The sequence below is a fragment of the Mytilus edulis genome, chromosome 9, assembly GCF_963676685.1.
Source record: "Mytilus edulis chromosome 9, xbMytEdul2.2, whole genome shotgun sequence".
Classification (NCBI taxonomy): domain Eukaryota; kingdom Metazoa; phylum Mollusca; class Bivalvia; order Mytilida; family Mytilidae; genus Mytilus; species Mytilus edulis.
The window spans coordinates 65,040,649-65,184,827 of record NC_092352.1 but is presented as its reverse complement, the minus strand read 5'-3'; the positions used below and the strand labels follow the sequence as shown (position 1 = coordinate 65,184,827).

The window sequence follows — 144,179 nt, the reverse complement described above, 5'->3', positions numbered from 1 at the left end:
GATACATCTGCTATTAAAGGGGTACAGTTAGTACCCATAGGACTACCTACTTCCTGTCGATACATTTTATCACCTAAACGTACATATATCGTGTCCAGGAGGAAATTTAAAGCTTCTTTCATATCTTCACATTTCCAGTAAGTGTATCTAGCATACTTTCCTTTTTCGATACAGCAAATAAATTTCGATGAGATTTTAAAAAAGACCATTTTACTAAATATGAAATCGTGTTCTTGAAAGTTTATGTTGTAGAAAAGTGTAGAAACATCATGACTGTCAACAGAATAAAATTAACCATCCAAAGCACGTATTTTATCTTAAACCTCTTTAGAATTTTAATCACTCCAAAATAACTAATACCATTGTTTTCATTAGCTTTATTTAAAAAAAATTGAAAACAAGTTCTTCGAAATAAGGAAGGGAGGTAGTAAGAATCACTAACAGATTAGTAGTATAAAACTTATTAGATAAGGAGATGAAACGGAATGATTGTTTGTGTAATTTAGGTAGCCAATACATAGTCAGGACTTCCAAATGTTCGGAAGAGGCTTTAAACTTAGTAATGGCAGTGATATGCATGATTACAATATGACTATCTGTGGAGCGTACGGACCTGATTGATAAAGAATTGATCATTTCGTTTAGGGAAATACAGTGTAGTATATGCATCACACCACCACTACATTATTTACTGCTTTCTCTGCCGGTAGATACGAATACAAACCGTGGTTTTGTATATCAAAATACTAGTGATGCTAGAGACATTGAATATACTAGATAAAATAGAACTAATACCTCTATTTATATATTTTAATTTAAGCAAATGCCGTTTATGATTGTCATATTTATCGATAATTGGAAACAGCCTGTGATGACAAATGGATGTAATACTACGGGTGTATTCATAAAACAAGATAAAATATGAAATTCTATGAAAACACTCACATTTTACTTTTTAGTAACATCCTTTCCAAAGATTCAGTGCACATCATACATTGTTTTTGTAATTAAACGTATATTTGCATATCATATAAGAAACTTTGCATATCATTTGAGTATATTTGCACATCATATAAGATTCTTTGCACATCACATAAGATATTTGCACATCGTATATTATATTTGCGCATCATAAAAGTATATTTGCACATCATATAAGATTCTTTGCACATCATATAAGATATTTGCACATCGTATATTATATTTGCGCATCATAAAAGTATATTTGCACATTATATTTAAAAGAATCTATGCACATCATTTAAGTTCATAAGCACATCATATAAGAACATTTGCAGATCATATAAGTCCATTTGCACAGCAAATAGTACATATGCACTTCACCCAATTATATTTGCACATAATTTTATGTATTGTCAAGTGCACATCATTAAAGTTAATACACATTGTATGATGAACATGGACATAATATTAGCTTGTATTCAGCATCAGCTAAGGCTCCGTTTTGAAGGCTGTACTTTAACCTATAATGGCTTCCTGGAAAGTTGTCTCATTGGCACTCATATCACATCTTCTTAAATATATATTAAAACAGTTTTTACGTTCCATATTGATGACAAAATAAGAGGTATTCTTCTAATGTTAAATCTTGAAATCAGATATCAGATGTCATCTTCCCATTTCTTAGAAGAAATTTATCTTTATCTTATCGTTTGGCTTTTAAATATCGGAAAATTTCCCAACATATGAACTTCATTTACAGAAATTTACTCCTGACACGTATCAGACTCCATTTAATGTAGCTAGGGTGTCTTCTTCCATCTTGGATTTTGAAGTAGCAGATACAAATTGGTCTACACCTTTGAAGAAATGTGCAAATTTGCAAATTTTAAGAGTAGTATGAAAAAAATATATATGTGTTTTATTATATTAACGGCTGTATTTTCTTTAAAAAAACACAATATATTTGTTTGGTTTATTTTTTGCAACTTAAAGGGAGTTGACTTAGATAACTTAGATAGTACGGGAGTAAATCAAATAAAGTAATTTTTATAATAGAAAGTGGTGAATTTTTGAAAAACTAAGGATTTTCTTATCCCAGGCAAAGATTACCTTAGCATTATTTGGCACAACTTTTTGGAATTTTGGATCCTCAATGCTCTTCAACTTTGTACTTGTTTGGCTTTTTAAATATTTTGATATGAGCGTCACTGATGAGTCTTATGTAGACGAAACGAGCGTCTGGCGTACTAAATTATAATCCTGGTACCTGTGATAACTATTTACACCACTGGGTCGATGCCACTGCTGGTGGACGTTTCGTCCCCGAGGGTATCACCAGCCCAGTAGTCAACTCTTCGTTGTTGACATAAATATCAATAATGTGGTAATTTTTATAAATTTCCTGTTTACAAAACTTTGAATTTTTCGAAAGACTAAGGATTTTCTTATACCGGGCATAGATTACCGTAGGAATTTTGGATCCTCAATGCTCTTCAACTTTGTACTTCTTTGGCTTTATTAATATTTTGATATGAGCGTCACTGATGAGTCTTATGTAGACGAAACGCGCGTCTGGCGTACTAAATTATAATCCTGGTACCTTTGATAACTATTGTGAATTTACCTATTTTAATATATAGCAAAAAACAAGTCATCTGCTGTTTTGCTATTTCTATAAATGTCACTTAGATATTTTGTATATAAAATAGAACCGTTTATACGCTTTTGAAACGGACACTGCTTGACCGAAAACTTTCCCTTTTAAGAGTTATCTCCCTAAAAACACTGTTTTTCTTCTGCTTACTACTCTTTTGCAACCTTAACAGATTACGACAAATTGCTTGTTAAATCTTCAGGATATTTGAGACAATTACCCCTTATGCATTTGAAATAAGTGATATCATTTGTAACTGGTAAACCATACGTCATAAAGACCTAGGTGTTTTTGATTTTAGGTCCTTGAACAAAAAGAAGAAAATGGTCAAGGTCAAAGGTCAAGTTCATGTTCTAAATTTCGATTTTTCCATATCTTTTCAAAACTGTATAAGATATCGACAAATCATTTTTACTTATAGTTACTTGCGACCCCATGTCACAATCAAGACGGTCTCTAGATTTGATAATTTCGTTTACCACAAACATGCGAGTCGTTCTCTAATTTACGCACTGTTTATTTATTAATTATACTTGTTTGTTATAGTCAAAGGAGCAAAATGATCAAAGAGAGAAAAAAACATCAAAGAAAACATAGATAATTTGAAACAAAATTGTATTTCCTTAAAGTAATTACACCTAGAAATCTTTATTCCCTCTACTTATCACTGCATTTGATGGACACTATATATAAAGGTTCCAATTATGGTGGTGTGAGTTTACTTGCTGTGTCATAATGACTCGCATACCTACCAATACGTTAAATGCATTAATTGTTAATAACCTTTTAGTCGGAAGTATTAAGAAATACTTCTTTTTTTATTTCTACACAAAGCACAGTAGGACTTGATTTGCTGGTTCTACACAGTTCGTTGGAGAGCAGGCTCGTGTATTTTCGTTATGTTATCTTTGTTATATTATTGTTTGACATCATTTTCTAGATTTCCATTATTTTTTTCGTTTTACATTAATTAAACTTCTGTTTTATTTTAAAGAAAGTAAACACTACTTCATAATTTGATAACTGATTATTCATACGTTGACAGATCTTTCAAAGAGTATTAAAATGTACTCTTATACATTTAAGATTACAGAAATAAAGAAACGAACACCAATAAAACTAAGTACTTAATGCTAAAATGTTATTAAAATTAGCGTTGTGATCTTAATAAAAGTGTATGTATGTAGAACCGTCTTTTATAGAAGCATTTCATAAATTGTTGCACCAAAAAATATTTGATGTCATGTAGAGGAAAACAACATAGTGCATATAAAAAAAACTACGCTGCAAGAAAGATGTCTAGGTTCCTTACTATTAAACAATTTGCTTATCATAAGTATTTAATATATCCACTATATTGCTATCTATTTCATGTAATTGGTCCAAATACTCATTGTTTTTTTTTAAATGGGTAACAATACATTCCTTTAAAAGAATAAAAAAACAAGAATATGTCTAAAGTACACGATCGATACACTACAAGCACTGTCATTATCTATGTTCAATAAACTGTGAAATTTTGGTCAAAAGTATAACATTACAAAGATCATATCACTAGGAACATGTGTACCAAATTTCATGTTGATTGGACTTCAACTTCATTAAAAACTACATTAACCAAAACTTTTAACCAAAAACTTTTACCTGAAGAGGGACAGACAGATGAGCATGAACGAACGAATGAATGAACGAACAGACGGACGTACCTTAAAAATAATTCCTCTAAGTGGGGCATAGAAAAAGACAATGTAAACAGCTAAATGTGAAGTATTTAAATGCAGTAAAACGTATTCATACTTTATATTTAAATATTTAGGAATACTCAATAGTAAGCGTTAGAACGTATTGGTTTCACAATATTTCTCCTGCCGTTTGTTTAAATCACCAAATTAATGACCGTAACTACCACATACGGTAACCCCAGATGAACGAACAAGTGAATATCCGATATCTCAGCAGTTAGGGTTTTCCTTTTTATCTGGATATTTTTACCACATTTTAAGTCATATTTCTATTTAAAGAATTTTACTTTTTGTTTATATATATGCTAACATAATTCTATTATTGTATGTTAAGTCATAGTTCATTTGTAAACGTCAAAGATGCCAAAATTCACGAATATAACTATTCACTAAAGCTGATATAATATAGAAATAGGAAGCTGTGGTATGATTGCAAAGGAGACAACTCCCCCTGTAAGTTTTCAAAGGACCTACAGGCTACACCTATATCATACAGTAAGACTTGAAATGACTCGAAAGAACAAAAATAACAAAATTGTACCTATATGTCGTAAAGCATTTGGTTAAACGAATTGATATACGTACAAAACAAAGATCAAACACACATACCATATACAGCAACAAACGACAAATACTGCATTACACGCTCTTGACTTGTGACAGGAAAATGAATGTCGTGGGTCAAACATTTTTGGAAGCACCAACCCTCCCCTAACCTGGAACATTGATACAACAGCACAATACAAAAATTAATTTAAAAAAAAAAACACATAAAAAAACAAACACCAGAAACAGAAAAAAAAATATTTGGCAAATGTATGGATTTTTTTAATATCAATTTCTTACTTGATTTTTCAACTTTTTTGCTCCGTGAGCCACTGAAAAGATTAGTAAAAACGAAACGCGCGTCTAGCGTATTCAATTATAAGATTTGATGTTTGTTTTCATGACGTCTTGAGTAAAATTCATATACAAGTGAAGCTTTGTAATAATTCGGGATGCTTTATCTGGACACAATTGTAAGTGCATTTTATTAGAACAAGACGTAAAACAGGTGATGTTCACTCAATTTATTCATAATAAACACCTTTGATAACATAGATGGTAAATATCTCATTGTGGTTTTACCTAAACCGCATTTAATTTAGATATAAACCAGAGATAAAGTCAAAGGAAAAACGGATACATCATTTCTCAAAAGAAATGACATACAGATAAAACGAAAATTGAAATGTATGAACAAAACTTGAAGTGAAACCCAAGGAAGGGCAATGCCTGGTCTATAGGTAAATAACTTTTAAATTTTGAATTCAACAATTGTAATTTGGATACGTTGTTTTTTTAATGTTAACATGTCATTCTACAATCATTGGGACAATGCCACTGTTGATGGGCGTTTAGTTCATGCGATAAGCACAACCCTACTTGTCAGCCTAATCTAACATAAAGTATCTGTGAAAAGGTAAATTATTCAATTCACTATTCATAAAACTTTAAATCTTTCAAAACTCTTAACGTTGTCGCACTTCAGGCATAGCTTGTGAGTAAACAATCAAGTTTTTAGATCAATAACTTCTAATAAAAAGTGTGTTTAATCCTTATCATTCATAGCAGAATATTCACAATATTCAATTAACATGTTTATATACATTGGCTTCTATTTACCATTAAGTGCACAATTGACGTCATTTCATAACTACGGAGTCAGCCGAAATATTTATAAATGTGCCTTTATATAATGCAATAGATAGTTATATGAGTAACTTCAAAGTTCCGTTAAATTGACAACGAAACTATCTTAAGATTTAAAGTTTGCATTCATACCACGTCATGTTTGACATGACGTTTACGCGGTAGGATCATTCATGGTATTCCGAGGATTTTTATTTAATTAGGTCTTTCCACCTTTCCGTGGAAAGACCTATTGATTTTGTTCTGATTATTATTTTTTTTTTTTTTTCTTCCGCCTAATTTTTTTCTTGCGTAATATTGCCGTTTCAAAAGATGTCGCTTAGATATTTGGAATATGATATCGTAAAGCGTATGCGCTTTTAAAACTGACAACTGCGTAACCAATACTTTACGTTGTAAGAGTTATCTCCCCAAACACTGTTTTTCTTGTGTCCACTACTCCTTCGAAACCATAAAAGATTACGACACATTTATTTTACCAAATTGCTCGTTACATCTTCTGGATTCGGAGTTTAATTTTGACCGAAGCTATCCGGAGACTCCATATGAGAGTTATTTCCCCTTATGTATATGATATAAGTGATTTGCATTTCTAACTGGTAAACCATAAGTGATAGAGACCTAGGGTCTTTTGATTTGAGATCCTTGGTCCAAAAAAAATAAAATAAGGTCAAGGTCAAAGGTCAAAGTCACATTCTAAATTTTTATTTTGGCTTATTTTTACTAGTTTTCAAAACCTTATAACATATCAACATCTTATTTTCACTAAATTGTTAGTTGCGACATGCCGTTACTTATAAATTTTGGTTGAAAGGGTGCGTAAACAATAAATAGGAGTTTCCGCCCATCTTATATTTAGAATTATGAGTAAAGTGATATAACTCATTTACCATACATAATAAAGACCTAGGGTCTTTTGATTTGAGATCCTTGGTTTATGACCTTTCAATTGAGGTCAAGGTCATAGGCAATTTGCACGTTCTAGATTTTGACCTTTGCTTTAAATTCATATTTATACATCATAAAGGCATAGGAAATAACATTTAATACTGATTTTTAATATTTTGATAAAAAATAGATATTGACTGGTGGAAAGACCTTCAATTGTTTTTTAATTCAAATTGTATATGTTTTCCAAGCTTGGATGTATTATTTTTTTTTCTATATTTAAATAAACATGTAATTTGTTTTCAATCTCAATTTGCTTAGTGCCCCTGGATCACATGCATGTGAATAGCATATGAACGAATCACAGTGAAAGTAGTTTTGGTAACATGGTTTATCGAAAGTGTTAGCCAAGTGAAAAACGTCCAATGGATTAATTCAATTCAAGTATTTGTAAATATGCCAATCATATAAGAATTATTGAACTTTAAATTCGCGAAAATTTGTGAATATATAATGTTTTCAATCATCCGCAACTGTGTATTTTGTAGTTAATTCTCCCTCCGAATAAGTTCTAATCATGGGTCATACCATCTGTAGACGATAATCCGTTTGTTAAATAAATGTTTTAAAAGACATTTCAAATGAATACTTCAACCTCTCACAAATTTTGAATATCAATATTTATTGAATTAACAATAAAAGTCTAACATTTTTGAAAGTCTTTTTAAAATAATTATTATCGGTTTTACACTTGGGAATGTACATAATTTTTCCGATTATAACCCTTTGGCAAATCCTGATTTCTACTTACCAAATGGCACAATTTAACTATCACAATTTAAATGTGTGCACTAAGTTTGCTTTATAATCTGGAATTCTGGATTCATTTATTTTAACTATCATATCTTTATATTTTGTTTCCTACATGAATGCCTATATGTTCTCAACTCGTATTTGAAGCTGTCTTTACTCATGGTAGATGTTGTATGCGGTGAAACCTGTAGCAATACTATATATACGGTATTCGAAAAATCAGGAATCATGCAGATCAATAATTTGTTATCTGCTTTACCATAATAATTTTTTTCTCGTAAAATTTTGGATCAAAATATGTTTTGTTATAGGTCAAAAACATACCACCCCCATTTTTTAAATTAAATGTCGAATCCCGTAGTGTACTGATATGAATAGTATTTTACTGGAAATGTTTAAAATAAAAAAATAAAAAAAATATTGATGATAACGTAAATATTTTATTTAAAAAAAGACAGGAAATATGTCGGTGAACCAAAAAGTTCAAATCTAATTGAAAGTTAAAGTGCCCATGCATGAACTCACTGATCATGCACGAGTGATTCTATTCATAAAAAGTGTCCGTGTAACAACTGAAAAGAGTCCGTGTATTGTCTAAAAAGAGTCAGCTAGTGTAACACCCGTTAATGTACTGTTTTTCTATAGCTCTGCGGGGGGCAAAGTCGTACAAATAACTTTTGATAAGAATATTATCTTTCTGTTTTCCGATCTAATATTATTATTTTAACCAAAATGTTCTCTCCCGTAAGTCTGTGGTGAAATACACAGTATCCCGTGGTTAAATCTTCATAATTACTTTACATGTTATCGAGTCAACAGACAATACCACGTTATACATGTTATAATTGACTCAGATACACACAGTGTACAGCGGTCGTTTTAAAACAAATATAATTGCGTCGTCAAGGGCCATCAAGGGACCATATCAAAGACGTAGATAACAACCTGTTAAGACCTGTATAAATGACCGAAAACTTTCCAGACGTTCCGAGAATTTTATTCTGACTTCCGGCCGAGAGATATCGAGTAGCCCATAGACACATCCAAAACTCGCCAATATATAAGCATGAACCCCTCAGGGGGTTCATGCAAAAAGAAGCAAATGATAGTTCCTAATGAAATGTACATTATTAATTGACAGTTATCATAAAATTGTTAAGAAATTTTATCTGGTTGTTCACCTTTGTGTCGTCAGTGATATACTTATAAAAAAGGTATATTTAGAAATATATAACAAGACATGTGCTAGTTAAATGCTACCATTGTAAGGACGTCTCCTAGGATTGATGTAGCAAATAAAGAATCCTTAAGAAAGGATGGATTGTAGTTTTCCTTTTCCATAACGGCAAGTTGCGTCTATTTTTCAAAAATGGTATTTAGTGATTCCTCCTTCCCTGACGAACAAAAACGCTTCTGTCATTGAATGAGAAATCACCCCTACCTTAAAATAATTCTACTTTAATTGCAATTTCAGGGACCAAATAATAGCTCTTAATTATTTCTCCATTCAAACTTTGAGAAGAAACTTATCTATTGAATACATTTGTTTTGTCTCAACTATAAGGTCTAATTATCGACAATTATTGTCAGTTATGACTTATGTAAACTACCTTATCCCTTATCTTAATAACTTCCGAGGTTATAGTTAGCTGACATTACTTCCAATCTATTTGAATATGGTTCTAGGTCGTCGACAATTAATGTCAGTTCAACAGTTTTGTTTCTTGTAAATCGAGACATAATAAACAATCCAGATCATTTCTTCCAAACTTGGGTGATAATATGTCAAAGCAATCAATAAGATTTTTTTTAATATAAGATGTACTTCTTTTCTGTCCATGAAAGCAGAACAATTTCTCTAGAATTGTTCACCAAAAGCTGATACCGATACAAAAACCACTTATAGTTAAATGAGTTTAAATTATCATGTTAAAATGTTAGTGTTATTCAGTTTAATGAACTCAACCCGTATATTCATTTTTTATTTTTTCTGAGGCTGACTGTTACATGAAAGGTCATTACACATAATTTTGTTTAGATAGTGAAGATTATTATTCCATCTTCTTTTTAATACGCTTAACAATCATCGTGCAATTAAATATGTCAGTATATCATCCTTAGTTATGCAAAAAGAATGTTTTATCCTTGAAGTGCAGAGATTTCTATATAAACTTTTATTTTCGTTTTTCCATTGACAAGATTGCACTAATCGTGAGTTTCGCATCTTGTTAGCAAAATTTTGTCATGATGTATTTGGAATAACAATATAGTGAGCAAGTGCTAATCACGAGGGAATGATTATGTCATTGTTTTGACGTAGAAAGCCAGATTTCAGATGAATTCTTTTCATTAAGTAATATATAATAACCTATTAATAGATAACATGTAAGGGATGATTCCCACCATAAAACAAGTAAGGTTTTCCGTTTTTTCGGTCGAAAATGCCATCAATAGAGCTAACCGTTTCAAAGCCAAACCTCTCTGACATTTAAGTTTTTTTTCAGCAGAGGTAATGTACATTGATTAGAAAACCTGATAGTAAGAGTTGGCCAAATTTGTGGGATAGCTTGTTGAAAATGTAGGTGTACGTATTATGCATACCAAATGCATTAACATATTGTTCTACAAGCTTGTCACTCTGCTCCATCAGTATTGTTCTCTTCAACGTTCTTGTGTGTATGCAATACTTTTTCATTAAAACGCAACTTTTGAGCGCCACTTTGGGGGCTTTTTCGTGGCGGTCAGTTTTTATGGGTGGATAAAGCCGGAGTTCTTGGAGAAAGCCACCGACCTTCGATAAGAAAATTGACAATCCTAGTCAACAAATATTGGATTCGAGTGTAATCGCATGATCGGGGTTCGACCTCCCAACCTCAGTGTTGACTGGCTAGTGATTACAGTAGTAGAACTTCTTTAGCCACTTGGCCACCGAGGCCCCCATACTCACTTATAGAAGTTACATTAAAGAGCATAAAATAACTAAAATCTCGCCTCCTTTGTGACACTAACAGATTGATGCACGTTGTAATTCGACATGACTCATGACCGTTTCCTCGTGATTGTTTATTGTTTGTTGATTCTACAAAGCTATCTGAACACCCCATCATTGCACCATATTATGTGAAGTAGCGAAATTTTATAAGTGAACATCATAACATATATTGATTAATACTATAACTAAAAGAAAATAAGATATCTTAATTTTCACTTCCTTTGCAGATTGATGGTCGAGAGGAGCCATCAGCGTTTTCCTGTGGTTACAATTTTAAAATGTTGTCACTTACTTATTGACACAACATATCTGTTTAAAAATCATTGTTACACCTTCATTTATTGCAATTTAGTTAAGCGATGATTAACACCAACTTCACAACGTCAACGATAAGTTCTGAATAAGTGTGTATGAAGAACAGCCTTTTAGACGAACAAAAAGTTAACTATATGCATCTCAATCTATTCGAAGAATCATTTCAAATGATAACTGCAATTAATATTCAAAATAATTTAAACATCTTTTCTTTGAAAATTTGCATGTGAATAATGGTTCATAGATATAATGCTTTCAAATTTAGAACAACATAAACATGGTAAATGAACAGCTTGATTGAGTTTACACTGACATTTACAAAGTGATATCTCAACCCACTTAACTATCCTTGTTTTCTGTATTTGCTTGGGTTTCGGCTAATGATGAATATGTATATTAAGAACTGGCTATCTGATATTACGTCTAATATAACATTAATAAAGAGTATATTGTATTAAACGACAATGTTAATATGAAGATTATCGGAAATAATTGAATGATGTATCTTTGAAAGAGTTTATGGAATACTTTAATAGTCTTTCAGTTAACTCAGTAATGTTCAGAATGCTTTGCAGTCAATACAGTACTGTTTAATAAATAGCGTCGAACTAGATAAAACAAGAAATAAAAACAAACAACTTACTCGGATGTTTTGGGTCGTTAGATATTTTATCAAAAGAGTTACAACAATTATAATTATGATATGTAATGTAAATAAACAACTTGTCTGTTGTCTGCTCTATGGTGGGGTTGTCTCTTTGAAACATTCCCCATATCCATTCTCAATTTTAACTTTACGTTTGAATTTATACTGACTTGAGCGAACGTTTACGTTTCTTTACTAACGTGATTGGATTTAAAGATTTTATATTTTATGTATAAATGATTTTTTGTGGCAAACAAAAGTTGAACCCATAGTTCAATAACATGTGCACGATATTTAACTGTGTACACAACTTTGAATATGAAATACTAAGGAATTTCTATCTCAAAAATAGATTACCATAGCTGTATTTATGAAAACCCTTCGGACTTTGGGTGTTCCCAATTCGTTCATGTTCGTATTTTATTTTGCTATTGAAATTTTTGTATTAGACTGATGAGTCTTTGGTAGACGAAGCTGTTGTGTACAAATATTTTAATGCTAGTATCTGATTCATATGCATTCGCCTTGCAGTGAATGTGTTTCATTGGATTATAGAACTTTCACACCTATTCATCATAATTATTATATTCCAATCTCGAGTTCAATGTTTAGTAATGCAACTTTTGTTGACTATCATAATGATTTATGTTAAGAAATAATAAGAACATTAACGTTATTTTTTTGTTTTGGCACTAGATGAGCATTTCAACAATATATGTCTTTTCAGTACATACTGTTAGGAAACATTTCATATTCACAATATGAAAGAAAATCAGATTCAATAATGTAATAATAAGTATTTTTTTCATTTGCTTTGATGTTCAAATTGAATTAACACATCAAAGATAACAGGCATTTTTACAATTTGGAAATTAGTATGGCGTTCATTATCACTGAACTAGTATATATTTGTTTAGGGGCCAGCTGAAGGACGCCTCCGGGTGCGGGAGTTTCTCGCTACAGTGAAGACCTGTTGGTGACCTTCTGCTGTTGTTTTTTTTCAATAGTCTGGTTGTTGTCTCTTTCGCACATTCCCCATTTCCATTCTCAATTTAGTTGTGTATTTCCGACAGATTTAGAAATATGATACCGGGGAAGGGTAGGGTATGGTCAACAATATAATTTGTTGACGAGTTATTTTCAATGGTACATATAATGTAAGCATGTAGTCTAAACAATGTTAGTGTTTTTGGGACTTCAACCATTCCAGCAAATAAAAATCTAGAGGTAGAAATTCCACACGAAATTAAAGTATTCAGATCAGCATAGTTTGCTTTCATAATTCAAATATTTATCAATCATTCTATAAATCATTATGTTTCCCGCATTGTCATTATATTTGAAATAAAGACGTGTTGTCGATTTTACAGGGTTGAGAATTAAAGTACATTGCCCTAGAATTGACACGAGTTACTAGTCATTGAATAAACTGTATTTATCAATACTTTACATCTGAGTTAAACCATCATAATAACACGGTAGCATATCTCTCGGGTATAGCTGAACTTTCAATCGACTATCATCACTGTCGTCTTTAACTAAGTTTACAAATTGAAAAAGACCGATAAATTCTAAAGAATACAATGTGTTCTATTGTTGTCAATTTGCCATATTAATCAAGATGCATATCCTAAAATTATTCTTCAACATTCTTGGATAGTGAGAGTAATTCTGCATGTTTATAAATAGTGTTGTAAATAGCTAAAGACGCATATACACTCCTAAAGAATTGATTCTATGAAAAACAAAGTAGTTTAAATTTAAAATATGGACTGCAGAGTCACTGGGGTAAAGCTGATGACCGTAACTGCATTCACGGTCATCCCAAGATGTCGAATGAAAAATTAGGTCAGCTTCTGTATTGTCTGTTAAAGTGTTTCTATATCATTTTCTTTACAAATCATACATTAAAACGATGAAAATTTATAAAAGATTCACACGGAAATCACTAATTACTTAAGAGAAATATGCATGAAACAGGAATTTCTATTTGAAAAAATCGTGAAGATGACCGTAAATCACAATCGAGATGACCGTAACAGAAACACCGATTCATAACAAGGGTGACCGTAATTGGTTTTAAGATGACCGTAATTTGTAAATGATGACCGTAAGTTTTAAAGGATGACCCTCAATTCTAAGAAATATCCGTATTTATATAACTACTTTTTTTGTATCAAATGATAAATCGTGTTGGTATGAATTTGCAAAAAGACATGCAAATAAACAGGTAGGGAAAACATGCTACAAAAGCGTGATAAAATGACAACTTACAAGTATAATGAAAAAAATGCGGTGCACAGCCTCCAACTGCACAACAAAAGATTTTTTTTTTATTTCTTGGATTCCTTTTAATGCATTATAATAAATACACATTTTTAAAAATGCCAATGCATGTACACCCATTGATATTATATCGTCTTCCATTTTGTCGTGAAAATAAAATCACAGAAAATATTTTGAAAATATCATACGACTAAACTAGTGAATGTGAGCTCCAGCAAAGTAGATCCTTAAAATAGTCTTGTACGAATAGCGTATCACAAGGCGGAACGTTGTCAATTTGTATATATACAGAAATGTTATTCATAGTCAGGATTATACTTCGTCAAAATTATTCCCCATTGTAGGGATGACGCTCTGCCAATTTTGCTCTTGAAAACTAAAAAACGTATCCACATAGCACCATTATGATCCTTATATGTCAGTTGTATTTTAAAAGACAAATGTATCTACTAGCTAATGAGCATCAGTTAATGATCCTGTCTGCATTGATTCAACTTAAAAATATTGTCTGTTCGGATGTCAGGTGGAATTTTCGAAAATTCTTAAGCATTTAAAAAAAAATTCTGATTAAATATTTCGTGGAAGGGCAGACTAAATATTTTCAGTGGTGGAAGATTATAAACCCTAGTTATCATACACAAGAAAATCATATTTTTTCGAAGATATTCATTTTCATCATCCAAATTAAAAGACTGTCGTCAAGAACTTTTAGAAAAAATAGCTATTCGAACACACCTACTGTTTTTGTGATTCATTAGATAGGTATTTCACTTGACCCATATATTCAATTTTCATCTTTTCGTACTGTAATTTTTTACGTTATAAAGTCAACCTGTAGCTTTGATATATAAAAATGATAGAATCTGAAGCGAGATGCTATATCAAATACTCTTGCTTTGTACGTTTTAAAGACAAAATATACACCTCAAACATGCCCTAACATAAAAAGGTCCACTCGATTTTCTCTTTTCGATACAATCGTTACCTATTTTGGGGAATTTTTTCTTGATTCACATAATGGAAGGGCAGAAACGAAAATTTTTGAACTAAAAGATTGATATGTTCTCCGTCCCTCGTGAAAAAAAATAAATAAATCGGAGGTTAAGCATTTTCTACATCAAACTTATAGATACCCATGTCGTCGACTTGATATTTTATTGTTTTGCATTACTATGTAATAGATAAATTGAAAAGTTCTGCAAATGGTGTTTTTCAAATAAACACTTCGCAATTGAGAAGAAAATTGTCGTTGTATTTGTTTATATTAACTTTTTAAAATTTTGTCACTATAGTAAACATTTATCGCCTTCTCTAACAAAGAGCTTCGATTCTTTTGTTCTATTTCAAGACTGTTTCCGCCTGCATATATCAGGACAAATTAAGATTTTCATCTGCTTGCTCTGGACCCATACACACGGGCTCGATTACCGAATATCCATATAACAGGCTATTATTTGAACTTGGAACTATTTTTAATTATGGAATTTGCTTGATTTCTTGTTATTGAAATTTTTAATAAATTCCATGCTTTTCTGTACTGAAATGTTCTGTGCTGTGCACAACACTTTCTATTACAAAGAAAATAGTATATTTTCAATAGAATGTACTGTGCCGCGCACAACACTATCTAACCAAAATACATTGTATAGAAAGTGTTATCAACCGCTCAAAAGACCATAATACCAAATAAACATGGAATTTATTAAAAATTTAAACACATGAAATTATGCAAATTCCATAATTAAAAATAATTCCAAGTTCAAATAATAGCCTGTTATATGTATTATTAATGTTTTTTATGCTCCATTAATTGGCATAATGTTTTTCTGGTCTGTGCGTACGTTCGTCCATTCGTCTGTTTGTTTGTCCGTGTGTCCAGCTTCAAGTTTGATTAACTTGAAACTTATAGTACACATTTTCCCTATGATATGATCTTTTTAATTCTAATGCCAAATAACAGTTTTATACCATTTTCACAGTCCACTAAACATAGAAAATGATAGTGTAGATGAGGTATCGCTGTCAATTTGTGGTAAAATTTTAACGTCGTTATCAATAAATATATCATTGTTTACGAGAAAGGAGTAGGTCCGGTAAGGACTCATTTTGGCCTCAAATTTCAGTTTCATCTGACGAAAGATTTTGACCACTTTTTAAACACTTAAGTGTCTATTTCACTTGATTCAATTAGTTAATGTGAAAGATTTTAACTGATTTAGTCATTAAAAACGATCCGATTCAAGCTCAAATATGTAAATCTACCAAATATGCTGAAAAATGTCACTTTACAGATGGTTTTTGTCAAAAATGAAAGTGGCCGCATCCGTGTTCTTCCACCACCTTTATATATGTTATGCATTATCATTAAATACAACTTACATTTCATTATTAAGGATGAACACGAATGCAGCCACTTTCGTTTTACACGGAAACCGTCTTAAATTTACCTAAAATGCTAGAATTTTGAAGATTTCAGTAATTTAGCATGACTTAATGGTGCTACAACCCGATATATGTGCATTGTATTGTCAAAAACAGCCCATATTTATGTAGCAGAGGCATTCAACTGTCCAATAAATAACTAAAAGTTTAAATTTTAACAATTTTGTAAAACTGTTATATTTTGGGGCCAAAAAGGGGTCTTACCGGACCTTCTCCGTTGCAATTTACTGTCATTTTCATAAATCACAAATACGGCCAATTATATTATAGTTTAAAAAAAGAAATTCATGAAACATATTTATATCCGCCAACCGAGCCCCTATTGAGATCGACAAACTCAACATAAGGGTTTCAATACAAAGTCGGTCATCCTATAAAAGTTACGGTCGTCCTATATAAATTACAGTCAGTCTTTACAAATTACGGTCATCCTTAACAAGTTACGGTCATCTTTTTACCAATCACGGTCATCCTTGTTATATGTTACGGTCATCTTGAAAATATTTTGATTATGATTTACGGTCATCTTCACGATTTTTTCAAATCGAATTTCCCATTTCATGCACATTTCTCGGAAGTAATTAGTGATTTCCGAGTGATTCTTTTATTAATTTTCATCGTTTCAATGTATGATTTGTAAAGAAAATGATATAGAAACACTTTAACAGACAATACAGAAACTGACCTAATTTTTCATCCGACATCTTGGGATGACCGTGAATGCAGTTACGGTCATCAGCTTTACCCCAGTGAGAGTGAATTAAAAGGCGTTTCCGAAACGTGATAAAATTGTCGAAACGTGATCTATGTTTTTTATTTTAAATACTTGACTATTAAAAACAATACCTACTCTATTACTTTATAAGGGAATTTTACAATAAATAAACGTTTACTGCATGGTAGTTAGAAATGCGTGTAAGTTAGTAGTATATGATATTCAACGAAAATTTAATATCAAACAATTAATCATAAAATACTAGAAAAGTAAACACATTTAAATGCACTCATTGCTTCTATATTCGAATCCTTGGAAGAAAGAACAAAATTATTTAATGCCCTATCTGTCAGTAGGGTTAACACAAATCCTTAGATATAAATATGTTTAGACACTCGTTCTTTAAAACAAAACTATTATATTCATTACCATACAAGACATTTACAATTAAAAATTATGTCCAATCATCAAAGCATAATAAAAATGAATATCCAATAATAGCTATGAGGTTCCATCATTTTGATAGATTAAAATTTACAAGCGGAGATGAACGTATGTCTAGAGTCCAATGCTCATCTATACTAAAGTACTTGTTAATCAATTATGATTCGACCGTTACCAATTAGTCTTTTGTAGATTTTTTGGCGTTTTTTTTTTTTGGCGTTTGACGTTCAAAGTTTAACTCCTGATGTCTATGTAGAATCATCCCGAAAGAATCGACAGAAAAACATAAATATATCAATATATCAAACAAAAAAACATGACATTTTGGTCTTGATGAAATGTTGTAAAAAGGCAAGAACATATCAATTATTAAATAAATTGGGAACTGCAACTAAAGGGATTGAAATGAATCATACATTTAGGTTCATACCTAATAGTCTATGTAAGTTAAAAAAAAAACGTCCATACTAAATTTTTCCTAATAAAATTATTTTTCACAAGTCGAATAAATCAAAAACGTATTAATTCTTTCATATAACTGTATTTTATCAATGACCTTTCGTAAGAATGCCTACATGTAACAGTGGAATTGTTTACATTTGACAATATGAATAAAGAAATTCTTTTCGATGTAGAAGATAGCACTTGATAAAAAGTAATCAGCTAATCATACCAACCTAATGTGTTCTTTCCTTCCAAAAAAAGGTGAAACTAATTGGATATCAATGTATGGACACTTTGGAAAAATTACAAAAATCAAGAATATGTTTCAAACACATCGGGTTTTTTTCCTTTTTATCAGAAAGAAATATATCGATTTCAGTGGATTGTTCTACGTAAAAACAAACAAAAATGGAAGTGAAACCAACAGGTATAGCGTTATCTCTAACAAAATGATACCACCATCGACGCAGAAAGGATCTCTTTCGTCTGCTATCGCTTGCATAAACAGTGTTATGATTATACGGTCATAATTATACGGAAGCACGACAAAACTGTCAGAGTTAGGATAGTAGGGATCTGTCACAGATCATGATAAAATATTTCAACACTCAACCAACACATGTCTTATAGCATCTTTCAAAACGTGGGAAGTGATACTAAATGTTTCATCCAAAAGATGTTAACTTTTTGCAACCTAAGCACTTTAAAATACGGAACTTTATCAAAGTATCCTGTTTGCTCAATCCTTGCTGCTGCTGAAATTTATGCTTCATGGTCGATGGGATACGTATTCAAAGAATACACACTAACTTTCATGTACAATTTGTTTGGAAATTTGGAAAGTTGATTAGGGACTTTCCGTTTTGAATTTTCCCCGGAGTTCAGTATTGTTGTGATTCAACGGGTTTTTTTTGGAAACAATTATCCATGATTTCTATTTCGAATATTTGCAAAAATGTATATGACCGGAACATTTCGTTTGTCCGTGTCGTATTAAATATGTCAAATGCAAAATTTTAAAATCCTTAAACTAATTTATCAGTTTCTCAAGGATCTGGTTGTCCAACTATTATACATCTACCTCTTTGTCTTTTATCCATTTTTAGAAGAAGAAAAAAATAGGTTGTAGCTCTATCTCATTACACATCGCTAATGTAGTTTAATGTTTACGTATTGATGCAGGTTACATGATCAAAATAGTTTATTGGAAAAAGAAACTTTATCTGGAAACGACATTTTTCTAACTCTTTTTCGATTATTGTATGTCATAAATTATGTTTGCGGTGTCTTTATGATTTTTCTCATTGTCGAATGTACGTGTATGGACAACTGTAATTGCTTCAATCACCGGCTGTCACGGATAGTTGTCTCATCATTCATACAACACTTCCATGTTTAATATTCATAGACGTGCATGATAATTGATTGAGATGAAAGTATACATCTGTTAGTTACGGAATAAAACATATTATAGTCTTAACAACAATATGCTCTGTAAGAATTTACAACCGATTGCATTGAGTTTGTAGGCAAAGGTAATATCTATGGTTAGCTTGCTTGCTAGCTGAACTGTGAAGTCATTATTAGGTTAGGCAAACTATCCTCTTTTAAGAGTAGACTAGTCCGACAGATAACCAATCTATCTGTCTGTTGGAGTAGGCTACTTCGAAAGGAGAGTAGTATACCTGACCTAATAATGACTTCAAGGTTCAGCTAACAAGCAAGCTGACCAAAGATATTACATTTGCCTACACACTCAATAAAATCAGCTGTAAATAATCAAGATCGAATGCCACTTTAAAAGTTGTTGAAAATAAAAATATGATTACAAAAAGGAAAGTAATGCTTTCTAAATGTTGTGCGTCTGAATAGTTTTTTCTTTTTGTTCATGCATAGTCCTCTGTGGTACTTAACACCTTGAGTAACAGGTTGACAGATTTGTTTACTACTCAATCCTGACAAATTGATTCAAATATCTTTTAATACCAAAGAAAAAAGTAAGGAATCCAATTAAGTTCCTAGTAAATGGTATGAAGTGATTTAAGCCGAATGTCATAACTGACAAGATAGTTTATAATAATGTCATAATCTTCTCAGAACTTAATATTTTCAATTTATCAATGTATACAATCACCAATGATATAAAGCTATACTAGAAAACAGAGGCATTCTTTCTAAAAATTAATAGTGCAATACTTTTTCCGTACGAAATATAATACTCGAATATTTCTGAAAGGAAGACAAATTGGTCGTCTTATCGTATAATCTACATGAATATATTTCTTTGAAATTAAAGATGTTTTTGATTAGGGACTTTCCGTTTTGTTCGGAGTTAAGTATTTTTGCGATTTTACTTTTTACACGCTCTGATATATAAGAACGTTATATAATAATTAATTAGAATGAAGATAAAAAAAAGTTGAAACTGAATATATAAAAGTTGAAACTGAAGATAAAAAAAGTTGAAACTGAATGTAAAAAATTGAGAAAGCTGAAAGCTGAAAGAGACAAACGAAGATGCCATCCAGAAAAAAAACCTTTGTTATGGACTTCTTATTGGGGATGAAACACACACTATATATCATATGATGAACAAAAACACCAAACAAATAATAAAAGTTCTTTGTAAATCTGCTGTGTCTGGAGCGCATTTCTAGATTTACCTTCATAAGAAATGCTAAAAACAAAACCCACACAATGGTCAATTGTTTGAGGAACTTTAAGACAAAAAGAGACCTAAAATAAATAGCCAAATATAAATATTGAAAGATCATCTTTGCCTTAGGAAATTGGAACCTTAGTGATATTAAAATAATTTCTGCATTAAGCAATGGAGGTTTCAGAAATATTTGTTAATTTAATAAATCTATCTCATGCATTAAATGATACGCGTTCTCTAAAACGACACCAATACTTGAGATATGTATAAGGAAACCTCTGATAAGACATATTTGTAGATGTCATAATCGAAGAATATTATATTTGATGTGTTTCCCTCAGTTTTGGTTTGTAGTCCGGATTTGTTTTTTCTCAATCGATTTATGAATTTCAAACAGCGGTATACTACTGTTGCCTCTATATATTAAGCAACTGTATGATTAAGAATGCATGATATAGATTACAAAAATATATAATATTTTACGTCAATCAGTGTGGTCGCACAAGACACATGCAGAACAGCATGTATGTGTATCAAAATAAAAAATCCCCGAATAAACGGCAGGTATAACGAACACGTAACGACGGACCAATTAATTTGGAACTTTGTTGTACTCGCGTCAATAAAACCATACACTGGAGCATCTGGGTAAATCAAGAATAATACCGAAGTTACAAGATAAGACAGGATAAGAAATAAACTACAGATTCTAAAGAGTCTACTCAACTTGGTCTATGTGCATATTTAACAAAAGACACTTTCTATCATTGTAGACGAGGAGTCGAGTGACAATTTGGAATATGTTGAACTTATTTGTAAATCTTGTTTTGTTGATAATTTTTGTAATTTATTTTTTTCTTTATCTGTCATAGATAAAAGATAAAAGGCAAACATATAAAAATAAGAATTGTTAAATATTTCACTTAAGGGCAATAACTCCTATAAGTAGTTTTCTGGCAGTTTTGACGTATGGATATTAGTAGAGCTCAACATTTTAAAACATTTTTGCTACAGTCAGATTTTTTCTTTTTATCTTGTGTTTCACAATGATAAACAAAACTTGCAGCTTACCCCTATGTTCTATTTAAGCCTTGTCGGCAATTTTGTTCACAGGCGGTACCATCGGACAAATTTTAAAACTAAGTAACAAGATTATGATTGTGGCCAAGTTTGGTTAAATATGGCACAAAATTTTCAGAGAAGAAGATTTTTGTCAAAGTTCAGGAGACGGACGACGAACACCATGGACGATGAACACCACGGACGATGAACGCCACAAACGACGGACGCGAATTGATGAGGACATTCGGACCTGGTAAGCTAAAATGAGAACTTGCTTTTGTTACCATTTTCATGCACTAAAAACAACCAAAGATATGTTGCTTTTACATCTGAAAAATTACATGTTGCCTTCCGAAAATTGAGAAACAATAACTTTGTTATATATTCATGAAGAATAAAAAATTCTACAATTGGCAAAATGAATATAGCCTTCGAAAATTGTGAAATGTTAATCGTTCATCGCGCATTCAACTGACAGGTAGATTGAATTACTCATAAGGTACAACAATATTTTCACAGTGATATACTTTATATTGTTTGAACATAAAGCCCAGTATCGAAAAGTATTTAAGTTATTTAACCACACACCTTTATTTGTTAGTACATTCTAATGTAATTGATGAACAAAAATGTACACATCATTATGTAAAAAACGTTCTGAAATTACAACAGTTTGATACCTTTCGAATATTTCAGTCTGAAAACACAACTCAGTATATGAATTATATAGAAACCACGGCTGGTAATCTACACACGCAGAACATTTGGTTCTGCAATGAAAACCGTGAGAGGATTTTCCGGTTGTGCTTGAGTGGAGTAATTGTCACCGCTTCAAAAGGTATGTACATTTCTAAATCTCAATTTTCTTATTCAACTGATCAAAATATTGAAAATCAGAGAATGCTATGCTGTGGTGAATACTTTAACGAAGAAATACATATATCATTTACTGTTGTACGTAGAGTTGAACTCTTATAAAAACGGTTGCCTCACGAGAAATTGCCTAAAAAAGTGACATTTCAATTCTGAAATGGTTCTTTTTACAGACCTACAAGTTCAAATTTAGTTTTTTTTTAGGGCAATGGGTATGAATGTTGTTTTTGGCGGCGTGTACGCTGTCCGGGATTGTCAGACGTCTTAATTATTCCAAAAACTACATTTTTTCATTAAGTCATGCGTAAGGGGATCGGTTCTGATTGAGGACATCGTGAATGCGTGAGGGGAAGTACAAATCATATCTTTATATTCAAGCTATGAGTCGTTGAAACTTACCTAAATAAGGCTACATTGTTCATGAAAAAACACATATGTGTGCTGAAAAAATCACTGAGATTGATATTGAAATAAATTGTTGGAACCTAGGGTTTAATAATATGTTTCACGAAGAATAAAAACAAAAAATGTTGTCAACGATAACCAAACATACTGCAGAGATGTTGGGGAGTATCTCATTCGTCTTGATTCGTCCTTTTCAAACCACTCAACAATGTCCAAAAACAGGTCGAATGCAATGTTGTTTTAAAGGAAAACGTCCACTAATAAAAAAAAATCAAAAATCTTTCCTTTTTCCCTTCGTCTAAGAGTTTATCTAAAGCACTTTGAAAAACTTTATGTTCTTCCTCAATGTCTTCCATGTGGTCTTTCTCGTGGTCTACTACGTGGTCTTCTTCTGTGACTTCTTCTATGTCTTCTTCGTTGTCTAATACATGCTCTTCCTTATGGTCTTCCTTATGGTCTTCCTCGAGATTATCTTGGCTTACATCGATGTTCGTGAATAATAAATTCTGTATATCTGCCCTTTTTGTTTCGAAAATTTCGTGATTTTGAATGAACAGATTACGTCTAATATATATAGGTGCTGAAGTTTTGATCGGCGATATACTTTTCTTTAATACATGTGGTGATCTCTGTGACGTATATTTGACGACAGGACTACTCCCACAGGATTTAGTTCGCTTCGAGGGCGGGGATAACTTTTATCTCCATGGCTATTTGTAGAGAGTCAATTTTAGTCCTCTTTTCCTTTTACCTTTGAATAATGGCATTTTCTGAATTTGAGCAAACAATTTTAAATAGTTTGATTTCATTGAATCAGTGATCAGTTTACATCTGTTAAAGTATAAGGACAAATCTGTGATGATTTTTAATCAGCATTGATCACATTTATTGAGTCAACAAAAGTCACAAAGCCAAAGATTAAAAAATAATTCTGTACTTCCCCTCACGCATTCACGATGTCCTCAATCAGAACCGATCCCCTCACGCATGACTTAATGAAAAAATGTAGTTTTTGGAATTATTAAGACGTCTATCAACACCGGACAGCGTACACGCCGCCAAAAACAACATTCATACCCATTGCCCCCCCCCCCCCCCCCAAAAAAAAAAATGAACTTGTAGGTCTGTAAATAGAACCATTTCAAAATTGAAATGTCACTTTTTTAGGCGATTTCTCGTGGGGCAACTGATTTTGTAAGAGTTCAACTCTACGTACAACAGTAAATCATACATGTATTTCTTAGTTAAAGTATTCACCACAGCATAGCATTCTCTGATTTTCAATATTTTGATGAGTTAAATATGAAAATTGAGATTTAGAAATGTACATACCTTTTGAAGCGGTGACAATTACTCCACTCAAGCACAACCGGAAAATCCTCTCACGGTTTTCATTGCAGAACCAAATGTTCTGCGTGTGTAGATTACCAGCCGTGGAAACACATATTGCAAAATACACAATATACAAATGTATAGACCTTTATCAATGATTCTTCGTTGTTCAAGTGTTTTAAAAGAAGAAATTTAACTTATCCATATTACAAAATGTGACCATTTACAGATAGTTTTATTATGGTGTATTTTTTACTATGATAGGTAATATTAGCTGGAACTGCTGTCTACATTGCGTAATGAATTGATAACAGTCTTTTTTGCTTAATATTGTTTATCAGATATTTCCAACAGCTGGTTATCAATACATTTTTAATATTATTGTTGACTTGAAGTTTTCCAACTATACAATGCATTTTTTTTTTATTTGAAAGATGAATGTTTTTTTTCCATAGAATTTTGAAGAAGTAATATTATTGTAGACATTTCATATATGCATAACCGCCAAGCAAAACCCGATTTAGCAACTTATTTAACAGAATGATGATAGATAAATAATTGTCTATAGTTATTTACGGCAGTGATAGAAACAATGAATCATTGAAGCGTCCAGAAATTCCAAAGCTAAAGTAAGATATATGTTATTACGGAAATTACAAAGAATTTTACTAAATAGAACAATACAAAACTGATATATGCCATGTTTTTTTCCATCCGACATAGAAATGAATGTCTTAATGAATGTTTATATAATTTGCTTCAGATTGGGCTGGTAGTTTCAATAGAATAATCAGATAAAATGATTCTACATTAGAGTTAGGGTGATGTGGCATCTTACAATAATCTATCACGTAAACCATAATAGGTAAAGCAAACTCTTGACTGTCGTTTAAATTTGATATATATTCTCCAAACGCACAGAATATTTTTTGAAGTGCCTGGCCTGTCAATCATCAAATTTGGACATTTCAATTTTCATGAAAGATTAAAAGTGGTAGAAGATGGAACACAACTAAACGCTTTGAAATGAAAAATAAGACCCAGTTTTGTCTATTTTCTTCAACATACGAATATTTTACACATACGTGTATCATAATAATAAATTATTTTATTAAAGTGTCACGTATTGATTAACATCTGAACAATATACAGTAAAACATATACAATATTTAAAATAATCAACACCCAGCCAAACAAATTGACTTATGAGACACTGTAAAAATATATTACAAAGTTATAAACATGTATGCTAATAACCATTTACATTGCATTGAACTGTTTCATTAATATTCTTTTTAAAATTATACTGGGTAAAAAAACAAACTTTCAGGTTTAGAATAAAATTTAAAAAAAAAAGTAAAATATTATAATGTATCATTATGACCATATGCATACGTGGTCCGCGTAATTAGTTACAAAAAATATATCACGATGAACGTTGAAACGTTTAACCTTGAATTCTGTTAGTTCTACAAGGACAACACTTTTAGCTGTCCCTAAAAAGTTTATAAAAAATACATTCTAAGCTATTTAATCTTATGATAGAGTTACATAATTGATAAAAAAAATACAAAAAAATACGATAAATTACCCAGTGAATTTTACTCAAAAGCTAGAGTTATAGTAAACACATATATACATTATTATTTATCATTATCGATATGTCCTCAATAATAACGATTCGTCAACAGCAGAGATAACTTCGAGATATATATGTATTAGTTGGGGTGCGATGGTGACGATGTCTCCTCCGATGAACAATGTCCTTTTCTCTAATGTGCGATAATTGATAGTAATCGATTTGCTATCTTTTTTCATCTCTACGTTATTTTGCCTTATTTACTTTTTCTGTTCCGAGCGTCACTGATGAGTCTTTTGTAGACGAACGCGCTTCTGGTGCAAATACAAAATTTCAATCCTGGCACCTATGATGAGTTTATCTACAACCACTGCTGGTGGAGATTTTATTCCCGGAGGGTATCATCAGCCCAGTTGTCAGCACTTCTGTGTTAACATGAATTATCAGTGATATGGCCATAATTATATAAATTAACTTTACAAAACTTTACATTGTTAAAATATCACACGAATAGATTAACTCGGCTGTATTTTGCAAAACTTTTGATTTTTTTCCACAATGCTCTTCAACTTCGTATTTTATTTAGCCTTTTCAATTTATGTTTTATTCGAGCTCACTGATGAGTTTTGTAGACGAAACGTGCATCTTGCGCAAATACCAAATTTCGATCCTGGTATCTATGATAAGTTTATTTAGTCGCATTTTGTACAATTTTTTAAATTGTCAATGATGTTTAATTTGAATTTGACTTGAATTTCTAAAACAAATTTTTAGAGTGCTATAGTCTGAGGATTTTTAATATACCATGAAATATATGCACATTTGAGACCTTTTATAAAATGTCACACAGTGCAGGCGGATTTACAACGATGTCTTGGATATATTGGTTCAAATTCCACAGAGGAAAAGACATTTAGCCTTTGCAAATTTACAAATCATGATTGTAACTACTTTATGTATGGCCTTATTTCGTACAGAGTACAATTGAATTGTGGTGTATGCAATTATAAACATGAATTATCCTTTGAAGAATCCTTTGTGAGAAATTTTCCGAACGAATGCATGTCCATCTACAATAAATATTACTACAATATATATCTTTACTTTAGTTGTTTTATGCATATCAGCCCCGACAAAACAGCTGATTAGCAAGGTTTTCATCTAATGCATACCAATATATATCGTGTGATGTTTTACAACCCTAAATTTCGAAGTCGACGAGGAATGTCATCAATCGACCAATAAATGTATAAAATTATTAATTAATAAAATAAATTTGGTTTTGGGCACTAGCCGCAGTGCAGTTGAGTAGCCACGAGTGAGTTCTTAGATCCTGTGTAAGGAAGGGTTAAAGTATTTTTATATATTAGATTAATTAAAGTTATTTCTGAAGGTGAAACCTCAACATATATTATGGTAAAAAACAGTCAACATGTTAACGATCAGTGTTATTTCTTAGCATTTTCAGTAATTTTACAATTTCTAAACAGTAATATCTGACATAATCTTAGATTGATTTTCAACAATCTTTCCAATGTATTTCCAGTGGTGGATGACATTTTCTTATATCAACAAGATTTCTGTCTAGATCTTGAACGAATTTAATGACTCTTTTATGAAAAGACCAGCTAGTTCATTATAGATGGCTCTTTGACATCATAAAATGATGTGTGAAGTTTTGTATGTTGAGACATCAAATTTAAATCTAGCTTTAAAAAATGTAAAAAAAATCTCCAGGTTACCTGTATAAGAGAACAGTATATGGTGACACAAGCTGTTATGACACGCACACACTCATAAAATGGATTACAACTATATAGATTAGCAGCAGACTAAAACGATATTGCGTTCCACTATTTGAATACATTTTTACTATTTATCAATGGCTTACCGGAATATGTAACTTGCAATGCAAGACTTTTAACAGATTGCTTGTTATATAGAAATGTAAATAATAATTCTGATATACAATTACATCAAAATATTTTTCTAGTTTAGTATCATAGGAACAGGACTAACAAATGAATTTTAAACCATCCGATTTTAGCTGGTTAGATGCATGCTGGGTGAAGCTGGTTTTTTCTATAGCTAGCAGTTAAAAAGTTTATAAAAGAAAAAGGGTTTATCTTCTTTCTTAATAACATAATATAACATAAAAAAAAGATATATATAAAAAAAACCATCAGAGATACCAGGCTTATATTTTGAACGCCAGACGCGCGTTCCATGTCCAAAGCTAATAATGTGACGATATCACCGTAAGAAATATTAAAAAGAAAGAGAGTTTTGACTTAAATGTGTTCAGCTTAAACATATTGTTACAGTAATTTTTTAAACACAACTGTTATGAAGTTTTTATTTTCGGAAAAGATGGAGTTAAACAAATAAAGCAATACAGTTTGTTCTTACGCTATGTAAAAATATGAAAAATACCATTAAAAGGAAAATAAATTTAAAGTTAATCTTCAAACATCAATTACAAATGTAGTTGTAAACATTTGATCAAAAGGTCTATTGTTGATGTGAGAAATCCCTGGTCAATTGTATCATTATTAATCGAATAAGTTTTGTGTTGTAAAATTATCTGTTATATGTTTTGTAATTGTTTCTGATTGCGTATGACACTCAGGGGAGATTTAGAACACGTAGACGAGTATTTATTTGAACTGCGATACTGTGAGTCTGACTAGTTAACAATTTTATCTCCGACTCATTTCGAAACTTTTAAAAATAATTAACAAAAAGTCAATTTGAATAATAAAACGATCACAAAATCTAAAAACATTTTTTTACAACGACAAGTGCAACCTGAACTTTTCATAGACTAGTTTTACAAATGGGCTTTAGTTAAATTTCATTAATCCCGGTATCATTCAATATCTTGCTACTGATACTATCTGCACTAACGGTTTATAGATCATTTGGCTGAGATTGGTTGGCAATTCAAAGGAGGAAACTATATCAAATTTAAATCATAAACCAGTCGATGAACAAACTCATAAAACGATTTATCTCTCACATGTTGGTAAGCAAGAATGTGTTTCGTCTATAGAAGGCACACAAGTGGTACTCGAAACAACACACTTGTCAATTAGAAGGCAAAAACAAATACTAAAAAATAAAAACCGAAAATTCGGAAAAGTTTATTTAACCTACTACGGCTAAGACAATATATTAGTTGATAGAAACCCTGTAGTGTACATATACAATATTACAGTGGAGATCACTTCTAACCTCTCATTAGAACTGTCAGAATATTCTGTCATAGAACTGTTCTAACCTGTCCTAGAACAGTTCTACCTAGAACAGTTCTACCCTAGAACTGTTCTAAGTAGAACTGTCAGAATCAGTTCTAGGTAGAACTGACTAAATCAGTTCTAGGTAGAACTGTCAGGATCAGTTCTAGGGTAGAACTGTCAGGATCAGTTCTAGGTAGAACTGTCCAAATCACTTCTAACCGTAGAACTGTCAGCAGAACTGACTAAATCAGTCAGGACTGTAGAACAGTTGACGTCACTGCAATAAGGGCACTTTAGAATTGAGAAGAAATAAATCACTTCCAATTACTTTGCTATATATTAAAAAGCAGATTTTCTATATTTTTTACTGATCAAACGACTTTTATTACGTTACGTGTAAAAATATCGAAGTGAATAGATGGTTACCCAACTCATCGGAGAAATATTTTTATAAGATTGCATACGGAAACATCATTGTTTGCGTTTCTTCGTTGACTTCCCCGTTTTTAACAGTCTCTTCCTAAATAAAACTCTGCATTTAATTCATGGAATTTTAATCGTAATTTACCTTGTTTGCCTTGGATTTACATTCATTTAAGATTCTGTTTTGACAAATGTTCAAACGAAAATTGTACAGTGGATGAATTATGGGATATTAATGGAAAAAAGTGTTGTACAACGTAAAAAAACTATATATATATATACATTTGCACCACTGATCTCGTCAATTTAGCCAGACTTATCCATAACGATTATAAATGATATCTGGGAGTCTGCAACTCAGAAAAATATACTGGATCTGAACATGAATGAAACATTTGCCCCTGGAAGTTCGGCTACAAACAAAATCATGCATGTTTCTTTGCCTTCTTCAAATTATATTAACAGTATACTATTCCAAGAAGAGAACTTCCCATACATGTACTTTTTATTTTATTTTTAAAATAAAGTATATGAATCAGTCATGTGAGTGTTGGATGATGCCATTAAATAGTTTTGTTTAAAAAAAAACCATCACAAACTACTGACTTAAACATGTTCAAAAGTCACCCTAGCATGTTTAATGACGGTTCATTATTATGGATACAGAGAGGAAATAATGGCACGCTAAATTCTTAGATATGGTATAAATACACCTTGTCGCTATTTGTCTGCCATTACTGGATATCACACAGGTTCCCGTAAAATTTTGACGTCATAAAACAAAATATCTGACGCCACAATCATGACAATGGAAAAGTCATTGTTGTATGCTTCAAAAGTTCAAGAGGCCGGGTCAGCCTGGTTTAGCGATAAGGTGTATTGTGTTTCAAAGTTGGTGTCATTTTATCATACGATCCGTACTCACATAGAAATAATATTGGTTTACCATGTTTACAATGAGGCCATATACATGTATTACATGATTAAAGTGTAAATAAGTTCAGTTTTGGTTGATGCGGTCAAATAATTTGTTAAAACAACTCTCACTCAGTCTGATAATATATCGAAACCACTGAAATTTGTTTACAATTCAATATTTGGAATAGAAAGAGGACTTGTTGATATTCTAAATTGATGTGGAAATTTTTTTGTAGCCAATGTGTTCCAATATTCATTGATATTGCTGTCATTTGAATTATACAATCCATCGTAATATGTATTACTATAAGTGATTTAGTATGCGGCTATATATATATTAAGATTTACATAACAAAGTGTAATTATGGTCAGTTTTGGTTGATGCTGTCACATATGGTCAGTTTTGGTTGATGCTGTCAAATATTGTCAGTTTTGGTTGATGCGGACAAATAATTTTGTTATATTCATGAGTCAGTCTGAGATATCAAAACTACTGAAATTAGTTTACGATTCAACATTTTGATGAAAAAGAGGACATGCTGGCACTATAAACTGATGTGAGCATAATTTTATTTTCCAATATTGCTTTCATTTATATTGAACAATCCATCCTGATATAAAAATATACGTGATTTACTTTGCCGCTATTAAGATTGACATCATATACATAATAAAGTGCACATATGGTCAGTTTTGGTTGATGCGGACAAATTATTTTGTTATACCAGTCAGTCTGAGGTATGAAAACTACTGATATTTGTTTATGATGCAATTTTTTGAATAAAAAGAGGACATGCTGGCATTCTAAATTGATGCAAATGAAATCAGGTAGCATTGTGTTCCAATATTTCTATCATTTGTATTTTCATGATTTTACAATCCATCCTTACATAAAAATATTACAGATTTACTATGCGACTATAAGAGTTACATAAAAAAAAGCAAATATGGTCAGTTTTGGTTGATGCGGTCAAATATGGTGAGTTTTGGTTGATGCGGTCAAATATGGTCAGTTTTGGTTGAGGCGGTCAAATATGGTCAGTTTTGGTTGATGCTGTCAAGTATGGTCAGTTTTGATTGATGCAGAAAAATAATTTTGTTACATGATTACATGTTACTGTCAGTCTCAGGTATGAAAACTACTGATATTTGTTTCTGATGCGATATTTTGAATAAAAATAGGAAATGCAGCTGGCACTCTCAATTGATGCGAGAAAAAAAAGATTTACATAAAAATAAAGCAAATATGGTAAGTTTTGGTTGAAACGGTCAAAAGATTTTATTATATAACTCAGTCTGAAGTATGAAAACTATTGATATTTGTTTATGATTCAATATTTTGAATAAAAAGAGGACATGCTCATTGGCAGATCAAGGCGGGGGGGGGGGGTGGGGGGGGGGGGGGGGGGGGGTTCAGGAATTGGAACCCCCTTTTTTTTACGATCAATGCATTTGAATGGGAACATATAGTTGAAACCCCCCCCCCCCCCCCCCGCTCCCCCCTTTTTAAAATGGCTGGATCTGTTTCTGATGCGATATTTTGAATAAAAATAGGAAATGCTGGCACTCTCAATTGATGCGAGAAAAAAAAAGATTTACATAAAAAAAAAGCAAATATGGTAAGTTTTGTTGAAGCAGTCAAAAGATTTTATTATACGACTCAGTCTGAAGTATGAAAACTACTGATATTTGTTTACGATTCAATATTTTTAATAAAAAGAGGACATGCTCATTGGCAGATCAAGGGGGGGGGGTGGTTCAGGAGTTGGAACCCCCTTTTTTTTGACGATCAATGCATTTGAATGGGAACATATAGTGTGTGTGTGTGTATTGCATATGTTATTGTTTATAATAATATTGTCTGTATCATATGCCCTCCTGGGGCCCTAATTTGGTAAATAAAAATATTCTATTCTATTCTATTCTATTCTATAGTTGAAACCCCCCGCCCCCCCTTTTTTTTTTTAAAATGGCTGGATCTGCCCCTGCATGCTGGCACTATAAATTGATGCAAACAAAATTGTTTTCCAATATTGCTGTAACTTGTATAGTACAGTCCCTCTTGACCTAAAATTAAAACTGAAGTACTGTGCAGCTATATAGATTTGCAGAAGAAAGAGCAAATAATGTCAGTTTAGATTGATGTGGTCAAAAGATTTTTGTTAAAAAGGTCCGTCCGAGGTATGAAAACTACTCGTAAACAAATATTACATTTGGTTAATGAGGTCAGCTAATTTTGTTATGTGATAACGAGCCATCCTGACTCCCAGAATAACAAATGTAAAACAATTCAACGGCCTAATTTATGTACAAAAAATGAAAGAAAAACAAATATTTTATGTTACACATCAACAAAAGAAAATCACTGAATTACGGGCTCCTGACTTGGAACAGGCACATACATGCAGAATATGGCGGGGTTAAACATGTTCTCTTGCCGATTATAAATCTGAAATAAAACCGGCAAAATAGCAAAACTCTATATAATATTAATCGCTATTTTGCCGAAGCCTTTCTATTCAGACAAATATTTCTTAAAACTTATAAATCAATTCTAGCCGTAGAATTTATAAATAAATTTTAGCCGTAGAATTTATAAATTAATTCTGGCCGTAGAATTTATAAATCAATTCTAGCCGTAGAATTTGAAATCAATTCTAACCGTAGAACTGTTCTAGAAGTAGAACTGACCAAAGATCAGTTCTAGCTAGAACTGTCTAAAACTGTTCTAGGGTAGAACTGTCAGGATCAGTTCTGGCTAGAACTGTCCAAATCAGTTCTAGGTAGAACTGACCAAATCAGTTCTAGCTAGAACAGTTCTAACCTAGAACTGACTAAAAGGTGTCAGGCTGACAGTTCTACATACTGTTCTAGAACAGTTCTCCTGACAGATTCTGACAGAATTTATGAGAGGTTAGAACTGATCTCCACTGTAGGTCAAAGGCTGAAAAATATGAACTTTTTTGTATGAGGCTGAGAAACTGTGTAAGGCTAAGCCTTCCTCAGTTTCGTGCCGAATACCAAAATGTTTAAATTTTTATGATATTGACCTAATTTTGTTTTTATACTGCAACTTCAATTAATTTATTGATAGCTTTTTAAATCGTAACACAAATGTCTCCCTTGGAACAATTTGCGAGTATGGTCTTGAGAAACGGAAGGGGACGATAAATGGCTGACCCGTGTTAAGAGAGAGCCATATCTTTTGTGCGTAAAAGAAACCCTTGTAGATTGCGAAAAAGAGCAGGCTAATGCCACTACAAGGCAGCACTCGCACCCGCAAAGTGGGAAGGGATTAATATAGGTTGCAATAACTTGTTTCCCAATTCACTAAAAATAAACATGTTTCAACAAACACAAATGTCAAACTTATTTCCATCCCTTAATGAACCCCTGATTGTTGAGAAAGTGTTCCATGATGGAATTGACATTGCACAAAATATAGCTGTGTTACTATATTTAGGAAATAAACACAACTGTTGCAGTATAATATTAGTTACATGGTGTCTTATCAAATCCCCATATGGAATTTACTGACCCCATATATATCGTATTTAGTCACTAGCACACCGTGTAACGAATTTATCTTACCGACTATCTTCACATTAGTATTTTTACTAGTGATCTATCAAAGTGATTTAAAAGTCTTCAATATACTTAGTATTAAGATCATACTTCCATCTGTCTATACAGAAAACAAATTCCCACAAAAACAACTTTTTAGCTTTAAATTGGTTTTATAAATTTTAATCGTTAATTACATGTATCAATTTCTTCGTCTGTTGAAAACTTCCAGATTTCTTTTTTTTCGTTTTGAATGGGAAGTAACTTCTTAATGTCAATGATAACAACTTGTTAGCTAATAATCATGTTTTATGAATGTATTTCAACCTTTCATCATCAATTTCTTCGTCTGTTGAATCCTTTCACATTTTTTCTTCAACACCGTGTTGTTTTAAAAGTTGTGCCGTCTTTTTTTTTTTTTTGAAAGGGAAGTAACTCCTTACTAACCCCATATGGTAACTAACCATGTATGGTAACTAACCCTATATTTTTTAGGACACCCTATATCAAATATACATAGTCAACACGTGTAGTCCTTTAAGCAAACATATCACTATAAATCTATAGGATCGAGGTAAGATATTAGTATTTATCTTATCTCCTATAGATTCCACGATAGAATCACACATGATCAACAGACTCTTCTTCGTAACTGCAATTAAGCGAAAAATTTTGTCAAAGCTTAAAGCCACGGAGACTTTCCGTGATAAAGAAAATTGTAATAACAACGGCATCACTTGCCAAATCGCCATGATCGTGGATTAACTCCGCATGCAGACACCTAATTAAAGTTTCAAAGGCAAACGTAGCAACCCCTCGATGGAAGCTGTGTGTAGACAATAGTGGTGGATTACTACCCATCTTATTAGACGTGTTGTAATGCAGGAAAAGGGGGAAGGATGTCTCCCCTTTCACTCCAAAACGTTAATAAAGTTATATATCGGGGAACTGGCATCTTTCACATGGGGACTATTCTCGCTCGCTTTTATCTAAACGGGGATTCCAACTTCTTTCGGAGAATCTGGGGAATACTAGCTCGCTCATATTCAGGTCTATGTAAAACCTTCTACTGGCGTGTCCCTCATCTCGGACACTTTCTCCTTTCGAGGCCTGGCGCTGGTGAATAAAATACAATGATGTTTCAATTATTCATTCCAACAGCTATCTACATGTAAGTGTGATATGTCATCAATTGATCTAAATAGTAAACTTTGTTTTAACTTATTTGTTTTAATGAAAATCTTTTATAAATTTATGTTAAGTTTTTTAAAAATACGAAACTTGAAATTACCTGCGTATCAATTACATCTTGTGTTTATCTGCGTATATATATTTCTTATAACAAACGTCCCTTCGAAATCTTTATCATGATAGATAATTTCATTATAAATATTCCTTATTGAACAAATGTTTCATAACATTTATTCCGTGAAGAATAAAAATAATGTAACCTTTAATATTTCTTCCTTTTATATTTTTGAACACTTATAGGAGGCGAGGGTATAGCAGAAAATATATGGAACCCATAAGCAAAGCCGAGAAAAAAGAAAAACTGAGAGAAAAAAAAAGCCCTCGACAACCCTTAAAAATAAAAGCAATTTGTTATTTTTTATTTTTTTCGAACTCAATAGTGACGGATAAATAATTTAAGTTTACCCCCGGGTGTACTGATTTATCTCTGTCTGTCCGTCCGTCAGTCTATCCATCCCCAGTCCGTCAGTTAGTCCGTCCCATGAAATTTTTCGCATCTTTCTCAGGAACTACATTACAAGGATTTTTGAAATTTGGTTACAGGGTTTATACATCAGCTATACCGAGTGCTGTGTTTTCAGATTCATCACTCAACAACTTCCTGTTTACCGTCAAGTATTTTGGCAGGGGTATCATCAGCGAGCAGAAGCTCACAGTTTCACTTTTGTTTAAGGTGTGTTTATCCGTGGTTAGCACTTTAGGACAGGTTGTACACAATGCAGAACCAACCAGTCTTACCCGTTTAACCTGCCTTTCAAACATTCAGAAAAACACTCGCTGTCATAGACATTCTAATGCATGTATTTTCTTTGTTTATTTATTTAACTCTAACCAAGTCTTTACAAAAACAAAAACAAAAAAGTGTAATCTTTAATTTTGAATGCTCTTGTAAGAGTTCATTTAAAAATGTTTTTCGCAGATTGCACATCATCTACAACTACGAGGAAGCATGAAATGAACTGCCCGAAACGTAAGCTGGACTTGACAGTAATTTCGTGCCATTTTCAGACCACAAAAGTACCCGCAGACACAATTTTACCCCCAGATACCGGCATTGCATACAAAAACAGGTTTTTGTGGACAATAGGAATCATATCAGAATCACACGCAGTAGTTTTCTAGGACAACAGAATGATGCTCTACAATTTAATTAGGGAAAAATTGCCTTAAAATTGACCAGGCGTTAGATTTCCTCCGGATTTTGTCATTTTAGGTAAAATAAAAATACTGCATGACGCTCTCCGTTCATTTTCTCTATTGGCGCCATTACTCAGAGATACGTGTTGAACAAGATCAGAAAGAATACAATGTAAAAGTAAACTTGCAATTATCGTTCGGGTATCAGATATATGTGGAACTTGTTATAGGGCGCTTAAAAACTTTCCAAGTCAGTGAAAGCATGTGGAGACATCAGAAAAACAAGAATGTGTCCTTAGTGCGTGGTAACCCACTTACACTATCATTTTCTATGTTCAATCGACCTTGAAATGGGATTGAAAACGCTAACATGGCTTTCAAATTAGAAAGATCGTATCATAGGAAACATGTGAACTAAGTTTCAAGTTGATTGGACTTCAACTTCATCAAAAACTACCGTACCAAAAACTTTAACTTGAATCGGGACAGACAGACAGACAGACGGACGAACGCACGGACTTAAATACATAATGCCCCTCTACTATATATATTTACCATTCTTAATAAATACACACATTGATAACTACGGATTTACATTATGAAATTCTAACTTCATATGAAACAACATGCAGTTTATATATATATTATTTTATTAATTTCGAAAAAAAAACCTATTGAACACTATTTTGTTGAGTGAGTTATGCCTTCTAAGATTATAATAAAAAAAAGTTTTGTATGTCAAGTATTGAAACTAGAGGCTCTAAAGAGCCTGTGTCGCTCACCTTGGTATATGTGAATATTAAACAAAGGAAGCAGATGGATTCATGACAAAAATGTGTTTTGGTGATGGTGATGTGTTTGTACATCTTACTTTACTGAACATTCTTGCTGCTTACAATTATCTCTATCTATAATGAACTTGGCCTACTAGTTTCAGTGGAAAATGTTAGTAAAAATTTACAAATTTTATGAAAATTGTTAAAAATTGACTATTAAGGACAATAACTCCTTCGGGGGTCGATTGGCCATTTCGTTCATGTTGACTTATTTGTAAATCTTACTATGCTGAACATTATTGCTGTTAACAGTTTATCTTTATCTATAATAATTTTCAAGATAATAACCAAAAACAGCAAGATTTCCTTAAAATTACCAATTCAGGGGCAGCAACCCAACAAAGGGTTGTCCGATTCATCTGAAAATTTTAGGGCCGACAAATCTTGACCTGATAAACAATTTTACCATGTCAGATTTGCTCTAAATGCTTTGGTTTTTGAGTTATAAGCCAAAAACTGCATTTTACCCCTATGTTCTATTTTTAGCCGTGGCAGCCATCATGGTTAGATGGCTGGGTCACCGGACACATTTTTTAAACTAGATACCCCAAAGATAATTGTGGCCAAGTTTGGATGAATTTGGCCTAGTAGTTTCAGAGGAAAAGATTTTTGTAAAAGTTAACAACGACGGACGACGGACGACGGACGCAAAGTGATGGGAAAAGCTCACTTGGCCCTGTGGGCCAGGTGAGCTAAAAATCAGTAAAACTTATAAAACAGATAAATACTCAAACTTGTTTCTCAACCTTTGTTTTCCTCATTTTATTTTATCATTTCCCAACCGATTGTGGAAAAAGTGTTCTCTTCACTACCACTAGTGAAATAACTATTCTCGGCAAATTATTGGTCAACTGGAACACACCCGCGAAATCGCGGGCATTCAGGGCGTGAATGAAATTATGTAAAATGTTGTGGCTAGAATTTTTGTAAAAGATTTAATGACGAGAATTTCAGGAAAGGTATCAAAAGTCAGGTATTTATGGACAGAATTTTTATTTTTATTTTATCCCTCCTCCTTTATTTTCAAAATTCCCATTATTTTTGTTTTCTATTAACTTCAATATGAACATACATTCAGTATACTATGAACATTCAAGTCAGGAGCCTGTAATTCAGTGGTTGTCGTTTGTTTACGTGTTACATATTTGTTTTTCGTTCATTTTTTGTACATTTATAAGACCGTTAGTTTTCTTGTTTGAATTGTTTTACATTGTCATTGGGGGCCTTTTAAAGCTAACTATGCGGTTTGGGCTGTGCTCATTGTTGACGGCCGTACGGTGACCTATAGTTGTTAATTTCTGTGTCATTTTATTCTCTTGTTGACAGTTGTCTCATTGGCAATCATAGAACATATTCTTTTTTGTAATCAATGAATTTTTGTAAATGATTTAATGACTGGAGAATTTCAGAAAAAGGTATCAAAAGTCATAGGTACTTTGGGACAGGATAATTGTTTTCTAGCCCGGCTCCTCCTTTTTCTCTCCAAAATTCCCACTTTTTTCTATTAATTTTATTACACATGAATATGCGCTTATCTGTATATTATGAACATTCATTACTATAAATAAAGTGTATTTGCTTTTTACTTTCACTATTGATTTTCAGTTTACTAATCGATCCACGGCGGTCATGTTATATTATACAGAACCTCTCTATTAAATAAACCCTGTGACCGCAGTTGAATGATAGAAAATACACTTTATTCGCAGTATATGTATGTTCAAAGTATAATGAAAAACGCAAACCGGAAGTCTAATCTGACTTAAAATTTCGTCCAATGACGGAACAACATCCGGACGCCTTATGGTTCTCGTTTTTCTCCCAAAATGACTCAATCTGAATAATCATATGAATGGATGACAAATGCATCTATTCACTGTACATATAGGACACAAAAGCATGATGATTAATTTATTGTGGAAAGAAGAGAAGCGACACACAAAATGAGGTCTTCTCGTTAAATAGTATAATAGGCATTTAGTTATTTTTTTGGTTTCTTCTGAATTTCCTACTGTGACGTCATGAAACAGGCTACCATGTCACATACAATGTATAAAGAACACAAATTTCTGCAAATATTTGAAAATGAAAGATAAACATCATTTATTACGATATTTCTCAAATCTCAACAGTTAAATTTAAATGATATAAAAAGGTAGGGAAGCCTCGATCTTTTTTTTAACTGTTCCGAGTGGAGAAATATCGTAACAAACTTGTAGCAGTACTTCTTATTCAAACGAAATGTCAGGTCTTTTCCATTGTTTTAGAACTGGTTCATGACAAGTGTATTATACGAAAGGAATGTAATCAGATATAAAGTTTTATCACTTATTCTACAATGGAATGAATTCCGTTCCGTAACTATTGACAAAGTAAAATCAAAACACGTTTGTTTCAGTTTTTGAAAGTCCAAATGATTTTGTTCTTCTGATTGAAAACTTGACCTTAGTATAGCTACCACCAAACACGGATTTCATTCCACGTACAAATCGTTTATTAAATGCACAGAATAAAATAAAGTTCATTGATAAGTTACATAGAAGAAGAATATTGCTGATTTGACGAAGTGTTTGATAATGTGATTGAGAAATATGCAGAAGACGAGTAAAATCTCCAATCGTTGATGGTAAGATTGCTATAATAGACATCATTACAATACTAATGAGGGTTATTGTGAATCGTCTCTGATCAATTTGCCATTCCTTCTCTTTGTTATTCCTGATATCATATTCCTTTCTAATAACCCTCGCTCTTTGAACAGCACATATCAGATACGTGTTAGTCAACGTGAAGATAACTAATGGTAAAACATGAAAAAATACAATACATGCTATATCATAAATTCTATAATTAGTAGACGATCGAAATTCGGTTGGGTTAATACGGTGTTGTCCCTCTGTGTATACGAGACTGTAACATAGAAATCGTGGAATTGTCATTAGAAAAGTTGAGATAAAGATTAATATGATTCTCCCTTTAGCTTTCTTTAAGGAAAATTGAGCACGAGCCCACAAAGGAGCTTTTACATAGAGCAATCTATCTATTGACATTCCAACAGTTAACCAAACGCTTGACGCAGTTAAGGAGTTGACAATCGGAAAGAAAAAGTATGCATCAAAGAACTTCCATCCATACAAGTTAGACTTTCTAGAAACTGTGAGATGTATAAATGACAACAGTAATGCAAGCATATCAGTTAATGCTAGTGCTTTCAGATATAAATATGGCGAATCATTTAGAGCTCCTTTGTACAATATAATTAAGTTCAGAATATTTCCAACGATGCCAAATACACATAGCGTTGGACCAATATAATTTTCACATATAATTGATACCATATTCGTGTGATCGTCTGATTGGTTTGTAAACTGACTGTGCACTACTGTTTCGTTCAGTAGTATCGTCTCCATAACTGCTAATGTGACATTCATTTTATCTGAAATTGACAATATATTTTGAAATTAAAACTAGATCATAAATTATAAAACTTTACTAAAATTTAATCCGAACCGATACTGAGATGCTATATGAATTTTATCCCCCTTCCGTTTTGATAAATTGGTAAACCATAGATGATAGAGACCTAAGTTCTTTGGATGTGAGGTCATTGGTCTACCTAAAAGAAAATGAAGTCAAGGTCAACGGTAAAAAAGCATTGTAAATTTTCGCATCTTAATTGAATTTGAATTAAAAGACATCAGAGAACAATAGATTTTAATCATATTATTCTCCTCCCGTCAGATGATTTAAAGTAAATAGATATAGGAAGATGTGGTGTGAGTGCCAATGAGTGTTCATTTCTAAGATCCATTGTTTGCAGGGTGTGCATGAGACAACAATTGACACATAACTGTCTTAACCAAGTCAGGTATTTTCCTTTAAAGGAAACCTGTTATAGTATTCTTTAACTTCACTTTCCGCTATATAAATGATTTTTTCGCACTAAATAAATAAAAGTTTAGTGACTGTGTTGAACGCATCTATCCCGTCGAACTTCAATAAAAGCATACGACAGATACAGTTAAGTGTGTCACATATCATTGAGTAGCTGAATGTTTCCTTAACAATACAACGTGATTAAAACGTTTAGCTGATGTAACAGAGTTATCTCCGGGTAGTGTAAGGTACCACCTTTATAGGTGAATAGGATACTAAAATTTTCGAATTTTAAAGATGTGCATTAGTTAAAACAATTTTTAAATATCTATTTTACACTACATTTACTTTAGATTTAATTTAACCAATACAATCCTGAATGTATGTATCAAATATGAAGAGGACTTTAAAGTTGTTTAATTTTTTTTAAATTTTTTATCAAGAATGTGTCCATAGTACGCGGATGCCCAACTCGCACTATCATTTTCTATGTTTAGTGGACCGTGATATTAGGAACGAAAATATATTGTGGCATTGAAATAAGAAAGATCATATCATAGAGAACATGTGTACTTAGTTTCAAGTTGATTGGACTTCAACTTTAACTTCATCAAAAACTACCTTGACCAAAAACTTAAACCTGAAGCTGGACAGACGGACGAACGAACGAACGGACAGACGAATGCACATATCAGAAAACATAATGCCCATAAATGGGGCATAATAACGAAAATGTCATTATACTAATTCCTTATAGTAAGATCGAGTCCCAACTAATTCCCGAAATAACTTATAACTAGGTGTAATAAATGAATTTGAAGAATTTAGGTACTGCATTGGAAAAGCTGTAGGAATTTTTACAGGATATGAGTCGAGAAATAAAGTTGAAGCTGTTAAAGACATATCTTTATTCGCAGCATCGGTGTATATGCTTCAACTTTCGCTACATGTAGCAGTTTAAAATCTTTCAAAAATGGGAGGGCAGGGAGTTCTTTCACGTAAATGCAAAATGGGGGTGTAGCACTTATAACTGTTAATGTAAATAGCAAAAGTTGTTGTCCAATTTCCGATGCAATAACTCACTAACATGCTCAAAAAATTATACAGAACTATTATTGTATTTTTTGAATAAGAGTAAAACATCAAATACACGAAAAATATAAAGAAATTCAGATAGTATAACTTGTGTCGTTTTATTTTTGTTCAGATAATGAGATGGGTGTTCCTTCAAAGAAAGTAATAATTATTCTAAAAATATATATATGGTCTTAATACTTATAACAAAACGGGTATACATACTCGTAACCATTCGTTTATGGTTCAAATACTCATATGGTGCGGAACATATGCAATTATCAGAGCTGTCAAAAGCAGGATGCATCAAGTATGTTATAAGTTAAAAAGACTGTGTTATAACATTTATAAGTTAAACAGACTGTGTTATAACATTTATAAGTTAAACAGACTGTGTTATAACATTTATAAGTTAAAAAGACTGTGTTATAACATTTATTAAGTTAAAAAGACTGTGTAATAACATTATAATGGAAATTGCAGTCTGCAGTAATATTTCTATATTTGAATATGTTGTCGTATAAACGCTAATTCGTTTACTTCTTGCATTTCATACTAAAGTAAAGCTTAATTTGTGTATTTGTGTTCAAGATTCCGACATATTGATAAATTATGTTGCGTATCATAGTTGTTCAGGTTTTCCACTTTCAATGAAATTTATCGTAGCACACGTAACGAGCTGTTACATGCAATTGTCGCATTAAACTCTATATAATTTTTAAAACAAATTGAATCTTTTAGGTAATTTGCTGAAAAGTTAATGATTCTGCATCTGAGACTGCATTATCCGTACGAAAATGAAAATGTTTACCTTATTATGAACATCTATTATAGTTTTTTTTTTTATAATTTTCAAATTCATTCTTTTTTACGATCTTTATAGTTTGTTTTTTACTCTAGGCGACACGGAAACCAATCAAAGTTTTTGTACTTTTTATTTAATTATCATGTTTTGCTGGAATTTAATTACTCATTAACAATGGATTTTAAAAGGAAACTAATGCTCAAAACTACAGCATATCACTCAAAAAGACAGTAGGCATTTTTGAAGATTTATGTTACTGTCTCTAATTCGGTTAATGTATAATGTCATCTATTTAGATAACTTTATTATATGTAAGAAATGATTCGGGTAAATGTATCAACAGTGTGTATTGTACGAAAGCCTATTAGGGTCACACAAAAAAACTATTTATCTCGTAATATCTCGTAATTACGATAAAACTATCGCATAATTACGAGATCAGATTTGTATCTCGTAATAACCAGATAATCATCGCGTAATTACAAGAAAACTATCGCGTAATTACGAGATAAGAAGTTTTGATCTCGTAATTACGAGATAATAATCGCGTAGTTACGAGAAAACTATCGTGTAGTTACGAAAAAAAGTTTCGCGTAATTACGCGATAATCATTGTTTTATCTCGTAATTACGAGATAAATATCGCGTAATTACTAGATAATTATCGCATAATAACGAGAAAACTATCGCGTAGTTACGAGATAAGATATTTTTATCTCGTATTTACTTGATAGTTTTATTTTATAATTACGTGATAGTTTTCTCGTAACTACGCGTTAGTTTTCTCGTAATTACGCAATGATTATGTCGTTATAACGAGATAAAAAAAATGAATATCTCGTAATAACGTGATAGTTTTCTCGTAATTACGCGACAATTATCTCGTAATTACGAGATATTAGTACGAGATATTTATCTCGTAATTATGAGATAAATTTATTTTTTTGTGACCCTAATAGGCTTTCGTAGTATTCCTATCACCAAATAGTTCATTGAATATCGAATGTAGTAAGAGATTTCTTTTCATTGTTTCTTCGCCAAAGAGCTAAATATGAAACCAATAAGTAGTTTAAAATCTTCATATTTTCTAAGGGAGCTACCATTTGATTTTTATGGGGGGCTAGGATGAAAAATTTTGTCCAGCATTTTTTTTAGTTGTAATCTCTGTCCTGCCTTTTTATTTTTTACTCTATTCGGTCCTGCCTTTTTTTTTACTAGTTATCCTGACTTTTTTTTACACAAATTGTCATCCTGCCTTTTTACCAAGTTGCTCATCCTGCCTTTTTTTTTTACTCAAAACTCCTGTCCTGCCTATTTTTTTCAAATTTCATCCTAGCCCCCCCATAAAAATCAAATGGTAGCTCCCTAACCGATGCGTAAAATGAAACTATCTGTTATTGCGAACTCAATTGTACCTTTCCATAGATTCACCTGATAGTTAACTGTCCATTTAAAGCCAGTGTCCTGAACAATATTTCTATTAGAGGTCGGTCATTTAAAAACGAATCAACCGTATCATATACGTTGACGTATCCGCATCTGCAGATATACCAAAAAAAAACCCAGTATGTGATTCCGAGCTTTAATTATATGTACTTTAAATAATGCAAATGGGCAACTGATTAATTTCTAATCCAAAAATTAACAAAACAATTAGGAAATATCGAGTTTATGTGGAACATGTAATCCAACTTTAAAAGATATTCTGGATAGTTGGAACAGTTTACAGGCATGATAGTAAAGGGGCACTAGCTGTCAAATTCATTGTAACCGATTTGACTCAAATTCTCATATTTGGTTTATAACAAGGTAAAACATTTATCCAAACTATCAAAAGTCTAAAATAAACAGTTTACAGAGCATGGGGTAGATAATATATAGGTTCGTTTCGTGTGTATTTTAGTCCAGACGCCATCTAATTAACTATCGATTTGACCTCAGATGACCATATAAGCGATGTAAACAAAAATAGAGATACGAATAGATTAAACCAACACGTGCAAGTGGATTTTTATAGGTCTGTTTGATTTTATTTTATAGATTAAAAATAGATGTTTCTCATTGTTTTTAACCATATACGAATAATTTTATGTGCATCGAATTAGTAATCAAATGATGTACCGTAGTTTCACTTTCATTGTTGACATTCTTTTTCTTTAAATAACCAGTACACGTACAATGCATGCGTTGTCAATCTCTAGCTAGGGGTTAACTTGAAGTTCACATGAATACCGGTAAGAATGATGATGACGTTTTCACTTGCAAGTGAATCAGTCAAAAATTATGTTTAATCGCTTATTTCAACAAAATTAAAGGAAATTGATTGCTAAAAGCAAATTATTATTTGAATATTCCAATTTGATTAATGATTGATCTAAAAAAAATCATACTTTATTTTTTTATATATATCGTAGCTAGTGCTCCTTTAATTAAAGTGAATACAGTAAAATCGTTTGTTAGTGTGCTAACTTGTGCTCACGTAGAACCAAATTGTTATTTGACAAATAGAGTGATACTCAGTGCTGTTTTTTAAATGTAGTTATATGACATCTGAAAACAACTCGTGTTTCTATTACTTTTTATGATAAAATCGCAATGAACACTATTCAAAGTTCCTTACATGTAAGATCTTGAAATATTTTTTAACTAGATTATATAAGGATTGTGTACCATGTTCGTGTACCTGCCCTACATTGGCTCCTTATTAAAGGCATGTAAAAGTAGTTGAAAGACCCCTTTATTCGTTTTTTTACAAAACACCACTATCGGAAATATTGAAAGAGAATGTTTGATTGTTTCGAAGAGATTCCAATTAGTTTTGTTTTTAAATGAAGCAAACGATACGGCTGATACGTTTTTAAATGACCGACCTCTAATATTATTGTGTTTCTAATAGAGCATTTGCATTAATCAAGTATTTGCTCAAGTATCCGTATCGACGTATCGTATTACACGTATATGAGGAAAGGATAAATAAAGTCAAGTTGGTCCCGATGAAAATATTATATAAAGCATTTAAGTTTAGTTGAGATCGGGGTGAAATCATTATTGTAAACAAATCTGTTCGATCCGTAAACGTCGATCCGTGCACGAATTCTGATACGTGAATAATGCAAATGCTCTAATTATAACATTGACGGTATAAATTATACTGAACCGGACGCAATACTATTGAAATCTAGTACGGTCAAACAACAGCTAAGAATAAGATCAAGTTTACACTTCAGTGGCGGATCAAGAACTTTTCCTAAGGGGGGGGGGGGGGGGGGGGGGGCGGCCGCTCCAGTCATGCTGCAATGATTCCCTATATAATCAACCAAATTTTTCCCACGAAAAGGGGGGCCCGGGCTCCCCAGCCCCCCCCCCCCCCCCCCCCCCCATCTGGATCCGCCTATGCTGACTTGCATAAAATTAAACCGATCTCTCTTTGAATCGATATAAACAGTTCGCCTTAAAGCTAGGTTCCTACTGCCGATCAGAACAACTCGATGACCCCGATTGCTCAGATTTCCACGACCAAGCGTACTAAATTCTTGATTGAACCTGTTAACGACTTTTACCCAACCGCTAGCGGAGGGGGCATTTAGTGTTACCCATGTCCATTCGTACGTAAATCAGTCCCAAAAGATAGTTTCCAATCTCTTACTTTGGTTTGCCACAACCAAATGTTATGAGACTTATACGAACTTCTTATATAAAACACAGATCAGATTCGAACTTGCGTGGCGTTATTTTTATCGTCCTTGGGTTATGGCCCTTTATAACGACATAGGAGACAGATTAATATAAGCAAATTTTGTTTGTTACTGAATCCTATTTATTTCATGCATCAAAATTGTATACTACGCCTTGATTTATCTGATTCAGAACACAATATTGTTTAAACTATAATAACGTTATATGCAGTCGCAGGTACATTTTTAATATCAGTGTCCCATGGACACATTCTCCATTTATTTGGTTACCATTCAGTAGTTCACAAAAGGTCTGTGAGTAAAATCATACATTCAAGATATCTTCATGGAAATAGAGTAGTGGTAAATTCTCCTGAGATATTTGTGAGAGCGTAGAAGGCAACCAAGAAAGCGTAGACAGCAAAAGGCGCCGAGAAATCTAGATAAGGCAGTGACTGATGGATACGGCGACCACTGTATGGTCAGTATGAGAAACTGTTATAGAATCTACACTCATAAGACCAAAATGGTTATAAAATCTTCATTGGAATGGACGCTGATACATGTTTGTTATGGAAGTTTTTAAACCGTGTATCACACAAAAAGAAATATAACACCAATTTTAGGTAAATTGACATTTTTACGCACGACATATAATTTCACCCAAATGAAAGCAAGCTAAAATAAAGTATTTCGTCTGAATTAATGAAAGGGAGGTAAAATTATAGTATCATATTTTGCAGGAATGACATTTATAATTTTTTCAACTATTGCATTTTTCAGAGAAGGCTTAGCCCCTGGACTGAAATTGGTTATCACCCTTCACAAATGGCGCCTTTTATGCAGAGTTCAAGTATTAATTTGTCGTGGCTAAAACACCACCATCTTGTTAATTCCGAAAGTATTTGAAGCTTTAATACAGGAGTACTTCAAAGAGATGACAACATCCATCGGGACATCCGAACAGTGGCAACATATTGCCTATGACTTCCAAGCCAAGTGGAACTTTCCTTATGCATGTGGAATACTTGATGTCAAGCACCTGCATTGCCTAAAGGACTATGGTACACTCAACTACTAATGATTTTTCTCAATCACACTATACTGGGTCACTGTTGGTGGAAGTGCGTCCGACGCTCAACTTTTCAACTATATTGAACTGAGGACTTTGATTGAGGAAAACACTAACTGCACGGAAATAAGAAGAACATTCATATCTCATGATTTAATATGATGCATTCCAATTGAGAATTTGGATGAAGCTATACTTTAGAAGAAACAAACCCTTGACTATCTTAAGCGCTATTACAATTCACCAGCAGGTTTAGTTGAGTGGCAAGAGAGTATGTTTTTGTTTACCAGTGATATTATTTAGCTACTTGTAGTTTCATAGTAAAACTTTAAACTACAGATGTAGTTATTTAAGTATGTCATCTTGTTTTCGTGTGTTATACAATTTTTAGTCTAAAAAAACGTGAATTTGTTGGGTTTTTTGTTGCAAAGTTTTTTTTTGTGTTAAGTGAACTGCTGTTTGCTACGGAAGCCGCCATTCAAAAAAAATAATTATGTCGTAGCTACGACATAGCATGTCGTAATAACGACACCACTATGTCGTAATTTCGACATATAACGACATCGCTATTATAACGACATCGCTGTGTCGTAATTTCGACACAACATGTCGTAATTTCGACATTACATGTCGTAAATATGACATCACTATGTCGTAATACCGACATAGCTATGTGGTAATAACGACATCGCTATATATATAACAGAATATGTATTATGATTGCCAAGAGACACAGAAATTAACAACTACCGGTCATCATAATACCCTCAATAATGAGAAAAGCCCCCGATAATAGTCAGCTGTAAAAGAGGGACGAAAGATACCAGAGGGAGAGTCCCCGAAATGACAGCTGTTTAACAATGTAATTCAAACGAGTAAAAATAACGGTTTTATAATGTACAAACGAAGACCGTAAAACAAATATGTAACTCAGCAAAAAATGACAACCACTGAATTACAGACTCCTGACCCAGATAATAACGACAACCTTATAGTTTCACTTTACTTTTTGAAGCGATAGGAATTTCAAAATGATCCCCAGTAAAGGTAAAGTTTGAAGCGTAAACAAATTCATTTTTTTTTAGAATAATGAACACTATCTGCAATCAAGGTTAAACAAAGTTATTCACTTGCACCTCAGACTTGCACATAATAGAACTTTATTTATAATCAAGTCAAATGAGACACAGTTGAACAAGGGAGCAATTCAAGCTCCTTGGAGCCTCTAATTATAAATGGCATGTACAGATTTATGTAAATTATGAAGTCCTGCATTTCCATTGCAGGTTCTGAATAAGATGAATTTGTCCCCAAGCTTTTCCCAATAAAGACTATGTTAAATTTTTGACTCATAGTGCTTAGACCCACGGATCTCTGTACCTTCGTTTGTACACACTTGAATCTTAATGTACTACTGAGGCTTGATGCAAATTATAACTGCATTGCTATTGTTGGTTCTTAATGAGATTCTTCAAGCGTTCTCCCCATTGAAGCCCTATTAAAACTTTGTACCCCAAGTTCTTTTAACCACTGTTCCCCAGGACAACTATTCCTACAAACTTAGGGGGGAGGGTTGGGATCCCGCTAACATGTTTAACTCCGCCACATTCTTTCTGTATGTGTCTGTCTCATGTCTTTAATTCAGTGGTTGTCGTTTGTTGATGGTTATTATATTTGATTTTCGTCTCGTTTGAACAGTATTACATTTGTCATTTCGGGGCCTTTTATAGCTGACTACGCGGTATGGGCTGTGATCATTGTTGAGGGCCGTACGGTGACCTATACTTGTTAATTTCTGTGTCATTTGGTTTCTTGTGGAGAGTTTCAGTTTTTGAGTAAACCAGCGTTCATAAGTCTAAAAAAAAAAGATGAATTTGTTTACGCTACAAACTTTGTCTTTACTGACGACCATTTTGAAATTCCTATCGCTTCAAAAAGTGAAAAGTTAAACTATAAGGTTTTGTCGTTATTATCACATAGCGGTCAGGAGTTTGTAATTCAGTGGTTGTCATTTCTTGCTGAGTTACATATTCGTTTTTTTGTCTTTGTTTGTACATTATTAAAACCGTTATTTTTACTCCTTTGAATTAAATTGTTAAACAGCTGTCATTTCGGGGGCTCTGAGACTCCCTCTGGTATCTTTCGTCCCTCTTTTATAGCCGACTATTATCGGAGGCTTTTCTCATTATTGAGGGTATTATGATGACCGGTAGTTGTTAATTTCTGTGTCTCTTGGCAATCATAATACATATTCTTTTATATATATAGCGATGTCGTTATTACGACATAGTGATGTCGTTATTACGACATAGTGATGTCATAATTATGACATGTTATGTCGAAATTACGACACAGCGATGTCGCTAAACGACATGTTCGACATAGCAATGTCGTTATAACGACATGTTTTGTCGAAATTACGACATAATTTTTTTTTGAATGGCCCTTATCGGCTTCCGTAGTTTGCTCTGTCGTCGTTTTTCTTTTTTCTCCATTGTCGTTTTCAACTTTTAGGCTTGATTGTTCCTTTGGTATATTTGGCATATTTATTTAAATTTGCAAAAGTACGACTTAGTACTGTACACGGAGGAATTTTTGCGGAGTTTTTAACGGTAAAAAAGATAAACTAAGGTGGTATAACATCACTAAGAATCCAAACGGGGAGATTTGAAAAATTACTTTTAGAGGATCAGGTCTGTAATAATTGTAATGATGTTTAGGAAGATGAAGCCCATGTTATTTTATCATGTCCTTTATATGACGATTTTAGGAAAAAAAATATTTGATGAAGCAACACATTTTAATATTAAATCCTTTATATGACGTTTTTAGAACAAAATCGATGTAAAGCCACATTCTAATATTGATTTTATGTCTTTTGATGATAAAGGGAAGAAATAAGTGGTTTTTTTTTATTTACAAATATTAATATGATTCTTAGCTTTGCCAAAGCCTGTTATCTTATTTTAAATAGACAGATAACTGTTTTATACTGTTAAAATAATGTTCTTATAAATACGTATTTTAAAAAACGAATTCTTTACAATGTTTTTAATGTTATAGTTTCTTATAATTCTGTTCAGAATGGTTCTCTTTTTATATCTATAATATATTATTACACTTAAGCTAATGTATTATATAATATTGAGAGATATAATGAGACTTAAACAAAATATTTAATTGAATTGAATTGAATTGAATTATTATGTATCCATGTCTACGGATATACGCTGTTATGAAATTCTGTGATGATTTTGTATCCTTGGTTAGATCATTTACCTTAGTTACAGTTCGGTATAGAAGCTTTATTTTATGTATTTGTAGCTAAGAGTTTAACAAGAGGCAATCTTATATCAATCTTAGAATGATTTTCAGCCCTTAATTAAGACATTTGAATTTATTATGGAATTCAGGGGCTTCGTTGCATCCCCTTAGTACCATAAACTTATCTATTCGGGTAACTCGAAAACATCTTAATTTTTTATCTTTTAATAAGAACTCTTTGCACCAACTTACGATCAATTCAAATAAAGATCGGTTCAATTTGTACATTTAAAGGGGTACTCCATTTACACTTGTAAAAGTGATCGATCTCAGTTTTATAAGATCTATCTAAAAAAAGGCCTATCTTCAATCGGACTTAAAAAACACTTGCCCTTTTACAAGGACCGATTGCGAAAGATCTAATGTAGGATTGACAGGCGCGGATCCAGAGGGGGGTTTCCGGGGGTTGGAACCCCCCCTTTTTTTTGGACGATCAATGCATTTGAATGGGGACATGTAGTTGGATCCCCCCTTTGTCCTGGGTTAGGAACCCCCCCTCCCCTCATTTTAAAATGGCTGGATCCGCCCCTGATTGATATTTTTTACTAGAGTCGAAGATTAAATTGTCATCAAGTTTCAGTAAGATGACCTTTAAATGTCTTTACTTTATCGAGTAGTTGGAATACATCCTAATAGAATCAGAGAATCGTATACATTTTGTGTATCTACATCCCTTTCATTCACAAATAAAGCTTTACTTTTATGCAACAGTAACATGAGTAATAAAGTGTTATACGATGGATCGAGATTGGTTAATGTAAGGAAAGAGGTTTTAATGCAGTTCCAAGATTGAATGATAGCATGTTCACTTATTAATACTACGAAATAGAGCTTTTGAAATGAAACGTTTTCCGACAACATATACATGTACGTAAATTGTATATTTATTCACATATTCAAAAAATTTACGCATCTTCGACAAATATCATGTTGATTGGAATCTGCAAATCAATCTTCATTGATAACAACACGTATGATGCACAATCTGCTTCAAACTTTTTTATATACCTACAGATGTACCGGCTTCTTTATATATTATTTCACTAAACAGATCAGCGGGAGTTCCTCCAATAAAATGTAACTGAAGAAAAAAGATTCTTCTACGGAAGCGTATTAGCGCCACACATTTTTTTTCTTCCTATGTTTGCGTTACAACGTTATTACGCAAACCTTTGCGATATAACGCAAACATAAAATGCGTTATAAGTTAAACGCAAACATCTTTATTTCAATTATTCATTAAGTTTTGTATATATGTCCGTCTGTCATTCATTTCGGATGTGATTTACTAGTAGATAAAAAAGAAACATACATACAAGGCCAAATCATTATAATAAATATGCATAGGAATAATGGAATAATTGAAGTGCAATTATACATAAATTAAGACTGATTTGTGCATCAGAAAAGTATATAATTTAACAAGAAAATAGATATAGTTTAGTATATATATATAGTCATATTAAATTTGAAAGATCAAAAATAATGTCATACAATTGTGAAACCTCCAAGTCAAAAAGACAAAATGATCTTTCTGCTTTAAAATGAATTATTAAAAAGGAAATTTTTTTTTTAAATCTCAGAATATGATCAAGATTCTTTGATAGAAAGTCATTGAATTTTCATTTCAATATAATGAAGTATTTTTAAGATGCTTGGGTAGCAATTTGAATAGAGAGAACATAATTTTATTAATAAAACATCTTCATTCCATACATTTATTGCCAAAGGGTAGCTTGTTTGAATGTAACCTACTTTACACAGTTCTCAAACGATAGCTTACTTTGGAAGTATTATTTATATTCGGTTATAGCTATATTAGCAGGGTTGATTTTTTTCTTAGGTACAGTATAACCTCAATTTACTCAATTTTCTTTGTAATATATATACTAGTAGTAACTTGGATATCGTTTTTGGGGACATTTATAGTTTGTTGTTTAGTGTGAGCCAATGCTCCGTGTTGAAGACCGTAATTCGGCCTATGATGGTTTACTTTTACGAATAGTGACTTAGATGGAGAGTTTTCTTATTGGCACTCATACCACATCTTCTTATATTATTTTGCTCAATATTAGTCATTGATATGATCTAATTATTCAAGCAGTTCACTTTCCAATTACTACAAAGGTGATAAATTTTATTATATACAGCCTCCTCCATTAATAACTACTGTTTCCTTTAAATCTTAAATAAGAAATAAGATAAAACAAATGTTTGCGTTATAACGCAAATAAAAGGTTTGCGTTGCAACGAAAACATAGGAAGAAAAATAAAAAAAATTAATAATGTGTGGCGCTAATACGCTTCCGTATTCTTCTACCACGAGGTTCCTTTTTAATTTATTGCTGTATACTTAACTGTATTCTAATTTAATCAAGTCTTTTATCTTTATATAACAGATGACTAGTTAATATAACGTAGTTGAATGCGTACATCATATGTTTAAAGCATTTTGTAACCCAGTGTATCAGTTTAAATTACCCCAAAAAATTGAAAGACTTTTTTGCTTGAATATAAAGTAAAGTTTGAAATGACATTTTTTTATTAAATCTATCCAATCTATAATGTTATGTCATATATTTTAGTGACTCAGTGAAAAGGTTCAACAGTTTCACTCTCCCCTCCCAAAAAAAAACCAACCAACTAATTTATACCCTTAACGTTCCGACTACCAATAAGTAGTACACCTGCTTTTCTGTTTAAAATGTCCGTAAAAAGAAAAATAACAAAAATAACAAACTCCGAGAAAAATTCAAAACGGAAAGTCCCTCAAACAAATGAAAACAACTGACATATTACTTTATTCTTATTCGTTATACGTCAAAATTCATGATTTTTCATTAGAATCCATGTCAGTTTTTCTACATCTTACAAAAGTCAAGGTAAAATTATACATCTTTATATAACACTTATCCGGTCTTATATACCAAACAGGCATTTTCTACAGTGTTTTCTACAGTATTAATATGATACTAAAGTATCGATAAGATCAGATGGGTCGTGTTTAAATTTGAATTTGAATCCTTTATAAACGACAAAACCGTGAACGTTAGGAAGGGATATCGCGTTTTTATGACAATTCTACATGTTTAAAACCAAATCTTTGTAACGATGAAAGAATTTCGTAAACATTTTAAGAAATTTATGGAAACATTGAGTTGTCATAAATAACTGAGTAAAAACACAATGATGCTTCTTATTCAAATAGGTGAAAGTTTTATAAAGGAACAACACAATTCAAAAAAGGAAATTTAACAATATGGTATAAAAAATGGATTAAATTTGGTTTCCTCTGTCTATATTGTGACTTTGTACAATATATACCGTCATTCAATATAAAAATGAGGAGATATTCTATGACTGCCAAAAGGACCAAATGTCGTAGTATATTAACAATTATTTGTCACCGTACAGCATCTAAGAATAAGCGAAACATATACCGCATAAAAGTGTTAGAATTAACAAATCTAAAACAAGAAAATGTAATGTTTATTGGTCGTTAAGGTTACAGTTAAGTAGAATCTTAGTGTAGAAATGCATGATTTACGCTTGAGAAAGAGTTACACAGATTTAGACGTTTGGCGGGAAAGTTAGTGGCCTGGTCGAAGATTATAGGGGTGATTGAAAGGGGATTCCTATGTTCCGTATCGAGAACATTTAGAGAACACCCCTATCCAGCAAATAATCAAATCGACCACGGGTATATAAGAGAGTGAGAAACGGCACTCGAGGCTGTCGGTTGGCTGTCGATGAGCCGTCACAAGTCAACATGGTGTACATTGGTTATATTAAGCGCTAGTAAGAGCCTCAATATTCAAAGTACACTTTGTACCGGGTACAAAGTAAACGTATAAGTTGAACGGATTGACAAGGCAGACTGTCCCACTCGGAGGACAGGCTGTACCAGCCCGCACTGTCTGGTAGTGACAGACTGTCCCGGTTGGAGGACAGGCTGTACCAGCCCGCACTGTCTGGTAGTGACAGACTGTCCCGGTCGGAGGACAGGCTGTACCAGCCCGCACTGTCTGGTAGTGACAGACTGTCCCGGTCGGAGGACGGGCTGTACAAGCCCGCACTGTCTGGTAGTAACAGACTGTCTCATTCGGAGGACAAGCTGTACCAGCCACATTGTCTTATAGTGACATAACGTCCCATTAGGAGGACAGGCTGTTATATTGAATAAACTTGTATATATATGAGTTCATACTTACCACTGGGGTAAAGCTGATGACCGTAACTGCATTCACGGTCATCCCAAGATGTCGGATGAAAAATTAGGTCAGTATCTGTATTGTCTGTTAATGTGTTTCTATATCATTTTCTTTACAAATCATATGTTGATACGATGTAAATTTATAAAAGATTCACACGGAAATCGGTAATGACTACCGAGAAATGTGCATGAAACAGAAATTTCGATTTGAAAAAATCGCCAAGATGACCGTAAATCACAATCGAGATGACCGTAACAGAATCAGCGATTCATAACAAGGGTGACCGTAATTGGTTTTTAGATGACCGTAATTTATAAATGATGACCGTAACTTTTAAAGGATGACCGTCAATTTTAAGAAATATCCGTATTTATATAACTACCTTTTTTTTTTTTTTTTTTTTTATATCAAATGATTAATTGTGTTGGTATAAACTTATTTATATGAGACGTGCTTCAAATAAATAGTCTTTTTGTCGAGCCTGCAACTTTTGTTGCAGAAAGCTCGACATAGGGATAGTGATCAGGCGGCGGCGTTAGCTCACTTCTTAAAAGCTTTATATTTTAGAAGGTTGAAGACCTGGATGCTTCATACTTTGTATATATATGTGTTATGTTAAGAAGTTTCCGTCAGTCAGTCACATGTCCTATGTCCTTGAACTCATTTTCATGGTTCTGTGACCACTTTGTAATTGTGAATTCTTTCTTATTATAAGTAATAGGATAACTATATTTGGTATGTGCGTACCTTGCAAGGTCCTCATGCCAGTCAGACAGTTTTCACTTGACCTCGACCTCATTTCATGGATCAGTGAACAAGGTTAAATTTTGGTGGTCAAGTCCATATCTCAGATACTATAAGCAATAGGTCTAGTATATTCGGTGTATGGAAGGACTGTAAGGTGTACATGTCCAACGCGCAGACGTCATCTGACCTTGACCTCATTTTTATGGTTCAGTGGTTATAGTTAAATTTTTGTGTTTTAATCTGTTTTCTCATACTTTATGCAATAGGCCTACTATATGTGTTGTATGGAATGATTGTAAGGTGTACATGTCTAGCGGGCAGATGTCATCTGATCTTGACCTCATTTTCATGGTTCAGTGGTCAAAGTTAAGTTTTTGAGGTTTTGTCTTTTTGTCTAATACTATATGTAATAGGTCAACTAAATTTGGTGTATGGGAATATTTTTATGATCTATATGTCCGTAGCGCAGGTTTTATTTGACCTTGACCTCATTTTCATGGTTCATTGCTCAGTGTTAAGTTTTTGTGTTTTGGTCTATTTTTCTTAAACTATAAGCAATAGGTCAACTATATTTGTTGTATGGAAGCATCGTTAGCTGTATGTGTCTGTCTGGCATGGTTCGTCTGACCTTGACTCATTTTTATGGTTCATTGATCTTTGTTTAGTTATCTTGGTTAATGTTAAGTTTATGTGACAGTTGTAATAAAGCTTTATATTTAGGACTATCAACATAATATCAATGATTAGTAAAGAAGGCGAGACATTTCAGCGTGTGCACTCTTGTTTACGGTAGAGGGTTTAATTTTTAAAATGAATTTGCAACAAGACATGCACATGAACAAGTTGGGAAAACATGCAACAAAAGCGCGGTAAAATGACACCTTACTAGTATAATACAAAAAAAGGCGGTGCACAGCCTACCTAAAAGTCGAGAGATTTTTTTTTTATTTTTGGGATTCCTTCAAATGACATATAATAAATACACCTTTTTAAAAATGCTAATGCATGTACACCCATTGATATTATATCGTCTTTGAAAATGTTTTTTTTTTAATTAATACGACCAAACTAGCAAAATAAATCCTTAAAATAGTCTTGTACGAATAGCGTATCACAAGGGGGAACCTTGTCAACTTATATGTATACAGAAATGTTGTTAATATATCAAGACAAATAAAGATTTTAATCTGCTTCCTCTGGGACCATACACATGGGCTCGATTACCGGATATTCAAATGTTTAATTAATGTGTTTTTATGCTCCATTTATGGACATTATGTTTTCTAGTCTGTGCGTCCGTTCGTCTGTTCGTCCGTCCGTATGTCCAGCTTCAGGTTAAAATTCTTGATCGAGGAAGTTTTTGATAACGTTGAAGTCAACTTGAAACTTAGTACACATTTTCCGTATGATATGATCTTTCTAATTCTAATGCCAAATTACAGTTTTATCCCATTTTTACGGTCCACTGAACATAGAAAATGATAGCGTAGATGAGGCATCCGTATACTAAGGACACATTCATGTTTGAAATTCTTTAACTTTTCGTCGAATCGCTGTCAATTTGTATTTAAATTTTAACGTCGTTATCAATGAATATTTCATTGTTTACGAGAAATATGCAATTTACTATCATTGTCATGAACCCAAAATACGGCAAATAGTTAAAAAGAATTTAAAGAAAAATATTTATATCCGCTAACCGAGACAAACTCAACAAAAAGCTATGAATACAAATACGGATATTTCTTAGAATTGACGGCCATCCTTTAAAAGTAACGGTCATGCATCCTTTGTAAATTACAGTCAGCCTTTACAAATTACGGTCATCCTTTACAAGTTACGGTCATCTTTTTACCAATCACGGTCATCCTTGTTATATGTTACGGTCATCTTGAAAATATTTTGATGATGATTTACGGTCATCTTAGCGATTTTTTCAAATCGAATTTCCTCTTTCATACACATTTCTCGGTAGTAATTGGTGATTTCCGTGTGAATCTTTTATAAATTTACATCGTATCAATGTATGCTTTGTAAAGAAAATGATATAGAAACACTTTAACAGACAATACAGAAACTGACCTAATTTTTCATCCGACATCTTGGGATGACCGTAGATGCAGTTACGGTCATCAGCTTTACCCCAGTGACTTACGTTGTATCGGCAAAGAGCCCGTATATATATTTTGGTTCATTGTGCATAATATAGATAGTTGTAGTTTTTAGTATTACCGTATTGTTTGTGGACAACTTGGATCCAAGTATTAACTGGAACGGACGTTTGAGATATAAACGCCTGGTTACACGTTACATGGCGGCTAGCGGTTGGGATTCAAGTTGTCTATCAAATACTATTTGATTGATTGATCGTTATTTAATTTATTGGGAGTTGATATCAATGTATACTTTAAAGATTAAAGTTAACCAACCGTGAGGCATAGTTGTAAGTCACGGCTGGGTTGTAACACGAGTTTATTATTTTAATAAAAATTGTTTTATTTTGATAACACTTGTCAAATATTGACGATCAGATTGCTGAAATAAGTAGGCAAATACAGTCTCTCAGTGAAAGTACAATTCATAATGGACAAGGTTTCATATCTTCTACACCTAAAGATCAGGGTGTACGTCCGATGGTTGTTGAAGATAAAGATCGATATTTTCATCCTCAGCCGGAATTAACGAAAAATCAAAGTACTGCTCATACTGTTTGCTCTGGTTCGAATGATGTGAAAATCAAACCATCAAAATATGATGGCAATACTTCTTGGATGGATTACTTAGCACACTTTGAGATGTGTACCCTAATTAATATGTGGTCTAAACACCAGACAGGTTTGTACTTGGCCGTGTCACTGATTGGACAGGCTCAAGCAGTCCTTGGTGATTTACCAAAAGAAAAGAGACAAATATTTTCAGACCTTGTATATGCACTGGAGGAACGCTTTGCTCCACCTTGTCAAACTGAACTACACTGGGTTCAATTTAAGAAATGTCGTCAAAAAGCAAGTGACACTTTGCCGGGGTTAGGTCAGTCAGTTCGAAGACTTTCTAATCTGGCATACCCGACTGCTCCGTTAGAATTAAGGGACACGCTCGCCAAAGAACAATTTATAGATGCGCTAGTAGACTCCGAAATGAGACTGAGAATTAAACAGTCTCGTCCAAAAGGTCTTAATAATGCTATACAGTTGGCAGTTGAGCTTGAAGCTTATAACACGACTGAAAGCAAAACACTGAAAGGTATGGGTCATGTTCGACAGAGTACTTGTCTCGAACGGACAGACGCACCTAATAGTCCTGTTACGGCTGTATCTATGGGACAAATGACGACATGGATGCAAACGATTGAGAATAATTTACTGGCCATAACAAAAGAGATTAAAGATTTAAAATCCCAAAGAAAGGTCCAACAAAGGGGAAGATAAATAACACACAAAGTAAAAAAAAAAGGTGTGGTCCCTGTTTTAGTTGTGGAGAAATAGGACATTTTGCAAGAGATTGTCTCCATAATATTCAGATACAATGTATGGAGGGAACACATAAGAACGATTTTAATACAGACGGTACAATCAAGACACTGAAGTCTGAAGTTAAGTCTTCAAGCAATGACAAAGACGCTGTTGTTGTTTCACCATCAGAGAATGCAGGAATGAGCTTTCAAGATGTACCAGTCAAGTTTGTAGTTGATACTAGAGCTACATTAACTCTTGTTTCCACAAGAGTGTATAACTTAATTCCTGACTTGTGTAAGCCACATTTGAGTGCAACTAGTTCACAGATTAAGTCAGTCTGTGACAACTATCTGAGCCTTGGAGGTAAAGGTTGTTTTAGCCTTGATTTTGATAAAGAGAAATTTACTTCAGAGGCTGTTGTAACTGACTTACTAGTCGATGGAATTCTAGGTTTAGACTTTATGAAGAAAAATAAGTGTCTCATTGATGTGTCAGCTAACATATTACATATTGATAACGTGAGAGTTCCTCTTTTCTTTGAAGGTACTAAAACTAGAAATACTGATGTTTGTAGAAAGCCTTGTAGGTTAACATCAGAGAGTCAGTCAAAAACTGACCATGATTGTTCTAGGAGAAAACAAAGTAAGGTCAACATAGTTACAAGCAAGATGCCAGACAAAGGTAAAGACTTGTCTTTAATAGAGTTACAATCAAATGACTCGGACCTTTAACTTGTTAAGCGGTGGTTGACAGAGGGTCAAAGGCCACAGTACAATGAGGTATCCGGTAAGGGATACTCTATGAGGTCATTAATTGTGGAGTCAGTTTGGTTGTTTAGAGGTCCATGGCGATGTAGTAGTTAGACGCCACGATGACCGTGAACTAAACGTTGTGAAATTACAAGTGGTAAAACCAATGTCTGAGCGTAAGCAGGTTTTAGAATACTGTCATGAGAAAAGTTATGTTGGTCACTTAGGTACGCATAAGACTCTATATAAAATACGTCAGTCTTTCTACTGGCCTGGTTTGCAATCCGACGTGAGAGCATATGTCGCTAGTTGCGCTATAGATGTGTAACAGGAGAAAACCCCCAATGAAAAGAAAGCGTGCACCATTGAGATTAGATGAGGGCAATGGTCGTCGCGAGAGTAAGAGACCAGCCTGGGCTGATTATGTAAATAAGTAAAGTTCAGATTGTGTATAAATGTTGTTGAATTAAATTTTGTAATTTTAAATGTATCATGCGGGACGCATGTAGATTGAGGCGTGGGTTATGTAATGTTTATTGGTCGTTAAGGTTACAGTTAAGTAGAATCTTAGTGTAGAAATGCATGATTTACGCTTGAGAAAGAGTTACACAGATTTAGACGTTTGGCGGGAAAGTTAGTGGCCTGGTCGAAGATTATAGGGGTGATTGAAAGGGGATTCCTATGTTCCGTATGGAGAACATTTAGAGAACACCCCTATCCAGCAAATAATCAAATCGACCATGGGTATATAAGAGAGTGAGAAACGGCACTCGAGGCTGTCGGTTGGCTGTCGATGAGCCGTCACAAATCAACAGAGCGTACGTTGGTTATATTAAGCGCTAGAAAGAGCCTTAATATTCAAAGGACACTTAAAAGTTTGTACCGGGTACAAAGTAAACGTATAAGTTGAACGGATTGACAAGGCAGACTGTCCCACTCGGAGGACAGGCTGTACCAGCCCGCACTGTGATAGTGACAGACTGTCCCGGTCGGATGACAGGCTGTACCAGCCCGCAATGTCTGGTAGTGACAGACTGTCCCGGTCGGAGGACAAGTTGTACCAGGCAGCACTGTCTAGTAGTAACAGACTGTCCCATTCGGAGGACAAGCTGTACCAGCCACATTGTCTTATAGTGACATAACGTCCCATTAAGAGGACAGGCTGTTATATTGTATTAACTTGTATATATAAGAGTTCATACTTACGTTGTATGGGCAAATTAAAGAGCGTATATAAATTGGTTCATTGTGCATAATGTAGATAGTTGTAGTTTTTAGTATTACCGTATTGTTTGTGGACAACTTGGATCCAAGTATTAACTGGAACAGACGTTTGAGATATAAACGCCTGGTTACACGTTACAAAAACAAGAAAACAAACCACCGGATTGATGTGCAAAACGATAAACGAAAAAAAAACCTAAATATTATAAACAGCAACAAACGATAACAAATTATAAAAATCAGTTAAAAGGACTTAGATAAATACAAAGCACAAAAATAACTAATAAAAAAATTTCAAAGTTCATATTTGAGAGTACTAGAAGTTGCTGAAATCCATTCACGATCTTAAAATTGCACTTCATTGGTAACTCTATTTTCAATGATGGTCTTTTAGTGAAATTTTGTAATATGGCTACTGTCAATGTTTTTCCGAACTATCCAATTGTAGCATAGGTTAATATGCTGTAAATGGCCACACAGACAAGGAAATACAAGTTATTAAGTCTTAGAGGCTTGTTTTTTTTATTATTAGTTGTTAGTGGCTTTGAACTATAGGTGGCAGTAACTGCAAATACTCTCAGATATGTACTTAGTGTCTTATTGTTGTTAGGATATACAAGTATCCGGCCACGTCCACTCTGTGCAATATTTCTATTTGTATCCATCTGATGAGGTAAGCCTTTTTCAACTGATTTGTATAATTCATTCTTATGTTCTCCTGTTACACCACTGTCCCAGGTTGAGGAGGTTTGGGATCCCTTTACATGTTTAGCCCCGCCACATTGGAATTAAATATGTTAGTCAAATAGTGGAGCTGTCTATGACAAAACGTCTCATTTTCAGAGAATAAACTCATTGAACGGAATTTTAAGCATGATTAGATTTAATGATAGATTCACATGTAAATGAGTTGTCGTGATACTTTCATCATGGTTAAAAGACCAGAGAGCGATGTATGTGTTGTTGAAGCCACCACCCCACTCCCACCCAAACCCCGAGCCGACGAGAACGACTTGTGTTATTTAAAATTTAATGCAGTTGAGGTGATGAATATGTTTTCCGCTTACAGCTGGAATTCAAAGAATTGATTGTAGATTTCATGAAACATTATATTAATAAACACCGGACGTCTCTATCTATTAATTAAAACTACATGTACGCTATGCTTTAGATACCGTAAAATTTTCTTCTAAGAAAAAAACCCATCAAGTTAATATTTTGAAAACAATCTAACAAGTATTCGAAGTCACTTGTATTCAGTAAATATGAACTTCTTTAAGTGTCATGTTACATTTTAGCTAACCCATTACACTTATTATGAACTTTAATTACAATTGGTAATTATGAAATTTAGATTTTTTTCTAGTAATCTATATAGGTTCGACCTAGTAAGTAATTAAAATATAAACAAAATTATAAAAGGGTATTACCTTCATCAAGAATTTTCGTTTAATCCATAGATAAAATCCTAGAACAAAACGTAAAAAAAGAGATATCTGGTTACTGACACCTACCAAATTGATACTAGCTGACTTAAGTCTAATCCTATCATAGACTTAATAATAGCACAAAGTTCCACGCGAATAGTAGTGGGCGTGAACGTTCTTTAGAGTTGGTTTAAAGAATTCAGAGCAAAACGGAGAAAACCATTTGAATCATTGTCAACATAGTCAATAGTCTGTCAATTATCATGAGTTATTGAATTACCAGAGAAAACATAATGAACACTTTATCTTGTATTTTATAAATGGCCAATCTAAGCTATTTGAAATGTAAGTGATGTTTTCTCTTTAACAAAATTACACTTGTTCAGATGTAAATCTTCAAAGATTTCTTGCATCACTATTAACATATGCTTGTTATGACCTAGCACATACAAGAAATTGTTAATTAAACGTTTTTATTATCATTGCAGTTAAATGAAAACGTTTGCTTACTCAAATTCCTACTTGCACATAAGCGATTCCTTAAAATCTATCAAGTGTTCCTAATTATGGAATTCAGAGGGTTTCACGTACTGTGGTCCATTTAGACGAAAGAATAATAAAACTTTTTTCTTCAAAAACGTATATATATGTCCCTGTCAGTTTTATGAATGTACAAAAATGTAAACTATAAGAACTGTGTCTTTTAGGGGAAAATGCATGGCTTAAAATTATTAGTTACGTTATTTGTTTGATAGTGATGTGTATCACCATTTCTCTAAATCTTAAACTTTTTCAGATTAAGTGTCAGTCATAGATGTATGAAAGGCAACTCTTAAGGTAGCACAATCCTCTAATTCCCCAGTTTTAAAATGCTGTAACTTTCTTTATAATGCTTGAAAATTTATAAAAGTGGTATTTATGGATAGCTAAAAGATTACTCTTTCAAATTAATGCAATGTTAGTATTATACAACAATTATGAATTCAATTATAATTTTAACTGTGTCTACACAATTTTACAAGAAATTTCCACTTTCAATTGAAATTAGCTTCTTCGTGGATACTCCGAGAGGGTTGATTTTATAATATGTTGTTCCTAGAGCCAGTATCTACAAAGGGTGTCTCAGATTTTTGATAGAATGTATAGATCAAAATTTACACCTAATCAAACAATCTCTACTTTTATGTGGTAAGGATGTTTACACTAATTACAGATTTATGAAAGAATGGGATACAACAGCGATAATTTGAGACACCCTTTTATAGCTCCTGCTGTGTTGATTAAGATAACATTAAAATTTCACTAGTGTGAAGCTAGCCGGCGTTAATATTCATGAGGCTAGCCGTCAATAATATTCATGAGATGAAACCGCGTTCGATGAAATGTTTCGGGTAGTTATTAAAAGAGGGACGAAAGATACCAAAGGGACAGTCAAACTCATAAATCTAAAACAAACTGACAACGCCATGGCTAAAAATTAAAAAGATAAACAGAAAAACAATAGTACACATGACACAACATAGAAAACTAAAGAATAAACAACACGAACCCCACCAAAAACTAGGGGTGATCTCAGGTGCTCCGGAAGGGTAAGCAGATCCTGCTCCACATGTGGCACCCGTCGTGTTGCTTATGTGGTTACAAATCCGGTAAATAGTCTAATTCGGTAGGTCGCATTCATGAAAGGGAAGGGGATTGTAGTTACGACGTAAGGAACATATCCGATATCATTTGTGAAACGGTTATTCCATAACGGTCAACCAACTCGTGATGGCGTCCGTAAAATTTACGAAGGGATGATTTCAACTTCACCATTTCGAACTCTTGGTTTATTAGCTTCCTTCTGAAAATAAAATAAAATTTTGCTGTTAATATCCAATATAGTTAATATGCGATTTATAGCAATACAAGATAATTAAGAAATATTGAGCCAATAGGTGTCTTCTGCAAGGTCCGCGTCATTTAAAATGAAAGTAAATGAAAAGTTTAATTGCCTCAGTACACACAAAACAGAACAATAACGATTCATTAAAATTTTGTGATTATTGAATCAATGTAAACTACAATAAATAAAAAGATGATTAAATATAGAAATTTAGGAATTAAAGGGAATTAATTGTCATGTGGGCATTCCATAATCTGTTCGTTGTCTACAAATATAGTCCAATCCTAAAACTAAAATATACAATACATACGATAGTATCATCCATTTAAACAGATCAGAAAAAACAAGAAACATAGTTAATTGAAGGAATATAAACAACATAAAAATAAAAACTGTCAATTATTATTTCAAAGACATAATTCTTCAACATAACGGAGATCAATCCGAGTCATTAATCTCAACATTACCAGTCCATATTATTGCCTCTAACATGGCCAATAGCACTTATGCCCTAGACCTGTACGAGTGTGTCAGCAGAGGGTAAGGGGGTACCCTCGAATATCACAAAGTCGAAATGAACTGTTGCCGGCTGCCCAAACTAAGAGATTTTCCACGTGGACCATTATACCAGAGAGAGAGGTGGACCTAGCCTTTAAAATGGCCTATAGCACTTATGCCCTAGACCCGTACGATTTTGTCAGCAAGGGGTTAAAAGGGGGAGGTGGTACCTCTGTTTACAACGAAGTCGAAATAAACTATTGCCGGCTTACAAAACTAAGAGATTCTCCATGTAGGCCATTATACCAGAGGTAGAGGTGGGCATTGCCTCTAAAATGGCCCATAACACTTATGCCCTAGACCCGTACGAGTGTGTCAGCAGAGGGTAAGGGGGTACCCTCGAATATCACAAAGTCGAAATGAACTGTTGCCGGCTGACCAAACTAAGAGTTCTCCACGTGGACCATTATACCAGAGAGAGAGATGGACCTAGTCTTTAAAATGGCCTATAGCACTTATGCCCTAGACCCGTACGATTTTGTCAGCAAGGGGATAAAAGGCGGAGGTGGTACCTCTGTTTACAACCAAGTCGAAATAAACTATTGCCGGCTGGCCAAACAAGAGATTCTCCACGTGGGCCATAATACCAGAGGTAGAGGTGGGCATTGCCTCTAAAATGGCCCATAACACTTATGCCCTAGACCCATACGAGTTAGTCAGGAAAGGATAAGGGGGGTACCCTGGTATATCACAAATTCGAAAATGAACTATTGCCGGCTGGCCAAACTAAGATATTCTCCACGTGGGCAATGGTACCAGAGGAAGAGGTACTTATTGCCTTTAAAATAGCCCATAACACTTATACCCTAGACCCGTACGAGTTTGTCAGTAGATGGTTAAAAGGGAGATATGGTATCCTGGTTTACAACGAATTCAAACTGAACTATTGCCGGCTGGCCAAACTAAGAGATTCTCCACATCGACCATTATACCAGAGGTAGAGGTTGGTATTGCCTCTAAAATGGTCCTTAGCACTTATGCCCTAGACATTTACGAGTTAGTCAGTGAAGGATTATGGGGGTACCCTGGTATTTCACAAATTCGAAAATGAACTATTGCCGGCTGGCCAAACTAAGAGATTTTCCAAGTGGGCAATGATACCAGAGGAAGAGGTACGTATTTGCTTTAAAATGGCCTATAACACTTATACCCTAGACCCGTACGAGTTTGTCAGTAGAGGTGTAATAGATGTGCCTTGATATGCCTAGGTTAATTCCCTTTAATTTGGACGGATTAATTATTTAGTATTTAAATGTTTATTTTAAGTTAAAGGAGTAGGTCCGGTAAGGACCAATTTTGGCCTCAAATTTCAGGTTCATCTGACGAAAGATTTTGACCACTTTTTAAACACTTAAGTGTCTATTTCATTTGAATCAATTAGTTTATGTGAAAGATTTTAACTGATTTAGTCTTTAAAAACGATCCGATTCAAGCTCAAATGTGAAAAATCTACCAAATATGCCGAAAAATGTCAATTTTCAGATGTTTTTTTGTCAAAAACGAAAGTGGCCGCATCCGTGTTCATCCTCAACCTTTATATATGTTATGTATTATCATAAAATACAACTTACATTTTAATATTAAGGATGAACACGAATGCGGCCACTTTCGTTTTACACGAAAACCGTCCAAAATTTAACTAAAATGCTAGAATTGTGAAGATTTCAGTTATTTAGCATGACTTTATGGTGCTAGTACCCGATATATGTGCATTGTATTATCAAAAACAGCTCATATTTATGTAGCAGAAGCATTCTACTGTCCAATGAATAACTAAAAGTTAACATTTTAACAATTTTGTAAAACTGCTATATTTTGGGGCCAAAAAGGGGTCTTACTGGACCTACTCCTTTGATTTAAATATAGTAAGATAAAAGTAAAGAATGTTAATTTAACTGTTTTAGTATTTAACTTTTGATGTTTTTATAATGTTTTAAGAATATTCATTTATTTAACTTTTCTTCAGTACCTTTTATGTTAAAGTTCTCCTGATTAATGACAAGTTTAGGATATCATTTGATATTCATTCGGAGTCGGCCTTGCATAGGCCTCCAAATACTCGCCGGAACTAAAATTAGTACTACTCGAGACTAGTGTGGATCTAGCCGTCGATAGCAGCCGGCGTTAATATTCATGAGGCCAGCCTTCAATAATATTCATGAGCCGGCAATAATATTCATGAGATGACTTGCGTTCGAAGAAGTGTTGTTAGAAACTATGAACGATAACTATATGATTAAATAACGTTCCTATTTATATGTGATATTACTTCAAACAGGCATGTCAATGGGTGTCTTCTTCGAGGTCCGCGTTTACTAAATTAACTTTTGGTCTTCTTCAAGGACTTCTAGGTCTGCGTCTTTAAATAACATTGTAAATGTAATAAAAACAATGCAAATGCTTCCATAAATATAAAACAAAGTAATGGTCTTTTAACATTCTGTGATAAGAGAAATAATGTAAACTGAAGCAATAACAAGTTGAAATAAATATAATTAAATATAGAAATTTAATGGGACATTACAACAAACAAATAAAGTAAAGAACAGTTCTTATTAAAATTTTGTGATTATTGAATTAATGTAAGCTACAATAAATAAAAAAAAATGATTGAATACTAGTATAGAAATTTAGGAATTACAGAGAATTGATGGTCATATGGGCGTTCCATAATTTGTTCGTTGTTCGTTGTCTACAAATATAACTTCCAATCATGAAACTAAAACATACAATGTACAATACAGACAGTATTTTCTATTTAAACAGATCAGAAAAAATAGAAACATAGTTAATTGCAGAAATAAAAACAACAGAAAAATAAAAACTGTCAAGTACTATTTCAATGACATATAATTCTTCAAAATTACGGAGACCAATCTCAGTCATTAATCTTGACATTAACAATTTATATCATTGCCTTTAAAATGGCCCAGAGCACTTATGCCCTAGACCCGTACGAGTTAGTCAGGAAAGGATAAGGGGGGTACCCTGGTATATCACAAATTCTAAAATGAACTATTGCCGGCTGGCCAAACGAAGAGATTCTCCACGTGGGCAATGATACCAGAGGAAGAGGTACTTATTGCCTTTAAAATGGCCCATAGCACTTGTACCCTAGACCCGTACGAGTTTGTCAGTAGAGGGTTAAAAGGGGGGATATGGTATTCCGGTTTACAACGAATTCGAACTGAACTATTGCCGGCTGGCCAAACTAAGAGATTCTCCACATCAACCATCATACCAGAGGTAGAGGTTGGTATTGCCTATAAAATGGCTCATAGCACTTATGCCCTAGACCCGTACGAGTTAGTCAGGAAAAGATAAGGGGGGTACCCTGGTATATCACAAATTTGAAAATGAACTATTGCCGGCTGGCCAAACGAAGAGATTCTCCACGTGGGCAATGAAACCAGAGGAAGAGGTACTTATTGCCTTTAAAATGGCCCATAGCACTTATACCCTAGACCCGTACGAGTTTGTCAGTAGAGGGTTCAAAGGGGGTATATGGTATCCCGGATACAACGAATTCGAACTGAACTATTGCCGGCTGGCCAAACTAAGAGATTCTCCACATCGACCATTATACCAGAGGTAGAGGTTGGTATTGCCTCTAAAATGGCCCATAGCACTTATGCCCTAGACCCGTACGAGTTAGTGAGAAAAGGATAAGGGGGGTACCCTGGTATATCACAAATTCGAAAATGAACTATTGCCGGCTGGCCAAACGAAGAGATTCTCCACGTGGGCAATGATACCAGAGGAAGAGGTACTTATTGCCTTTAAAATGGCCCATAGCACTTATACCCTAGCCCGTACGAGTTTGTCAGTAGAGGGTTCAAAGGGGGTATATGGTATGACGGATACAACGAATTCGAACTGAACTATTGCCGGCTGGCCAAACTAAGAGATTCTCCACATCGACCATTATACCAGAGGTAGAGGTTGGTATTGCCTCTAAAATGGCCCATAGCACTTATGCCCTAGACCCGTACGAGTTAGTCAGAAAAGGATAAGGGGGTAACCTGGTATATCAAAAATTCGAAAATGAACTATTGCCGGCTGGCCAAACTAAGGGATTCTCCACGTGGGCAATGATACCAGAGGAAGAGGTACTTATTGCCTTTAAAATGGCCCATAGCACTTATACCCTAGACCCTTACGAGTTTGTCAGTAGAGGGTTCAAAGGGGGTATATGGTATCCCGGATACAACGAATTCGAACTGAACTATTGCCGGCTGGCCAAACTAAGAGATTCTCCACATCGACCATTATACCAGAGGTAGAGGTTGGTATTGCCCCTAAAATGGCCCAGAGCACTTATGCCCTAGACCCGTACGAGTTAGTCAGAGAAGGATAAGGAGGGTACCCTGGTATATCACAAATTCGAAAATGAACTATTGCCGGCTGGCCAAACGAAGAGATTCTCCACGTGGGCAATGATACCAGAGGAAGAGGTACTTATTGCCTTTAAAATGGCCCATAGCACTTATACCCTAGACCCGTACGAGTTTGTCAGTAGAGGGTTCAAAGGGGGTATATGGTATCCCGAATACAACGAATTACGAACTGAACTATTGCCGGCTGGCCAAACTAAGAGATTCTCCACATCGACCATTATACCAGAGGTAGAGGTTGGTATTGCCTCTAAAATGGCTCATAGCACTTATGCCCTAGACCCGTACGAGTTAGTCAGAAAAGGATAAGGGGGGTACCCTGGTATGTCTCAAATTCTTAAATGAACTATTGCCGGCTGGCCAAACGAAGAGATTCTCCACGTGGGCAATGATACCAGAGGAAGAGGTACTTATTGCCTTTAAAATGGCTAGTAGCATTTATACCCTAGACCCGTACGAGTTTGTCAGTAGAGGGTTCAAAGGGGGTATATGGTATGCCGGATACAACGAATTCGAACTGAACTATTGCCGGCTGGCCAAACTAAGAGATTCTCCACATCGACCATTATACCAGAGGTAGAGGTTGTTATTGCCTCTAAAATGGCCCATAGCACTTATGCCCTAGACACGTACGAGTTAGTGAGAAAAGGATAAGGGGGGTACCCTGGTATATCACAAATTCGAAAATGAACTATTGCCGGCTGGCCAAACGAAGAGATTCTCCACGTGGGCAATGATACCAGAGGAAGAGGTACTTATTGCCTTTAAAATGGCCCATAGCACTTATACCCTAGACCCGTACGAGTTTGTCAGTAGAGGGTTCAAAGGGGGTATATGGTATCCCGGATACAACGAATTTGAACTTAACTATTGCCGGCTGGCCAAACTAAGAGATTCTCCACATCGACCATTATACCAGAGGTAGAAGTTGATATTGCCTCTAAAATGGCCCATAGCACTTATGCCCTAGACCCGTACGAGTTAGTCAGAAAAGGATAAGGGGGTAACCTGGTATATCACAAATTCGAAAATGAACTATTGCCGGCTGGCCAAACGAAGAGATTCTCCACGTGGGCAATGATACCAGAGGAAGAGGTACTTATTGCCTTTAAAATGGCCCATAGCACTTATACCCTAGACCCGTACGAGTTTGTCAGTAGAGGGTTCAAAGGGGGTATATGGTATCCCGGATACAACGAATTCGAACTGAACTATTGCCGGCTGGCCAAACTAAGAGATTCTCCACATCGACCATTATACCAGAGGTAGAGGTTAGTATTGCCTATAAAATGGCCCTGAGCGATTATGCCCTAGACCCGTACGAGTTAGTCAGAAAAGGATAAGGGGGGTACCCTGGTATATCACAAATTCGAAAATGAACTATTGCCGGCTGGCCAAACGAAGAGATTCTCCACGTGGGCAATGATACCAGAGGAAGAGGTACTTATTGCCTTTAAAATGGCCCATAGCACTTATACCCTAGACCCGTACGAGTTTGTCAGTAGAGGGTTAGAAGGGGGGATATGGTATCCCGGATACAACGAATTCGAACTGAACTATTGCCGGCTGGCCAAACTAAGAGATTCTCCACATCGACCATTATACCAGAGGTAGAGGTTGGTATTGCCTCTAAAATGGCCCATAGCACTTATGCCCTAGACCCGTACGAGTTAGTCAGAAAAGGATAAGGGGGGTACCCTGGTATATCACAAATTCGAAAATGAACTATTGCCGGCTGGCCAAACGAAGAGATTCTCCACGTGGGCAATGATACCAGAGGAAGAGGTACTTATTGCCTTTAAAATGGCCCATAGCACTTGTACCCTAGACCCGTACTATAAAATGGCTCAGAGCACTTATGCCCTAGACCCGTACGAGTTAGTCTGGTATATCACAAATTCTAAAATGAACTATTGCCGGCTGGCCAAACGAAGATATTCTCCACATGGGCAATGATACCAGAGGAAGAGGTACTTATTGCCTTTAAAATGGCCCATAGCACTTGTACCCTAGACCCGTACTATAAAATGGCTCAGAGCACTTATGCCCTAGACCCGTACGAGTTAGTCTGGTATATCACAAATTCTAAAATGAACTATTGCCGGCTGGCCAAACGAAGATATTCTCCACATGGGCAATGATACCAGAGGAAGAGGTACTTATTGCCTTTAAAATGGCCCATAGCACTTGTACCCTAGACCCGTACGAGTTTGTCAGTAGAGGGTTAGAAGGGGGGATATGGTATTCCGGTTTACAACGAATTCGAACTGAACTATTGCCGGCTGGCCAAACTAAGAGATTCTCCACATCAACCATCATACCAGAGGTAGAGGTTGGTATTGCCTATAAAATGGCTTATAGCACTTATGCCCTAAACCCGTACGAGTTAGTCAGGAAAGGATAAGGGGGGTACCCTGGTATATCACAAATTCTAAAATGAACTATTGCCGGCTGACCAAACGAAGAGATTCTCCACGTGGGCAATGATACCAGAGGAAGAGGTACTTATTGCCTTTAAAATGGCCCATAGCACTTATACCCAAGACCCGTACGAGTTTGTCAGTAGAGGGTTCAAAGGGGGTATATGGTATCCCGGATACAACGAATTCGAACTGAACTATTGCCGGCTGGCCAAACTAAGAGATTTTTCACATCGACCATTATACCAGAGGTAGAGGTTGGTATTGCCTCTAAAATGGCCCATAGCACTTATGCCCTAGACCCGTACGAGTTAGTCAGAAAAGGATAAGGGGGGTACCCTAGTATATCACAAATTCGAAAATGAACTATTGCCGGCTGGCCAAACGAAGAGATTCTCCACGTGGGCAATGATACCAGAGGAAGAGGTGCTTATTGCCTTTAAAATGGCTCAGAGCATTTATACCCTAGACCCGTACGATTTTGTCAGTAGAGGGTTAGAAGGGGGGATATGGTATCCCGGATACAACGAATTCGAACTGAACTATTGCCGGCTGGCCAAACTAAGAGATTCTCCACATCGACCATTATACCAGAGGTAGAGGTTGGTATTGCCTCTAAAATGGCCCATAGCACTTATGCCCTAGACCCGTACGAGTTAGTCAGAAAAGGATAAGGGGGGTACCCTGGTATATCACAAATTCGAAAATGAACTATTGCCGGCTGGCCAAACGAAGAGATTCTCCACGTGGGCAATGATACCAGAGGAAGAGGTACTTATTGCCTTTAAAATGGCCCATAGCACTTGTACCCTAGACCCGTACTATAAAATGGCTCAGAGCACTTATGCCCTAGACCCGTACGAGTTAGTCTGGTATATCACAAATTCTAAAATGAACTATTGCCGGCTGGCCAAACGAAGATATTCTCCACATGGGCAATGATACCAGAGGAAGAGGTACTTATTGCCTTTAAAATGGCCCATAGCACTTGTACCCTAGACCCGTACTATAAAATGGCTCAGAGCACTTATGCCCTAGACCCGTACGAGTTAGTCTGGTATATCACAAATTCTAAAATGAACTATTGCCGGCTGGCCAAACGAAGATATTCTCCACATGGGCAATGATACCAGAGGAAGAGGTACTTATTGCCTTTAAAATGGCCCATAGCACTTGTACCCTAGACCCGTACGAGTTTGTCAGTAGAGGGTTAGAAGGGGGGATATGGTATTCCGGTTTACAACGAATTCGAACTGAACTATTGCCGGCTGGCCAAACTAAGAGATTCTCCACATCAACCATCATACCAGAGGTAGAGGTTGGTATTGCCTATAAAATGGCTTATAGCACTTATGCCCTAAACCCGTACGAGTTAGTCAGGAAAGGATAAGGGGGGTACCCTGGTATATCACAAATTCTAAAATGAACTATTGCCGGCTGACCAAACGAAGAGATTCTCCACGTGGGCAATGATACCAGAGGAAGAGGTACTTATTGCCTTTAAAATGGCCCATAGCACTTATACCCAAGACCCGTACGAGTTTGTCAGTAGAGGGTTCAAAGGGGGTATATGGTATCCCGGATACAACGAATTCGAACTGAACTATTGCCGGCTGGCCAAACTAAGAGATTTTTCACATCGACCATTATACCAGAGGTAGAGGTTGGTATTGCCTCTAAAATGGCCCATAGCACTTATGCCCTAGACCCGTACGAGTTAGTCAGAAAAGGATAAGGGGGGTACCCTAGTATATCACAAATTCGAAAATGAACTATTGCCGGCTGGCCAAACGAAGAGATTCTCCACGTGGGCAATGATACCAGAGGAAGAGGTGCTTATTGCCTTTAAAATGGCTCAGAGCATTTATACCCTAGACCCGTACGATTTTGTCAGTAAAGGGTTAATAGGGGGGATATGGTGTCACGGTATACAACGAATTCGATCTGAATTATTACCGGCTGGCCAAACTATGAGATTCTCCACGTGGGCCATTATACCAGTGGTAGAGGTAGGCATTTCCTCTAAAATGGTCAATAACAATCATGCCCTAGACCTGTGCAAATTTGTCAGCAGACGGTTTAAAGGGGGATATAGTATCCCGGTGTACAACGAAGTCAAAATGAAATATTGCCAGCTGACCGACTAAGATAATCTAAACGTGGACCATATTAGCAGAGGTAGAGGTAGCCATTGCCTTTAAGATTGGCCATAGCACTAACCCTGATTGCGTTGTCAAACATATCAGATGTATTGAATAATGTTGCCTCGACAATTACCCATGGTTCTTATGTCCTAGACCCGTACCTGTTGAACAGCAAAGGGAAGTACTCTTGTATATCACAAAGACCAAACTAAGAGTTTTTCCTTGTGGGCTAACAAAAAGATTAGCGTAGGTGTTTTCTCTAAAAAGGCCCATGTATCGTATATCATAGATCCGTACGTATTGGTAGGAAAAGGGTAAGGGAAGTACTCTTGTATATCAAAATATTCAAACATACTTTTACTTGCTGGTCATTTTAATTAGTAATTAGTACCTTAACCTCTGTATCATGGTCCACGAGGAGAATCTTTTAGTTTGACAAGTCGTCAATAGTTCAATTCGAGTTTGAGATATATAAAGGTGCCCATCTTTCTCTTTGCTGACTAGGTCGTACGGTCTAGGGTATAGTAGTATGGGTCATTTTAGAGGCAATTCCTATTTCTTCCTCTGATATAATGACCCACGTGGAGAATTTCTTAATTTGGCCATCCGGCAATAGTTTTTTTTGACTTCGTGATGAATCGGAGTACCACAACCCTTGTTATCCCCTCCTGACAAACTCGTACGGGTCTAGGACATAAGTACTATGGGCCATTATACAACTACTACATATACCTCTTGTGTCATGACCCATGTGGAAAATGTCTTGGTTTGGCCAGCTGGCAATAGTTCATTTCGACTTTGTGATATATAAAGGTACCAACCTTATCCTTTCCTGGCTAAGTCGTACGAGTCTAGGGCATTAAAGATTTTGGTCATTTTTGAGGCAATGGATACCTCTCCTTCTGATATAATGACTCGTGTGAATAATTCTTTCTATTCAAGCTCTAATGTCAACATGTCACACGTGTTACAATGAATATGGGCAGCGAGAACGTTGCGTTTGTGATTTTGCTCTTAACATACTTGGGCCGCACATGAATTACTTTAAAATAAATGAAAGTGATCACAACATTAATTATTAAAGTTCTAATAAAATAAATTACTAGTAAAATTTTAAAGTTTATATGTAAAATATTTAACAGCCCACGGTTTAAATTCATTTTAATGTCCATATGCTAATCACACGTTATCATTTTACTTTTCACGATTTATATTTAACACATGTTAGTCTATGTTTTTATTTTCGTCTTTTCCTCACTCTGAGCTGCTATATTTTCAAATTCCAAAGAATTCAAGTTTCATGATTGGTCTAGATATCAAACCAGTTTTTGTTCGAATTATGGCTGATCGTGTAAGTCCATCTTTGCCGTAAAATAATTTGTCAATGATCGCCAAAGTCCAATTTACTCTAGATACATAGTCCTGAATCTGAACTACATATTTCCGACGTTAATGTTCTATGTGTTTCGATCTGTGTATCGGTAATATTTCCTAAGCGAATTTATGTATTCCTGCTTCCATCTTTTTATGTAGTTTTTAAGAATTAATGAAAGAAACTTCGATTGTCTAGCCAGTTACTGGTTCATGCGTAGTGTCTTTGGTTCCTGGTTGTTAACTACAGTCTTTAAGGCCGTTATACGGTAGCGTCTTGGTCCGTTTTCAATATAATAAATGTGACGGAGTAAGGGGTTCGTCGTCCGCGTTTGATCCGATGAAACGTATGTTAGTGGGCGATCACTGAGTAAACGTTCTACTTCAGTCATTATCGTGTTGAGTGTTTTATTGTCCATATGTGCTCGTTTAATGCAGTTTTTCGTTATTCCTCTCAATCTCTCCCACCATCCACCGAACAAAATTGTTCCATAAGAATAGCTTCTCGGTTACATGATGATTTTGATAAATGTTCAATTTCTTATGCTCTCGCATCATACAAATCATTTACAAATACTAAACGTGATGCATGGAAGAAGTCTAACAAAGCTCTTTGTTAATTAAAGCTCGATATAATATTGTCAACATAAAAGTATTTCTTTAACATTGCTGTCCAGTCTGTTGAATTGCAGTCAAATGTTTACGTATAACAGCATTTAAGATAAACGGAGAGAAAGTTGCTCCAAATTATACTGACTTGAATCTGTTTGCGGTTAGTTGACTATTTGGGTCATCCGGGTTACTACGCACAAGAGAATCTGGTAACATCACGATCCTCTTCATCCAGCCTATAATAAGTAAGGCTTTTTTCTATACCTGTCGAGACGGCGTATTTGTGCATTCTAAATCGGAGAAAAATTCCGGTTAAATCATTAAAGTTTGGCCAAAGATCCATCAAACAATCGTTTAAGCTTAGATTAATAGGTGAAGGTTTGCAGCTACAGTCAAATACAATTCTGATTGGCGTGGTTGACGACTTTTTACGGAAATGATGGTGCGGTATGGAATGAACAATTGTTTTGGCTGATCGTTCATCAACTCTCTCGATAAATCTACGTTTTTCTTGTTCATTAATAATTTTTACGTTTTTCTGTAAAAGTGTAAGTTCACGATTAAGACGCTTAATGACATTTTCTGTTCTCCTTTATTCAATACTTCTGTTGTCTAGTAAGGTGTGGTGTTCCTCCTTACAAGGTAACTTATCAACATATCTTTATGTTTCCATATGGTAACCTCTACCATTTGATTTATATACATCTTGGAATTGTCTGTTTTCAGATTTGTTGTCACTATTATTTATACTAGCAGCTTCAACTTCCATAAATTTCTCCAAAATAAAAGTTCTACTCTTCAACTTTGTGACCTACTAATATGTTCATCATTGACGTAAGTGTGTGATCTGGATTTGCAGGTATTCAATTGATTGTGCCGGACAGAAGGTTACGGATTTCCGACTTGACGGTAGTAGGTCCTGTTCCTCATACTATTCTATCATCGACAATTGACCAGTAATAATCGAATTAGATATAATTCAATAGAGAATCTTCAACCATTGGGTCATGTGAGACCGGATGGTCTAATTTCAAGCCAAACAAATACTTTAAATTTGTTATATTACGTACATAAGTCTTCATTGGTACAGCTATTTCTGGTACAATCAAAACGTTGATAGGTAATTTGCCGTTGTCTGTGCCATCACTTGTGTCACAAAATCCTGACAAGTTTATGGTCTTCTGTCTGGTAATTGTCAAATCATGCTCTGTAGCTTATTTTTCTGTGATGAGGGCATATGTGCGCCCTTGTCAAATAATGTGTTTGTGTAAGTACATTGAATGCCTGAACTTACTTGCGCTACGACAGTTTTTATTCTGTGTCTGTGAGTGAAGAACTGTTCCCGTTTTCTTCGCGTTGTGTTGTGTTTACTGAATTGTGTTACTAGTAATATATTCATTAGTGTTTCTCTGTTTTTCATCTTTTTAACCTCGTCTTTGCATAAACTAGTATGCTGCTTTATTTTACATTTCCTGCAACTTTTGTGTGATTTGCAATTAGCTATATTGGGGGTCAAAGACAGTTAAAACATAAACAATGCTGTTTAACAACAGAAATATTTGCTGTTTGATCAATTATCTTAGTGCAATTAACAGGAACATGTGATTCGTTACAAAAGTACACATGATTTTACGTTTATTTGTGTTGATTTATTTTGTACGTACCTTTGCATTGGTGTGAAATGCTGCTGTAGTGGTTTAAGTTTCCGTATGATCAGAGGAATTGCCTCTCTCCATAATGTTGAGTTCTTGAGATAGTATATGTAGTAGTTCATTTAATTGCCAACTATTTGATTCATGGTGTCTTGTAAGATTTATGCGTACGTCCCCGGTAACTTTTTCAATATGATTGGGACCAATAATGGGTCATCTGTATTCTCTGTCTGACCAAGGGATTTTAAACCACGTACATATGTTTCAATTTTGTCGAAAAAAATAACGTAAGCTCTTGTATGAAGGTATGTAAAATTATGCATTCATGTACGTTTGCGTGATGTTGCGAACTTGTGGCATTTGTGTTTAGCGTTGATGTTTGTACTTAGATAAATTTTGCTATTGGCTGTATTTTTTTTCTAGATTAAATAAATAATCATCAGAGTTAACGATTTCTGTTTCGAAGGTTATTGGAATCAACAAGTTTTGTGCCGCTCTCCCCATTTTTCGACGAATTTCTGGAATATTCCGGAGACGGCACTACTATGTCCTGCTAGTATCGATTTCAGCTGTAAATTCATCCTGGTCACTTGACACCAATATCGTTAAGAGGTTACATCGGACAACTATATAGCTAACAATAACAAAAGCGAATAGATGTATGTATATCTATTTTGACTCTAATGTCAACACGTGACACTTACGTAACATTACAATGATTAACAACAAACTTGATCAATTACTCCTTAACATATTGTCTAAGTATCGGTACCCAATACGATTGTAGTACGTAAGTAAGCGTAGCATTGAGTCCGAATTAAGTGAACGCTCGTGTGCGTCTGTCACTATCAGTTTGGTAAGTAAATGATTCGCAGGTAATAAATACGGAAATTTGGTATTCTCTAAAAAGATTCCGCTGTGAATCCTTCCATTGCATCTCAAAAAGCTACCGTCAGATGAAGAGTCACAATTGTCTAGTGCTAGGATATTGCCTTGTGTTTTTATCTCAGATGTTTGGTATATTGGTATATTGGTAGTTAAATATGAACCGCTGAACGTAAGCAGTTACTCAAATCACTTTCCTGAAAATTTCAATATTTCCAATTGTCTATAACGTTACTGATATCATAGTGATCAGTATGAACTTCATTGTTTAGAAATTCCTCGTCTTCGTTTTTTTCTGTAATTGTCAATACCGTTAACTAATTTTGTCTTTTTTTAAAGGACACTATCGATGTATGAAATCGACGTCAATTCCTCGTGTTGAGAGATTGGTTGGGTTGCATTCTTTTGGGCAATATCTCCATTAATGTTGATTTTGTAGATTTTGTTATTCCTCGCGCTCGATTCACAATAAATCGTTTAAACAGTTTCGATGATTTAACCAGTGCAAAACTATACAGCTATCCGACCAGAAAGCCACGTTTTTACATTAGAAGGTCGATTTTACATGAAAAGCTAGTCTAGTTCCAATAACTGTGGCCATAAGTTCTAGTTGCGGTTATGTAAGGGTTTTCACTTGCGCTAATCTGCTTTTCGCAATGACTAACGTAATTTCGGTTCCGTTGTTCAGATAATAAGTCTCAAAATACGTGTAGTTCAAGGTATACCGAAGATTAGATGAAACAAAGGAGAATACAAAATTCGATCAAGTAGAAGTCATTACAACACTAGGAAAACGGAAAACTTGTGCAAACACAAACATTGTTTTAGGACTTGAATTGCATAATTCGCAAAGTTTGAATGACTGATTTGTATGTGGACAACATTCTGTTAAGTTTACAGAACGAGGGTGGGCTGACTATAAGGAAGGGAGATCAATGATGGAGGAAACTGGATTCTATCTACGATCATGGACGTCAAACCGTGTGGATATACGTAAGCTAGCTAAAACGGAAAAAAGTACTACTATATGCGGACAAAACACAAAAGTACTTGGTATGTTATGGAATAGCTGATTCGATGATCTGATGTATCAGAAATTAATACGGCCGCTTTGTGAAAAATTGTGCAAATCATGCTACAGGAATAAAATTTGGCATAGACTCAGCTCAGCTGTAACTCTTTTATTCAAGATAAGGAGGCATTTGAAAAAAATGTCTCACATCCGGTAAAAATCTTAAATGGCCGACATCATACTTAAATCATCCAAATATCAGAGGCTAGTGTAAGTGTGTGAAAAGCGGTTTTTATCATGCTGATATAATAATATTTGGAACAAACCTTTGTTATGTACTACTTTTGGATATTTTATATAGATTAGATGTCTTTTAAAACCCTACTTTCCGTAAAATCCGACATGGCGGACATTGTACAAAAATAAGCTTATTTTTAAAGGAGGGTATTGCTACTATCATTAAATTGTTCAGGAACCTTTCTTTAATGCTGCTAATGGATACAATACATAAGACATATGTCTTTAAAAGCATTACTTCCGGTTATAGTCAAATTGGCGGACATGAAACATCATTATTTTACTTTAATATTCAACTTTATTTCAAAATGTAAAGAAACTGTTTTTTTTTTGTGCTGGTCAGTTACCATTTGGTTTTGGCTTTAAGTAATCTTCTAAACCACCTATTGTATTCTATAGATAATGATTAAATACAAAGCTAACACTTCCGGTATATAAAACCAATTTGGAGTAAATTTCAAAGATGAGTCCTCAGTCCATATCTTCGAAATAGAGCTTTTATTTGGATAGATTGATGAAAATAAGATAAAATCACTGTAGTACTAAAACATCTTTAAAAGTACAGATCATTTATGGCCGCAAATATTCACAATCGGAAAGCTGATTTTCCTCATTTACTAAGACAGCGGCGGTATTGGTTTTTACATCAATAATGTACAAGCTCCTGATAAGGTGAAGAGGCCTCACAAAGAGTTGTCCAAAGGGGTTCCAATGTTTCATATTTTCCCCGCAATTATAAGCGTCTGGAATAGTAAGCATAGAAACCAAATCTCAAGCTTGTTACTCATCCACACCCGCCATGGTATATTGCACGTTTTACATGATGAAAAACATTAGACCGAGTCGTTCAAATATCATCAATAAGTCTTTCCACTTTCAAAAACATGTTTTCTTGCTTCGTAAACCCCATCTGATAAGTTTTTTTCGGCCTTACTACAAAACCACGTATCGTTTTATCAATGGCATTATCAAATCCATATCTGGTGATGTTGGCTGATCAATAATCATTCTAAATCATTAAGCCACATCTTCAAACGCCATCCATGTCAACAACGAAGTTCCCTTTCAAGTAAACGTGCACTTGAAAGGTCACGGATAGATTATATCTAAGGCTTTTTCCACTTCCAAATACAAGCCAAAGTTCATCTGCCCCCATGTCACGGAATAATGACACAGCAATGACAGCAGCATCAGTATCGACTGTTCAAGTCATGAGTCAGTTAAGTCTGTGAATCACTGTTACAGTTTCAAGTTGTTTCATAACGAGTATGCTGATAGGGTATTATGCCCTTACCTTAAAAAGCATGAAACTATTATGATAAAGTCTTGGATGCATATGACAGTTGTAGCAACACATGTTCAGGATATTCTATCTTTACCGCCGTGATGCGTTTCAAGTTAAACACCATATTAATACATATGTATTAAAAGGCTGACACTAGAATCATGGTGCATGTGTCTGATGCAGTGAAACACGAAATTAAACAAGTCATTATTCGAACAGTCGTTACTGATGATGCTGTCATTACTGTTTCGCTATTCCGTGACATAGGGGTAGACGAACTATGGATTGTGTTTAAGAGGAGGAAAAGCTTTGGATAAATATATATAAATGACCTTCCAAATGCACTCGCGATTAGGGATCACACACAAATATTGTGATCCATTTTCCGGTTGTGATACGGTTCTCTGTTTTCTTGAAAAGGGGGAAAAAGACTGTTTGGGAGACATTGATAGCATTTGAAGATGTGACTTTAACTTAAAGAATGATAATTGATCCGCCTAAATCACCGGTGTTTACTGTAAGATAGCAAAAAATAATCATATGGGGTTAGCATGGTTAACAAAGCAAGAAATATCTATTTACGCAAAAGGGTAGGTTAATTGAGGTTATCAACTTAGTCTAGTCTTTTCCAGCATGCAAAATGTACAATATACTAAGACACGTGTTTTGGGGACGAGCCTAAAATTGGCTCGTATGCTACCAAGTCCAGGCGCTAATGGATGACGACGGGACAAAGAGGATCACTTTTAAAAAACTCTTTCTGAGGGCTCATCATGTTGTCAGAAGCTTGCACATTGTGGATGTAAGAAAGGTTGTCACGGTTGTTTTTATAAGGAAAATCAAGTCTCCCGTGCCCTGCGTCGTGTGCATGTGGTGGTAACTGGGAATTTACAAGTTTTTTTTTGCCAAATAGTGGTAATTTTTAAAAGGTTTAGTACTTAAGTGATTTTATTTTGATTAAATCAATCTATCCAAAGCTCTACATCGAACATATGGAGTGAGGACTCATCTTTGACATTTACGCCATATTGGTTTTTTTTTACCGGAAGTGTTAACTTTGTATTTAAATATTAACTACAGAATATGATAAGTGGTTTAGAGGATAAATTAAAGCCTAAAGTTGATGACCACCACAAAAAAAAACCCACTTTCTTCACATTTTGAAAAAAAGATAAATATCAAAATAAAAAAATGACATATTTATGTCCTCCATTTTGAATATTACCGGAAGAAAGGATTTTTAAGACATATATCTTATACATTGTATCCATTGGAAGCATCAAAGAAATGTTCCTGTACAATTTAATGATAGTAACAATACGTTAAAACACATTTCAATCCCCCTCCCTAAAAAATTAGCTTATTTTAGTCAATGTCCGCCATATTGGATTCTACCGAAAGTAGGGTTTTTAGAGACATTTTATCTATATAATATATCCAAAAGTATTACATAACAAAGGTTTGTACCAAATATTATTATAGCAGCATGCTGATAGATCCTTTTCACATACTGTGGATTCATTATTATTCGTGGGATACCAATTTTTCGTGGATTTCGTTGGTACAGGCAAACCACGAAATTTGATGTTCAACGAATGACAAATTTTACAAAGGCTTGTACTAGTATGCTGACTTCGGTTAAACCACGAAATTAAATATCCACGAATATGTAAGTTTCCCTGAATCCACGAAAATTGGTACCCACGAAAATAAATGAATCCACAGTACTAGCCTTCTATATTGGGCCGATTAAAGTATGATGTCCGCCATTTTTTATTTAACCGGCAGTGAGACATTTTTTTCAAATGCCTTCTTATCTGAAATAAAAGAGTAATATTTCAGGAAGGTCTATGCCAATGTTCATGCTTATATCAGGATGTGCACAACTCGTCTGAAATATACTTGTGGCCGCCGGACTAAATGTGATATTCCAATACTAGACATTGTAACAAAAAGTGAGATTTTGAAAATTCTTCGAAAAAATACGATCCACTTAGAATACTTAGCCCGGTCACAATACGAACAAAGAAGCTCATACAGGATCTATGGAAAAGTGGATTGAATTGGGATAAACACGTTTCGGAAAACTCTAAGGATTACTGTAGCAAGCGACTTTGAGAAAGCGACACACAACGTATTTCCGAGATATTATTTCTCCGGTAATTCTATTTCGGAATAGTCTGGTAACAGCGCTTCTGTCTTCTGTTCTCCGATCTGACTGATTTCATTTTTTCGAGATCCGGGTCACGGTATCATAAATAAAGATGATAGTTAAGGCAATATGTACTACAACAACTGTTCAGCCAGTACATTAAATATACATATTCGTATTCCAAGGCGAAGTCACTGACAGTACGACGTCGACAATGGACAAGTACAATAAATCGGACGTTATGCTCCCGCGATAGGTTAACCAATAATGGCTAACGTGGAGAATCTCTTAGTATGGCCAGTCAACAATAGTTAATTTCCATTTTTAACCCTCTTCTGAAAAATATTACGGGTCTAAGGCATCAGTGCTATTATCCATTTTAAAGGTAATAACTACCTTTGTCCCTGTTATCGTGGCCCTAGTGGAGAATCTTTTAGTTTTGCTAGTCGGCAACAGTTCAATAAACCCCTTTCCCTTTGCTGACTGACTCGTACGGGTCTAGGGCATAAGTGTTATGGGTCATTTTAGAGTCAATATCAACTTCTACCTCTGGTATAATTGTCGATGTGGAGAATCTCTTAGCTTGGCCAGCCGGCAATAGTTCAGTTCGAATTTGTTGTAAACCGGTATCTCATATCCCCACTTTTAACCCTCTACTTACTTACTCATACGGGTCTAGGGTATAAGTGCTCTGGGTCATTTTAAAGTCAATAAGTACCTCTTCCTCTGGTATCATTGCCTACGGGGACAATCTCTTCGTTTGGCCAGCCGGCAATAATTCATTTCGAATTTATGATATACTTAAGTACCCCCTCCTTATCCTTTCCTGACTAACTCGTACGGGTCTAGGGCATAAGTGCTATCGGCCATTTAAGAGGCAGTACCAACCTCTACCTCTGGTATAATGGTCGATGTGGAGAATCTCTTCGTTTGGCCAGCCGGCAATAGTTCAGTTCGAATTTGTTGTAAACTGGTATCCCATATCCCCACTTTTAACCCTCTACTAACTTACTCGTACGGGTCTAGGGTTCAAGTGCTATGGGTCATTTTAAAGTCAATAAGTACCTCTTCCTCTGGTATCATTGCCTACGGGGACAATCTCTTCGTTTGGCCAGCCGGCAATAATTCATTTCGAATTTGTGATATACTTGGGTACCCCCTCCTTATCCTATCCTGACTAACTCATACGGGTCTAGGGCATAAGTGCTATCGGCCATTTTAGAGGCAGTACCAACCTCTACCTCTGGTATAATGGTCGATGTGGAGAATCTTTTAGTTTGGCCAGCCGGCAATAGTTCAGTTCGAATTCCTTGTTAACCGGAATACCATATCCCCCGTTTAACCTTCTACTGACAAACTCGTACGGGTCTAAGGTACAAGTGCTATGGGCCATTTAAAAGCAATAAGTACCTCTTCCTCTGGTATCATTGACCACGTGGAGAATCTCTTCGCTCGGTCAGCCGGCAATAGTTCATTTTAGAATTTGTGATATACCAGGGTACCCCCCTTATCCTTTCCTGACTAACTCGTACGGGTCTAGGGCATAAGTGCTATGAGCCATTTTATAGGCAATACCAACCTCTACCTCTGGTATGATGGTTGATGTGGAGAATCTCTTAGTTTGGCCAGCCGGCAATAGTTCAGTTCGAATTCGTTGTAAACCGGAATACCATATCCCCCCTTCTAACCCTCTACTGACAAACTCGTACGGGTCTAGGGTACAAGTGCTATGGGCCATTTTAAAGGCAATAAGTACCTCTTCCTCTGGTATCATTGCCCACGTGGAGAATCTCATCGTTTGGCCAGCCGGCAATAGTTCATTTTAGAATTTGTGATATACCAGGGTACCCCCCTTATCCTTTCCAGACTAACTCGTACGGGTCTAGGGCATAAGTGCTCTGGGCCATTTTATAGGCAATACCAACCTCTACCTCTGGTAAAAGGGTATAAGTGATATGGGCCATTTTAAAGGCAATAAGTACCTCTTCCTATGGTATCATTGCCCACGTGGAGAATCTCTTCGTTTGGCCAGCCGGCAATAGTTCATTTTCGAATTTGTGATATACCAGGGTACCCCCCTTATCCTTTTCTGACTAACTCGTACGGGTCTAGGGCATAAGTGCTATGGGCCATTTTAGAGGCAATACCAACCTCTACCTCTGGTATAATGGTCGATGTGGAGAATCTCTTAGTTTGGCCAGCCGGCAATAGTTCAGTTCGAATTCGTTGTATCCGGAATACCATATTCCCCCTTTGAACCCTCTACTGACAAACTCGTACGGGTCTAGGGTATAAGTGCTATAGGCCATTTTAAAGGCAATAAGTACCTCTTCCTATGGTATCATTGCCCACGTGGAGAATCTCTTCGTTTGGCCAGCCGGCAATAGTTCATTTTCGAATTTGTGATATACCAGGGTACCCCCCTTATCCTTTACTGACTAACTCGTACGGGTCTAGGGCATAAGTGCTATGGGCCATTTTAGAGGCAATACCAACCTCTACCTCTGGTATAATGGTCGATGTGGAGAATCTCTTAGTTTGGCCAGCCGGCAATAGTTCATTTTCGAATTCGTTGTATCCGGGATACAATATACCCCCTTTGAACCCTCTACTGACAAACTCATACGGGTCTAGGGTATAAGTGATATGGGCCATTTTAAAGGCAATAAGTACCTCTTCCTATGGTATCATTGCCCACGTGGAGAATCTCTTCGTTTGGCCAGCCGGCAATAGTTCATTTTCGAATTTGTGATATACCAGGGTACCCCCCTTATCCTTTTCTGACTAACTCGTACGGGTCTAGGGCATAAGTGCTATAGGCCATTTTAGAGGCAAAACCAACCTCTACCTCTGGTATAATGGTCGATGTGGAGAATCTCTTAGTTTGGCCAGCCGGCAATAGTTCAGTTCGAATTCGTTGTATCCGGGATACCATATTCCCCCTTTGAACCCTCTACTGACAAACTCGTACGGGTCTAGGGTATAAGTGCTATGGGCCATTTTAAAGGCAATAAGTACCTCTTCCTATGGTATCATTGCCCACGTGGAGAATCTCTTCGTTTGGCCAGCCGGCAATAGTTCATTTTCGAATTTGTGATATACCAGGGTATCCCCCTTATCCTTTACTGACTAACTCGTACGGGTCTAGGGCATAAGTGCTATGGGCCATTTTAGAGGCAATACCAACCTCTACCTCTGGTATAATGGTCGATGTGGAGAATCTCTTAGTTTGGCCAGCCGGCAATAGTTCATTTTCGAATTCGTTGTATCCGGGATACAATATACCCCCTTTGAACCCTCTACTGACAAACTCGTACGGGTCTAGGGTATAAGTGATATGGGCCATTTTAAAGGCAATAAGTACCTCTTCCTATGGTATCATTGCCCTCGTGGAGAATCTCTTCGTTTGGCCAGCCGGCAATAGTTCATTTTCGAATTTGTGATATACCAGGGTACCCCCCTTATCCTTTTCTGACTAACTCGTACGGGTCTAGGGCATAAGTGCTATGGGCCATTTTAGAGGCAATACCAACCTCTACCTCTGGTATAATGGTCGATGTGGAGAATCTCTTAGTTTGGCCAGCCGGCAATAGTTCAGTTCGAATTCGTTGTATCCGGGATACCATATTCCCCCTTTGAACCCTCTACTGACAAACTCGTACGGGTCTAGGGTATAAGTGCTATGGGCCATTTTAAAGGCAATAAGTACCTCTTCCTATGGTATCATTGCCCACGTGGAGAATCTCTTCGTTTGGCCAGCCGGCAATAGTTCATTTTCGAATTTGTGATATACCAGGGTACCCCCCTTATCCTTTACTGACTAACTCGTACGGGTCTAGGGCATAAGTGCTATGGGCCATTTTAGAGGCAATACCAACCTCTACCTCTGGTATAATGGTCGATGTTGAGAATCTCTTAGTTTGGCCAGCCGGCAATAGTTCATTTTCGAATTCGTTGTATCCGGGATACAATATACCCCCTTTGAACCCTCTACTGACAAACTCGTACGGGTCTAGGGTATAAGTGATATGGGCCATTTTAAAGGCAATAAGTACCTCTTCCTATGGTATCATTGCCCACGTGGAGAATCTCTTCGTTTGGCCAGCCGGCAATAGTTCATTTTCGAATTTGTGATATACCAGGGTACCCCCCTTATCCTTTTCTGACTAACTCGTACGGGTCTAGGGCATAAGTGCTATGGGCCATTTTAGAGGCAATACCAACCTCTACCTCTGGTATAATGGTCGATGTGGAGAATCTCTTAGTTTGGCCAGCCGGCAATAGTTCAGTTCGAATTCGTTGTATCCGGGATACCATATTCCCCCTTTGAACCCTCTACTGACAAACTCGTACGGGTCTAGGGTATAAGTGCTATGGGCCATTTTAAAGGCAATAAGTACCTCTTCCTATGGTATCATTGCCCACGTGGAGAATCTCTTCGTTTGGCCAGCCGGCAATAGTTCATTTTCGAATTTGTGATATACCAGGGTACCCCCCTTATCCTTTACTGACTAACTCGTACGGGTCTAGGGCATAAGTGCTATGGGCCATTTTAGAGGCAATACCAACCTCTACCTCTGGTATAATGGTCGATGTGGAGAATCTCTTAGTTTGGCCAGCCGGCAATAGTTCATTTTCGAATTCGTTGTATCCGGGATACAATATACCCCCTTTGAACCCTCTACTGACAAACTCGTACGGGTCTAGGGTATAAGTGATATGGGCCATTTTAAAGGCAATAAGTACCTCTTCCTATGGTATCATTGCCCACGTGGAGAATCTCTTCGTTTGGCCAGCCGGCAATAGTTCATTTTCGAATTTGTGATATACCAGGGTACCCCCCTTATCCTTTTCTGACTAACTCGTACGGGTCTAGGGCATAAGTGCTATGGGCCATTTTAGAGGCAATACCAACCTCTACCTCTGGTATAATGGTCGATGTGGAGAATCTCTTAGTTTGGCCAGCCGGCAATAGTTCAGTTCGAATTCGTTGTATCCGGGATACCATATTCCCCCTTTGAACCCTCTACTGACAAACTCGTACGGGTCTAGGGTATAAGTGCTATGGGCCATTTTAAAGGCAATAAGTACCTCTTCCTATGGTATCATTGCCCACGTGGAGAATCTCTTCGTTTGGCCAGCCGGCAATAGTTCATTTTCGAATTTGTGATATACCAGGGTACCCCCCTTATCCTTTACTGACTAACTCGTACGGGTCTAGGGCATAAGTGCTATGGGCCATTTTAGAGGCAATACCAACCTCTACCTCTGGTATAATGGTCGATGTGGAGAATCTCTTAGTTTGGCCAGCCGGCAATAGTTCATTTTCGAATTCGTTGTATCCGGGATACAATATACCCCCTTTGAACCCTCTACTGACAAACTCGTACGGGTCTAGGGTATAAGTGATATGGGCCATTTTAAAGGCAATAAGTACCTCTTCCTATGGTATCATTGCCCACGTGGAGAATCTCTTCGTTTGGCCAGCCGGCAATAGTTCATTTTCGAATTTGTGATATACCAGGGTACCCCCCTTATCCTTTTCTGACTAACTCGTACGGGTCTAGGGCATAAGTGCTATGGGCCATTTTAGAGGCAATACCAACCTCTACCTCTGGTATAATGGTCGATGTGGAGAATCTCTTAGTTTGGCCAGCCGGCAATAGTTCAGTTCGAATTCGTTGTATCCGGGATACCATATTCCCCCTTTGAACCCTCTACTGACAAACTCGTACGGGTCTAGGGTATAAGTGCTATGGGCCATTTTAAAGGCAATAAGTACCTCTTCCTATGGTATCATTGCCCACGTGGAGAATCTCTTCGTTTGGCCAGCCGGCAATAGTTCATTTTCGAATTTGTGATATACCAGGGTACCCCCCTTATCCTTTACTGACTAACTCGTACGGGTCTAGGGCATAAGTGCTATGGGCCATTTTAGAGGCAATACCAACCTCTACCTCTGGTATAATGGTCGATGTGGAGAATCTCTTAGTTTGGCCAGCCGGCAATAGTTCATTTTCGAATTCGTTGTATCCGGGATACAATATACCCCCTTTGAACCCTCTACTGATAAACTCGTACGGGTCTAGGGTATAAGTGATATGGGCCATTTTAAAGGCAATAAGTACCTCTTCCTATGGTATCATTGCCCACGTGGAGAATCTCTTCGTTTGGCCAGCCGGCAATAGTTCATTTTCGAATTTGTGATATACCAGGGTACCCCCCTTATCCTTTTCTGACTAACTCGTACGGATCTAGGGCATAAGTGCTATGGGCCATTTTAGAGGCAATACCAACCTCTACCTCTGGTATAATGGTCGATGTGGAGAATCTCTTAGTTTGGTCAGCCGGCAATAGTTCAGTTCGAATTCGTTGTATCCGGGATACCATATTCCCCCTTTGAACCCTCTACTGACAAACTCGTACGGGTCTAGGGTATAAGTGCTATGGGCCATTTTAAAGGCAATAAGTACCTCTTCCTATGGTATCATTGCCCACGTGGAGAATCTCTTCGTTTGGCCAGCCGGCAATAGTTCATTTTCGAATTTGTGATATACCAGGGTACCCCCCTTATCCTTTACTGACTAACTCGTACGGGTCTAGGGCATAAGTGCTATGGGCCATTTTAGAGGCAATACCAACCTATACCTCTGGTATAATGGTCGATGTGGAGAATCTCTTAGTTTGGCCAGCCGGCAATAGTTCATTTTCGAATTCGTTGTATCCGGGATACAATATACCCCCTTTGAACCCTCTACTGACAAACTCGTACGGGTCTAGGGTATAAGTGATATGGGCCATTTTAAAGGCAATAGGTATCTCTTCCTATGGTATCATTGCCCACGTGGAGAATCTCTTCGTTTGACCAGCCGGCAATAGTTCATTTTCGAATTTGTGATATACCAGGGTACCCCCCTTATCCTTTTCTGACTAACTCGTACGGGTCTAGGGCATAAGTGCTATGGGCCATTTTAGAGGCAATACCAACCTCTACCTCTGGTATAATGGTCGATGTGGAGAATCTCTTAGTTTGGCCAGCCGGCAATAGTTCAGTTCGAATTCGTTGTATCCGGGATACCATATTCCCCCTTTGAACCCTCTACTGACAAACTCGTACGGGTCTAGGGTATAAGTGCTATGGGCCATTTTAAAGGCAATAAGTACCTCTTCCTATGGTATCATTGCCCACGTGGAGAATCTCTTCGTTTGGCCAGCCGGCAATAGTTCATTTTCGAATTTGTGATATACCAGGGTACCCCCCTTATCCTTTACTGACTTACTCGTACGGGTCTAGGGCATAAGTGCTATGGGCCATTTTAGAGGCAATACCAACCTCTACCTCTGGTATAATGGTCGATGTGGAGAATCTCTTAGTTTGGCCAGCCGGCAATAGTTCATTTTCGAATTCGTTGTATCCGGGATACAATATACCCCCTTTGAACCCTCTACTGACAAACTCGTACGGGTCTAGGGTATAAGTGATATGGGCCATTTTAAAGGCAATAAGTACCTCTTCCTATGGTATCATTGCCCACGTGGAGAATCTCTTCGTTTGGCCAGCCGGCAATAGTTCATTTTCGAATTTGTGATATACCAGGGTACCCCCCTTATCCTTTTCTGACTAACTCGTACGGGTCTAGGGCATAAGTGCTATGGGCCATTTTAGAGGCAATACCAACCTCTACCTCTGGTATAATGGTCGATGTGGAGAATCTCTTAGTTTGGCCAGCCGGCAATAGTTCAGTTCGAATTCGTTGCATCCGGGATACCATATTCCCCCTTTGAACCCTCTACTGACAAACTCGTACGGGTCTAGGGTATAAGTGCTATGGGCCATTTTAAAGGCAATAAGTACCTCTTCCTATGGTATCATTGCCCACGTGGAGAATCTCTTCGTTTGGCCAGCCGGCAATAGTTCATTTTCGAATTTGTGATATACCAGGGTACCCCCCTTATCCTTTACTGACTAACTCGTACGGGTCTAGGGCATAAGTGCTATGGGCCATTTTAGAGGCAATACCAACCTCTACCTCTGGTATAATGGTCGATGTGGAGAATCTCTTAGTTTGGCCAGCCGGCAATAGTTCATTTTCGAATTCGTTGTATCCGGGATACAATATACCCCCTTTGAACCCTCTACTGACAAACTCGTACGGGTCTAGGGTATAAGTGATATGGGCCATTTTAAAGGCAATAAGTACCTCTTCCTATGGTATCATTGCCCTCGTGGAGAATCTCTTCGTTTGGCCAGCCGGCAATAGTTCATTTTCGAATTTGTGATATACCAGGGTACCCCCCTTATCCTTTTCTGACTAACTCGTACGGGTCTAGGGCATAAGTGCTATGGGCCATTTTAGAGGCAATACCAACCTCTACCTCTGGTATAATGGTCGATGTGGAGAATCTCTTAGTTTGGCCAGCCGGCAATAGTTCAGTTCGAATTCGTTGTATCCGGGATACCATATTCCCCCTTTGAACCCTCTACTGACAAACTCGTACGGGTCTAGGGTATAAGTGCTATGGGCCATTTTAAAGGCAATAAGTACCTCTTCCTATGGTATCATTGCCCACGTGGAGAATCTCTTCGTTTGGCCAGCCGGCAATAGTTCATTTTCGAATTTGTGATATACCAGGGTACCCCCCTTATCCTTTACTGACTAACTCGTACGGGTCTAGGGCATAAGTGCTATGGGCCATTTTAGAGGCAATACCAACCTCTACCTCTGGTATAATGGTCGATGTGGAGAATCTCTTAGTTTGGCCAGCCGGCAATAGTTCATTTTCGAATTCGTTGTATCCGGGATACAATATACCCCCTTTGAACCCTCTACTGACAAACTCGTACGGGTCTAGGGTATAAGTGATATGGGCCATTTTAAAGGCAATAAGTATCTCTTCCTATGGTATCATTGCCCACGTGGAGAATCTCTTCGTTTGGCCAGCCGGCAATAGTTCATTTTCGAATTTGTGATATACCAGGGTACCCCCCTTATCCTTTTCTGACTAACTCGTACGGGTCTAGGGCATAAGTGCTATGGGCCATTTTAGAGGCAATACCAACCTCTACCTCTGGTATAATGGTCGATGTGGAGAATCTCTTAGTTTGGCCAGCCGGCAATAGTTCAGTTCGAATTCGTTGTATCCGGGATACCATATTCCCCCTTTGAACCCTCTACTGACAAACTCGTACGGGTCTAGGGTATAAGTGCTATGGGCCATTTTAAAGGCAATAAGTACCTCTTCCTATGGTATCATTGCCCACGTGGAGAATCTCTTCGTTTGGCCAGCCGGCAATAGTTCATTTTCGGATTTGTGATATACCAGGGTACCCCCCTTATCCTTTACTGACTTACTCGTACGGGTCTAGGGCATAAGTGCTATGGGCCATTTTAGAGGCAATACCAACCTCTACCTCTGGTATAATGGTCGATGTGGAGAATCTCTTAGTTTGGCCAGCCGGCAATAGTTCATTTTCGAATTCGTTGTATCCGGGATACAATATACCCCCTTTGAACCCTCTACTGACAAACTCGTACGGGTCTAGGGTATAAGTGATATGGGCCATTTTAAAGGCAATAAGTACCTCTTCCTATGGTATCATTGCCCACGTGGAGAATCTCTTCGTTTGGCCAGCCGGCAATAGTTCATTTTCGAATTTGTGATATACCAGGGTACCCCCCTTATCCTTTTCTGACTAACTCGTACGGGTCTAGGGCATAAGTGCTATGGGCCATTTTAGAGGCAATACCAACCTCTACCTCTGGTATAATGGTCGATGTGGAGAATCTCTTAGTTTGGCCAGCCGGCAATAGTTCAGTTCGAATTCGTTGCATCCGGGATACCATATTCCCCCTTTGAACCCTCTACTGACAAACTCGTACGGGTCTAGGGTATAAGTGCTATGGGCCATTTTAAAGGCAATAAGTACCTCTTCCTATGGTATCATTGCCCACGTGGAGAATCTCTTCGTTTGGCCAGCCGGCAATAGTTCATTTTCGAATTTGTGATATACCAGGGTACCCCCCTTATCCTTTACTGACTAACTCGTACGGGTCTAGGGCATAAGTGCTATGGGCCATTTTAGAGGCAATACCAACCTCTACCTCTGGTATAATGGTCGATGTGGAGAATCTCTTAGTTTGGCCAGCCGGCAATAGTTCATTTTCGAATTCGTTGTATCCGGGATACAATATACCCCCTTTGAACCCTCTACTGACAAACTCGTACGGGTCTAGGGTATAAGTGATATGGGCCATTTTAAAGGCAATAAGTACCTCTTCCTATGGTATCATTGCCCTCGTGGAGAATCTCTTCGTTTGGCCAGCCGGCAATAGTTCATTTTCGAATTTGTGATATACCAGGGTACCCCCCTTATCCTTTTCTGACTAACTCGTACGGGTCTAGGGCATAAGTGCTATGGGCCATTTTAGAGGCAATTAAATGGACTGGTAATGTTGAGATTAAAGACTCTTATTGATCTCCGTAATTTTGAAGAATTATGTCATTGAAATAGTAATTGACAGTTTCTATTTTTCTGTTTATTATATTCCTTCAATAAACTATGTTTCTTGTTTTTCTGATCTTTTTAATTGTGTGATACTATCGTATGTATTGTATATTTTAGTTTTAGAATTGGACTATATTTGTAGACAACGAACAAATTATGGAATGCCCATATGACAATTAATTCCATTTAATTACCCTATATTTAATCATCTTGTTTTAATTACTATAGTTTACATTGATTCAATAATAACAACATTTTAATGTTCATAATTGTTTTGTGTTGTGTGAGGCAATGCAATTAAACTTTTTATTTACTTTCATTTTAAATGACGCGGACCTTGCAGAAGACACCTATTGGCTTTACTTTATATTGCTATAAATAGCATAACCATAATGGATATTAACAGCAAAAGTTATTTTATTGTCACAATCTAATAACTACCCAAAACATTTCATCGAACGCGGTTTTCATCTCATGAATATTATTGACGGCTAGCCTCATGCATATTAACGCCGGCTAGATCCACACTAGTCTACTCGAGTCTAGAGTTAGCCACCACTTCGGTGCAGTTCGCCAGAGTTAGTCACCCCTTTTTGGTGCAATTTTACTACTTTAAAACACAACGCAAGGCAAATTTACTTTATTTTACTTAAAAGACTGACTCTGGGAACACTCTATTTTTCATTTTACATTTGAAATTACTTTATTTTTGAACTCCATTTAAGAAAGTTTTCTGACTCCTGTTTATTTCCGACTCTGTTTAAATTAATGCAATTATTGTACATTTGTGAATAAAATATAGTTTTCATTTGATATATTGTCTGTTGTTCAGCCATAATCTGATATCAGGTATCCCGATGGTCGAATAGGGACGAAGTACTGGCCACTACACGTCCCGGGAGGTGTCGTCACCGACCCACTCCGTTACAAGAGGGTTAAAAGGGGGATATGGTATCCTGGTTTACAACGAATTCGAACTGAACTATTACCGGCTGGCCAAACTAAGAGATTCTCCACGTGGACCATTATACCAGAGGAAGAGGTGGGTATTGCTTCTAAAATGGCCCAGAACACTTATGCCCTAGACCTGTATGAGTTTTTCAGCAAAGGGTAAGGGGGTACCCTCGAATATCACAAAGTCGAAATGAACTGTTGCCGGCTGCCCAAACTAAGAGATTTTCCACGTGGACCATTATACCAAAGAGAGAGGTGGACCAAGCCTTTGAAATGGCCTATAGCACTTATGCCCTAGACCCGTACGAGTGTGTCAGCAGAGGGTAAGGGGGTACCCTCGAATATCACAAAGTCGAAATGAACTGTTGCCGGCTGACCAAACTAAGAGTTCTCCACGTGGACCATTATAAAATATTCATTCATTCATTCATTCATTATACCAGAGAGAGAGAGATGGACCTAGTCTTTAAAATGGCCTATAGCACTTATGCCCTAGACCCGTACGATTTTGTCAGCAAGGGGTTAAAAGGCGGAGGTGGTACCTCTGTTTACAACCAAGTCGAAATAAACTATTGCCGGCTGGCCAAACAAGAGATTCTCCACGTGGGCCATAATACCAGAGGTAGAAGTGGGCATTGCCTCTAAAATGGCCCATAACACTTATGCCCTAGACCCGTACGAGTGTGTCAGCAGAGGGTAAGGGGGTACCCTCGAATATCACAAAGACGAAATGAACTGTTGCCGGCTGACCAAACTAAGAGTTCTCCACGTGGACCATTATACCAGAGAGAGAGATGGACCTAGTCTTTAAAATGGCCTATAGCACTTATGCCCTAGACCCGTACGATTTTGTCAGCAAGGGGTTAAAAGGCGGAGGTGGTACCTCTGTTTACAACCAAGTCGAAATAAACTATTGCCGGCGGGCAAAACTAAGAGATTCTCCACGTGGGCAATGGTACCAGAGGAAGAAGTACTTATTGCCTTTAAAATAGCCCATAACACTTATACCCTAGACCCGTACGAGTTTGTCAGTAGAGGGTTAAAAGGGGGATATGGTAACCTGGTTTACAACGAATTCGAACTGAATTATTGCCGGCTGGCCAAACTAAGAAATTCTCCACATCGACCATTATACCAGAGGTAGAGGTGGGTATTGCCTCTAAAATGGTCTAGAACACTTATGCCCTAGACCCGTACGAGTTAGTCAGTGAAGGATTATGGGGGTACCCTGGTATTTCACAAATTCGAAAATGAACTATTGCCGGCTGGCCAAACTAAGAGATTTTCCAAGTGGGCAATGATACCAGAGGAAGAGGTACTTATTGCCTTTAAAATAGCCCATAACACTTATACCCTAGACACGTACGAGTTTGTCAGTAGAGTGTTAAAAGGGGGATATGGTAACCTGGTTTACAACGAATTCGAACTGAACTATTGCTGGCTGGCCAAACTAAGAGATTCTCCACATCGACCATTATACCAGAGGTAGAGGTGGGTATTGCCTCTAAAATGGTCTATAACACTTATGCCCTAGACCCGTACGAGTTAAGTCAGTGAAGGATTATGGGGGTACCCTGGTATTTCACAAATTCGAAAATGAACTATTGCCGGCTGGCCAAACTAAGAGATTTTCCAAGTGGGCAATGATACCAGAGGAAGAGGTACGTATTTGCTTTAAAATGGCCTATAACACTTATACCCTAGACCCGTACGAGTTTGTCAGTAGAGGGTTAAAAGGGGGATATGGTATCCTGGTTTACAACGAATTCGAACTGACTGGCCAAACTAAGAGATTCTCCATGTGGGCCATTATACCAGTGGTAGAGGTGGGTATTGCCTCTAAAATGGCCCATAACACTTATGCCCTAGACCCGTATGAGTTTGTCAGCAAAGGGTAAGGGGGTACCCTGGTATATCACAAATTCGAAAATGAACTATTGCCGGCTGGCCAAACTAAGAGATTTTCCAAGTGGGCAATGATACCAGAGGAAGAGGTACGTATTTGTTTTCAAATGGCCTATAACACTTATACCCTAGACCCGTACGAGTTTGTCAGTAGAGGGTTAAAAGGGAGATATGGTATCCTGGTTTACAACGAATTCAAACTGAACTATTGACGGATGGCCAAACTAAGAGATTCTCCACGTGGACCATTATACCAGAGGTAGAGGTGGGTATTGCCTCTAAAATGGTCTATAACACTTATGCCCTAGACCCGTACGAGTTAGTCAGTGAAGGATTATGGGGGTACCCTGGTATTTCACAAATTCGAAAATGAACTATTGCCGGCTGGCCAAACTAAGAGATTTTCCAAGTGGGCAATGATACCAGAGGAAGAGGTACGTATTTGCTTTAAAATGGCCTATAACACTTATACCCTAGACCCGTACGAGTTTGTCAGTAGAGGGTTAAAAGGGGGATATGGTATCCTGGTTTACAACGAATTCGAACTGGCTGGCCAAACTAAGAGATTCTCCATGTGGGCCATTATACCAGATGTAGAGGTGGGTATTGCCTCTAAAATGGCCCATAACACTTATGCCCTAGACCCATACGAGTTAGTCAGGAAAGGATAAGGGGGGTACCCTGGTATATCACAAATTCGAAAATGAACTATTGCCGGCTGGCCAAACTAAGAGATTCTCCACGTGGGCAGTGGTACCAGAGGAAGAGATACTAATTGCCTTTAAAATAGCCCATAACACTCATACCCTAGACCCGTACGAGTTAGTCAGTAGAGGGTTAAAAGGGAGATATGGTATCCTGGTTTACAACGAATTCGAACTGAACTATTGCCGGCTGGCCAAACTAAGAGATTCTCCACGTGGACCATTATATCAGAGGTAGAGGTGGGTATTGCCTCTAAAATGGCCAATAACACTTATGCCCTAGACCCGTATGAGTTTGTCAGCAAAGGGTAAGGGGGTACCCTCGAATATCACAAAGTCGAAATGAACTGTTGCCGGCTGCCCAAACTAAGAGATTTTCCACGTGGACCATTATACCAGAGAGAGAGGTGGATCTAGCCTTTACATGGCCTATAGCACTTATGCCCTAGACCCGTACGATTTTGTCAGCAAGGGGTTAAAAGGGGGAGGTGGTACCTCTGTTTACAACGAAGTCGAAATAAACTATTGCCGGCTGACAAAACTAAGAGATTCTCCATGTGGGCCATTATACCAGAGGTAGAGGTGGGCATTGCCTCTAAAATGGCCCATAACACTTATGCCCTAGACCCGTACGAGTGTGTCAGCAGAGGGTAAGGGGGTACCCTCGAATATCACAAAGTCGAAATGAACTGTTGCAAGCTGACCAAACTAAGAGTTCTCCACGTGGACCATTATACCAGAGAGAGAGATGGACCTAGTCTTTAAAACGGCCTATAGCACTTATGCCCTAGATCCGTACGATTTTGTCAGCAAGGGGTTAAAAGGCGGAGGTGGTACCTCTGTTTACAACCAAGTCGAAATAAACTATTGCCGGCTGGCCAAACAAAAGATTCTCCACGTGGGCCATAATACCAGAGGTAGAGGTGGGCATTGCCTCTAAAATGGCCCATAACACTTATGCCCTAGACCCATACGAGTTAGTCAGGAAAGGATAAGGGGGGGTACCCTGGTATATCACAAATTCGAAAATGAACTATTGCCGGCTGGCCAAACTAAGAGATTCTCCACGTGGGCAATGGTACCAGAGGAAGAGGTACTTATTGCCTTTGAAATAGCCCATAACACTTATACCCTAGACCCGTACGAGTTTGTCAGTAGAGGGTTAAAAGGGGATATGGTATCCTGGTTTACAACGAATTCGAACTGAACTTTTGCCGGCTGGCCAAACTAAGAGATTCTCCACATCGACCATTATACTAGAGGTAGAGGTGGGTATTGCCTCTAAAATGGTCCAGAGCACTTATGCTCTAGACCCGTACGAGTTAGTCAGTGAAGGATTATGGGGGTACCCTGGTATTTCACAAATTCGAAAATGAACTATTGCCGGCTGACCAAACTAAGAAATTTTCCAAGTGGGCAATGATACTAGAGGAAGATGTACGTATTTGCTTTAAAATGGCCTATAACACTTATACCCTAGACCCGTACGAGTTTGTCAGTAGAGGGTTAAAAGGGGGATATTGTATCCTGGTTTACAACGAATTCGAACTGAACTATTGCCGGCTGGCCAAACTAAGAGATTCTCCACGTGGACCATTATACCAGAGGTAGAGGTGGGTATTGCCTTTAAAATGGCCCATAACACTTATGCCCTAGACCCGTATGAGTTTATCAGCAAAGGGTAAGGGGGTACCCTCGAATATCACAAAGTCGAAATCAACTGTTGCCGGCTGCCCAAACTAAGAGATTTTCCACTTGGACCATTATACCAGAGAGAGAGATGGACCTAGCCTTTAAAATGGCTTATAGCACTTAGCTCTAGACGCGTACGATTTTGTCAACAAGGGGTTAAAAGGGGGAGGTGGTACCTCTGTTTACAACGAAGTCGAAATAAACTATTGCCGGCTGACAAAACTAAGAGATTCTCCATGTGGGCCATTATACCAGAGGTAGAGGTGGGCATTGCCTCTAAAATGGCCCATAACACTTATGCCCTAGACCCATACGAGTTAGTCAGGAAAGGATAAGGGGGGTACCCTGGTATATCACAAATTCGAAAATGAACTATTGCCGGCTGGCCAAACTAAGAGATTCTCCACGTGGGCAATGGTACCAGAGGAAGAGGTACTTACTGCCTTTAAAATAGCCCATAACACTTATACCCTAGACCCGTACGAGTTTGTCAGTAGAGGGTTAAAAGGGGATATGGTATCCTGGTTTACAACGAATTCGAACTGAACTTTTGCCGGCTGGCCAAACTAAGAGATTCTCCACATCGACCATTATACTAGAGGTAGAGGTGGGTATTGCCTCTAAAATGGTCCAGAGCACTTATGCTCTAGACCCGTACGAGTTAGTCAGTGAAGGATTATGGGGGTACCCTGGTATTTCACAAATTCGAAAATGAACTATTGCCGGCTGACCAAACTAAGAAATTTTCCAAGTGGGCAATGATACTAGAGGAAGATGTACGTATTTGCTTTAAAATGGCCTATAACACTTATACCCTAGACCCGTACGAGTTTGTCAGTAGAGGGTTAAAAGGGGGATATTGTATCCTGGTTTACAACGAATTCGAACTGAACTATTGCCGGCTGGCCAAACTAAGAGATTCTCCACGTGGACCATTATACCAGAGGTAGAGGTGGGTATTGCCTTTAAAATGGCCCATAACACTTATGCCCTAGACCCGTATGAGTTTATCAGCAAAGGGTAAGGGGGTACCCTCGAATATCACAAAGTCGAAATCAACTGTTGCCGGCTGCCCAAACTAAGAGATTTTCCACTTGGACCATTATACCAGAGAGAGAGATGAACCTAGCCTTTAAAATGGCTTATAGCACTTAGCTCTAGACCCGTACGATTTTGTCAACAAGGGGTTAAAAGGGGGAGGTGGTACCTCTGTTTACAACGAAGTCGAAATAAACTATTGCCGGCTGACAAAACTAAGAGATTCTCCATGTGGGCCATTATACCAGAGGTAGAGGTGGGCATTGCCTCTAAAATGGCCCATAACACTTATGCCCTAGACCCGTACGAGTGTGTCAGCAGAGGGTAAGGGGGTACCCTCGAATATCACAAAGTCGAAATGAACTGTTGCCGGCTGACCAAACTAAGAGTTCTCCACGTGGACCATTATACCAGAGAGAGAGATGGATCTAGTCTTTAAAATGGCCTATAGCACTTATGCCCTAGACCCGTACGATTTTGTCAGCAAGCTAGGGGTTAAAAGGCGGAGGTGGTACCTCTGTTTACAACCAAGTCGAAATAAACTATTGCCGGCTGGCCAAACAAGAGATTCTCCACGTGGGCCATAATACAAGAGGTAGAGGTGGGCATTGCCTCTAAAATGGCCCATAACACTTATGCCCTAGACCCATACGAGTTAGTCAGGAAAGGATAAGGGGGGTACCCTGGTATATCACAAATTCGAAAATGAACTATTGCCGGCTGGCCAAACTTAGAGATTCTCCACGTGGGCAATGGTACCAGAGGAAGAGGTACTTATTGCCTTTAAAATAGCCCATAACACTTATACCCTAGACCCGTACGAGTTTATCAGTAGAGGGTTAAAAGGGGGATATGGTATCCTGGTTTACAACGAATTCGAACTCCACCGGGGCCAAAATGCGAAACTAAACTCCTAACTGTGTATTGCTACCTGAGCTTCTTTGTTCGTATTTTTACCGGGCTAAGTATTCCAAGTGGATAGTATGTTTTCGAAAATTTTCCGAAATTTTACTTTTTGTTACAATGTCTCGTATTGGAATATCACATTTAGTAACAAAACTTTGAATTTTTGAAAAACTTAGGCTTCTCTATCTCAGGAATAGATTACCTAAGCTGCATTTGGCAAAACTTTTATGAATTTTTGGTCCTCAATGCTCTTCAACTTCGTACTTTATTTGGTCTTTTATAAGATTTTTGATTCGAGCGTCACTGATGAGTCTTTTTCAGACGAAACGCGCGTCTGGCGTAAATATAAAATTTTATTCCTGGTATCTATGATGAGTTTAGTTGCAACCACTGGGTCGATGCCACTGCTGGTGGAGATTTATTTCCCCGAGGGTATCATCAGCCCAGTAGTCAGCACTTCTGTGTTCTCTGGAGTTATCATTGATATGTTCATATTTATAAATTGACTGTTAACAAAACTTTGAATTTAAAAAAAACTGGTATCTATGATGAGTTTATTAGTCCGGCGGCCATAAACTTATTTCAGACGAATTGTGCACATCCTGCTACAAGCATGAAATTTGGCATAGACCTTCCTCAAATATTACTCTTTTATTTCAGATAGAAAAGCATTTAAAAAAAAATTCTCACTTCCGGTTAAATCCAAAATGGCGGACATCATACTTAAATCGGCCCAATATAGAAGGCTAGTATGTGAAAAGGTACTATTATCATGCTGCTATAATAATATTTGGTACAAACCTTTGTTATGTACTACTTTTGGATATTTTATATAGATTAGATGTCTTTAAAAATCCTATTTCCGTTAGAATCCAACATGGCGGACATTGACTAAAATAAGCTTATTTTTTAGGGAGGGTGATTGAAATGTGTTTTAAACGTATTGCTACTATCATTAAATTGTGCAGGAACCTTTCTTTGATGCTTCTTATGGATACAATGCATAAGACATATGTCTTTAAAATCCTTACTTCCGGTAATATTCAAAATGGCGGACATAGATATATCATTTTTTTATTTTGATATTTAACTTCTTTTCAAAATGTGAAGAAAGTGGTTTTTTTTTGTGGTGGTCATTAATTTTAGGCTTTAATTTATCCTCTAAACCATTAATCATATTATGTAGTTGAAATTCAAATACAAAGTTAACACTTCCGGTAAAAAAAAACAATATGGCGTAAATGTCAAAGATGGGTCTTCAATCCATATCTTCGATGTAGAGTTTTGGATAGATTGATTTAAACAAAATAAGATCACTTAAGTACTAAAACATTTTAAAAATTACCACTATTTGGCCCCAAAAATATGTTAATTTCCGGTCACAAACATACATGCACACGAAGCAGGGCACGGGAGACTTCATTTTCCACATTAACAACAACTGCGACAACCTTTCTTACATCCACAATGTGCAAGCTTCTGCCAACATGATGAGGCCTCAGAAAGGCTGGAAAAGACTTGACTAAGTTGATAGCCTAAATTAATCTACCCTTTTCCGTAAATAGATATTTTTTGCTTTGTTAACCATGTCAACCCAATATGATAAGTTTGTGCTATCTTACAGTAAACACTGGTGATTTAGGCGGATCAATTATCATTCTTTATGTTAAAGTCACATCTTCAAATGCTATCAATGTCTCCCAAGCAGTCTTTTTTCTCCTTTTCAAGAAAACAGAGAACCGTATCACAACCGGTCAATATATGGATCACAATAGTTGTGTGTGATCACTCATCGCTAGTGCATTTGGAAGGTCACTGATAGATATTTATCCAAAGCTTTTTCCCCTCCTAAACACAATCCATAGTTCGTCTACCCCTATGTCACGGAATAGCGAAACAGTAATGACAGCATCATCAGTAACGACTGTTCAAATAATGACTTGTTTAAGTTCGTGTTTCACTGCATCAGACACATTCACCATGATTCTAGTGTCAGCCTTTTAATGTGAATATGGTGTTTAACTTGAAATACATCACGTGGTGGTTAAGATAGAATATCCTGAACATGTGTTGCTACAAGTGTCGTATGTATCCAAGACTTCATCATACTAGTTTCATGTTTTGTTAAGGTAAGGGCATAATACCCTATCAGCATACTCGTTATGAAACAACTTGAAACTGTAACATCAGTGGATGAATGCGTACATAGACAATACCGGAAGTTTGAAGGCTGCTACAAGAAACAAGAGCTACATTTAGGGGTAAGGGAATACATAGACGAATCCAGAATCAAAACAAATCACAAAATTTGTAAAGTTTTCAGAGAGATGACGACATTAAGAAAGAACTTTTTAGTTTTTATTCACATGAGCTTGCTCAAAAGATTTTGAGGAAGAGTTAGTTGTAGCAACAAATGCTCAGGATGTTCTGTGTTATTCACCACATGATGGTGTTTCAAATTTAGCCCCATGTTAAAATGAAGAAGCTTATACTATAGAATCAACATACAAGTGTCTGATGCAGTGATACACAGACTTAACTGAGTCATGACTTGAACAGTCGATACTAATGCTGCTGTCATTGCTGTTTCGTTATTCCGTGACATAGGGGCAGACGAACTTTGGCTTGCATTTGGAAGTTGGAAAAGCTTTAGATATAATCTATCAGTGACCTTTCAAATGAACGTATACTTGAAAGGGAACTTCGTTGTTGACATGGATGGCGTTTGAAGATGTGACTTTATGATTTAGAATGATGATTGATCAGACAACATCACCAGATGGATTTGATAATGTCATTGATAAAACGATACGTGGTTTTGTAGTAAGATCAAACAAACTTATCAGATGGGGTTTACGAAGCAATAAAACATGTTTTTGGAAGAGGAAAGACTTATTGATGCTATTTGAACGACTCGGTCTAGTGTTTTTCAGCATGTAAAACGTGCAATATACCATGTCAGGTGTGGATGAGTAACAAGCTTGTTTTTTTCCTATGCTAACTAGTCCAGACGCTTATGAGGCTATTTGAACGACTCGGTCTAGTTTTTTCAGTATGTAAAACGTGCAATATACCATAGCGGGTGTGGATTAGTAACAAGCTTGGAATTGGTTCTTATGCTTACTAGTCCAGACGCTTATGAATGGCGAAGGGAAAAATATGAACCATTGGAACTCTTTTGGACAACTCTTTGTGAGGCCTCTTCACCTTATCAGGAGCTTGTACCTTATTGATGTAAGAAACAATATCGCTGTCTTTGTAAATGAGGAAAATCAGCTCTCCGATTGTGAATATTTGCGGCATCATTGTTCTCCCTTCCTTATAGTCAGCCCACCCTCGTTCTGTAAACTTAACAAAATGTTGTCCATGTACAAATCTCTTTCCATCAATGTAGCTGTTATAGTGTTATTACGTTGTAAATGTTAAGTATCGTGGCGTTTGGTATAAAAGGTGAACAAGTCGCTCCGAACAGAACGGATTTGAACTTCTAAGTCTGTAAATAACTTGTTTGGTCGGATGGGTTACTTAGCCACCAGAAACGTGTAGCGTCTCGATCACCCTTTTTAATCCTACATGTAAAAAGGCTTTTTCAATATCCGTTGTTATGGCGACAAGATTGGCTGTAAATCTAATCAGAATTTTTGTCAGGTCGTTTAGCTTCGGCGGTGTATCCAAAAGGCAGTCATTCAAACTTGGCGAATTATGCGACTGTCGACAACTGCAGTCGTAAACAATTCTGATAGGCATAGTGCTTGATTCCTTCTGTACAGGATGATGAGGAATGTAGTGATATTTTTCTTTAGTTCAGCTGTTTCATCTACCTTCTCTGTGAATCCTCTTCGTTCCTGCTCTTGTATATGTTTCCGTACTTCTTTAACATATCAGAGTTTTGAGTAAGTCTTTTAAGGACGTTTTATGTCCTTCTGTTCTTGACTGCTTAATTCATAGGCAATTCATCATGTCTCCAAGGTAACCAAGCGAAATATTTATTTCCTCAGAACACAATTCATCTGTCCTGATAGACTGTAATATATGCACTGTAGTCTTCGTCTACCTCCCTACTATTTATTCCTATTGAATCTAAATTCCAAAATCTCTCTTGATTGTATTCTTCAACTTTGTGTAATACATGTATTATAACAATAAACATACTAGTCTTCGACGTGTTTGTTTTCTTACCGTATGTAAGTACCGAAAGCATATATCCGATCTTGGATTTCACGGTAGTCGGATCGTTTCCACGTACTATATAATCTTTTACAATGTCCCAGTAGTGTTATGCGCCTACCAGCAACGATATCTCGAATGAATCGTGCTTTGTCACCGTGTGCGCTAACTTTAAACCACGCAAATAACCGTTGTGTGTATCAATGTTACGTATGTGATTCTGTAGAGGCATGCCGATCATCTGTACTATCAGTACTTTGATTGAAAAGACGTGTCCTGCATCGGGTTCAGATAGATTGTTGACTTTTATATGTGTCTCGCGTTTTTCTATGCACCTCCAAATGCCGATAAATATATTATTTCCGTTCCCGCTATCTGTAAATTGAGTTAAGTTTTGCGTTAAAAAGGATGTTTGCGCTCCTTCGTCAAAAACAATATTCGTATCGATACAGTACTGATTTGAGCCTACTTGTGCTACGGCAGTTTTCAAGAGTACATTTGATTGCGATTCTGTCGATTGAGAATACAAAATAGTAGCATCATGTTCCGTATCATGAATGTCATTCACGAGTTGAACGTTTGTCGAATTTGAAGATGGTGGGTTTGACGGGTTGCTGCTCTGATTATCTTTTGTGCGAAAATTCGTATGCGCTGAGTTACTACCCTTGTTTCTATGGCTATCCTCATTCCCTTGTTTTATGTTGTTTCGTGGAAGTGCATTACATTAGTTTGTATGGTGTTTTTCATTACAATGTGTACATGTGTGTTTAGATGTACATTCGTTTAGTCTGTGTATACCAAAGCAGTTAAAGAATAACTAATCTGTTCATATGGGATTCTGCGTCGGCTATTTTACTGCAATGAGTTGGTGCGTGTATTTCGTGACAGAAAACACAAGGTCTAGTCTCGATATTCTTGTAAGATTTAGACTTTGCCAATATCGGGTGTCGACTCTATCTCTTGTCCTGTGTCCAGTATAACGATCTCGTCTAATATGCTTTTACGGAGGTCCTGTAATACCAAGGTTTTTGTTCTGTGTTCTCGCGCGAGATATTTTCTGACTTCCACGGGTAATTTGTTCACAATAATTGGAACAAGTAGCGTGCCGTATGTATCATGTGTCTGACCCAAAGTTTCTAGACCCTGACGTTACTTTCAATTTGATCGTAAAAACTTCGTAACTTGTTAACTGATTTCTAGGCGAAGGAAATTCTAAACCTAGTGCTTCGTGTTCTAGCTCATGAGCATTCAAGCAGTTACACTTTGGTATATTTGTAAGTGACAGGTTCAGATGTACGGCCGACTCATATGACTCCCAGAAGGTTTGCCATTCTAAAATGGTACCTTAGAAAGTTGGAAGCGTAAGTTTTGGTAGGCCGTGACTCTGATTAATAGCTGCAGAAAATGTACTTTATTGCGTGTTGATTGTGAGACTGGCTTGGGCAAACTGGTTTTCAAACGACTGTGCGTTGTGTGTGTTGGCTACGTTGTGCGTTGAAACAAACGGTATAGATTCTGGATTTAAAGTGTGTGTTCTAGTACTTTAGTATTTGATTCAATATGACGGGACTGCAGGGTTTTGGACATTTTGTATGAACTTACGTACGTGTCGAATCTTCGTTACCATATTAACGGAAAATTCACCTGAATAAAATAATCTCATTTACCACATCTTCCGGTTCCGTTATCTTTAGAATTTGTTCATTCAAGTCCTAAAACAATGTTTGTTTTTGCACAATTTTTCCGAGTGTTGCAATGACTTTTACTTCATCGAAATTTGTATTCTCCATTGCTTCATCTAATCTTCGGAATACCTTAAACTACACGTATTTGCGATGCAATGCCAAAGGCGTATGGAGCGACTGCATATCTTAACAACGGAACCGAAACGTTAGTGATGGCGAAAAGCAGATTAGCGCAAGTTATTGGAACTAGACTAGCGTTTCATGTAAAATCGACCTTTGAATGTAAAAACGTGGTTTTCTGGTCGGATAGCTGTATAGTATTGCACTGGTTAAAATCATCGAAACCGTTTAAAAGATTTATTGTGAATCGAGTGCGAGAAATAACAAAATCTACAAAATCAACATTAATGGAGATATTGCCCAAAAAGAATGCAACCCAACCGATCTCTTAACACGAGGAATTGACGTCGATCAATACATCGATAGTGTCATTAAAAAAAAGACCGAATTAGTTAACGGTATTGACAAATTACAGACGAAAACGACGACGAGGAATTTCTAAACAATGAAGTTCATACTGATCACTATGGTATCCGTAACGTTATAGACAATTCAAAATATGGAACTTTCAGGAAAGTGATTCGAGTAACTGCTTACGTTCAGCGGTTCATATCCAACTACCGATATACCGATATACCAAACATCTGAGATAAAAACACAAGGAAATATCCTAGCATTAGACAATTAGGACTCTTCATAGATGACGTTGGCTTTGTGAGATGCAACAGAAGGATTTACAACGCAACGATTTCAGAGAATACAAAATTTCCGTATTTATTACCTGCAAATCATTTACTTACCAAACTGATAGTGACAGACGCACACGAGCGTTCACTTCATTTTGGACTCAATGCTACGCTAACTTACGTACTACAATCGTATTGGGTACCGACACTTAGACAATTTGTTAAGGAGTAATTGATCAAGTTTTCGCTGCTGTTATTCATTGTAATGTTATCTATGTTTGACGTGTTGACATTAGAGCCCGAATAGATAGACATACATTCTATTCGCTTTTGTTGTTGTTAGCTATATAGTTGCCCGATGTATCCACTTAACGATATTGGTGTCAAGTGACCAGTATGAATTTGAAACTGAAATCGATACTAGCAGGACATAGAAGCGCCGTTTCCAGAATATTCCAGAAATTCGACGAAAATGGGGAGAGCGGAACAGAACTTGTTGATTCCGATGAACTTTCAAAACAGAAATCGTTGACTCTGATGAGTATTTATTTAATTTAGGAACAAAAATACGTCAAATAGCATAATTTATTTAAGTACAAACATCAACGCTAAACACAAATGCCACAAGTTCACAACATCACGCAAAAGTACATGAATGCATTATTTTACATACCTTCACTCAAGAGCTTACGTTATTTTTTACGACAAAATTGAAACATATGTACGTGGTTTAGAATCTCTTGGTCAGACAGAAAATACATATGGCCCATTAATATTATTGGTCCCTATCATTTTTGAAAAAGTTACCGGGGGACGTACGCATAAATCTAACAAGAGGGTATAAGTGCTATGGGCCATATTAAAGGCAATAAGTACCTCTACCCTGGTATCATTGCCCACGTGGAGAATCTCTTAGTTTGCCAGCCGGTAATAGTTCATTTCGAATTTGTGATATACCAGGGTACACACCTTACCCTTTCCTGACTAACTCGCACGGGTCTAGGGGATAAGGGGATAAGTGCTATGAGCCATTTAAGAGGCAATACTCACCTCTACCTCTGGTATAATGGTTGATGTGGAGAATCTCTTAGTTTGACCATCCGGCAATAGTTCAGTTCGATATCGTTGTAAACCAGGAAACTATATCCTCCTTTTAACCCTCTGCTGACAAACTCGTATAGGTCTAGGGTATAACTGCTATGAGCCATTTTAAAGGCAATAAGTACCTCTACCTCTGGTATCATGGCCCACATGGAGAATCTCTTAGTTTGGCCAGCCGGCAATAGTTCATTTCGAATTTGTGATATACAAAGGTACCCGCCTCACCATTTCCTGACTTACTCGTACGGGTCTAGAGGATTAAGTGCTATGGGCCATTTTAGAGGCAACACCCACCTCTACCTCTGGTATAATGATAGATGCGGAGAATCTCTAAGTTTAGTCATCCGGCAAAAGTTCAATTCGATATCGTTGTAAACCAGGAAACTATATCACCCTTTTAACCCTCTGCTGACAAACTCGTACGGGTCTTGGGTATAAGTGCTATGGGCCATTTTAAAGGCAATAAATACCTCTACCCCTGGTATCATGGCCCACCTGGAGAATCTCTTAGTTTGGCCAGCCGGCAATGGTTAATTTCGAATTTGTGATATACCAGGGTACCAACCTCATCATTTCCTGACTAACTCGTACGGGTCTAGGGGATAAGTGTTATGGGCCATTTTAGAGGCAACACCCACCTCTACCTCTGGTATAATGGTTGATGCGGAGAATCTCTAAGTTTGGTCATCCGGCAATAGTTCAGTTCGATATCGCTGTAAACCAGGAAACTGTATCACCCTTTTAACCCTCTGCTGACAAATTCGTACGGGTCTAGGGTATAAGTGCTATGGGCCATTTTAAAGGCAATAAGTACCTCTACCTCTGGTATCATTGACCACGTGGAGAATCTCTTAGTTTGCCAGCCGATAATAGTTCATTTCGAATTTGTGATATACCATGGTACACACCTTACCCTTTCCTGACTAACTCGTATGGGTCTAGGGATAAGCGCTATGAGCCATTTTAAAGGCAATACCCACCTCTACCTCTGGTATAATGGTTAATGTGGAGAATCTCTTAGTTTGACCATCCGGCAATAGTTCAGTTCGATATCGTTGTAAACCAGGAAACTATATCCTCCTTTTAACCCTCTGCTGACAAACTCGTATGGGTCTAGGGTATAACTGTTATGAGCCATTTTAAAGACAATATGTACCTCTACCTCTGGTATCATGGCCCACGTGGAGAATCTCTTAGTTTGGCCAGCCGGCAATAGTTCATTTCGAATTTGTCATATACAAAGGTACCCGCCTCACCATTTCCTGACTTACTCGTACGGGTCTAGAGGATAAGTGCTATGGGCCATTTTAGAGGCAACACCCACCTCTACCTCTGGTATAATGATAGAGGCGGAGAATCTCTTAGTTTGTTCATCCGGCAATAGTTCAGTTCGATATCGTTGTAAACCAGGAAACTATATCACCCTTTTAACCCTCTGCTGACAAACTCGTACGGGTCTAGGGTATAAGTGCTATGGGCCATTTTAAAGACAATAAATACCTCTACCCCTGGTATCATGGCCCACCTGGAGAATCTCTTAGTTTGGCCAGCCGGCAATAGTTCATTTCGAATTTGTGATATACCAGGGTACCAACCTCATCATTTCCTGACTTACTCGTACGGGTCTAGGGGATAAGTATTATGGGCCATTTTAGAGGCAACACCCACCTCTACCTCTGGTATAATGATAGATGCGGAGAATCTCTTAGTTTGGTCATCCGGCAATAGTTCAATTCGATATCGTTGTAAACCAGGAAACTATATCACCCTTTTAACCCTCTGCTGACAAACTCGTACGGGTCTAGGGTATTAGTGCTATTGGCCATTTTAGAGGCAATAAATACCTCTACCCCTGGTATCATGGCCCACCTGGAGAATCTCTTAGTTTGGCCAGCCGGCAATAGTTAATTTCGAATTTGTGATATACCAGGGTACCAACCTCATCATTTCCTGACTTACTCGTACGGGTCTAGGGGATAAGTGTTATGGGCCATTTTAGAGGCAACACCCACCTCTACCTCTGGTATAATGGTTGATGCGGAGAATCTCTAAGTTTGGTCATCCGGCAATAGTTCAGTTCGATATCGTTGTAAACCAGGAAACTGTATCACCCTTTTAACCCTCTGCTGACAAACTCGTACGGGTCTAGGGTATGAGTGCTATGGGCCATTCTAAAGGCAATAAGTAAATTGTACCTCTACCCTGGTATCATTGCCCACGTGGAGAATCTCTTAGTTTGCCAGCCGGAAATAGTTCATTTTGAATTTGTGATATACCAGGATACACACCTTACCCTTTCCTGACTAACTCGTACGGGTCTAGGGGATAAGTGCTATGATCCATTTTAGAGGCAATACCCAAATCTACCTCTGGCATGATGGTTGATGTGGAGAATCTATTAGTTTGACCATCCGGCAATAGTTCAGTTCGATGTCGTTGTAAACCAGGAAACTATATCACCCTTTTAACGCTCTGCTGACAAACTCGTATGGGTCTAGGGTATAACTGCTATGAGCCATTTTAAAGGCAATAAGAACCTCTACCTCTGGTATCATGGCCCACGTGGAGAATCTCTTAGTTTAGACAGCCGGTAATAGTTCATTTCGAATTTGTGAAATACCAGGGTACACACCTTACCCTTTCCTGACTAAATCGTACGGGTCTAGGGGATAAGTGTTATGGGCCATTTTAGAGGCAATACCCACTTATACTTCTGGTATAATGGTTGATGTGGAGAATCTCTTAGTTTGGCCAACTGGCAATAGTTCAGTTCGATATCGTTTTAAACCAGGAAACTATATCCCCCTTTCAACCCTCTGCTGACAAAATCGTACGGGTCTAGGGTATAAGTGCCATGGACCATTTTAAAGGCAATAAGTACCTCTACCTCTGGTATCATGGCCCACGTGGAGAATCTCTTAGTTTGGCCAGCCGGCAATAGTTCATTTCGAATTTGTCATATACAAAGGTACCCGCCTCACCATTTCCTGACTTACTCGTACGGGTCTAGAGGATAAGTGCTATGGGCCATTTTAGAGGCAACACCCACCTCTACCTCTGGTATAATGATAGATGCGGAGAATCTCTTAGTTTGGTCATCCGGCAATAGTTCAGTTCGATATCGTTGTAATCCAGGAAACTATATTACCCTTTTAACCCTCTGCTGACAAACTCGTACGGGTCTAGGGTATAAGTGTTATAGGCCATTTTAAAGCAAATACGTACCTCTTCCTCTGGTATCATTGCCCACTTGGAAAATCTCTTAGTTTGGCCAGCCGGCAATAGTTCATTTTCGAATTTGTGAAATACCAGGGTACCCCCATAATCCTTCACTGACTAACTCGTACGGGTCTAGGGCATAAGTGCTATGGACCATTTTAGAGGCAATACCCACCTCTACCTCTGGAATAATGGTCGATGCGGAGAATCTCTAAGTTTGGTCATCCGGCAATAGTTCGGGTCTAGGGTATAAGTGTTATGGGCCATTCTAAAGGCAATAAGTACCTCTACCCTGGTATCATTGCCCACGTGGAGAATCTCTTAGTTTGCCAGCCGGTAATAGTTCATTTCGAATTTGTGATATACCAGGGTAAACACCTTACCCTTTCCTGACTAACTCGTACGGGTCTAGGGGATAAGTGCTATGAGCCATTTTAGAGGCAATACCCACCTCTACCTCTGGTATAATGGTTGATGTGGAGAATCTCTTAGTTTGACCATCCGGCAATAGTTCAGTTCGATATCGTTGTAAACCAGGAAACTATATCCTCATTTTAACCCTCTGCGGACAAACTCGTATGGGTTAAGGGTATAACTGCTATGAGCCATTTTAAAGGCAATAAGTACCTCTACCTCTGGTATCATGGCCCACGTGGAGAATCTCTTAGTTGGACAGCCGGTAATAGTTCATTTCGAATTTGTGAAATACAAGGGTAACCAACTTATCCTTTCCTGACTAACTCGTACGGGTCTAGGGGATAAGTGCTATGAGCCATTTTAGAGGCAATACCCACCTCTACCTCTGGTATAATGGTTGATGTGGAGAATCTCTTAGTTTGACCATCCGGCAATAGTTCAGTTCGATATCGTTGTAAACCAGGAAACTATATCCTCATTTTAACCCTCTGCTGACAAACTCGTATGGGTCTAGGGTATAACTGCTATGAGCCATTTTAAAGGCAATATGTACCTCTACCTCTGGTATCATGGCCCACGTGGAGAATCTCTTAGTTTGGCCAGCCGGCAATAGTTCATTTCGAATTTGTCATATACAAAGGTACCCGCCTCACCATTTCCTGACTTACTCGTACGGGTCTAGAGGATAAGTGCTATGGGCCATTTTAGAGGCAACACCCACCTCTACCTCTGGTATAATGATAGAGGCGGAGAATCTCTTAGTTTGGTCATCCGGCAATAGTTCAGTTCGATATCGTTGTAAACCAGGAAACTATATCACCCTTTTAACCCTCTGCTGACAAACTCGTACGGGTCTAGGGTATAAGTGCTATGGGCCATTTTAAAGACAATAAATACCTCTACCCCTGGTATCATGGCCCACCTGGAGAATATCTTAGTTTGGCCAGCCGGCAATAGTTAATTTCGAATTTGTGATATACCAGGGTACCAACCTCATCATTTCCTGACTTACTCGTACGGGTCTAGGGGATAAGTATTATGGGCCATTTTAGAGGCAACACCCACCTCTACCTCTGGTATAATGATAGATGCGGAGAATCTCTTAGTTTGGTCATCCGGCAATAGTTCAATTCGATATCGTTGTAAACCAGGAAACTATATCACCCTTTTAACCCTCTGCTGACAAACTCGTACGGGTCTAGGGTATTAGTGCTATTGGCCATTTTAGAGGCAATAAATACCTCTACCCCTGGTATCATGGCCCACCTGGAGAATCTCTTAGTTTGGCCAGCCGGCAATAGTTAATTTCGAATTTGTGATATACCAGGGTACCAACCTCATCATTTCCTGACTTACTCGTACGGGTCTAGGGGATAAGTGTTATGGGCCATTTTAGAGGCAACACCCACCTCTACCTCTGGTATAATGGTTGATGCGGAGAATCTCTTAGTTTGGTCATCCGGCAATAGTTCAGTTCGATATCGTTGTAAACCAGGAAACTGTATCACCCTTTTAACCCTCTGCTGACAAACTCGTACGGGTCTAGGGTATGAGTGCTATGGGCCATTCTAAAGGCAATAAGTAAATTGTACCTCTACCCTGGTATCATTGCCCACGTGGAGAATCTCTTAGTTTGCCAGCCGGAAATAGTTCATTTTGAATTTGTGATATACCAGGATACACACCTTACCCTTTCCTGACTAACTCGTACGGGTCTAGGGGATAAGTGCTATGATCCATTTTAGAGGCAATACCCAAATCTACCTCTGGCATGATGGTTGATGTGGAGAATCTATTAGTTTGACCATCCGGCAATAGTTCAGTTCGATGTCGTTGTAAACCAGGAAACTATATCACCCTTTTAACGCTCTGCTGACAAACTCGTATGGGTCTAGGGTATAACTGCTATGAGCCATTTTAAAGGCAATAAGAACCTCTACCTCTGGTATCATGGCCCACGTGGAGAATCTCTTAGTTTAGACAGCCGGTAATAGTTCATTTCGAATTTGTGAAATACCAGGGTACACACCTTACCCTTTCCTGACTAAATCGTACGGGTCTAGGGGATAAGTGTTATGGGCCATTTTAGAGGCAATACCCACTTATACTTCTGGTATAATGGTTGATGTGGAGAATCTCTTAGTTTGGCCAACTGGCAATAGTTCAGTTCGATATCGTTTTAAACCAGGAAACTATATCCCCCTTTCAACCCTCTGCTGACAAAATCGTACGGGTCTAGGGTATAAGTGCCATGGACCATTTTAAAGGCAATAAGTACCTCTACCTCTGGTATCATGGCCCACGTGGAGAATCTCTTAGTTTGGCCAGCCGGCAATAGTTCATTTCGAATTTGTCATATACAAAGGTACCCGCCTCACCATTTCCTGACTTACTCGTACGGGTCTAGAGGATAAGTGCTATGGGCCATTTTAGAGGCAACACCCACCTCTACCTCTGGTATAATGATAGATGCGGAGAATCTCTTAGTTTGGTCATCCGGCAATAGTTCAGTTCGATATCGTTGTAATCCAGGAAACTATATTACCCTTTTAACCCTCTGCTGACAAACTCGTACGGGTCTAGGGTATAAGTGTTATAGGCCATTTTAAAGCAAATACGTACCTCTTCCTCTGGTATCATTGCCCACTTGGAAAATCTCTTAGTTTGGCCAGCCGGCAATAGTTCATTTTCGAATTTGTGAAATACCAGGGTACCCCCATAATCCTTCACTGACTAACTCGTACGGGTCTAGGGCATAAGTGCTATGGACCATTTTAGAGGCAATACCCACCTCTACCTCTGGAATAATGGTCGATGCGGAGAATCTCTAAGTTTGGTCATCCGGCAATAGTTCGGGTCTAGGGTATAAGTGTTATGGGCCATTCTAAAGGCAATAAATACCTCTACCCTGGTATCATTGCCCACGTGGAGAATCTCTTAGTTTGCCAGCCGGTAATAGTTCATTTCGAATTTGTGATATACCAGGGTAAACACCTTACCCTTTCCTGACTAACTCGTACGGGTCTAGGGGATAAGTGCTATGAGCCATTTTAGAGGCAATACCCACCTCTACCTCTGGTATAATGGTTGATGTGGAGAATCTCTTAGTTTGACCATCCGGCAATAGTTCAGTTCGATATCGTTGTAAACCAGGAAACTATATCCTCATTTTAACCCTCTGCGGACAAACTCGTATGGGTTAAGGGTATAACTCATATGAGCCATTTTAAAGGCAATAAGTACCTCTACCTCTGGTATCATGGCCCACGTGGAGAATCTCTTAGTTGGACAGCCGGTAATAGTTCATTTCGAATTTGTGAAATACAAGGGTAACCAACTTATCCTTTCCTGACTAACTCGTTCGGGTCTAGGGGATAAGTGCTATGGGCCATTTTAGAGGTAATACCCACCTATACCTCTGGTATAATGGTTGATGTGGAGAATCTCTTAGTTTGACCATCCGGTAATAGTTCAGTTCGATATGTTGTAAACCAGGAAACTATATCCCCCTTTTAACCCTCTGCTGACAAACTCGTACGGGTCTAGGGTATAAGTGCTATGGGCCATTTTAAAGGCAATAAGTACCTCTACCTCTGGTATCATGGCCCACGTGGAGAATTTCTTAGTTTGGCCAGCCGGCAATAGTTTATTTCGAATTTGTGATATACCAGGGTACCCACCTCACCATTTACAGACTAACACGTACGGGTCTATGGGATAAATGCTCTGGGCCATTTTAGAGGCAATACCCACCTCTACCTCTGGTATAATGGTTGATGTGGAGAATCTCTTAGTTTGACCATCCGGCAATAGTTCAGTTCGATATCGTTGTAAACCAGGAAACTATACCCCCTTTAACTCTCTGCTGACAAACTCGTACGGGTCTAGGGTATAACTACTATGGGCCATTTTAAAGGCAATACGTACCTCTACCTCTGGTATCATTGCACACGTGGAGAATCTCTTAGTTTGGCCAGCCGGCAATAGTTTATTTCGAATTTGTGATATACCAGGGTACACACCTTACCCTTTCCTGACTAACTCGTTCGGGTCTAGGGGATAAGTGCTATGGGCCATTTTAGAGGCAATACCCACCTATACCTCTGGTATAATGGTTGATGTGGAGAATCTCTTAGTTTGACCATCCGGTAATAGTTCAGTTCGATATGTTGTAAACCAGGAAACTATATCCCCCTTTTAACCCTCTGCTGACAAACTCGTACGGGTCTAGGGTATAAGTGCTATGGGCCATTTTAAAGGCAATAAGTACCTCTACCTCTGATATCATGGCCCACGTGGAGAATTTCTTAGTTTGGCCAGCCGGCAATAGTTTATTTCGAATTTGTGATATACCAGGGTACCCACCTCACCATTTACAGACTAACACGTACGGGTCTATGGGATAACTACTATGGGCCATTTTAAAGGCAATACGTACCTCTACCTCTGGTATCATTGCACACGTGGAGAATCTCTTAGTTTGGCCAGCCGGCAATAGTTTATTTCGAATTTGTGATATACCAGGGTACACACCTTACCCTTTCCTGACTAACTCGTACGGGTCTAGGGGATAAGTGCTATGGGTCATTTTAGAGGCAATACCCACCTCTACCTCTGGTATAATGGTTGATGTGGAGAATCTCTTAGTTTGGCCAACCGGCAAAAGTTCAGTTCGATATCGTTGTAAACCAGGAAACTATATCCCCCTTTTAACCCTCTGCTGACAAACTCGTACGGGTCTAGGGTATAAGTGCTATGGGCCATTTTAAAGGCAATAAGTACCCCTACCTCTGGTATCATGGCCCACGTGGAGAATCTCTTAGTTTGGCCAGCCGGCAATAGTTCATTTCGTATTTGTGATATACCAGGGTACCCACCTCACCATTTCCAGACTAACTCGTACGGGTGTAGGGGATAAGTGCTATTGGCCATTTTAGAGGCAATACCCACCTCTACCTCTGGTAAAATGGTTGATGTGGAAAATCTCTTAGTTTGGACATCAGGCAATAGTTCAGTTCGATATCGTTGTAAACCAGGAAACTATATCACCCTTTTTACCCTCTGCTGACAAACTCGTACGGGTCTAGGGTATAAGTGCTATGGACCATTTTAAAGGCAATAAGTACCTCTACCTCTGGTATCAGGGCCCACGTGGAGAATCTCTTAGTTTGGACAGCCGGCAATAGTTCATTTCGAATTTGTGATATACCAGGGTGCCCATCTCACCATTTCCTGACAAACTCGTACGGGTCTAGGGGATAAGTACTATGGGCCATTTTAGAGGCAATACCCACCTCTACCTCTGGTATAATGGTTGATGTGGAGAATCTCTTACTTTGGCCATCCGGCAATAGTTCAGTTCGATATCGTTGTAAACCAGGAAACTATATCCCCCTTGTAACCCTCTGCTGACAAACTCGTACGGGTCTAGGGTATAAGTGCTATGGGCCATTTTAAAGGCAATAAGTACCCCTACCTCTGGTATCATGGCCCACGTGGAGAATCTCTTAGTTTGGCCAGCCGGCAATAGTTCATTTCGTATTTGTGATATACCAGGGTACCCACCTCACCATTTCCAGACTAACTCGTACGGGTGTAGGGGATAAGTGCTATTGGCCATTTTAGAGGCAATACCCACCTCTACCTCTGGTAAAATGGTTGATGTGGAAAATCTCTTAGTTTGGACATCAGGCAATAGTTCAGTTCGATATCGTTGTAAACCAGGAAACTATATCACCCTTTTTACCCTCTGCTGACAAACTCGTACGGGTCTAGGGTATAAGTGCTATGGACCATTTTAAAGGCAATAAGTACCTCTACCTCTGGTATCAGGGCCCACGTGGAGAATCTCTTAGTTTGGACAGCCGGCAATAGTTCATTTCGAATTTGTGATATACCAGGGTGCCCATCTCACCATTTCCTGACAAACTCGTACGGGTCTAGGGGATAAGTACTATGGGCCATTTTAGAGGCAATACCCACCTCTACCTCTGGTATAATGGTTGATGTGGAGAATCTCTTACTTTGGCCATCCGGCAATAGTTCAGTTCGATATCGTTGTAAACCAGGAAACTATATCCCCCTTGTAACCCTCTGCTGACAAACTCGTACGGGTCTAGGGTATAAGTGCTATGGACCATTTTAAAGGCAATAAGTACATCTACCTCTGGTATCATTGCCCACGTGGAAAATCTCTTTGTTTGGCCAGCCGGCAATAGTTCATTTCGAATTTGTGATATACCAGGGTACACACCTTACCCTTTCTTGACTAACTCGTACGGGTCTAGGGGATAGGTGATATGGACCATTTTAGAGGCAATAATATGAACTGTTAATGTTGAGATTAATGACTCTGAGTGGTCTCCGTAATTTTGAAGAATTATATGTCATTGAAATAGTAATTGACAGTTTTTATTTTTCTGTTGTTTTTTATTTCTTCAATTAACTATGTTTCTTGTTTTTCTGATCTGTTTAAATGGAAAATACTATGGTATGTATTGTATGTTTTAGTTTCATGATTGGACTATATTTGTCCATATGACAATTATTTTTCTCTTATTCCTAAATTTCAATATTTAATCATCTTTCTTATTTATTGTAGTTTACATTGATTCAATAATCACAAAATTTTAATAAGAACTGTTCTTTTCTTTATTTGTTTCTTGTAATGTCCCGTTAAATTTCTATATTTAATCATATCTTTTTTAATTTGTTATTGCCTCAGTATACATTATTTCTCTTATCACAGAATGTTAATAGACCATTACTTTGTTTTATATTGATGGAAGCATTAACATTGTTTTTATTCCATTTACAATGTTGTTTAAAGACGCAGACCTTGCAGAAGACCCAAAGTTGATTAAGTAAACGCGGACCTCGAAGAAGACACCCATTGACATGCCTGTTTGAAGCAATATCAAATATAAATAGGAACGTTATTTAATCATAATGATCGTTCATAGTTTCTAACAACACTTCTTCGAAAGCAAGTCATCGCATGAATATTATTGACGGCTCATGAATATTATTGAAGGCTGGCCTCATGAATATTAACGCCGGCTGCTATCGACGGCTAGCTTCACACTAGTTAAAATTTCTTGTGTAGTTATACATGTAGAAATGTCAGAGCTAAATTCATTCAAGTGAACTGACCAAGATTTTGCCATTAATTACGCAATAATTGATTACATAATGATTGCATAACAAAAAAAATGTATTCATTTAAAAAATTAATCTTTTATCTATCTATATATAATACCTCTTTTATTAATTTATATGCAGCAATGAGAAAGTAACAACATTTGAAAGGATGGAGATTGGAAGTAAAAAAATATTTGTATTGTGCTACCTGAAACAGTGTAAAAATCGTAGTTTTAAAAGTGCGACTTTTCCCATGTGTCTAATGACTTTATTTCATGTCATGCCCTTTGGGCCCATAATTGGAAATAAAAATCTTCTTCTTATTCTTCTATAGTCTCTTAATAGAATGAAACTTGTATTCTAATTTATAAAATTATTGTTTTTAATCATTGAATTTAGATGATCGATTACAATTATTACAAGTGGTGAGACTTTAATAAAATAATGAATCTACAATAACACGCCCGCATTTGCAGGGGATTATTGTCACAGTGTAATTTTGCCTAAAAATTCTTATTTGAATTTTTATTAAGAAAAGCCTTATTTTGATATTTGAATTTTTTACTTGCAATAATTTTATTTTTAATGAAAAACATTTTGAAGTTTTGTTACAAATGGACACTTCATTTATTCCATGTCACATTTAGAAATTCTTAAGGACATTGAATCTCATTTTAATATTGTTAAAACTGAAATTAAAGACATCAGGTATGATTTGAAACAACAATCAGAAAGAATAACTACTGAAGAGTACCATTACAATATCGTTGAATCTAGGGTATCTGGTATTGAAGCTGAGAATGAAAAACTTCAATATGAAAATTTTGAACTGAAAGAAAAATTACTAGAAATGCAGGCTCATTCAATGAAATATAACCTTATATTTAGTGGTATAAAAGAAAGAAGTGAGAGACAGAATGAAAAAGTAGATGATGCTTTCAAAGAATTTATTTCTAATGAACTAAAAATTGATAGTGAGGCAATTCAGTTTCAGAACGTGCACAGGCTTAAAAACAGGGGTGATGGCAAACCTAGAAATATCATTGCAAAATTCGTAAAATATTCTGACCACGAGATGGTAAGATCATCAGCCTATGAACACCTGAAAAATAAAAAAAGAGGTGGCGGTTTATCAACAATACCCAGCTGAAATCAGCAACCGAAGGAAAGAGCTTATCCCTAGAATGATAGCACTGAAGAGAGAAGGCCACCAAAATGTGCGCTCGGTGTTGGATAAACTCTATGTTGGAAATCAACTATACAACGACCATGAAGCTCCGAATCCACCAAGGAGTCGACAGGATGCATATGCACAAGGACCTCCACCCGGATTTGTTCCCAGTCGAGAGAGATTTCCCCCGAGGGGTCCACCTCCAGGACATCATGCCGGCCCAGTATTTCAGTCAGGATCTACATAGGGACACGACAACAGGAGCGGTACTGACAGTCAGGTTGACAGAGAATTGAGTGACATTAAAGTGTTAAGTTTGAATGTTTGTGGTCTGAAATCTAAACTACAATGCCCAGAATTTATTGAACTTATAGAATCTAATGACATATTAATCTTCCAGGAATCCAAATTAGATAAACATGACATTTTAGAATTACCTAAGGGTTATTTGTATTTTTCAAAGCATCGTTCTAAATTCAAAAAAAAAATCTGGTGGTATTGTTATCATATACAGGGAAACTTTCGAGAAGTTCATGAATTTTCCAAAAACTAAATCAGATTATGTACAATGGTTGGTAATTCATTCAAACATGTTAATGATAGACAAAAATTTATTGCTCGGCTGTATTTATATACCTCCCGAAAACACTAAGTATGCTTCAAATGATGCATTTAATGACATCGAAACTGAAATGTCAGACTTGATTGAAAAAACAAATAGCTATGTCTCTTTAGTTGGTGACTTTAACGCAAAAACAAAATTATTAAGTGATATTGTAATACCAGATAGTAAACTGTTTGAAATACTTGATGATATTGTTGATGATGATGTTTTATCTTATGTGTATGACTATGAAAATTTATTACAAAACGATGTACCAATGAAAAGATACTCTACTGATATATCTGTACCAAATAATTATGGTCATAAACTTATTGATTTTTGTAAAAGAAATAATTTGTATATAGGAAATGGTCGATTACCGGGTAAAGATTTTTTGATTGGAGAAAAAACATGTAAAAATGTGTCACTGATTGATTATATATTGTTTTCTTCACATGTATTTTCGTTATTTAAATCTTTTTATGTGAGTGAATTTAATCCATTGTTTTCTGATGTACATAGCAGTTTGTGTTTCAAATTTCACGCTACAGTAAACAATTTTACTATAAATTCCTCTATAGATGATAGTAACACACCCACGCATACGCCTAGGTGGATTCCCAAAAAACAAAACCAGTTTATAGAGTCTATTAATAATGACGTCACAATGTTCACGACAATAGAATCTCTATTGGATGAACTAGATGAACAAGGTCAGGGTCAACACACAAAAAAACACTTAAACTTAGTAGTGAACAAAGTTGGCGAACTCTTTAAAAATTCTGCAAAGAAAGTTTTTGGGTCTAATGGTAGAAAAAGAAAAACAAATACAAATAAAAAGTTTCAAATTTGGTTTGACAACAAGTGTTTTGAAACAAGGAAAATATTCCACAAAGCACGTAATAGATACAGTTTTGTAAAAAACAGAGAAAATAGAGATGCTATGAGAAAGGCAAGCAAACAATATAAAAACCAGATGAATGCTAGCTACAATAAATTCCAACATAGCTGTGAACAAGATCTCAGAAACACATCAAAACGAGACAGCAAAAAATTTTGGAATTTTGAATTGCTTTAGAAAAAGGGAAACAAATAAAAATATTGATATAACTATAGAACAACTGTATGAATATTTCAGGTCTCTAAATAAAAATGAATGTGAAGATCATGATTATGATGATTCTTATGAAAGTGTCAATAATTTAGATAATCAGGTTATTATTGAGTTATTAGATTGTGAGATAACTGGTGAAGAAATATGTAAAGCTATAAAAAGTCTAAAAAATGATAAAGCACCAGGTGATGATGAAATTGTAAATGAATTTTTGAAAAGTACTGTTGACAAGTTATTGCCTATATATGTGAAAATATTTAATACTGTATTAGATACTGGTATTATTCCTGATGCATGGTTAATTGGTATTATAAAACCTGTATTTAAAAATAAAGGAGATAAAAATGATCTCGATAATTATCGAGCACTTTGCTTGACTTCAAATTTGGGCAAGGTGTTTACATCAATTTTAAACACAAGACTTAATAAATTATCTGATGAAATTGGAATTATGTCGGACTCACAGGGTGGATTCCGCAAGGGATACTCTGTCCATGATAACATGTTTGTTTTACATTCTATTATTACATTATATTTATCTGCCGGAAAGAAATTGTTCTGTGCATTTGTGGATTTTAAACGGGCGTTTGATACCGTTTGGAGGGCTGGGCTTTTCCAAAAACTTATAAAAAATAACATCAGAGGGAAAATGTTTACATTGATACAAAATATGTACACTGATATTAAGTCCTGTGTTAAACTTGATAATTTGAAAACTGCATTTTTTCCATGTGAAACGGGTGTTAGACAAGGAGAAAAATTATCTCCATTTCTTTTTGCACTATACTTGAATGATCTAGAAGACTTTTTAGGCCAAAATTTGACCCATGGGTTAGAATATCTAGATTCAGAATGTATACATAGCATAGGTATTTATTTGAAAATGTTTATATTACTATATGAAGATGATACAGTTATTTTTGCAGATACTGCTGAAGATTTACAAAATTCTTTAAATGTCTTTGAACAATATTGTAATACTTGGAAACTTACTGTCAATGTCTCAAAGACAAAAATTGTAATTTTTTCTAAACGTAACTGTAACAAGAAATTCAAATTTAATCTATGTAATGATGAAATTGAGATCCAAGATACATATACATATCTTGGCTTGTTATTTAATTATAATGGTAATTTTTGTAAAGCCAGAAACAAATTAGCTGATCAAGCTCAAAAAGCTTTATACAGTCTGTACCAAAGAATTAATAATATTAGTATCCCTTTAGATTTACAGATAAAACTATTTGATTCTTTGGTAGCCCCAATTTTGACTTATTCCTCTGAAATCTGGGGATATGAAAATAAGATGAATATTGAGAAGATACATTTACAGTTCTGTAAAAAAATTCTTGGGGTGAGGTCATCGACCGCAAATTTCATGGTCTATGGTGAACTTGGCCGATTTCCTATCGAAATTAGTATCAAGATGAAAATGATTTGTTTCTGGTATAAGCTTGTAACAAATGTTGATAAACTGTCTGGAAAACTCTACAAGCTTATTTTTAATTTATGTGAAAATGGAAATAATTCTTTTAAGTGGATTAATTATGTAAAATCTATATTTGATGAAACTGGTAACAGTGAAATATGGCAGGTACAAGAAAACGTTAATTTGAATTTTTTAAAATTTAACGTTAAACAAATACTCCATGACCAGTTCATACAAAAATGGTTTTCGGATATCGATAACTCATCAAGGGGGAAGTTTTATTCAAAATTTAAGACTGACTTTTGTATGGAACCATATCTAGTTAGACTAAGAAAATTTAGTAGACTTTATATTTGCAAACTTCGTACTTGCAATATCAAATTTCCGATTGAAACAGGGAGATGGAATAGAATTCCAGAAATTGAAAGAAAATGTAAGCTTTGTAAAACTGGTCTTGGAGATGAGTATCATTACATATCACTTTGTAACAATGCTGATGTTGTTAAAATAAGAAATGCATATATTCCTAATTACTACAGAATCAACCCAAATATCAATAAACTTTATGGAATGCTGAAATATTGCAATTTACATGTATTAACTAACCTTTCTATTTTCATACAAAAGGTTGAAAAACTACTGCTCTCTCTGTATTAAAATCAGCACATATGAATATATTTATATATGTTACACCTTTTGTTACTATCCACTATTATTTGATTGTGTTCATGTGATCACGTGGTTATTTAAGCTTACATATTGCACGGACTTTTTGTGGTATGGTCAATAGATCTAGTATACATTTAGCCTTGTAAAAATGTTTCATTGTATGTATTCTACTCATTTCACTTCTATGTTATTTGTAAATGTATGTGTAGTTGTCGCTCCTGTTACGCAGGAAATCTGCGTCTGAGTGTATTTTGAATAAACAGTTAAACAGTTAAACAGAAACAGGTGTTCAATTAAGTATAAACTTTTCTCTTTGTCAAATCTTAAGTGACAGATTTTATAACATAAGATCCTTTTACACTCTTTTGTTAAAAAAATGTAAATTCTTTGTTAATCAGAATGTCTACATTAGTTTCAATTAAGCTCTTACGTAAAGCTACCGTGTTAACTTTAATTTTTGTGTTACCATGGATTAATAAGTAGAAACGAATTCTGATTGGCTGAACCTGCAAAATTGTCCAAATCTGTGAATTGTGTTTATTCACTGGAAAGCGTCACTTTCCACATTGAACGCAGTGAATAAAGACTATTTCTCAGAAATCAGATTTGACTATTTTCAGGTAAGTGAAAACTTAAGTTTTATTTTTATTTTTTATCTTTTTCTTTATAGATTCAAAGTATTTATTTCATTTTTACCATGCATATTTAAAAGTCCTAATTAACAGCTCATGTTAATGAGTTAAGTCAATTTATCATTTTAGAGAAATTATCATTTTAAATAGTTAGAGAAAGACGCCAAACCAGTTGGTAAATTTTAAATATGTATATATCTTTTTCAAGTTAATATTTTGAATGTATTTATCAATTTCAAACATATTAACGTATTTTTGTAAATGAACGCTTCATCAGAAGTAATTTTTATATGGGAGACAACTTCATTTTACCGCGACAATTTCATGAGCAAGTTATATGTCCCAGTTTACAGTTTACCCATTATTTGTAAACAATGGTAGGTGTAAGAACATTATTATTCAAAGCTTTTTGCATTAGTTCTCATGTTCGTTAGGTGACAGAAAGCTCTTAGAAGCTAGTAAACTGATGTTCTCTGTTTATCTCATTGCAAAGCCAGTGTTGCACTTGTTTTCTTATTTCATAAGATTCCCAGTTTGTTTATATAGTTTTCTTGTTCAAAGTAACTAAGTTTATTGAACTTCTTTTATTGTGTTATATGCTAGATGTATAAAGTCCCCCATGTTCTTATTTTTAGTATGTGAGCTAGTACCAGTCCCAAGATTTAACTTTCACAGTTATCTCCCCCTTTATATGCAAATTTGTTTACAACTGTTTGCTTTTCTGTAAATAATAGCCTACAGCTATGTTACACTGTAAATACATGTTTTTAATAGTAAAAGTTTCTGAGAATAAGTTGAAATTATTATAAGAGAGATATTTGGTCATTAAAATACTTCAAATGAGTAGTTTATAAGTTGTTTAATTGTTTACTGCAAATTCCATGCATATCAGGTTGCACAATTTAGAAACCAGTCAAACCCGTATATTCTATTATGTAATACTAGTTTTGTTATTACATGTATATGACTTTTCAAATTGAACGCAGTGAATAAAGACTATTTCTCAGAAATCAGATTTGACTATTTTCAGGCCTGTCAGAAGACTTTCGTCAACAAGATAATTATCTTGCACAGCAGCCGTAAATTCTACAGTCAAAACCACCCTGCATGGTAATCTGCCTGTCACGCTTGCTTCTAAAGCTCTACCACAAATCAAAAACAACACACCAAACCTCAATTTGACATTATGATTTGATTCATAATGTATACTCATGCATTAGGAGTAGCAGTCATACCGGGCATTGCAAGAGGTTTCCACATCATAATCCGTGTGTTCGGAGTTATCATACAAAAAGATGCCAGCATTTGCAGGGAAATATATTTTCTCTTTACGAAAATTGATTGAAAAACAAATAGCAAAAATGTCAGGAACAGTAAAGGCTTGTTCGCCTGTAGCTATCTTGAAAAGTTGATTATGCATTAAGGTTGTTGATAAAACCAATGGATTCAAAATATATTTCGACCATTTCATGTATGAAATTCTTAATGTGGTGACATACAGAAAAATTAACAGAAAACTCAATTCGTGTGTCGATGATATTAAAAAATACGCTTGTCTGGAGGATAGGCAGAAAATTGTTCACAAAATTCATATTGCAAAAGGGCATGGCGAGCGTGATAAAATGATAAAGGGAGCAAATAGAAAATGTGCTCATGTTTCAACAGAGGCTGTGGAACTTTTTAAGGAATTGTGTGAAGAGTGTCAATTAAAGAAGCGTAAAATTTGCAAGTACGGGACATGTTGTAAAACCTATAGTTAGCAAAGAATCCAGCTCACGTGGACAAATGGATTTAGTTTATATGCAATCGTTAAGTTTTGACGATTTAAGTGCATCATGGTTTACCAAGTTCATTTGACAAAATTTGTGGTTCTTCGGCCTCTGAAATCAAAACGGACAGCAGAGGTTCCAATGCAGATCCTTGATATATTTCTTCTTTTTGGTGCCCCAACATTTTACAGAGTGATAATGGCAATGAATTTACTGCGAGTATTATTTCTCAATTATAAGATTTATGACCATGCAGAGTATAAAATCGTTAATGGGAAGCCAAGACACTCATAAAGTCAAGGAAGTGTCAAACGTGCAAATGCTGATGTCAAAGATATGACAATTATATGGATGCAGGATAATGGTTGCAAAGATTCGCCTGTAGGAATTAAATGTGGTTAATTTAACAAAAATCATACTACCACTCTGACATCAAACGGACACCCTATAAAGCCCCAGTCCCACTAGACCACGATCGCACCACGCTCACCGCGATCTAAAATGAATTCAGATCATGGTGAGGTCGCGGTATGAGCGGCATGAACATGTAAATTTTTGTTGCTTTCACGATGCTACTACATCTACGTCCTCATTATGCTTCTACAACGATCCCTCTACGATTATACCACGTTCTCATCGCGCTTATTCTGCGACCTTACTACGCTTATCAATTTCTTTCTATGCTCATCACGTTCTCACTACGACCATACCACGAGTTATCCGATTGCAACACGATCTTATCACGCTTCTACTGCGATTATAGCACGTTCTTACCACGATTATGCTACGTTCATACCGCGATCTTACTACGTTCTCAGCAATAACGTCAACATCGTGTTCCATGTCAATACAGTTCCGTTCCTTCTATTTCTGATTAATGCGTAGATTTCCCGGAAACAATACAGTCATGTAGGATCGACCAATCCAACCTTAATTACAATCAATTGCTGATCCACAAAACTCAAATGACGATATTTTAGTGAACGATAGCAGAGATGACACAGATGTGTCAATAGATATAGGAAGATGTGGTATGAGTGCCAATAAGACAATTCTCCATCCAAGTAACAATTTATAAAAGTAAACCATTATAGGCCAAGGTACGGCCTTCAATACGGAGCCTTGGCTCACACCGAACAGCAAGCTATAAAGGGCTCCAGAAGTTACTAGTGTAAAACCATTTAAACGGGAAAACCAACGTTCTAATCTATATAAAAACGAGAAGCATGGTTGGACAGTTAGAAAAAACGGACAAGAAGTCCTAATTACATACAAACAAACAAAACCTGGAGAGATTTATTATATTTTATGTGAAAATGACAATGAGAATTATGGTCGTAGTATGAACGTAGTCAGGTCGTAAGAAGAGCGTGATGAGGACGGCAAGGGCGTGCTAGAATCGTACTATGATCGTGAACATCGTGGTATAGTCGTAGTGGAAGCGTATTTGGGTCGCAGTGAGAACGGAACGTGATGGTCGTAGTGAGGTCGCAGTAAGTCGATGTGAGATCGTAGCACAGTCTCTCCGAAAAGAATTACGCTCTCGTTACGATGGTACAGCGACCTTTGCGATCTAACTAAGATCTTAGTGCGCTCTCACTACGCTTCTACTACGACCTGATTTCGCCACGACCGCACCACGATTGTTTTGAACATGTTCAAAGTTGGCCACGCTCATCACGATCTTGAAGACCTCACCACGACCGTGATACGACCTTACTGCGATCTACACGATCGTACTACGATCATCAAAATTTGCATTTTTTTCACAGATCGTAGTGCGATCGTGGCCTAGTGGGACTGCGGTATAAGGCATTCCCATTGATAGCGACAACTTAATACCGCGTGAAATTTTTGACGATCGTAGTAAGGTCGTAGTACGGTCGTGGTGAGGTCTTTATGATCGTGATGAGCGTGGCCAACTTTGGCGAAATCAGGTCGTAGTAGAAGAGTAGTAAGAGCGCAGTAAGGTCGTGGTAAGATCGCAAAGATCGCTTTACCATTGTACCGACAGCGTAGCGAAAGCGCGATTCTCATGAGTCGGGGAAACTGCGCTACGATCTCACAGCGACTTTTCTACGACCTCACTACGACCATAACTTTCTTACTGCGACCCAAACACGCTTCCACTACAACTAGTACTATACCACGTTTATACCACGTTTTCCAAGACCATAGTACGTTTTTAGCACGCCCATGTCGTCCTCATCATGCTATTCTTACGACCCGACTACGATCATACTACGATCAACATACTCCTTGTCATTGTCATATAAAATTTATAAAAGCTATCCAGATCTTGTTTGTCTGTATGTAATTTGGACCTCTTGTCCTTTATCTCAAACGGCTCAATCATTCACGACACATCTGTGTCATCCCTACTATCGTTCACTAAAGCATCGTCATATTGATATTGATGGACCAGCAATAAACTTTGATTCAGGTTGGATTGGTCGGTCCGTCATATATCTTCTGGATCTTGATTCGCTACTATCAGATCTTCCTCTGCCCCTATATAGCTACCTCTACCCTTACCCTTACGTATATTTTGGTTGCATGACTGCGTTGTTCCGAGAAACTCTACGTATCAATGAGAAATAGAAGGAATGATACAGTATTTATATGGAACACGATGTTAACGTTATTTCTTGGAAGATCGCAGTATGAACATGGTATGGTCGTGGTAAGAGCGTGCTATAATCGCAGTAGAAACGTGGTAAGATTGTATTGCAATCGGATAAATCGTGGTATGGTCGTAGTGATGACGTTATGAGCGTAGAAAGGTCGTGATAATCGTAGTGAGGTCGCAGAATAAGTGTGGTGAGAACGTGGTATAATCGTAGCGGGATCGTTGTAGAAGCGTAATGAGGACGTAGCAACGTGATTGAAACGAAAATTTACATTTTCATGCCGCTCATACTGCGAGCTCGCCACGATCTGAATTTATTTAGTATCGTGGTGAGCGTGATGCGGTCGTGGGTTAAGTGTGACTGGGCTTTAACATGTATTGTTTGTCAAAAGCCAGCGTCAAATGCACACTCATAGCACACTCATATTCTAATTGTAACTCAACGTCGCATTTTTGTTTGTGGTAAATCAAATGACGAAGAAGGCTATGGAACATATGTTATGTATTTTTTTGTTTTCAAATGAACAAGAAATACAAACTGAGATAACTAATACAACTAAATGTACTAAATACAGGCAGAACGAATAATCGTCAGATTTAAGAGGCAACATTGATTGTTATGTTCTTATACCAATTCCACATGTTGATAGAGTAAAGCGAGACCCAAAAAGCATAATGGCAATTGTTCATCATAAGACTGAAAAAAGGATATCGCTTGGCTACAAAACGTGGTATCTTGCTCGGATCTTATTTTAGAAACCAGTTCGAGATTGCTGATTCGCTCTTTTTTTTGGTACATTCAGAAGTTTGTACTGAAAACTTTATTTCCCTTAGTGCCGTAAAATCTGATTCGATATGTGAAGGACAAGGTTTTTCTTAAATAATGAGGTTGTGGTAAAAACAGATGTGAATCAAATAGATGTGCCTGTAGAAGGTGTAACACAACTAATTCGGGCCCGGCCAGAAAGCACATACCAGAAAGTAGTACATATTTAACACAAAATAGTTCCTACGCATGAGTGTAACTTTAGAAATATGTAGAATATTTAGGTATTTTTGGTATCAAATTAAAGCTGAAGGACTGGTGATCACTGTAGAACACTTTTGGACTTTTAACTTTGAATATTAAATTTTTTTTTTAAAAGAGTGTACATTTTGTCGGTTTGTCAAATCTGAAGTATCTGTTTTGGTACATCCGAAGTTCCGGGAACCGGTTCTTTCTTATATGCCATTAAAGGTATGTTAATTTTTTCAGTACAAGACACCATAAAGTGTTGCTTTCAAATGCAATGATTGCCATTTTATTTGAACTTAAAACAAAAGAGGTGTGCCTGCTTGAAACGGAGGAATTTAACATAGAAAGCAATGGGACCATTAATTAGTGGTGTACTTCCTATTAAAGCAGGGCAAATGTGCAATAGTCGATGCCATCCAAATTAAGTTTGTACTATTTTAAAATATTGTGCTTAACATTTTAGAATATTGTTTATAGTTTATTTTAATATATTATTATATTGTGCTTATCATTGTATTACATGGTGATTAACATTTTAATGTATTGTACCTAGCATTTTAATATATTGACGTTATCATTTTAATTGTTGTGCTTAACATTTTACAATTTACGCACAGGCACTCGTCTCAGAATCCCCCCCCTTATATACCTTTATATATATATATAGGTATATAGGAAAAACAATTCTGAGACGAGTGCCTGTGAATTTATGTGTATAATGATGCTTAAATATGATTCTATAGAATAAATTATTTAATTTTGTTTTATTTATAAATAAAATTAATTATCATTATCCCTGAAAATTTTAGTGATTATATGTTCAATTCAATTCAATTCAATATTTTATTTACGTCTCAATTCATGTATGAAAATTAAAAAATTAAAAATACACAATACATTAATAAAAGATACATTGTGTATATATTAAGCCAATCTGTACAGATTTATGAGAGACGATAATCAACTAAAACAATATGTATGTACATAATAAAAATTAAACATGAAAGGTAAAATTATACAAAATAATTATTCAATTAATGTTGACAATATAAATATTCTCGGCGTTTATTTCAGAATAAAATTACAGATTTTGGCACATAATCTTATAATATCTTGATTCGAAAATAAAAATACCATTTTCTGACAATCTGTAAAACTATTAAAATGCTCATCAATTTTTAGATATTCAGTAAAAAGAACTTGTCTAAGATCATTATAAACAGGACAATGTAAAATATCATGATATTCATCTTCAACAGTTTTAAAACAATTAAACCACATTCCAGCGGCAAATATTCATACCTTCCAGTTTCAAGCCTAATAGGAGCCACTCCACATCTTAATGTTGTAAAGGCGATTCTTTCACTAAAAGGCATCAACAGTTTGCAGTAATTTTCAAGAACATAATCCTGCTTGAAAATATTATCTGTTCTCAACCTGTTACGCCCATTTCCCCGTCTGGAAGAGGAGGAATTAAAGGGAAACTTCGCAAAAAAATCAAAAATTGATATTATGTTCATTCTGTATAAAAATGCTCAAATTCATATTTATTAAAGTTTTATTCTGCTAGATAAGAGATCACCATCGATTTTAAATTAAGAGTATCAATTCTCTCCGGTCGGCCATTTTGTCACCTTCTCCGATTTGCACCACGATATGTCTAAGGACCAAAACTACAGTAATCCGATGTAGTCGTAATTGCGTGTCGATATCTTGTCAATCGTACGGTTGTTTTATCCGACTAGTTAACTAAGTTGATAAAATTTTCTTATCTTTTTTTTTTTAATAACCATGATCTGTTATTTTTAACAATAATGATAATATTGGAATTAGTTAAAAAGTAAAAATTTCAAATCATAAATAAGTGTTCCGATAAACTTGAATTGTTTTCGAAAATCTAATTAGTTCATAATTCTTTAATGTTATAAACTTTATTCCAATAAATTAGGACCTTCGCTCCACTGATCACCCGCATGGCTAAAGGTATTACTCCCAAAGGTATTGCAGGGGGTGTGAGGTGACACGTCCAGGTATTCAAGCGATTTCCTGTCGAGCTTGCAAATTCATGCATCGTTTCACTTCTTAGGGTATTGATCAGTGTACACGGCCGATAACTTATAACTTTCCATTTTGAACTATTAGGTGTATAATATGCATCTCTATCTTGCGTGTCTGAAAGTGATATAATATACTAGTCATTACTAAACTCATACGCTTGTTTATGAATAACATTTCTGGTGTAAAGAAAATTATTTTTAAAAATATAAATAATACCTAAAAATAAACAAAAGATTTGATGAAATAAAAATCTATACACATATTTTTTCCAAGGGTAAATTTGGTAAAATGTAATTTATACTCGTCGTCAATGGTGAAGGACAGATCGGACCATACCAGAAATATTGATTTTAAGAAATGTACGCACTTGTCGACCATTCGTATATACGCCTGGATAATAAGTTACGGAACTATAGCGCAAATTCAAATATATACATGTATACATTGTACATAAGAAAGAAACATACATTTTGTGTAAATTGGGGTAAAATTTTGTTAATTGACTAGTCCACGTATGCCAACAGTATGTAATCATCAAATGTCGAAAGACTATTGCATACCAAAAGAAGAAGAAGAAGAAGAGATTTAAATACAGGTCGCTATATAACTTTCTTTGGCTCATCGAAGTTATGGACATTTATATATCAATTAGATTGTTCTCAAATAAAGGAAGAAATTCGTCATCATCACAATTGTTCCGACATGCATGTTATATGTACGCAACTGGACGTACACTAATAATCCCTAAGGGATGTGAATATTTTCCAGGAAAACTATAAAGTATCAAAGTTTCAAATCAATTTCGGGATTTATTTTCTTTCTTGATATTCAAAGTCAGCAATTTAAAGAACAAACTGCTTGTCCGCTTTAAGGGTATTCTTGCCAGTTGAAACAGATTTATAATTACATTAAACAATAGGGAAAGATGACATTAAATTCGTTCTGCTTTTTTTATAAATCGTTGGTCAAATAGCTAAAGTATTATATATATAGTTGGGCCCGATATAGTAACGTTGTGAGACGAAGACTATTTTGTTAAGGACATTCGCGATTATGTATAAATTTTGTTGATGTTTTTCACACTTGAAAAGCATATAATATGTTCGTAAATTTCGATTCCATTCCAAAAAGATTCTTAAATTTTCTGTCAATTTTTTAAAACATCTTTTTTCAAATATCTGAAGTAGTCGTGTGTTGTGAGATTTGAAATATTTTGATGAGAACATTTATTCCTAAATAGGTAATTAAAGATAACTTTGGATGGACTAAATTATATAATTGCAATTGTTAATGATCTGTTGAAATATTTAAGGCTGCCGATCCTTATCAAAAATAGTACAATTTTTAGTTCATACACTCGTGATAAGAAAGCTATTTTTATATATAAATGTATACTTCAATTAAAATAATTAAGTATTTTATCGTTACTGAATTGATCAAAAGTCATAATTCATTTAAAAGTGATCTTATCATGCTTATGCAAAATATAAAAATATACAACAGCTATCCAGTTATTGTGCGACCTTATTATTCCCGTTTATTGATTTTAATTATTTTTTTTACATTTCTGCAGAGACATATGTATTATATTTTCATATGTTTGTTTAAAGTATTTGTAGAAAAAAAATCATAAAAATGTTCTATTGTATGAATTAATTTTATTATTAAAATTCGTTTTAAAATATCCACACGATCTAATTTTAAAAGTTGCATGGCTATCACTTATTTTTCGTTGGTTAATAGCTACACCAAAAGTCATCGATGCGCTTTAAATCGCGTTATTAGATGGTTAACGAACAAGACTTAAATGAGATATTTTTACTCCCGGCATGCATTAAAGACTTAAACTACGTCACATAAGTCAGGAAGTTTCAAGAAATAAAATTATTAATTCCCAATTTTCTTCTTTATTAGATTTCATATCAAAATAAAACTTGGTGAATATGTTTTTTATGGTATTATGAACATAATAAGATGAAAAGTGAAAATTGCGAATTATCCCTTTAACAATGCCTTTCCATTCATTAATATAATTATCAAACATTCTTGACATGACTGTGTCACCAAACATATTTTATTAATACAGGTGTTTGTATTACAAAAGTCAAACAATTCAAGTTCCGTGAACTGTTTTTAAACCATGAAATTCCATTTTTTTACAATTTTATGTTACAGACTGATCTTATCTGCCCATATAAATATTTTTCTGTTAATACGATCTGGCTCCATATTTACTAATCTATGCATGTCAGTGTCTTGCAATAACTTTCTATTGTATATGGTAAATTGGAAACTATTCCATTTCTCCCATCATAGGTGGATTTGGTGTAAATTTACCAACACCAAGCTTTCAACCAAATCGCATTGATAAATGAAAAGTTCTTGCAGCCCCAAGTCGCGGCACCATATTCAACAATTGGACTTGCTGGTGAATCAAATTGTTTTTTATAGACGTTATTAAATGCCACCAATAGCTTTTCACTTAGCTATAACCAGAACTAAAGCTCTGTTTGCTTATCTAGCAAGTTCTTTTGCAATTATTTTTCAATTAAAATAAGCGCATTCACTGCTAGTAGCAAACACTTAAAGATGTCCAAATGAGGTCGGTCTGAAATGGACACCATTACTCTTATATGAATTAAGTCATTTTATTGTCAGTACACCTACGATATAACTCATCTAAAAGGTTTTGTAACTCATTATCAGTATTTGCCAAAAGTACGATATCATCAGCATACAACAAAATACATACTTTTTCTCCCCCAATGTCCACACCAAAATTAAAAGATTTTAAGTACATAGCTAATTCATTTATGAAAATGTTAAATAATAAAGGAGAAAGTGGACAACCTTGTTTCAAACCATAGTTGACAGTAAGCCAATCTGTGTTGAAACTATTGACTCTGATCGAGCACCTGATTCCATTATAAAGGGACTTACTAGTCATAAACATGTTTACATCAATCCCTAGAGATGTGAGTTTTTCCCATAACAATGTCCTATTAATCGTATCATACACCTTCGAAAAATCAATAAATGCACAAAAGGTTGATTGTCGTAGTCTTTTACTAACATCTACTAAACTAGTAAGTGAAGATATTTGATCTATGGTACTCCTTCCCTTCTGTAACCTATTTTTATCATCAACTAGGGACTTCAGTTTTGAGACGGTCCCATGTTTAATATGTTACAATATAATTTATATAAAGCAATACCCATATAATTCAAGGGGTCTCTTTTAACTGACATGTTATTTTTGGGTATCGGATTTATAATTATATTATTCCACATCTCTGTGACTTTACCAGTTTTAAAACGCCAATTAAACATTCTATGTAGAAATATAATACAATTCTGGTTACATAAAAATCAACTGGAACATTATCTACACCTGAAGCTTTGCCTCTTTTGCTTTTATATATTGTATTAAAAACCTCTTCAAATAAAAAAAAATCTGTGAAAAGAAAGTCGCTTTTTGTCAAAACGGCAGGTTCATGCTCGACTGGAATATTCCTATCCGTAGTTGCCTGGTTACCTGTTAAAGTAGACTGGTATAGTCCGATTTCCACTTAAACAAAACATCATCAATATTTGAAGATACATTACCATTTGCGTCTACAAATTCCATTGGTATAAGGGTTTTGCGTTCAGAAACAATTCCTATCTTACCTATATTCTTCCAAAACGTTTGTTGATCAGTTTTTGATTCCATCAATAGTTCTTGGTGCAATGTGTACCAGTACTTACGTTTTGCTTTTTGAACTTCACGATCAAAAACCCTTCGTTTTGACACAAAACTGGACTTTACACAAGACACACTAGACAATTTACCTCTTTTCCATAACTTTTCTGCACAACACATATCATTAAAAAATATACTTAAATTATCATTCAACCAAGGTTTTTTAATTCTTTTTCTCTTACTATAGCAAGTACTATCTGACATGCAAATAACTTTTGAACTCAATTTCCGATTCAATTCTTCGCTGACAATATAACAGAAATCATTATAAACTTTATCAATACTACATTGGGATACTTCATTTGTTTCAAGACCATTGATAGTTTCTATAAGTCGTAAATGTATCTCATCGCCGTGACAAATATAAGAAGGGATGTTTTTGAAATTTTAAAACTTAATAAATTTAGGATTACGAATTCCTGAGGATAAATGGGCGCTGATCTTCAACTCTCAATGCAACAAAGAGTGGTCAGGTATAGATCTTTCATCCAACCAACTGGGCAGTCATATTAAGCATGGACTGTATTATTAAGTCCGAAGCTCTAATAACTTCAAAGTCTTGAAAAAAGATTTTCATAGCTAGTAACACAATAATCAACAACAGATGTAAATTCATTGTTTGTACAAACACTACCAATCTTAAGTGTATCAAGTGACAAATGCTCAAACATACCATTGTACAAAATGAAATGAAGAATGTATTTTTGTGGCATCCATACTTTTATGTTTGACGTCCATGTTCTGTTTAGTGATTAAAATATATAGCTTATGTCAAAATGATGACCATGTATCATTACCGAAGCTTGTGTATTATAATAAAATAAATTATCATTATTATAGATATAAATAATGACAGATTTTATTTACTATTTAATACGACTTTTATGTAAGTGAACGGAAGGTATCTTAGTTTTTGCCTAGTTTGGTAGATATAGAAAAGCACGTTATTCAATATGGTAATTCTGCTTTGAAAATTGTGCTTACCTTGCACACATCAATATCAAAACCATATTTTTCCTGAAATTTTCATTCAGGTCTGAAACAAAAACATCTAACTTTAACGATGCTAAATTTGCAGAATATAAATTAACTCCCTGTTGGTGCTATCAATATTTTTAATGCAAACCGTTCGATAGACAACACACTGAAAATAATGTTGGCTATGAAACAAATTTAAGTATTACATTGAAGATAAAACTCATTAACGGTACCTGTAGAAAACATATAACAAACGAGATTGCATATGATACCCAAATTTTCACGGTGTTGTTGCTAACCGAGCTTATAGATTTAGAAACAATCCTTGTAAAATTATTTATCTTGCCTCCTATACATTTCTCTGAATATGATTGGTTAAAAGCGTCCGCGTGGAGGTTATTAGGTTAGTAGGGAGGCGGGGCTTATTTCAATACACGGTTAGTAGTGGAGTTACTACTTTGGCACTATTTGATTATTTAAATGTTTTGAAAGTTCTGTTTCATATTGTTATATCAAGGTTGATGTCAAATTGTTATTGTTGACATTAGTTTTTTTTTGTGCAGACCAATGGAAAAAGTTCTTAAAATTGAACACTTGAACACTTTCATATAAAAATAAGAAGTTCTGATATGATTGCAAATGAGACAACTCTAGTCTTAATTCAACAAAGAAAGATAGCCGGCAAGATAAATTGGTTACATAGTGTGGTAGTGACCTAAAACGGTTAAACCCACATGTATATTTTAACAAATTTGATTCGTTTAGGGATAGTCACATGTCAAACTATATTTTCGAAGGTAGAGTGAAAAAGGCGGATAGCAAAATGAATATTGACCGGCAAAAAGCATATTGCACGGTTATTTTTAGAATATCTAAAAACCGATATACTTTGTGACGTCGTGTAATGAATTTCAGGATATTGATAAACGTTTTGAAACAAATGATGTCTGTGATCGATTATTTGACGAAAAAAATCTTCAAATACATAAGAGGTCCTAAAAAAAAGTAAATGAATTAACAACTAAAATGTTGTTATTGTCAAGGAGACAATGTAATATCTATAAAATTCCAACAAACCTAAATGACGATTTGATACAAATATGGTCGGAAATTAATAATATAACAAATATAGCCTTTGTATGAGGTCAATACAGGATATATCGACCCAAAGAAGTATATTGACCTCGGACTTCGTCCTCAGTCAATATACTTCTTTCAGGTCAATATATCCTTGTATATCGACCTCATACAAAGGCTATATTTGTATATACATGAATGCACATACTTTTCAATATCTGCACATGTTTTTTTTCTATATATGCACATACTTTTCCTACATATGCACGTAAATGCGCTTTTTTTTTTTTATATATTTGCATATAGTTAATTTTATATGCATATACTTTTTTTTCTATATATGTACATACTTATTCTACATATGAATGTACAAATGTAGTTCTGCATATGAATGCTTTTCGGTCCGTGTATATCTGCGTCCAATCGTTTTTCGTTTTGAAATATAAAAAAAAAACCAACAAAAAACGAAAGTGTATTCAATTTATCTTTCCCCCACCCTGTTTAATTGTCATTCAAAAAATGACAATGTTGTCATTTGTCATTCATTTAAAGGTCGTTTAAGTATACATGCACAGCGGTTGTCAGATCAATACTACTTTAATCGAAGATAATGTCGACGGATGCAAAAGTCTTTATCAATCTAAACAATAAGGGTGCGTGATCTTTACTTTTAAGTTTGGAGAGGTTAATCTAAGATGATAATATTGTAGCGTAACTAGCCTCTTTTACAAATAAAGCAAACTATATATTGTTGGCGCGGGAAGGGCTCAAGGACTCCAGAAGAACTGGAAAAAATTATACAAAATCTTTCACACCCTTTCTTAATCTAAAGCGCAAGTTTTAATTTATCTATTTTATTATGTTCTGGTCTCGGAGCAAAATGTATAGATACAGTGTAAGACTTTTAGTATTTACATGTATGAACAATATCAAAAGACATATGTAGGATGATGAAAAAAATAATATAATCCACAAAGTCAAGTGTGTGGCTATTGTTAGTTTAAACATAATAATATTTATTAATAGTGGATTGGAAATTTTCTCACCGGAACGGTGATCGAACCAGGAACTTATGTTTTTGTATAGTCCGATGCACTAACCTATGTTACTCTTGTATAATGAGGATCAAAGGTCTACAATGTAGTTCCTCGTTGAAGACCCTCCAGCTCCTTTCAAGATGAAGAACAGGCATAAAAGCCCTGTTCATTAAACATTTGTATTTTTTCTATATATTGTGTGCGATTTTGTCCCGTGTACATTTACTCCACATCTCTTTATTTTTTATTTCGGACCTGGACACGGCTCAATGCTAGTTTAGACCTCCAATGTTAAAGGTCATATGTTTTTTTTTAAATTATATGATGTCGTGGGATTGGGATTTTTAGCTTTAATGTAAACCATGTCAGGTTTTTAACTTGTATTTACAGCAAAGATAGCCAGTTTTGTGTTTTGTAATATACTGTAACAGTTAGATTTTACTTGTCCGGTCGCATCGGAACTTCTCAAAACATCTTCCGAACAATATCTGGACGTCGATTTCGTGGGCATGTACAATTGCTAAACCACACTTGAACGTTCTTTAGTCCTCGTAGATCTATTCCAACTTGAAGTATTTTTGAGTCTACGACAAGAAGAATATGATATTTTATACCATTAAATATTGAAGCCATAGTCATGAAGATCGATTACTTGATAGATGTTCCGTTAACGTAGCCGCAGAACAAAAACGCGAGAGCTACTTTGGAATATTTCTACAATTTTAAGTAGTTTTCCACTCACATACACAATAATATTTTCAACATTTATTAAAATATTTTTTTTTTTACACTTTTTAACTTTTATGTTGTTTTAAAATATCAATTTGACTTGAATTTGGGATCCTGCTAACATGTTTAACCCCGCCACATTCAAAATGTATGTGCCTGTCCCAAGTCAGGAGCCTGTAATTCAGTGGTTGTCGTTTGTTTATGTGTTACATTTTTGTTTTTCGTAATTTAGTTTTCTTGTTTGAATTGTTTTACATTGTCATTTTGGGGCCTTTTATATCTGTTTATGCGGTATGGGCTTTGCTCATTGTTGAAGGCCGTACGATGACCTATAGTTGATAATTTCTGTGTTACATGTATGTTGGTCTCTTGTGGAGAGTTGTCTCATTGACAATCATACCACATCTTCTTTTTTTATATTTATATCAGTATATCAAATAAACATGTATATACCAAGCTAAGTCAGTTCATATCTTGTTTTTCGTCTGACTATAGAAAAGGCGAGGAGAGCTACTTAATAAATCAGGTTTTTCGTAATTTAGTTTTCTTGTTTGAATTGTTTTACATTGTCATTTCGGGGCCTTTTATATCTGACTATGCGGTATGGGCTTTGCTCATTGTTGAAGGCCGTACGATGACCTATAGTTGATAATTTCTGTGTTACATGTATGTTGGTCTCTTGTGGAGAGTTGTCTCATTGACAATCATACCAACATCTTCTTTTTTATATTTATATCAGTATATCAAATAAACATGTATATACCAAGCTAAGTCAGTTCATACCTTGTTGTTCGTCTGACTATACAAAAGGCGAGGAGAGCTACTTAATAGATCAGGTTGACTGATAAGCTGTCTATATAAAGTAATGGGACAATGCATGGCATGAAGACATCACCAAATCACCGTATGCAATACTCAAAAAGACATCCAGAGCTTACCATATAGTCATCAACTACCCACCAACAGGCCGTGAGCTTTGGTTGGCTCTTAACTCAAATCCAAGAGCACAGCAAAATGTCAAAATATTCTATTCAAACTGGGTGACGTGGGAGAAAAACATTGAAATTTTCCAAAGAAACACACACACCCCTCAACTTTTAATAAGGAGATTTGGTATTAATGCAAATGAGTCAACTATCCAACAAAGTTCAAATGTAGTGGATGTAAGCAATTATATATAGGCAACCATATAATCTTCAACAATGAGAAAAAACATACGTTATTGTCGGCTACAATAGTCCATGAATTGAAAAATATGAAACAGTTCAATTGAGAAAAATAACAGCCTATTTTAAAACAACATGAATTACGAAAAACACATATAAAAGACATCAACAAACGAAAACCATTGAACTGCATGTTCCTGAGTTGGAGCAGGCACATGCAATATATTGTGGCGTTTAACATGCTTGTAAACAGCCGGGACAGTTTTTTTACATCACAGCATAAGAACAAACTATACAAATCAGTGGAAAAGGGCTTAACGTATGAGATCGATACAAAACAGAAGGGAAAAAAGGTCTAACAAAAACACATACCGAATGTGGCAGGGTATTTTTACCTCGTTTTCAAACAATCAAAGTACTGAAGTACTGAACATCGAATGACTGCAAGTTCTTTTGGATTGTCACAAGCACTTGTCTCAGAAAAAAATCACATCTCTATACTTGAAAGTGAAGTTAATGTACAGATATATTTTTTTTTGAAACTCAGTACACATATTCTATATCATATGATCTTTTTAATTTCAATGCCAAATATAGAGTTCTGACCCTCAATTCCACGGTCCACTAGACATGGAAAATGATTGTGCTAGTGGGGCATTTATGTGGTATGGACACATTCTTATTCAAATCCTGTATTAAAGAAGTCAGTAAATTTACTACAGATAACACTACATTTGTAAATTAGACGAACTAATCTAATCAAAATGTATATCTCTAATTTCGTAATATATATATTAATTTTAATAAGATTGTTGAACGAACGCGTTCAATCTTAGGATTTTATTCTTGTCATTTTTTCCGACCGAGCAGAGCGAGTCGAAAACAATTAAAAAGATGTCTTTCAATCCAAAGTTAATATGTTTGCTATACACACATATGATTTTATTTAACTTGGTTATCAATTGTTAATCAAAAATACAGTCCTAGATAATAAAAAATCATGAAATATTTGGTCTAGTAATAAAAAAATCACACAAAAAACAGTAGTTGTCGTTTGTTGATGTCGTTCTCGCTTCTCGTTTTTTAGCTCACCTGGCCCGAAGTGTCAAGTGAGCTTTTCTTATATCTTGGCGTCCGTCGTCCGTCGTCGTAACTTTTACAAAAATCTTCTCCTCTGAAACTACTGAGCCAAATTCAACCAAACTTAGCCACCATCATCATTGGGATATCTAGTATAACAAATGTGTCCGGTGACCTTGCCAACTAACCAAGATGGTCGCCTTGGATAAAAATAGAACATAGGAGTAAAATGAAGATGTTGGCTTATATCTCAGAAATCAAAGCATTAAGAGCAAATCTGACATGGGTAAAATTGTTTAATAGGTCATTATCTATCTGCCCTGAAATTTTCAGATGCATCAGACAACCTGTTGTTATGTTGCTGCCCCTGAATTGGTAATTTTAAGAAAATTTTGCAGATTTTGGTTATTTTCTTGAATATTATTACAGATATCGATATTTTTGATTGGGGTCTGGAGCTGGCATGTCAGTTACTGCTAGTAGTTCTTTGTTAATTTATGAATCATATTCGTTTTGTGTAGTTTCTTTTGTTTACTATTTTGTCATCGGACTCGGATTTCTTTTAAACTGAGTTTCTCTGTGCATATTGTTGTGTGTTTGTTTATTCTACATGAGCTAGATAATTGTATAGCGGGAGGGTTGAGATTTAACAAAGCATGTTTAGCCCCGCCGTATTTTTGCGCCTGTCCCAAGACAGTAGACTCTGATCTTTGTTATTTTTGTTATATTTTTTTTGTCTAAGTTAAGTGTGACGTCCATTTTTACATTACTAGTATATATTTTTATTTAGAGACCAGCTGAAGCCCGGATTTTCTCGTTGTGTTGAAGACTCGTTGGTGGCCTTCGGCTGTGCTCTTTGGTTAGGCTGACTGTTGTTTCTTTGACACATTTTTTATTTTCATTCTCAATTTTATTGATTGATCAATTGATTGATTCATTCATTCATTCATTCATTCATTCAATCATTCATTGATCATTTTACTACAAGCAAAAGTCATGATCATTTGAGAATCCTTTATTTGTATTGTAGTGTTAATTTCACCAATGAAACTCGACATTAATGTTTGTCTTAATATTAAATTTCTTTGTAAACTCTAAAATTACCGTCTGATTATAATAAGACACGCAAGAATAAAAACAAATATTTGGCCTTCAATGTCTCAACCTTTTTTAATGTGAGTAACTTCATTGTTCGCTTAGATTTCGATTTTGATATTGTTTTTGCAAGTTTCAATAAAAGATTTCCGGTAATTGTTCTGCATAAAACTCTATGGGAAAGCACATTAACTAAATTTTCCAAACGTTTATTGGAACCTAATGATTTGGCAAGGTGTTGCAACCTGTAATGTAAAAATGTTACAGCCGATTGCACTGAGTGTGTAGGCAAAGGTAGCCTATCCTTGGTTAGCTTGCTTGTATTATTAGGTTAGGTAAACTACCCTCCTTTAAGAGTAGACTAGTTCGACAAATAATTAATC

At 35.9% G+C, this 144,179-nt stretch overlaps 1 protein-coding gene across 1 annotated transcript; it reads right to left on the bottom strand.

The window, feature by feature from the left end:
• Nucleotides 1-39,628: 39,628 nt before the first annotated feature.
• LOC139488817 (probable G-protein coupled receptor B0563.6) lies at nt 39,629-124,825 on the bottom strand. Its single transcript, XM_071274748.1, has 2 exons — nt 124,727-124,825; nt 39,629-40,750 (listed from the first exon to the last, which is right to left on the bottom strand). Exon 2 carries the CDS (start codon nt 40,743-40,745, stop codon nt 39,693-39,695), a length of 1,053 nt encoding a protein of 350 aa, XP_071130849.1. The 5' UTR covers nt 40,746-40,750; nt 124,727-124,825; the 3' UTR covers nt 39,629-39,692.
• Between the last annotated feature and the right edge of the window lie 19,354 nt (nt 124,826-144,179).

Excerpts from the sequence above, each read along its gene's own strand:
- LOC139488817 (XM_071274748.1), bottom strand. The coding sequence starts at position 40,745 with ATGAATGTCACATTAGCAGTTATGGAGACGATACTACTGAACGAAACA.